The sequence below is a fragment of the Aquarana catesbeiana genome, linkage group LG09 (genome assembly GCF_042186555.1).
Source record: "Aquarana catesbeiana isolate 2022-GZ linkage group LG09, ASM4218655v1, whole genome shotgun sequence".
NCBI classification, from domain to species: domain Eukaryota; kingdom Metazoa; phylum Chordata; class Amphibia; order Anura; family Ranidae; genus Aquarana; species Aquarana catesbeiana.
Window position 1 is genome coordinate 244485685 of NC_133332.1, and position 144179 is coordinate 244629863.

At 44.1% G+C, this 144179-nt stretch overlaps 2 protein-coding genes across 4 annotated transcripts; one reads left to right on the forward strand and one right to left on the reverse strand.

Moving 5' to 3' along the window:
- Nucleotides 1-27204: 27204 nt before the first annotated feature.
- DYNC2I2 (dynein 2 intermediate chain 2) lies at nucleotides 27205-93618 on the reverse strand. Of its 2 annotated transcripts, none has more exons than XM_073600078.1 (9): nucleotides 93551-93618; nucleotides 51695-51952; nucleotides 49262-49371; nucleotides 42428-42585; nucleotides 36935-37044; nucleotides 36567-36734; nucleotides 32381-32613; nucleotides 31068-31225; nucleotides 27205-27521 (listed from the first exon to the last, which is right to left on the reverse strand). In XM_073600078.1, exons 2-9 carry the CDS (start codon nucleotides 51773-51775, stop codon nucleotides 27283-27285), a joined length of 1257 nt encoding a protein of 418 aa, XP_073456179.1. In that variant the 5' UTR covers nucleotides 51776-51952; nucleotides 93551-93618; the 3' UTR covers nucleotides 27205-27282. The 2 variants fall into 2 exon arrangements, with proteins under 2 accessions (XP_073456179.1, XP_073456178.1); XM_073600077.1 differs by lacking the exon at nucleotides 93551-93618 and adding an exon at nucleotides 72494-72781.
- Nucleotides 93619-127963: 34345 nt separating this feature from the next.
- Nucleotides 127964-137109, forward strand: SET (SET nuclear proto-oncogene). 2 transcript variants are annotated; one of them, XM_073600080.1, is made up of 8 exons: nucleotides 127964-128389; nucleotides 129004-129061; nucleotides 131320-131462; nucleotides 133357-133460; nucleotides 133544-133657; nucleotides 135052-135222; nucleotides 135300-135456; nucleotides 136195-137109. In XM_073600080.1, coding segments are annotated over exons 1-8 (822 nt in total). In that variant the 5' UTR covers nucleotides 127964-128316; the 3' UTR covers nucleotides 136197-137109. The 2 variants fall into 2 exon arrangements, with proteins under 2 accessions (XP_073456181.1, XP_073456180.1); XM_073600079.1 differs by having other exon boundaries at nucleotides 127965-128389; nucleotides 135300-135452.
- Nucleotides 137110-144179: the final 7070 nt, after the last annotated feature.

Below are 144179 nucleotides of genomic sequence, written 5' to 3' on the forward strand. Positions count from 1 at the left end.
AATAGAAAGAGAAAGGTATTAGGAACTCTAATGACAAAAAGGGTAACTTGACATCACCCCTTTTCTATTCTCTTTGCTTATAAGATGCAGGTATGGATTTGAGGGATGAGGGTAAATAGAGAAGACTTATCCTCCTCTGACAATCCGCGGTCAGGGATAGTACTCTTTGAAGTATCGGCTGTTCACTTGTTTGCAAGGACCCAGAATCGTGGAGGGGATGATGTCAAAGGGGGAAATTGATAAGGTTGGAAATAATGGATTAGAGTTCTGATTAAGTTGTTTGTCATTTCTCTGCATTATGTGTACGTGTCCGTATATGTTGCAAGACGTAGCCTGAGGTTTTCGCCTAAATGAGTGTCCAGCGTGATGTATGTCGAAATATACTGCTTGTTACCTTATATGGAAATTTTGCTGAAACCTATGTTTGTGTAACCAGCCCTATAAATGCTTCAATAAAGAAGGGCAGCAACAGTTCAGTACGGGACCTTTTATGCTCGGAACTGATATACAGATACTCCTGATTCTGTGTCTTGATTCTTTAAGAGCTAAATTTGGCAAAGCAATATAAACTAGAGGCAATTTAGTTGAGAATTGCACCTAACAGTAGTATGTGCAGGGAGAGGGATAAGGAGTGTATGGCAGTGAGTGGTATGTGCAGGGAGAGGGGTACGGAGCGTATGGCAATGGTTAGCATGTGCAGGGAGAGGAGTAAGGAGTGTATGGCGGTGGGTAGTATGTGCAGGGAGAGGCGTAAGGAGTGTATGACGGTGGGTAGTTAGTGCAGGGAAAGCAGTGCAGATAGTGGTAAAGTATATGGTATGAACAAGTCCCAAGTCGATGCTTCAGCACTAGAGAGGGCACTGGGCAGTGGCATGCATGGAGCAACAGACACTGGCTAAAGGCGCACACAGTAGCAGCACTGGCCTCCTACCCCCCTGCAGACACTGCTCTCATCTAGGGTTGCCACTTTTTCTTCAAGCCAAACCCGAACACTTTAGCGACGCACAGCAAAATATTTTTTTCTTTAATATACACTATAGGATTGTAACAGACCTGGGACACCTTTAGGCGCCCCAAAGAAAATAGTAATGCTGTGCACATATTGCCCTCTCACTCTCTTATCAGGCCCTGTTCTGAGCCAGATTCCTGTCTGAAAATTTTGTCTGGGTTTCAGACGGACTGAAACCCGGACACATGATTCAAAACCCGAACTGTCCGGGTGAATCCTGGACAGGTGGCAACCCTACTCTCATCCCCTCCTTGTCATCTCTGTCCCCCTCCTTAAAGTGATTGTAAAGTCTTGTTTTGCTTTTGTTTTTTTAAATATCAAACAGGTTATACTTACCTGCTCTGTGCAGTGTATTTGCACAGAGCAGCTTGGATCCTCCTCTTCTCAGGTCCCTCTTCGCTGCTCCTGGCCCCTCCATCTTGTCGAGTGCCCCCCCCCCCCCCCCGTGGGAGGGGCTTAAGGGACATGGTTAAACGAAACCCAGGCTTCCTTGTACTTATAAAATATGCTTTATTTGCTTTTTCTGAGCCTAACTTAAAGAAGAACTTCATTAAAATAGTCAGGGACTACATAGCAACTAACAACTGTTAAGACAATGCACACTTTGGTGAGAAGTATATAATGTACAGTATTGTGTATATAGTACAGGAGTAAGGCAGAGCACAGGGATTAGAGAGCGCTGCAGTCAGTGTTGGGATACATAACACTGACTGCAAGGGTCCATAGTGTGTTCAAGGATCAGGAGTATGTAATGCACAGAGGACTGTAGTCAGTGCTGGGTTTAGGAGGACACAGAGAGCATGGTCCAGGAGTATGAAATGCACAGAATACAGGGGACATGAGTATGTAATGAACAGAATGCAGGGGGCAGTAGTGTAATGCACAGAATGCATGGGACAGGAGTATGTAATGCACAGAATGCAGGCATGTATGCACAGAATGCAATGGACAGGAGTGCAATGCACAGAATGCATGGGACAGGAGTATGTAATGCACAGAATGCATGGGACAGGAGTATGTAATGCACAGAATGAAGGGGGGGGCGGGAGTGTAATGCACAGAATGCAGGACACAGGGGGGTAATGCACAGAGTGAATAGGACATGAGTATGTAATGAACAGAATGCAGGGAGCGGCAGTGTAATGCACAGAATGCAGGGTACAGGAGTATGTAATGCACAGAATGCAGGGTACAGGAGTGTGATGCACAGAACGCAGGGGACAGGGGTGTGATGCACAGAACGCAGGGGACAGGGGTGTGATGCACAGAACGCAGGGGACAGGGGTGTGATGCACAGAACGCAAGGGTGTGATGCACAGAACGCAGGGGACAGGGGTGTGATGCACAGAACACAGGGGACAGGGGCTTGCCCGGCTCCATGGCAGAACAGCTGGGTATAGGCTCCCCCCCCCCCCATGCTTCCAGGACCTAACTTTGAGTCCACCTACAACCTCGTCAGTCTTTTTTTTCCTCCTATGTGCCTCTACTTGGCTGGGCGGCCGTCCATGCGTGTGGATTAGGCTGATGCAGTCCCTGGAGTCTCGGTTAAATGACCCATAATCCAGGGAGCCCCGTTGCTGGTCCCCTGAGCAGCTTTTTGTTTTTTTTTAATGACTAACATCCTTGTCTGGGGTCCGCGTGAAGTGGGCAGTGGTGTGCACCCGCGCTGTGCCGGTGTTTATGGATGGATGGCAGAGGATGGTTAAACAAAATTTAAAAATGCTATGTATCCAAATGAATGCTGCATTGCTGGGTATTGTGGTGCCTTGCTCCCTGAAGCCACTTTGCATACTCTGAGCTCCTCCACATAACAGGTGCACAAAGTAATACTTTGGGGGTTATTTACGAAAGGCAAATTCACTTTGCACTACAAGTGCAGTCACTGTAGATCCGAGGGGGACATGCAAGGAAAATAATAAAAAACAGCATTTTAGCTTGCACATGATTGGATGATAAAATCAGCAGATCCTTCCCTCATTTCAGATATATCCCTCAGATTTACAGCGACTGCACTTCCAAGTGCACTTATAGTGCAAAGTGGAATTGCCTTTCGTAAATAACCCCCTTTGTTCACACCATGGCATTACCCATTGGCGGCTTCTCATGTATGCTGTACTATTGTGCCAACCCCCTCAAAACACCAGCATTCCCAGAGAAGGTAGAGGAGTTTCCTGTGGATGACTACTCTAGCCAGCTATTACCTGTTGAAATATAGGACGTCCTTTTATATATATATATTTTTTTTTTTGTGCTCTCCAGTTTTTCACCCCAAAAAAAGGGGGAGAAGCATGCTTTTATGATGTCTACATTGCGGAATATTATTGTAATTCTGTTGCAAATTCCTACCTTTTTGTTGCTGTTCTGAACAAAACCCTTTCCTTATGTCCTGATTCCTGGCAGGGCTAGGTTTGGTAAATTAACCACCTGTTGAATCAGGTCTGTAGATGGAAGCTTCCCTCTAGCAGTGGTTAACCCTTTAGGGTTTGTTACTAAGCAAACTATTTTACTGCATTTAGTTATTGTTGTGGGCTGCTTTGTTAAGACCCCTTTCACACTGAGGCAGTTTTCAGACATTTTAGCACTAGAAATAGCGCCTGAAAACTGCCTTCCATTCATTGCAATGGGTGCTTTCACACTGGGGCGGTGCGCTTGCGGGACGTTAGAAAAAGTCCTGCAAGCAGCATCTTTGAGGCAGTTTGGGAGCGCTGTATACAGCACCCCTGAAAAGCCCCTGCCCATTGCAATAAATAAGCAGCGCTTCCGAAGCGCCGTAACACGGGAGTCATTAACCCCTTTTTTGGGGTTAAAAGCTCCCCGCTAGTGGACACAAAGCGGCACAAAAGTGAAGCTTAAACAGCAGGAAAGTGCCGCTAAAACGGCCGGTGCTTTCAGTGTGAAAGCGCCCTAAGTGGCTCGCAAAATCCTGTGAAAAGGTTGTCTATATTAATGAGTCTCAGAGCTTTCCTAAGCAAAACAGTCCTCATCAGGCTCTTCAATAAGGAAAACGCGGATGAACATGACTGTGGTTGTACCGGGGTGAAGCTTGCAGCTGCAGGCTTCACCCCGGTACCGTTATTTAGAGCGGGCAGTTGGCTATCTGTTGATAACAACCAATGCACCAATGTGGCTCAGCAGCCGCCCGGCTGTTATAAAGTGCAGCGGGAGGGGGCATCCCTTCCGCCGATCTGTCTGGGTCTCCTTCCCCACCGGGAGACCTGAGCGACTAACCAGCACGTCCTGTGGCAGGAGACCCAAGCTAAGCTAGCGAATCGGCTTCGATCCAGTCTCTGATGTAAAAACCCGGAAGCGACATCACTTCCGTTTTACTCAGCTGCCAATAGCGCCAATTATTTAAAAAATGTCAATATTCCAAAACGCAGATTTTTGGCGTTTTTAATATTTTGAAGTGCAAAGAAAGGGATTTGAGGTCTTTTAGACTGCGGATCCCTCCATAAAGAGAACCTGTCACTGCCTATTACTGTCCCAAAGGATATTTACATTCCTTGTGACAGCAATAAAAGTGATTAGATTTTTATTTTTTTTTAAAGCACCCCGTCCCCGCGTGCTTGCACACCAAAGAAAAGGCATACATAAGTCGCCCTGGCAAATGTAAACGGGGTTCAAATCACGCATGTGAGGTATCGCCACAATCGTTAGATTGAGAGTAATAATTCTAGCAAAAGACCTCCTCTGTAACTCTAAACTGATAACCGTTAAAACATTTTAAACTTTGCCTGTCGTTTGTTGCCATTCCACAAGTGCGTGCAATTTTAACATGTTAGGTATCTATTTACTTGACATAACATCATCTTTCACAATATGCAAACAAATTTGGATAACTTTACTGTTTTCTTATTTTTTTATTCAAAAAAGTGTACCCCCCCCCCCCAAAAAATGCGTTTGAAAGGCTGCTGCACAAATACCGTGTGACAAAAAAATATTGCAATGCCTGCATGTACAGTCTTTGCTGAAAAATTATATATAAGGTTTGGGGGTTCTAAGTAAATTTCTACAAAAAAATACTGATTTTAACTTGTAAACAACAAGTGTCAGAAATAGGCTTGGTCTTGAAGTGATTAAAGCGGAGTTCCACCAAAAAAAAAAAAAAAAAGATTAAAAGTCAGCAGCTACAAATACTGCAGCTGCTGACTTTTAATATTAAGACATATTAGGACACTTACCTGTCCAGGGCGCCCGTGATGTCCTCACCCGAAGCCAATCTGTCCCTTGGCTCCCGGGTGCAGTCGCCAGCATCTTCAGTACGGGACTCGGGTAGTGAAGCCTTTGCGGCTTCACAGTCTGGTTCCCTACTGCGCATGCGCGAGTCACGCTGCGGGATCTCACTGGTCCCTGCTGTCTTCTGGGACCTGTGTGGGCCGGACATGGTGTAGATCGCCAAGGAATCTGCGGCGATCTATTGCCGGAAGTGGGAGCAAATACCTGTATTATACAGGTATCTGCTCCCCCCTGAAAGGTGTCAAATGTGACACCGGAGGGGGGGAGGAACCGGAAAAGCGGAAGTTCCATTTTTGGGTGGAACTCCCCTTTAAGCAACCATAAATGAGGATGATGATACCGAACAAGTTGTCGCATTCATTAACCACTTGCTTACTGGGCACTTAAACCCTCCTCCTGCCCAGACCAATTTTCAGCTTTTAGCGCTGTCACACTTTGAAGACAATTGCGCGGTCATGCTACACTGTACCCAAATAACATTTTTATCATTTTTTTCCCCACAAATAGAGCTTTCTTTTAGTTTGTTAAAAAAATGAAACAAGACTGAAAATTTTGAAAAAAAAATACAAAACAATTTTATATTTTGTTATAAAATTTTGCAAACAGGTAATTTTTCTCCTTCATTGATGTACACTGATGAAGCTGCACTAATTGTCTGACAGCTGATCACGTGGTAAGGGGCCGGTCTCATTGACTTGGTGATCAAAGCGCACACAGGGAGCGTGCAAAGGGGGGGGCATCTATTGACGGCCTCCTGGCAATGTAGGTCCACGCCGTAGCAGTCATTCGGCTATAGCGCAGATGGGAACAGGTTAAACAAGTGGCCAATACAATTAAAATGAGTGTTTCCACTCACTCTGTGAAGGGGCTGTATGTTCTGACCATGACCAGTCTCCTAGCCTTCCCAGGCAAAACAGCCACTTCAGAATCTCCAAAGGGGAAGATGAGGAGGAACACTGTATGAATCTTGCTTTGTTTTTAAGCAACCAGAGATGAGGCTGATGATACCGAACAGGTTGTCCCATTCATTAAACAAGTGGCCAATACACTCAAAAGGAGTTATTTCCTCTTACCCTGTGAATGGGTTTTATGCTCTGCCAATGAGCAGTCTCATAGCTTTCCCAGCTTTGCCAAGCAAAACATCCCTCTTCAGACACTATAAAGAGGAAGATGCGGATGTGCATGAATGTAGATGCAGAAATGTATCCTACTGGCTCAAGCAAACAAAGACAGATATGATGACACCTAATAGGATGTCACATTCAATAAGCACATTATCAATACACTTTGAGCCCGGGTTCACACCTATGCAAATTAGATGCGGCTTACAACGCATCCAATTCGCAGGACATTTTAAACTAGGTTCGTTTGAATGAGGCTGGTTCACATATGTGCGTTGCATTCGCACTGCGCATTGCACAAAAAACGTGTGCGTTTTCTGGTCATTGCAGTGCAAATTACAAGCCCATTATCTTCTATGGGCACGCATCTGATTCGCAGCTGTGTTGCGGTGTGAACATAAATGATCTCCCCTCCTCCTACACCTCCCCCTCTTCCAGTTCCTCCCCTGTCTGTTTTGGTGTGCTGACCGGAGCAAGCATGGCAAAAAGGGGTAGAAAAGTTGCATCAAAGGCGAAGGAATCCGTGGATTATGAGGAGCTGATCAGACTTGTGAGGGATAAACCGATGATTTATGACACCTAAATATAAGGACAACGTTGTTAAAAAACGTGTGTGGCTGGAAATTGCCAGAATCATCTTGCCAGAGTGGAGCATGTGCTCATCCCAAGTTCAGGCTGCCAAATGTAAGTTTTTTTATTCCCTTTAACTACCTGTAGATGCTGTACTATTATTTAGTTATGTTGTCCATTTTTATTCCAATATTAGAAAAAACAACAGCGTGTGTTTGCCCGCAAATCCATACCAGGCCACATGCCCTCAACACTGTGCACATAACGGCGTCAGACAGCGACGGAGGGGCCCCTAAAAAAATTAAAATGTGAACAACATTATTTTTATTTAAATAAACAAAAATTATGAGAAAAAGCATTATTTGTTACAGCACACTTTTCACTTTGTCAAGGCCCTGATAATATAATGCAAACCAATACACACTTTTTATGATTAGATAGAATTCATCTGCCAAGGCACCTCCCCAGCTGGCGACATAAAGAAGTTTTGGAATTCACCACGAATATGTGTACCACTAGTGGTGCCCCTAGTAACATTCCACTGTGCCTCCTCCATGTTATGGCTCAGGGAATCCTCAAATAGATATCTGTCACGTTCACGCACATAGTTGTGCAGTGCACAGGCTGCTTTAACAGCACTGATAGCATGGTCAGTACTGGAGATTTATTGATGTATGCATAAATCTCCACTTATTGCATAGTATACCAAATGCACATTCAACTACTCGTCGTGCCCTAGTGAGCCTATAATTGAACACTCTTTTTTCTGTTGTCAAAGAGCGACTAGAAAAAGGCCTGAGCATGTGCTCTGCAAGTGCAAACGCTTCATCTCCTACAAATACATGTGGGAGGGAAGGATCTGTTGTTCCGGGCAGGGGAGAATGACTGGGCAACTCTAGTGTATTCTCACGCAGCATGCGACCAAATGAGGAATGTGAAAATACACTAGAATCCGAGCTGCTGCCATAAGAACCCACATCAATATAAAGACATTTATAATTTGCGTCTGCCACTGCCATTAATACCAACGAAAAATATTTCTTATAATTAAAATATTGGCTCCCCACTAGCTGGAGGCTTGAGGATGCGGATGTGCTTCCCATCAATGGCTCCCAGACAGTTGGGGAAGTTGCAACGCTGCCAGAATAGCTCCGCTACCTGCAACCATTCGCGTTTGTTTGGCTTCTTCATAACCAAATCCTTCAGTTCTTCCCATATGACTAGGCAGGTTCGATTAACAATGCCACTAATAGTTGATTTCCCAACCTTAAATTCAAAGTGCAAACTTTCAAACAAATTTCCTGTTGCTAGGTACCTAAAAGCAGACATAAATAAAATTAATGTTATTTATTTGTTTTTCAGTGCATTACTTACAGACAAGGTGGCGCAGCATGCGTGATGCTTACCGCAAATATATACGCCATCTCAAAGAAGCAAGGAGTGGCTCGGGGGCAGCGCCTAGGGTACCCTATATGTTTGCCAAGGACTTAGATTTTCTGCAACCCATTGTGGAGATGAGGGAGTAAGTTTTCATCTATATCATCTATGTATCTGCAAACCTCTTAACTTTGATTATGCCTAGTTAAGTTACACTCTTTTTTTTCAAAACAGGACAGAAGCTAGTTGGGAGGAACAAGATGTTATGGATGACCAACTGGAGGCACAACCGGAGGCCCAAGCCCAGATTAATTTGGAAGAAGGCACAGAGGATTTGTTACAAATCCAAAGCTCCTTGAATCTGTGGGAAACAAACCCAGATGAGCAATCTGCAGTGGCAGAGGCTATCCCTGGGCCCTCCTCTGCTCCTGTAGACATTGTTCTGCCAGCCAAAGTGCCACGGAGGTGACCACCTCTATTGCAACCTGACATAAGTGAGCGCCTACTTGAAAAGTTGAAAAACGTGTCTGAAAAGGTGGATGCTTTTTTATGTCCGAATACTATACTGGCGCTCAGTTTTGTCCCTCTAATAAAGAAAGCCAAACCTGAGCGCTACTTTGAAATGCGAAGCACTAATCGAACAAGTGCTGCACTCCTTCTCAGAGCCACATGAGGAAGCTTCATTTCAAGTGCCATATGTGTCACCACCAAGACCTCCCCTGAACTACCCCAGATACGTCCACTACCCAGAACAACACCAACCTTACCCCTATAATCCCCCATCCTATCCTTCTTGCTTTGAAAAGGCAACCTCCATATATGAAGTTACACACAGTAACATTCCCTATCCCAACCCATCCCCAATTCCTTCAATCAGGCACCCCCCCCCCAAATCCTGGTATGTATGTGACAAGTCAACATGGCGAGGCTTAGGCCAGATCCCAGCACTGCCCGTGATGACCAGGCTTCCGCCAGTCAATACTCCAATGAGGCCCCTTTTAAAAAAACATATCACAATCTGTGATTTATGAGGTCTGTCCAAGGTTGAGGACCAAGAGGACACATTTTTTGAATTTTATGTTCAAGAGGCCTACTTGAGAGACATGTATATTTTTTGTTTTTGTTGAATGTTAATTTATGTTGGCTACATGTGCCATTTTTTAAATTTTTTTAAGTACTTGAATAAATAATTATTACGCCAACTTTTGTCAGGTTATATATTTAGAATGACACATGTTTGAAAAGTTCAAAATTAAAAATACTGCATTCTCCTACATTCACATGACAAAGGACATCAGTGGTGAAAAGTACCTTAATGTGATCAGTAATCTTTCAGCAGGCTGGATACTTGTTCTGTAGCACGTGTTCTGGCGCTCCAAGCGAGGTGAGATTAATCCAATTAATTCGTCATAACGAATTCAAAAATTTGTCTTTTATTAGATTCGTGTATGAAACAAATTTTTACATACACTTTTCTAAATAATAAGGTAAGTGTTTAAGAACATTCTTATTTGTAAGAAGGCCTGCATCCTTTATCAAAATAAAAATGTGTGTTAAAGAAGTGGCATAACAAATAAGATATAACGTCATTTGTAGTTGTGTCATCATTTGGACATAAATTCAGCTGCCAGTGGCTAAACATAATAACAATTGTCTGGTCCCAAACTGGACAACAAAATGTTGTGGGATCCCCACACACAAAGCACCTTGTCCTCATCAACTTGGGGGCAAGGTGTTTTTTTTGGGGGGGGGGGGGCACAAAACACATTACACATGTTAAGGGCATAGGGCCTGGTTTGGTCCAGGAAGGGGGTGCTCACTCCCCCCCTTTTCATGGCCTTTTAGGCTGCATGCTCTGATAATGTTCTGGTATGGATTTGGGGGGGGGGGGGGGGGGGGCGGGAACACCACGCTTTTTAAAATTATAAGACTGACATATAGTCATACATAGGTTAGACTTGATGGACTTGTGTCTTTTTCAAACCTCCCCTACTATGGAAATATGTTTTTTAAATTATTGTTTGGCAAATAAATTACTCACCTAGTTATTGACATGCGCGTATAATTAAAACATTTTTCTTCATGCCCACGGAGGTCTTCATACAGGATCATGAACTGGCCTCTCTCATCCCTATTTGCTAGTATGGGATGAACCCAGTATCTTCTTCTCCTCCTCCTTCTCCTCTTCTCTACTTCCAGCAAGATTGCTGCTGTTACAGCAACAACTGTTGGCATTATCATGGGTAGAGCAGCACACATTTTGCTAACAAAAATAACCCACACAATACAGACTCCTGGACAACCAGGAAGTGTCCAGAAAAATCAAGCTTTTTATAAAGCAGCCTCACAAATAGATAACAAGTGATTGGCCTGCTCTAAATTCGCATCTATAATTAGACACTCAGGTTACTTCCGAATTCGCAGCTGATCCGCAGCTAAAACGCTGACGAACCGCTGAACAACTGATTTTTCTCTGCGCAGTGAAACCGGAGCTTCAATTCGCACCGCACATGTGTGAAACCGGGCTAAAGGAGTGGTTTCTGCTCACCCTTTGAAAGGGTTATCTGCTCTGGCAATGAGAAGCCGATTAGCCATAAGAGGAAAAACAGCCTGTTCCTGAGTTTCCAGATGGACATGACTGCATAAATACTGCTTTGTTCAAGCAACCATGGATAAGACACCTTACAGATTGTCATATGAGGCCAATATGCTCTAAGGCCTGGTTCACACCTATGAATTTTTTAGTGAGTTATCAGTTTTGCAGAAACACACTACAGTCCATTTAAAATGGTTTCCTATGGATGTAGTTCACAACTGTTCATTTTATGGAAAGGGCCAGGAAATGTTTCTGGTTTTTTGGATCCATAGACGTCAATGGATCAAAAATGTGTATTGAAAAACGCAAAATGCACCTGGAATACGCAAACTGCAACCTGCATAGGTGTGAATCAGGCCTAAAGGAGTGTTTCCACTCATACTGTGAAAGGGTTATCTTTTTATCAGTGAGCAGTCTTCTAGCCTTCCAGGCAAACAATCTTTTTTCAGACTCTTCCAAAAAAAAGAAAAAAAGACAGATGAGCATGACTGGAGCATGACTGTATATGGTTCAAGCAGCCAGGGATAAAGATGTCCACAACTGCCAGGTTGTCACAGCATTGAACACGTGGTCAATACATTCTAAAGGAGTTGCTTCCACTCACTCTGTGAAGGGGTCATATATTGTGCCAATGAGCAGTCTCAGAACCTCCACAGGCAAATTAACCCTTGTCAGATTCTTCCCAAGAAGATGTGAATGAACATTACTGTATGATTCCTACTTTGTTCAGGCAGACAGTGATTAAGATAGTGACGAAGTTGCCACAATTAAGCATGTGGTCAAGACACTCTAAGGGAATTTCTGAATTCATCCTTTGCAAGAGCCATCTATCCTGGCAATGTCCAGTCTTCCTTTCAGGGCCATTAAAACTGGTCTCAAAACTTTCTCAAGCCAATCAATCCTCTTCAGTCTCTTCCGAACATGAAGATGAGGACGTGACCTTTGTCCAGATTTTATGTTCCTCCTTTGGTAAGGTTGGTGAAATGCCTTTAAATAGAAGCGCAGCTGTGGAAGTATTTCAAGTGCCTCCAGAGGACAGCTTGACAATTCACTTATGGTGGCTGAATAAAGTGCTCGTTCTACAGGATTGGAGCATGTTGTCACAGCAGGATGTCAAATGTATGCGCTTTTGAACAGGAAGGTGTCCAGGGTATGGGATCACCCCTTTGGTCAGTGTGTGTCCCCTTGCGGGATTGGCCAGACACACAACTATACTAGCAGAAAAGGTTGTGGCCTTTAATGACTACTCAATCACTGTATTGTTCTTGATCTTGGAAGGTCAAGCATACATCTTAATAGTGGTCAGTGTGGCTTCCTGTCTCAAGATGAGTTAAAGGAGACCGAAGCTCAAGAGTCTTTTTCAAGGGTCCAAGATGGTGTCCAACATCCTGGAGTTTAGAGCAGCATTTCAGGCTTCTAATGCCACGTACACACGAGCGGACTTTACGACAGACTTTGTCCGGCGGACTTTTCGACTGAACGGACTTGCCTACACATGATCAACCAAAGTCTGATGGATTCGTATGTGATGACGTATGACTGGACTAAAACAAGGAAGTTCATAGCAAGTAGCCAATAGCTGCCCTAGCGTCGGTTTTTGTCCGTCGGACTAGCATACAGACGAGCGGACTTTTTGACCGGACTCAAGTCCGTTGGAAAGATTTGAAACATGTTTCATTTCTAAGTCCATTGAACTTTTGGGGGAAAAAAGTCCGCTGGAGCCCACACACGATTGAATTGTCTGACGGACTCCGGTTCGCCGGAACAAGTATGCCGTAAAGTCCGGTCGGGTGTACGCGGTATTACCTTCAGTCACCTCATCTGGGGCAAACCTGTCCTGGGGAAGTTAGACAGCGCAAAGACTGTAGCCTACATCTGGAAACAAGGCTCAGTCTCTCCCTTCTGAAGGAGTCTATAATCTGCCCAAGTAAATATTCTGCAGCCTATGTGCCTGGTCAGAGGAATCTTCAAGCAAACTATTTGTCCAGAACAAATCTGAAAGACAATGAATGGTCCAGACTACAGCGAGTCTTTCGAGAACAAACAAAGCTTGATACTTTCTTCCAGAGGTAGACCTACTCATATCCCCACTCAACACCAAGTAGGTGAGCCAAAACCCAGCTGTGCTGCCATGGAGCTCATCAAGAAAGCAAAATTACGGTAAACATTTGTCATGATATTTTCTATTTTTTTAAATATGGTGAACATGGAAAACGTGTTTTGCAAAGCAAACAAAACAACTTTTCCCAGCACAGCTAGCCAGGACATTTAAAAAAATTATACTTGACAAGGACAATTTGCTTAAAAAACAGAAGTTTTACTTGCACACAACTGCAAATATATTTGGAAGCCACAATGCCTCTTTGTGCAGTGCTGTCCCTAACTCTAATTTATGGGAGCTTCCATCTTTGAGCATATACAGTACTCTATATCAATAAATAGACATGTGCATTCGTTTTCATCCGAATGCATTTTCGTCCAAATTTCAGATATTTTTGTTATCGTTTTAACAAACGATAACGAAAGCGCAGAATACGAAAACCGAAAGATCCGACATAAACACATGCTTTATTTTCATTTTCGTTGCGACAACAGTTCGATATAGAAAGGAGATTCGACATGACGCTGACAATAACAATCTGTGTCTATCGAACCTGTGGTCGAATGTGCCTAACCTTAACTCTATTAATCCAAGATTATTCTACATAGAGAGAAAAGATTTGACATAGAGAGAAAAGATCGCTGCTGGAATTGGGTGGGGGAAGTAAAATAAAAATAATGATGATGATGAATGTTATTGGCCGATTGTAACCAAAGAGGAGGGGCAGTAAAATAGCTAGAACTAAGTACACACGTACAGCCAACTTACTTTCACTTACGATTTGCTAGTAGAGAGAGACACACACACTGAATCATTTCAGAAGACAGTCAATCTTAGCTGGTCCGTTTGCCAGAGAACCTGAATTATTTAGCAATTAAGTATAAGCACAGCAGCAGAACAATAGTGAAGCAAGCTACAGTTCAACTTAACTTTTTTATAATAATCTGCTGCTATTGTGTTAGTGTTGCGAACTTGATAGTGATACTAGTGTTGTGGGGGGGGATTTATTATTATAGATTCTATATTATAATGCCATATCAATATCTGACACAACGTTGGATGCTGCGCCCGCCATTTTACTTGGAGATTGAGAAAGGAATGTGAAAGTTGGCTGACTGTTGGGGTAGAGTAGACCATTCAACATGAACGACGAAGATTCGACAAAGCAACGAAAAACATACAAACGTTGAATCTTTGGCTTATGGTGTCTGTTGAAAGTTCTATGAAGATTCGATGGAGCAGCTAAACTGTACGATGCTGCAATCATACATTTCCGGTCAAATGCATTCGCCCATAGGCTATAAAAAAATTCTAATGTTGGTTGACTAGTAAAATAATTATTAAATATAATTATTACTAGTCATACAACATTAGAATTCTACTACAGCTAGCTTGTAGGCGGAAAATTTGACCGGAAATGTACGATTGCAGTGTCGTACAGTTTAGCTGCTCCGTCGAATCTTCTTTGAACATTCGACAGACACCATAAGCCTTCAATGACAGATTTGACCTTAATTAATTTGGATTTTCGGACGAATGCAATTTTTAATGAAATAAATAAAAACGAATTTCGGGAGTAACTAAATTTTATTTTTCGGACGAAAACGAAATTCCGAAAGAAAATATTTCCGTGTGCACATGTCTATAAATAAATAAATTGAGGGCGGATATTATTGAAGGTAGCCCATTCCTCCATGGGGTCCTTTCCCAAGGGCAGTCCGATCAGGTCCGTCTGTCGGTTTTTCAGGCGGACCTGATAGGACCCACCATTTACCCACCCTATGGAGTGGCGGGTGTCAGTGGTGACATGTCCGCTGACACCCGCCACTATCCGATCCGATTCTGTCTGCCAAATCCAGATCCTATTTTCCATCCGTTTGGAGGATCGGATCAGGTGAAAACAGATAGGCAGTCAGTTTCCACCCAATTTCCCCATAAGGGAGAGCAGGACTCTGTCAATCTCCGCTCTGCACAGTGAGCGGAGATGGACCTGTCATCTGCGTGCTCAGCGGGGATCAGAGGAATGATCCCCCGCTGAGCAAAGCAGAGTCTGCGGAGCTGACTGCCCCTGTGAAAGGACCCTTGAAGGCATCTTACTGTTCTCTCCATCATAAACACTCTGCAGAATTCATTCCTCCCCCTACACTTTTTGCCATCAACTCCTTCAAAGGAATTGCTGCTAGACATGTGGAAGATTGGATTTGTCCCAATAAATAGGGATGGGATTTCAGTTCACTGCTACCTTGGGTTTAAGGCAAATCCTCTGGTTTTGATATTCACAGTCCTGACAAATTTATATGCAGATTCACCTTGGAAAATCTTTTAAAAATTGCTTTAACAAACTGCATAGGGTAGATTAAGGTCAGTTAGGAAAGTACTTTAATTCTGATTGCTAGCTCTTTGGCCAATGAACCCTTTTGCTGTCTTTCTGTTCTTATTTTTGAGGATTTTCTTTGTCTTTTTTATTTTGTGGTTAATTTGAGGCTAGCAGTCACTTTTAGCTGCTGACCCATCCACAGCAATCTGTTTTTTTTGTTTTGTTTTTTACGTTAACCTTTAAGAAAAAAATAATACATGCACATATATTTGCAGGAAACAAAATGTGCATTTATTATTTTTTTTCCGATGGGCCTGCAGAGCATTGCACCTGCGATTCGTAGACACTAAGGCTCCTGCAGACACTGCCTCCAGCTTACCTGCTCATACCTTTCTTAGGGCAGTTACAAAGCTGAAGGAAGCATCAATTAACTAAGAGGGCACTCATCAGCACCCTCCCAGTTAATTGAGAACTACAAGCCATCTGCTGTGGTGGTAGACGGAACTTGTAGTTCATTAATTCACAGATTGCTGTGAATGAATATTGCAGCAGTGTGAGCAGAGCCCTGCACAGTTGCGCAATTTTTTTTTAAAGTGACAGTGGGTGCAGGGAGAGACATACCTGGAGCATGTTATAGGTTACACTCTAAATACGGTGTGTGAAATTGCATGGGGCTGCAGGGCTGGTCCTGCAGCCTCCTGAGACGCATGATGACATCTCCCAGGAGGCTGTGGGAAGTGGGAAAAGGAAAGGGGGGGGGGTTGGGAAAGCCTAAATGCACGTCATTCTCTACTAAGCAAGAATTGAGGAAGTGGGGAACAGGTACCTGTCAAAAAAGATACCCACTCCCCATTGAGAAGAAAAGTCAAAAGTGTTATGGATGGTGGTGTGGAGCTGAATAAGCAGCAACTTCACTTTTGAGTGAAGGTCCAATTTAATGTTATTGGGGTTAGCCTTTAGACCTAAAAACAAATCATATACAACATAGTTTTGTTGCCTTCACTCATTTTCTATGGCCAACAGCAGGAAACATAATGTATGAAGGCGGAAAGTGGATCAAGGCAAATCCAAGCTCACAATTATTCCTAGGCTTACCTAGGTTTTATACATATTACCCTTAGTGCGGATCTTTGCCATTTGTTACAATTTAACCACTTCAGCCCCAGAAGGATTTACCCCCTTCCTGACCAGAGCACTTTTTGCGATTCGGCACCGTGTCGCTTTAACTGACAATTGCGCGGTCGTGCGACGTTGTACCCAAACAAAATTGACGTCCTTTTTTTTCCCACAAATAGAGCTTTCTTTTGGTGGTATTTGATCACCTCTGTGGTTTTTATTTTTTGCGCTATAAACAAAAAAATTGCGAAAATTTTGAAAAAAAAAAACACATTATGTTTTACTTTTTGCTATAATAAATATCCCCCAAAAATATGTAAAAAAAAAACACTTTTTTTTCCTCAGTTTAGGCCGATACGTATTCTTCTACATATTTTTGGTAGAAAAAAAAAAATCACAATAAGCGTTTATTGATTGCTTTGCGCAAAAGTTATAGCGTCTACAAAATAGGGGATAGTTTTATGGCATTTTTATTAATAATTTTTTTTTAACTAGTAATGGCGGCGATCTGCGATTTTTATCGTGACTGCGACATTATGGTGGACCATTGTCATTTTTACAGCGATCAGTGCTATAAAACTGCACTGATTACTGTAAAAATGACACTGTCAGTGAAGGGGTTAACCACTAGGGGGCTAGGGAGGAGTTAAGTGTGTCCTAGGGAGTGATTCTAACTGTTAGGGGACGTGGCTACAAGTGACACATCACTGATCACCACTCATAATCACAGGGAGCGGTGATCAGTGACAGTGTCACTAGGCAGAACAGGAGATGCATGTTTACATTAGCATCTCCCCGTTCTTCCTCACCGTGAGACAATCGCGGGTATTCCCGCGGACATTGAGTCCGCGCGACCCGCGATCACAGTCACGGAGCTCCTGGCGGGCCCGCGAGCTGCCTCTTAAAGGCGTGACGCCCCAGTAGAAGTCTGACGACTAAACGTGCGTAGGGCGGGTTACGAACGTCTTGCAGCACCTCTAACAAAGGGAATTCGCTAACTTTTGCCATGCTTGATTTGTTCATTTGAAATGTGAGTACATTTGTCTATTAAGTTTTAATAAAAGTTCTCCTATGGTTTTACGCGATGGGCATACCGTCTTTCGTTTACATGTAATTACTACACCACAATAAGCAGGTAAAGTTTGGGGGATATCCTTGATTGCTACACAGTGGCAGACACTGTGGCCATCCATACCCCTGCAGGGGAAAGGAGAATCCGGTGAGTGCAAGCATTGTCAGAGCATGCAGACAAGGCACTAATTAAAGAAACCAGCACCTGGAAAAGAAGCTTTCCTACAGATATTTGACCCTCAAAGATTGAACACTACAAAATACTCCAAAAAGAACTTGTTTTTTCATAAACGGAACTTTTCCTATCCAACTAATACTGGTCACAGCACAAGAGTCACTATTTATGATGGATAATTTGCACAATGTTGTATGGATTTGTATGATTTAACACTGGTCACTTTAGTGAAGCTGCACTATGCACTTTTGTTGAATAATTGAAGCACCTTAGGTTGCAATTGTACTTTAAACAGTAAGGACTTGGCACCAGTCACATATTTATTCATTTTTGGCACACACACTTTAGGAACTATAAAGTCATTATAAAGAGAGTTTTTTTTTTTTTTTGTCTCCATAAGGGCAGCGCCATATTATTCCTGTTTTCCTTTTTTTCTTTTTAACACTTTCCACCTAGATGATATTGTATCCATATCCATAACTACTTTATTACTTAATTTAAAGGGCACAATGCACCTTTGTTGAACAATTGGAGCACCAGTTGTTGTATTTTCACTTCTAATAGAAATATTCGCTACCAGTCACAGTTTTATTCAATTTTTGAACACATACAGGTTTTAGAAGCAATTCTATAAGGACACTAGGCAATACATTCACTACAAAGAAGAATATATCTTTTTGTCTCCATAAGGGCAGCGCCATACTACTCCTGCTTTTTTACCATTTTCTAATACTTTCCACTTAGGTGGTATTGTATTGTTTTTAACACTTTCCACCTAGATGATATTGTATCCATATCCACAACTACTTTATTACCTAATTTAAAGGGCACTATGCATCTTTGTTGAACAATTGGAGCACCAGTTGTTGTATTTTCATTTATAATAGAAATATTCACCACCAGTCACAGTTTTATTCAACTTTTGAACACATATAGAAGCAATTCTATAAGGACACTAGGCAATACATTCACTACAAAGAAGAAAAAAAATGTTTGTCTCCATGAGGGCAGCGCCATACTACTCCTGCTTTTTTACCATTTTTGTTAGTCAAGCCCATCTGAATCTGCTAAACTATCGAACACTACCCTGCCCCCAGACTAACAAAGCTGCTGTTCAAAAGGTGCCTCTGTTGCTCCTCCATCCAGAGCATAGGCACATTAAGGCCCCTTTCACATGGGCGCCTCCGTGGAACAGATTCGGCTTGCTCGAAAACGGGGGATGCTGCACTGATACCCGCTGAGCAGGCGGATGACAGGTCCGTCTCCGTTCACTGTGCAGAGTGGACATGGACCCAGTGCTGCTCTCCTCTATGGGGAAATTGGATGGAAACGGAACCCTTGACCGTTTCTGTCAAATCCAATGCACCAGACTGATGGGAAATAGAACCACCATCCGTCTGGATTTTGCAGATTGGATAGTGGCGGATTTCATCGGACATGTATCCGCTGCTCCATAGAGGAGACTGCAAGGTCTGATTAGGTCCACCTAAAAAACTGACCGGCAGACCTGATCTGACAGCTCATGTGAAAGGGCCCTAATACAGGAAGTGCGTTTGCCACCTACTCCATGCCAATTTGCTATTGAATGATATAGTTCTCTTTTGATGGCATTGTACCCGTTTTGTATATATTGGAGACCAATGGTCAATGGTTGGATGTTATATCTAATCTTCATGCACAACTCTGGACTGTTTCTAGTCTTTGAATGCACTGAAAAGTAAAAAAAAAAAAACATTAAATTACAATACGTATTATCTATAAATTTTAAATATTTATTTTATTAATTTATTTTTATCTATTGGCTATATATTTTTTCCCACAAAAGGGGAGTTACCCTGGAAGTAAATGAAGATGTGGTGAGCCCCATAGGCAAAGTATATGGGTAAGGATGGGATCTAAGAACCTCGAGCGGTGAAATAGAGGGAGTCAAAGGAGGGCTGCTATTGGTATCGGAAGACATCCTAATGCCCTGAACACACGATAGGATTTTCCGACAACAAAATCCATGTTTTTTTTCCGACGGATGTTGGCTGAAACTTGTCTTGCATACACACGGTCACACAAATCTTGCCGGAAATTCTGAACGGCAAGAAATTGGTGACATACAAGTACGACGAGCCGAGAAAAATGAAGTTCAATAGCCAGTGGGACTCTTCTGCTTGATTCCGAGCATGCGTGGAACTTTGTGCGTCGGAATTGTGTACACATCGGAATTTACGACAACGGATTTTATTGTCGGAAAATTTAAGATCCAGATCTCAAATTTTGTGTGACGGAAATTCCGATGGAAAATGTCCAATGGAGCCTACACGCGGTTGGAATTTCCGAAAACAAGCTCCCATCAAACATTTTCCGTCTGAAAATCCTATCGTGTGTACGGGGCATAAGGGGTCCAAGAAAGCCTAATGGGGGAAAATCATGGGCAGTGCAAAGACAAACTAGGGGGGCAATGTAAGCAATAAAATAATATTGGGATGCATCTGGTACAACTGAACCTTTGGGGCAAACACAATATGCTGGTTAATTTTAGGTCTAGACTTATCCCAAATTAATTTGTGTTTGGATTTGGAGAATGTGGCTGGGGCTGATGACTAGGAGGATTGTAAAGGCATACGGCAGCTTAGGGAGAACCTGCAAAGGTTCTACTGAATAAGTAGATACGGAGGTGTTGCCAGGAGTTGAGAAGGGGGTTAAGATATCTACAAAGGAAGGTGCGAGGTTACCTTAGTAAAGTGATTTGTAAATTGTTGTGGTTAAAATAAGGCTTCAAAGGGTACCTCCACTTTCGTGGGAAACAAAAGTGGCAAATAAAGAAAAAATAATATAGCGTATACAATTGCGACACAAGTCATATTGTAGTTGAATGTTATTAAAAATTACCTTTCCTCTGCCGCTCTGTAATTTTCTGAAAATGCGATGCAATATGGCTACCTGGAGGTGTTCCGTACACAGAATGTGTACAGAACGCCCCCCCAGAAACATAATTTCCTGCTTGTGTGATTGGCTCACCAATTTTCCCAGAAGTCTACACTAAGATACAAGTCAGATTTCAGGCATCCCCTGTAACAAAAATGTCATTTTTGGTGAGATCCTCCCAAAAGGAACACATCTAAAGGGATGCAGGCCCAGCAGCTTTCCTCATTAGTGCTCTGCAACTGCACAGCTGATTGAGAATTCTGAAACCACTCCCATTAGACCCACTTAGCACAGAGGAACAAACAGTGATTTCTTCAGAATGACAAAAGGTAGGAATCAGCAGCAAAGGTTGTTATGTGGAGTTACGCTTTAAGGTAAAATATTCATCCATTAACCACTTGAGCCCCGGACCATTATGCTGCCTAAGGACCAGAGGTCTTTTTCCAATTTGGCACTGCGTCGCTTTAACTGCTAATTGCACGGTCATGCAATGCTGTACCCAAACGAAATTTGCGTCCTTTTCTTCCCACAAATAGAGCTTTCTTTTGATGGTATTTGATCACCTCTGCAGTTTTTATTTTTTGCGCTAGAAACGGAAAAAGACCGAAAATTTTGAAAAAAAAATGATATTTTCTACTTTTTGTTATAAAAAAAATCCAATAAACTAAATTTTAGTCATACATTTAGGCCAAAATGTATTCGGCCACATGTCTTTGGTAAAAAAAATGTCAATAAGCGTATATTTATTGGTTTGCGCAAAAGTTATAGCGTCTACAAACTAGGGTACATTTTCTGTAATTTACACAGCTTTTAGTTTATGACTGCCTATGTCATTTCTTGAGGTGCTAAAATGGCAGGGCAGTACAAACCCCCCCCAAATGACCCCATTTTGGAAAGTAGACACCCCAAGGAAATTGCTGAGAGGCATGTTGAACCCATTGAATATTTATTTTTTTTTGTCCCAAGTGATTGAATAATGACAAAAAAAAAAAAAATATTTACAAAAAGTTGTCACTAAATGATATATTGCTCACACAGGCCATGGGCCTATGTGGAATTGCACCCCAAAATACATTCAGCTGCTTCTCCTGAGTATAGGGATACTACATGTGTGGGACTTTTTGGGAGCTTAGCCACGTACGGGGCCCTGAAAACCAATCACTGCCTTCAGGATTTCTAAGGGTGTAAATTTTTGATTTCACTCTTCACTGCCTATCACAATTTCGGAGGCCATGGAATGCCCAGGTGGCACAAAACACCCCCAAATGACCCCATTTTGGAAAGTAGACACCCCAAGCTATTTGCTGAGAGGCATGGTGAGTATTTTGCAGCTCTCATTTGTTTTTGAAAATGAAGAAAGACAAGAAAAAACATTTTTTTTTTTCTTTTTTCAATTTTCAAAACTTTGTGACAAAAAGTGAGGTCTGCAAAACACTCACTATACCTCTCAGCAAATAGCTTGGGGTGTCTACTTTCCAAAATGGGGTCATTTGGGGGGGTTTTGTGCCACCTGGGCTTTCCATGGCCTCCGAAAATGTGATAGGCAGTGAAGAGTGAAATCAAAAATTCACGCCCTTAGAAAGCCTGAAGGCGGTGCTTGGTTTTCGGGGTCCCGTACGCGGCTAGGCTCCCAAAAAGTCTCACACATGTGGTATCCCCGTACTCAGGAAAAGCAGCAGAATGTATTTTGGGGTGTAATTTCACATATTCCCATGGCATGTTTGAGCAATATATCATTTAGTGACAACTTTGTGCAAAAAAAAAAAAAAAAAAAAATTTGTCTCTTTCACGCAACTTGTGTCGCAATATAAAATATTCCATGGACTCGACATGCCTCTCAGCAAATAGCTTGGGGTGTCTACTTTCCAAAATGGGGTCATTTGGGGGGGTTTTGAACTGTCCTGGCATTTTATGCACAACATTTAGAAGCTTATGTCACACATCACTCACTCTTCTAACCACTTGAAGACAAAGCCCTTTTGTTTACATGAAAAAGTTATTTTTTTTTGCAAAAAAATTACTTTGAACCCCCAAACATTATATATTTTTTTAAAGCAAATGCCCTACGGATTAAAATGGTGGGTGTTTCATTTTTTTTTCACACACAGTATTTGCGCAGCGATTTTTCAAACGCATTTTTTGGGGAAAAAACACACATTTTTAAATTTTAATGCACTAAAACACACTATATTGCCCAAATGTTAGATGAAATAAAAAAGATGATCTTAGGCCGAGTACATGGATACCAAACATGACATGCTTTAAAATTGCAATTGCGCACAAACGTGCAGTGGCAACAAAATAAATACATTTTTAAAAGCCTTTAAAGGTTACCACTTTAGATTTACAGAGGAGATCTACTGCAAAAATTACTGCCCTCGATCTGACCTTCGCGGTGATACCTCACATGCATGGTGCAATTGCTGTTTACGTTTGACGACAGACCGCCGCTTGCGTTCGCCTTAGCGGGAGAGCAGGGGGCGACAGGGGTGCTTTTTTTTTTTTTTTTTTTTTTATAATTTTTTTGCTTTTTTATCTTATTTTTAAACTGTTCCTTTCATTTTTTTTTTTTTTATCATTTTTATTGTTATCTCGGGGAATGTAAATATCCCCTATGATAGCAATAGGTAGTGACAGGTACTCTTTTTTGAAAAAATTGGGGTCTATTAGACCCTAGATCTCTCCTCTGCCCTCAAAGCATCTGACGACACGAAGATCGGTGTGATAAAATGCTTCCCCAATTTCCCAATGGCGCTATTTACATCCGGCGAAATCTAAGTCATAAAATGCTCGTAGCTTCCGGTTTCTTAGGCCATAGAGATGTTTGGAGCCACTCTGGTCTCTGATCAGCTCTATGGTCAGCTGGCTGAATCACCGGCTGCATTCTCAGGTTCCCTGTTGAGACAGGAGAGCCAGAGAAAAACACGGAAGACGGTGGGGGGGGGGGGCATTCCCTCCCACGGCTTGTAAAAGCAGTCTAGAGGCTAATTAGCCGCTAGGATTGCTTTTACACGAAAGCCGACCGCTGGCTGAAAAGAATGATACCAAGATGATACCTAAACCTGCAGGCATCATTCTGGTATAACCATTCAAAGTCGTGAATGGCGTACCTGAAGACAAAAAAAAATGGTTAACAATAAAGCACAGTAAACGGTAAAGTATAAAAAATTGCATACCTGAAAAGCAAACATGATAAAACATAATAACAATAAAACATTGCAGAATAGAATACAGTAAAAAAGAGCAGAACAATAGAGAGAGAGAGAATAGAGAGAGAGAGAACAATGAAACGACAAGTATTTTTTTTTATTTTATATATTTTTATTTTTTTTACACTTTTTTTGTAACAAACTTTTATAACGGTAACCGGTTCCAGGTTCGGGTCTCTCAAAATGCGATGGCATCTTGGGAGACCCTGTGAAAGTGTGCCTAGTCTGTGCAATGCTGTACCCTACGCTAATACTCAACTAGTGAATGGTAGCGTTCAAAACATTCACCAATGCAAAGACCAGGATTGTCAGGACAGGAGGGACAATAATAGCGGGTGTCACGCCTATATCCGCGCTTGCTGCAGACACAACATCTTTTTTGGGGGGGTTCGTTGGGTAGGGGTACTCGGGAGGACATAAAGAAAATGCCTCTCATGCAGCCGACTGCATTTGGTTGGGGATGTGAATGGGGGAAGTACGGGCGCTGCAAAAGTGGTGGGTTCCCAATTAGGATTGGCGAATGCAGCAGGAAGGGCATTATGGGCACGACGGGCCTGTGTTTGTCTTTTTGGTGGCAGCAGGACACTACTTGTGCTTGCCACCTCACCAGCTTGAACTGCACTTATGGGACTCGCCACGTCACCAAGTGTTACTGAAGTGCTGGTTTGACTACGACCGGGGTGTACTAGGCCACTGGTGCTTGCCAGTTCACCAAAACGCTACCAAAAAAACTGTTAGCGATCGCAGGGATCAGGCCTGACTCTGTGAACGCTGCAGTTATGCGTTAAGTGTTTTGTAAGTGACAGTGATCGATCGATACTGCATTTGGGTGGGCTGGGCCGGGCGGAGGGGCAAAATGCAGGTGCTAGCAGGTATCTGGGCTGATCCCGCTAACACTGCGTTTTTGGGAACCCTAAACTGCTGGGGACGCCAGTATAGATCTGATCAGATCAGATATTGATCCGTTCAGATACTATACCACTAAAGGAGGCGTATGCTGCGTGCGTGGGTGTTAGCGGTACTGGCGCTAATCTGACGCTGCTTGGGGCTGGTGCTTGCCAGTTCACCAAAATACTACCAAAAAAAATGTTAGCGATCGCAGGGATCAGGCCTGACTTTGCGAACGCTGCAGTTATGCATTTAGTGTTTTGTAAGTGTCAGTGATCGATCGATACTGCACTTGGGTGGGCTGGGCCGGGCGGAGGGGCAAAACGCAGGTGCTAGCAGGTATCTGTGCTGATCCCGCTAACACTGCGTTTTTGGGAACCCTAAACTGCTGGGGACGCTAGTATAGATCTGATCGGACCAGATATTGATCCATTCAGATACTATACCACTAAGGGAGCTGTATGGTGCGTGCGTGGGTGTTAGCGCTACTGGCGCTAACCTGACGCTGCCTGGGGCTGGTGCTTGCCAGTTCACCAAAACGCTACCAAGAAAACTGTTAGCGATCGCAGGGATCAGGCCTGACTCTGCGAACGCTGCAGTTATGTGTTTAGTGTTTTGTAAGTGACAGTGATCGATCGATACTGCACTTGGGTGGGCTGGGCGGAGGGGCAAAATGCAGGTGCTAGCAGGTATCTGGGTTGATCCCGCTAACACTGCGTTTTTGGGAACCCTAAACTGCTGGGGACGCTAGTATAGATCTGATCGGATCAGATATTGATCCGTACAGATACTATACCACTAAGGGAGGCGTATGCTGCGTGCGTGGGTGTTAGCGGTACTGGCGCTAATCTGACGCTGCCTGGGGCGACGCATATCACCGCCGGGCGATCAGGGGGCTAAACCTTTATTAGGTAATAAACGGCGGGTGCCCTGACACTATAAAAAATAAACAAACTAACCAGCGTCACCCGTAACAGTTATACGGTGATCAGTGGTGAACGGGTTAACTAGGGGGCAATCAAGGGGTTAAAACATTTATTCGGTAGTATATGGGGGTCTCTGACGCTATAAAACGCTGACGGCAAACCTAAATATTTAGGTCCCTAACTATCGTCACCAGCGACACTAATACAGCGATCAGAAAAATGATCGCTTAGCGACACTGGTGACAGGGGGTGATCAAGGGGTTAAAACTTTATTAGGGGGGGTTAGGGGGGTATCCTAGACCTACAGGGGGCTAATACTCACTGTCCCAAACTGACACCAATGCAGTAATCAGGAAAAAAAAAAAAAAACTGCTAGTGTCAGTTTGTGACGGTGGGGGGGGGGGTGATTGGGGGGGGATCGGGGGGCGATCGGGGTGTTTTGTGTGCCTGCCATGTTCTACTGTGTGTGTGTAGTGTTTGTGCACTCACATACCTGTCTTCTCTCCTCGGGCCGGAACGGAAATTACCGAGCCGAGGAGAGATGACATCATTTCCTTTGCTGCTGTTTAGCATACAGCAGCAAAGGAATGTTCCCATTGGCCGGCGGCGATCGCGAGGGGGGGGCCAGGAACGGATGGCCTCCCCCTCACCTCCGATCACCGGGGGACAAAAGACGACCGCCTCGGGCACCGGGGGGGGTCCGATCGGACCCCCCACCCGCGGAAGGCAAATCACGTATATGTACGTGATTTTGCCTGTCCGTGCCACCTTGCCGACGTACATCGGCGTGAGGCGGTCGTCAAGTGGTTAAATTAATATAAAAATTTGAGTACACAATTGTCTGGGGTAGAAGAAAAACACAACCTTCAATTTACATTAGTTTATGTAAAGACCTGAGACAGTAGTAAACTTATGTAATATGGTTAGAAAGACAGATGCATGGTGATGCGAGAGCGTAATAGATCAACATACAATGTAAATTTATGGCCAACACAAGCCATTAACCACACCCTTAAAGGAGTTGTAAGGGCAGGTTTTACATCTTAATGCATTCTACTACCTACCTGAGCCCCTTCTCTCTCAAGCGATGTCCACGATCCCCTCAGCCATCCAGGACACTCCTCTTGATTGGCTGAGACAGAGCAGTGGCGCCATTGGCTCCTGCAGCTGTCAATCAAAGCCAGTCAGCCAAACTAGGGAGTGAGGGGGCGGGGCCAGGTCGGGGCTTTGTGTCTGAATGGATACATGGAGCTCTGACTGGGCTTGGGTGCCCCCTGTAGCAAGCTGCTGGCTGAGGGGCACTCAAAGGAGGGAGGGGCTATGAGCAGCAAAGAGGGACCCGAGAAGAGGAGCTGGGCTGCTCTGTGCAAAACTCACTACACAGAAAAGGCAAGTATAACATGTTTGTTGTTTTAAAAAAAAAAACAAAAAAAAAAAAAAAAAACGAGCCTTTACAATCACTTTAAGCCTGCCATAGATGGTTTGAACCTGCTGAAGTGGCTGAGTTTTGAACAAGAAGGAAAGGAAAACCTTTTAATTGGGATCACAGAAAAATTAGGCATTAATGAATATAAAATGTTATTTGATGAGCTTTTATTGATATCCGGTCTGTTTACATATAGTACAAATATGAGAACTGGAAGTCCCCTCTGGTTCAGTCAGTGAGCTTGCTGGCCATATCATCCAGTAGGGTCATCTCTCGGACTCCTTGCTCTGTAAAATCAGAACTTAGCTGCCATATCTTCACTGTGCCAGTTCCATCCCCGGCAGCCAAGACCCGGGTCTGTGCACGATTAAACTCCAGACAATAGACAGCCTTGCCGTTGTCTGTCTGCTCTATAACTAATGATGGCTTCTGGGTGCTTTTTCCAAGGTCAAAGAGCAGCAGATGCCCTGAGGAGAGACATTGCATGAATTGGTGCAGGGATACTGAAAATTATATTATAAAAATAAAAAAAGTTGCATTATAGAAAAATAAATAAAATAAAAAGTTGCACTGTCTGATCTTATAATTCTAGTTGCTTGGCTTTCTCTGGCTTCAATACCTTGTGTGCTACCCATAGTAAAAAGTATGCAAACAGTGAGGTCAAAATTCATCTGCATGGTTCTGTCAGGTTAGTCACTTAGAAAATTCTGAAGCCAGAGGATGAGCACAAGCACCAGGCAACTGGCATTTTCAGATCTCTTTCAAAGCTGACAGTTAAAAAAATCATCATTGGTCAAATTTTGTTTTTGTTTCCAGAAGATCTCCACACTACAGGCCATGCCTCTGCTGCAGCCATCATAGAAAGTCTGACCCCTGCTGCTTTCTTTAAAGTGGATGTAAACTCTTACATATACCTAGTGAAGCTACCAGCCTCAGCTGATACACAGATGAAACAAATCCATGTTTATACATGTTTATCTGCAGTCTTCTCTACAGCCATTTAAAGTCTAGAATTTATAAAGCTTGTCTGAGCTGTCAGAAAAAAAAGTTACATTTTGCAGAGCTCAGTGTGGAGTGCTCTGAGAGCTGATTGGAGGAAAGGGACTCCCCACCCGCCCCCTTTTTTACACAGCACACAGGAAAAGCGTTGAGACTTTCAATCAGATGGAGCTCCCTTCTGGTCACCTTTTTAGTCTTGGTGTGAGGAAAATTTGTAAAAAGGGACTCATGCTGATAGCAGAGGAACAAAGCAGCAGACAGGCACTTAGTACTTTTAACTGAGACATTTACACACTAGAGAGATTTGTTTTGTTTATATTTCAGACCTGAGGTTTACACAGTGGTGTATTTAGGTTTTGTGCTGCCCTAGACCAATTAAATTCATGCACCCCCTAATTTAAATATGACCCACCCTTCCTGTCAAGGCCACACCCCTTCATATTTAAGACCCACCCTATCATTTGTAAACCACACCCATTCCAGACCCCCACCCCCTCCATCTCCCCCCCTACTGCAAAAATCCCCCCTTTCAGCACAAATCCTCACCCTCATATAACCCCTTTCAGTGCAAATCCTCCTTCTCAGCACAAGCCCTTGCCACAAGCTCCCCTTTCCCAGCACAAATCCTCCCCCATCACTCCCTCCCAGCAAAAATCCTCTCCCATCTCCCCTTCCCAGCATAAATTCCCCCTCTCAGCAAAAATCCTCCCCCTCGCAGCATAAACCCCCCCCTCAGCAAAAATCCTCCCCCATCTCCCTCTCCCAGCATAAATATCCCCTCTCTGCAAAAATGCTCCCCCCATCTCCCCCTCCCAGCATAAATCGTCATTCTCAGAAAAAATCCTCCCCCATCTCAAACCAGTGCCTCCTTCTCCCCCCTCCCACAGCTGCTTCTCCTGTTCTGTAAGAGCAGCCCACTCTGCTGGGACTTGTAGTGCCCTATGTGGGGGGCTGAGATATGACAGCCAACTCTGCTGGGACTTGTAGTGCCCTCTGTGGGGGACTGAGGATTCCTCAGCCCCCCCCCCCCAGTCTAGAGCACTTTAAGTACCAGCATAGGAGACTGCCATATCTCATCCCCCCACAGAGGGCATTAAAAGTCCCAGCAGAGCGGGCTGCTATATCTCAGCCCCCCCCACAGAGGGCACTACAAGTCTCAGCAGAGCGGGCTGCCACCAGTCCTCCAAACACATCATTAGGAGACCTCAGCCTTCCACCCCCTGACACTCACTCCTTGGCTGTCATACACTCCTCCCCACTCTCTCCTTACAATGGTGTCCTACCTGAGTCTGGACGGCATCTCGCATCGTTTTTAGGGTGACCCCCCAAATCTTTGTCTAGTGTATGGATTTTGACCAAATCCTTTTGGGCTGGAGCACCCCTTCATTGCCTCTTATTAGTGTCCACCTGTGTCATAGGATGAGTCCTTTAATTCTCCCATTTAGAGGAGTGTATGCTCCCATGGTTCAAAGAAACAGGATCTTCCATTCTATGGATAGCGTAGGACCCACTAATTCGGGGTACTCTGTCGCAGTAAGTGGGCTTAGCACTATATGACCAAACCCTCGTATTTTTTGAATAGGTTCAGGTGTTTTTAACTAGCCTTGCAGTATAATTGTCATTTTTGTATGTGTGCGCTGTAATTTTTTTTTTTTCTTGGCTGCACCATCTCTTATGCATTTTTTAGGGTGTGCTCCTCAAATCTTTGTTTGGCTCCTGGACCCCAGCGCAGCACACAAGGCTGCAGATCACTCCACCACTGGTCAGGCCCCTCAGTGGCTGTGGGCGGTGCCGGCTGTATCTTTAGACTGGGCAATGGAGGATGCGGCCGCTGATGCTGCATGTGTGCACATGTAAATTGTACTTAAACTCTGGGATACGCCACTGCCCTTGAGAGGGGGAACGGATGGGGGGGGGGGGGGGCGGAGGAGCACACAGAGGGGGAATGGAGGAGGATACAGGGGACACTCAGGAATGATCGGTGTGGCAGTGGGGAAAGTTCTAATCACCAATCTCCCTGTGTGGCTTTCAATAAACCAGCTGAAAGCTGCAGAGGGGAGAGGAGGAGAAGTGGCTGTCCGCTTCATTTATTGAAAGCCACACAGGGAGATCGGTGATTATACCTTTCCCCGCCACCGCACCGATCATCCCTGAGTGTTCAGGTATCGGACTAGGCATCGAGACTATTTGCAGGAGTACAAGTACTCCTGCAAATGCTCGGTAACGGAACAACCCTAGTAAGTATACTTTGTCTGAGGTGTACTTACCCTTAGATTACAATGATTTCTCCTATGGCTTCAAGTCAGCATCCCTAGGAGGACCATAATCCAGTAGAGTAGATTGGATGAGCATTGTCTTCAAATTGTGGCCCTTTGCTTGCCCTTGGGGCACATTTCCTCCCACTGATATAAAAAACTTTTCCTCTCTCTGACGCCAACAATGGGACACTACTCCTCCAACTGACACCAATGATGGGGCACTATTCCTCCCAATGACACCAACGATGGGACACTACTCCTCCAACTGATGCGAACTTCGGGGCACTATTCCTCCCAATGACACCAACGATGCATTGTGTACTCCCACGTCACTACACTTTAAAACTTCTAAACCTCCCATTACCTTTTTCTGGAGGTGATGGAATCAGAATGCAGTGGGAGCTACAGAAAAAGAAAAAGTGTAATACTTTGCAAGTGGTCTAATCTGTCAAACACGCTGGTTAAGAGTCCAAGCTTGGCCCTACCCATTCCACCTTCTGACCTCTCGTATTGGTTACTAAGGCTGCCTATCACATTAAAAGACCAACAGGAAGGCTTTGGAAGGAGCGGGGCCAAATTACACTGGTACTGGAAGTGTTTCTTATGCTTAGCCTAAATTGCTCAGTATTATGACGAGTTTACTGTTGGCTTGTTCCATGCTAGGTCAGGTGACTTGTGCATTTCATTCTGCTCTTGCCTATGTACCAGGATTCATAAAAGCCCTTCATTAGTGCCTGTCTACACACCATTCCTTACCTTCACCCGAGGCTGCGGCAAACACCAGGGGCCGTACCGGGGACCAGCGGATGCTAAAGAGGTATTTCTGGGACAACTGCAGAGAGCTAAGAGGCTTTGACTGCAGCATGGAGTACAGGTGAGCATGTCCGTCTGTGGCCGCACTCAGGAAAAGGTTTCTACAATGACAAATGGCATTCACTGTTTACACAAGGTGGGCCAAAATGGTGATCACAGCTTAGGTGAAGATACGCCAATCGAGTTATTAAAAATGTAAAATGATATGAACTAAAATGTACAGTCTTTTTATAATGTGAGTTTTATCAAATTTGCAGTGAGAAATACATAGGCCGCCATGGTTCATTTCCTTAAAGTGTATCCAACGCTAAACCGTTTTTCTTTAGTTTTGAGTAGAACAGAAAAACAAACAGGGTTAGAATCCCTGCCAGGTTTAAACTCCTGCCTGTGTCCCTGCTGGAAAGATTCACTCTCTCTATTCATCCAGCTGTCACCAAAACAGGAATAGAGAAAAATTCATCCAATGGGGACATTTTTTCAGGTAACAGTTGTCAAAGACGGGATTTACCTAATTTTGGAGAGATTTCCCCTCACTTCCTGTTGTGTCCCCAAATGGGACCTACATATCCAAAATAAATAGAAAAAATCACTTTAAATACAGCATTTCTGATTTCTCAATTATGTACCGACATAATAAAAACAGAAAGTCCTGTGCTAGTACCCATACAATGCTTGGTTAGTAGAGCTCACAGGTGCTTGATCCACAGTCGCTCATCTGAGAAAGGTAATCCATGAAGATGATCCGCACAACCAGATGTTGCTCTAAAATCTTGCTTTTATTCAGAAAACCAGTGTACAAACGCAGATACTGTATCTGTATTTGTACACTGTGGTTTTCTGAATAAAAGCAAGAGTTTAGAGCAACATCTGGTTGTGCGGACCATCTTCATGGATATGTACCAACATACCAGCTGGTATACAAGAGGACAACACAGATCCAAGTCAAATGTCTCTTTTTAAAAACAATAGTCCTTTTCAGTTGTCCATTTTACTGCATTATAGAAGGTAGCAGTCCGGTGTATTATATAGCTAGTACAAATCTATGTGTTGCAGCTCAGCATACTTCTTTAATAAAATTAAACAAGCCTTTTTGTACCTACTGAAATGGAAATATACACGTGCAGTCTTTGTTTTCTAAATACACATTTCATACCTGACAAAGGATTCTCAGAGACCTATGGGTTTTATAATGAGACAGTAGCGCTTATAGGCTTTATAAAAAAAAGACAATGTAACATTTTGAGCCTGGAACACACCTGTGGAAGGGCGAGTAGTCCACGCTGTACACAGGACCTCCATGTGGGGAGAAGGTAAACTGAGCTGGAGCTTTAAGAGGAACGGAGGAAGCCAAGTTTGTAAGGGCCACTGTCTGTGCTGTAGAAGAACACTTCAAAAGGTAGCCTCCTTCAGAGCCAACAATGAACAGGCTGGGGTCAAAGTGTGAGGAGGACAGACACGTCACACCCACCGCAGTGTCACCTCGGCCATGCTGTCAAGAAACAACAGTGTCACAAAAAAATATTGCAGTTCAATTTCATGCTTCACAACCTGGTTTTTAGGGCAAGTGGAGACAGAGAGGCTAACTTATCAGACCTTTACCAGCTGAATGGAAGCTATGTTTTAGTTTTTTTACTCCAAACATCATTGTAGTGTGATGTCACTGTTCAGATGTTCGTTGCCATTAACAGCAGAAAAACATTTTTAATAACTTTGCATGCGACTTGATTTCTTCCTTTGCATAATATGGGCAGCATAGTGGCTAAGTGGTTAGCACATCTGCCTAGCAGCACTAGGGTTGCATTTTTGAAACCCAACACACTCTGCCGGAGGTTTGCATGTTAAACCCGTGCCTGTGTGGGTTTCTCCCGGGTACTCTGGTTTCCTCCCACACTCCAAAGACATGCTGGTAGGCCAATTGGCTCCTGTCTAAACTAGCCCTAGTATGTGTATGTATGAAGGAGTTAGGAACCTTAGATTGTAAGCTCCTTGAGGGCAGGGGCTGATGTGAATGTAGAATGTAGAATATATATATATATATATATATATATATATATATATATATATATATATATATATATATATAATTGTAATAAATAAAAAGATTTGTGTGCATGTTTGGGAAGGTTGTATGTGTGGGGTGAGTAGCTGGAAGATACAAAGCTGAGCAGGAACGCAAACATTCCCTGGTGGCAAAAAACAGGCGAGAGATCTGTTGGATTAACACTATATATATATATATATATTTTACACACACACACACACACACACACACACACACACATATATATATATATATATATATATATACACACACACAGTGGGGACGGAAAGTATTCAGACCTCCTTAAATTTTTCTTGTACAAAGGTTTTTATTGAACATAAGAATCAACAAAAAAATAAATAAAAAATCAGACCCCCTTAAATTTTTCATTCTTTGTTATATTGCAGCCATTTGCTAAAATCGTTTAAGTTCATTTATTTTCCTCATGAATGTACACACAGCACCCCATATTGACAGAAAAACACAGAATTGTTGACATTTTTGCAGATTTATTAAAAAAAGAAAAACTGAAATATCACATGGTCCTAAGTATTCAGACCCTTTGCTGTGACACTCATATTTAACTCAGGTGCTGTCCATTTCTTCTGATCATCCTTGAGATGGTTCTACACCTTCATTTGAGTCCAGCTGTGTTTGATTATACTGATTGGACTTAATTAGGAAAGCCACACACCTGTCTATATAAGACCTTACAGCTCACAGTGCATGTCAGAGCAAATGAGAATCATGGGGACAAAGGAACTGCCTGAAGAGCTCAGAGACAGAATTGTGGCAAGGCACAGATCTGGCCAAGGTTACAAAAAATTTCTGCTGCACTTAAGGTTCCTAAGAGCACAGTGGCCTCCATAATCCTTAAATGGAAGACGTTTGTGGCGACCAGAACCCTTTCTAGAGCTGGCTGTCCGGCCAAACTGAACTATCGGGGGAGAAGAGCCTTGGTGAGAGAGGTAAAGAAAAACCCAAAGATCACTGTGTCTGAGCTCCAGAGATGCAGTCGGGAGATGGGAGAAAGTTGTAGAAAGTCAACCATCACTGCAGCCCTTCACCAGTCGAGGCTTTATGGCAGAGTGGCCCGACGGAAGCCTTTGCTCAGTGCAAGACACATGAAAGCCCGCATGGAGTTTGCTAAAAAAACACCTGAAGGACTCCAAGATGGTGAGAAATAACATTCTTTGGTCTGATGAGACCAAGATAGAACTTTTTGGCCTTAATTCTAAATGGTTTGTGTGGAGAAAACCAGGCACTGCTCATCACCTGTCCAATACAGTCCCAACAGTGAAGCATGGTGATGGCAGCATCATGCTGTGGGGGTGTTTTTCAGCTGCAGGGACAGGACGACTGGTTGCAATCAAGGGAAAGATGAATGCGGCCAAGTACAGGGATATCCTGGACGAAAACCTTCTCCAGAGTGCTCAGGACCTCAGACTGGGCCGAAGGTTTACCTTCCAACAAGACAATGACCCTAAGCACACAGCTAAAATAACAAAGGAGTGGCTTCACAACAACTCCGTGACTGTTCTTGAATGGCCCAGCCAGAGCCCTGACTTAAACCCAATAGAGAATCTCTGGAGAGACCTAAAAATGGCTGTCCACCAACGATCCCCAAATCCAGGTGTGAAAAACTTGTTGTATCTTTCCCTAAAAGACTCATGGCTGTATTAGATCAAAAGGGTGCTTCTACTAAATACTGAGCAAAGGGTCTGAATACTTAGGACCATGTGATATTTCAGTTTCTCTTTTTTAATAAATCTGCAAAAATGTCAACGATTCTGTGTTTTTCTGTCAATATGGGGTGCTGTGTGCACATTAATGAGGAAAAAAATTAACCTAAATGATTTCAGCAAATGGCTGCAATATAACAAAGAGTGAAAAATTTAAGGGGGTCTGAATACTTTCCGTCCCCAATATATATATATATTTTTTTTTTGTATAGATGTATATACACTGAGAAAAATTATGTATCACTTATTGCTAGCCTTCTTCTGGGAATGGTAGGTGTGAAGTCAAAACTCCTCATTAGCAGGTTTAAAATGGAGGGTCAACAATGGCAACCCCCTTATTATCTCCTTACTTTAAGCAAAACTGAAGGCAAACATCTCAAAAATATGCCCCACTTTTCTCTTATAATTGCAATCAGCCTTCTTATGAACAGTTTAACACCTACTCCATGCCGTGAAATTCTGGGTTCCATCACCCTCCAACTGCATCAGCCAGTGCTATGCCATAAACATTTGTAGGATTTTATTTCGCATCCAAAAAATAGAGACATATGGGACCCAAAAATGCATAGCACAGAGCTGCCAAACTGATGAACAGGGTCAATAAGAGAAGTCCTATTTATACATCAGCACCTATACATCAGCCATCTTTAATACTGTTTAGTAGGCAAACAATTTCTTGCCCCCTCTCCACCCCCAGCACACCTCCCCATCCCCCCCCACCCCCAACACAACTTCGTACCTCTAGAAGACTTGTGTACCCCCGGCACTCTTCCATATCCACCAACACATCTTTGTACACTCTTGCACATCTCTGCCCAATATCCTCTCTATGCCCCCGCACACCTTTATACCCCCAACACACCCTTTTACCCACCAGCAAGTCCCTGCACCCCCCCCCCCCCCACACACACACACACACACACCTCTATACTCTCTGCAAGTCTCCATACCCCCAGTATGCCTCTGCATTCCCCCCAGTACATCTATGTACTCCCCCAGCACATCTCTGCACCCCCAACACACCTCCATACCCTCCTTACCACACCTCTGTACCTTCTGCATCTTATGTAACCCACCACATGTTTGCAATCTATTTAATACCCCATGGCCACATACTGTTCCATTCTATTTCTCGGGCTACTGTGGCTTCTCTGGTAGCGGTGGGAGTACACAGAGTGTTGGAGCCCACACAGAACTTTGTGTAGCTGGGTCACTAGTTGATAGGTAGCTACACTGCCCCGAACCTCTCACTCTTCACCTCCAGCAGCTTTGCCCATCAAAATCATTAACACTATCGACCCTAATGCAGAATGTACTCCTGCCACCAGAGAAGCCACAGAGCTGCCGGCCGAAGGCGCAGAGGGAGGGTCTGGGAATGGCAGCTGCCCATCAATCAAAATGTGCAGCAACATGGGACAATGAAAGCAAAAATGGCCATGTATGCTATGTGCAGGCAGCGCTGGCTCAAGGAGCAGCTGCTTTGGGCCCCACAACGATTGGGCCCTTGGCAGCTGCTCCTTTTGGTCTGCGTTAAAGACGGCCCTGATTCAAACCTTCTGGAGTTCTCATTTAAATATAAATGTCACCCAACATAATAGGTGCCTTCCAATTTCCAAGTTATGAGGATGTAAATCAGTGGTGCTTCATCTGCGTGGAGACCTTGTTAATCTTTGTGTTGCTGGGTATTTGCTGTGTAACAAGAGCAAATCCATCAGTGAGGACAAGCTGGCCATCCTTTTCCATCTGCCACATGAGGATCTTCCCATCTGTAGAGACGCTCAGCAATTGCAGCCGGTGACCTTGTGGCTGATCCTGCAGCCAACTCACCTACCAGGTGACAAGAACAGATCAGAGGTTGATTAGATGAGCCTGACTAGAGGATTGCTGTGGCCAGCTATTGTTAGTAAAAATCAGAGACTAGCTGGCATTTTTCTAGTGCTGTGCTTAAAATGAAAGCAAGCATTTGGTAGTTGTGATGATCTTGATTTTAGCAGATTACGAGGAAGCAGGACCTAAGCATGGATTACCTGGTACACAGCATCTGTATGGCTGTCTATGGAGAGCCCAGTCCTTCCAATCAATGGGTCATCTGCCCTACTGGTATCCCACACCAGAACTTCTCCATTATAAAGGCCACCTGGTGAGAAGAACGGGTTAAGCTCACATGGGGGAATTAAAGCTAAACTCCAGGAAAATAGCAAAATACACATAACTAATTAATCATTACAACGTACATAAACAAAGTGTACGTAGATGTGGTGATGCAGAATGACCTTGGTCTTTAGTTATTCTGAATAACTGATGGCCAAGGTCATTCTGTACCTGCACTGTTCCATCTGCCTATATGTTGTTGATGTTTACATCTCCCCGCAGGCCCTGAACAAGTCATTCATAGGCAGTGATGGCAATGCAGAATCACCTTGTCTTTCACTCATTAAGAATGCCTGAAGCTCGAAGTCATTCTGCGACCCTGGAAATACATTGTTGATGTTTACATTTCCTACCTGGTCCTGAATGAGCCATCCGCTAAGCTGCAACGGCACAGGCGCAGAATGATCTAGGCCTTCAGTAATTATAATTGAATTTTAGAATATAACTTGTTCCTGCTGGCTATTTTTTTGTAATTCCTTTATGTGTGTACCCCAAATTGCACAGTACAACCTAGGCAAAAATAACCTGCTGGCTATTTTGTCTTTATGGACCTTGCTTTGTGCACTGGTGCGCAGTCATGTTGGAACAGGAAGGGGCCATCCCCAAACTGTTCCCACAAAGTGGGCAGCATGAAATTGTCCAAAATGTCTTGGTATGCTGACGCCTTACGAGTTCCCTTCACTGGAACTAAGGGGCCAAACCCAACCCCTGAAAATTAACCCCACACCATAATCTCCCCTCCACCAAATGATTTGGACCAGTGCACAAAGCAAGGTCCATAAAACATATGGATGAGCGAGTTTGGGGTCGAGGAACTGGACTGTCCTGACCTCAACCAGATAGAACACCTTTGGGATGAATTAGAGTGGAGACTGCGAGCCAGGGTTTCTCGTCCACATCAGTGCCTGACCTCACAAATGTGCCTCTGGAAGAATGGTCAAACATTTCCATAGACACACTCCTAAAGGTGTCCCAATACTTTTAACAATATAGTAAATTATATATATATATATATATATATATATATATATATATATATATATATATATATATATATATAATGTAATACCTACACCACTGCATTTACTGCTGTTTTTATATTTGCCAGGAGAACAGCTTTGATGAAGACATAAATGCCTCTTATCACATGTGAGTCTCTCTAGAGAGTATGTGTGTAAACTTCTCAGTGCATAGATCTTACTGTTCATCAGATCTATTTTCAGTCCAGACAAAAACCTTTAGTAATCCCTCTGTTCTCTGCCCCACTCCCCGTCAAACTCTGCGACCGGGCATGGGATAATAGGTTTAACAGAACTAAAATTGCCAATACATTTTAAGAGTCCGTCCCACAGACACTGCAAAAGCTATAGAATAGCCTGGACAGCATGTCAGGGCACAAAGGCAGATGCAGAGGTTACAGATCTTAGCCACTTCAACCAAGACTAAAAACAATTTAAGATGGAATTCAACTTAAAATAGATTTAATCACTGCCTTGTCTGCATTTAATCCGCCACAGAACTAGCGTAATCCAGTCATATCATTAATACAAGTGCTACAGTCAGAGAAGAAAGTATTTGATCCCCTGCTGATTTTGTATATTTGCCCCCTAACAAAGAAACGATCAGTCTCTAATTTTAACGGTAGCTTTATTTTAACAGTGAAAGACAAAATAACTAAAAAATCCAGAAAAATCAATTTAAAAAAAAGTTATAAATGTACTTGCATTTTAACCACTTCAATACCGGGCACTTAGACACCTTCCTGCCCAGACCAATTTTCAGCTTTCAGCGCTGTCGCAGTTTGAATGACAATTGCGCAGTCATGCTACACTGTACCCAAACTAAATTTTTATCATTTTGTTCCCACAAATAGAGCTTTCTTTTGGTGGTATTTGATCACCTCTGCGGTTTTATTTTTTGCTAAACAAATAAAAAAAGACCGAAAATTTTGAAAAAAATAAAAGTTTTGCTTTCGTTTCTGTTAAACAAATTTGTAAATAAGTAAGTTTTCTCTTTCAGTGATGGGCACTGATAGGAACTGATACGGCGGCACCGATGAGGTGGCACCAATGAGCAGGCACTGATATGCGGCACTGATAGGCGGCACTGATAGGCGGCATTGATGGGTGGCACTGACATGCAGCACTGATGGGCACTTAAGGGTGGCACTGGTGGGCACTGAAAGGCGGCACTGCTGGGCACTGATAGGGTGGCACTGATAGGCGGCACTACTGGGCACTGATGGGCACTGATACGTGGCACTGATATGAGGCACCCCTGGTGGCACTGGCAGGCATTGGAGTGGGCACTGATTGGCAGCTGCCTGGGCACATAGTGGCATTTCCCTGGGGATCTAGGGGCATACCTGGTGGTCCAGTGTGGATGGCTTCCCTGGTGGTCCTGGGCGGCTTCCCTGATGGTCCTGGGCTGGATCCGAGGGGGGCTGTGCTGGTAAACAATCAGCACAGACCCCCTCTGTCAGGAGAGCAGCCGATCGGCTCTCCTCTACTCGCGTCTGTCAGACGCGAGTGAGGAAAAGCCGATCAGCGTTTCTTTCTATTTACATCGTGATCAGCCGTGATTGGACACGGCTGATCACGTGGTAAAGACTCTCCGTCAGAGACTCTTTACCTAGATCGTGTTGCAGGGTATCAGACTGACACCCCGCAACAACGATTGCCGCGATGCGAGCCCCAGGGGGCTCGCAGCGGCTCGATATTCCTGATCACGTCATATGACGTCCGGTCAGGAATATCAAACCACTTTGCCGCCGTCATTTGGTAATAGGGCGGGCGGCAAGTGGTTAATGAGTGAAATAAGTATTTTACTCCTTTGCAAAACATGACTTAGTACTTGTTGGCAAAACCCTTGTTGGCAATCACAGAGGTCAAATGTTTCTTGTAGTTGGCCACCAGGTTTGCACACATCTCAGGAGGAATTTTGTCCCACTCCTCTGCAGATTCTCTCCAAGTCATTAAGGTTCCGAGGCTGGCATTCGGGACCTCGAACCTTCAGCTCCCTCCACATATTTTCTATGGGCTTAGGTTCTGGAGACTGGTTAGGCCACTCCAGGACCTTAATGTGCTTCTTCTTGAGCCACTCCTTTGTTGCCTTGGCCATGTGTTTTGGGTCATTGTCATGCTGGAATACCCATCCACAACCTATTTTCAATGCTCTGGCTGAGGGAAGGAGGTTCTCACCCAAGATTTGGCATTACATGGCCTGTCCATCGTCCCTTTGATGCGGTAAAGTTGTCATGCCCCTTAGCAAAAAACACCCATAAGCATAATGTTTCCACCTATATGTTTGACGGTGGGGATGGTCTTCTTGGGGTCATAGAGGCAGCATTCCTCCTCCTCCAACACTTTCACCCAGTTCTCCTCTGAATCATTCAGATGTTCATTAGAAAACTTCAGACGGGCCTGTAAATGTGCTTTCTTGAGCAGGGGGACCTTGCAGGCGCTGCAGGATTTCAGTCCTTCATGGCGTAGTGTGTTACCAATTGCTTTCTTGGTGACTATGGTCCTAGCTGACTTGAGATCATTGACAAGATTCTCCTGTGCAGTTTGGGCTAATTCCTCACTGTTCTCATGATCATTGAAACTCCACGAGGTGAGATCTTGCATGGAGCCCCAGACCGAGGGAGATTGACAGTTATTTTGTGTTTCTTCCATTTGCGAATAATCACACCAACTGTTGTCACCCTCCCACCAAGCTGCTTGGCGATGGTCTTGTAGCCCATTCCAGCCTTGTGTAGGTCTACAATCTTGACCCTGACATCCTTACACAGCTCTTTGGTTTTGGCCATGGTGGAGAGATTGGAATCTAATTTATTGCTTCTGTGACAGGTGCCTTTTATACAGGTAACAAGCTGAGATTAGGAGCACTCCCTTTAAGAGTGCTCCTAATCTCAGCTCGTTACCTTTATAGAAGACACCTGGGAACCAAAAATGATGCTGATTGATAGGGGATCAAATACTTATTTCACTCATTGCAAGTGCAAATCAATTTATAACTTTTTTGAAATTTGGTTTTCTGGATATTTTTGTTGTTATTCTGTCACTCACTGTTAAAATAAACCTACCATTAAAATTATAAACCGATCATTTCTTTGTCAGTGGGCAAATGTACAAAATTAGCAGGGGATCAAATGCTTTTTTTTCCCCCTCACTGTATGCTGGCATCCCCAGATTTGCTTTGCCTATATCTACTGTTAACAGCCTGAATTCCAACTGGCAACATCATGCCAATACTAATGTGTATGGTAGTTCTTGCTGGAATTTGTCTTTATTGTCTGACACTCTGTAGGACATTAAATAAATATACTGACACTGCTGACCTCTCCTTCTAAAAATGTTCATCGTCTGGCTTCCATGCTTCTGCAAGTTACTTTCTATGCCCCAGGGGCATCCCTAGATCCCTGGTACATGCTCACCAAGGGGCTTCACCACTGTGCTGAAATGGAGCACTGCTATTTAGTAATTCAATGAAATCAAAGCTTTTGGCTGCTGGCGTACTTCTACTAGATTGCTATTTAACGGGTGACATTCACAAGTTCTGAGGGGGTGGAAAATTAGGAATCTATAGGGTGCATCCAGTATTCGGGAATTCCCCAGGCACACAGAAAAGAATCCACTGAATAAGGGACAGGATGTAAGAGAAACTCCCTTATTTCAGAGAAAAGAAGAGTTAGAGACCTGCTCAGGCTTTTATTGCTGTCTGCGTCCTTGCTGGGGACACGATTAGGAGGAAATCTACAGAATGGGGATACAAAGGTTCTAATGCCGCGTACACACGGTCGGACTTTTCGGCTACAAAAGTCCGACAGCCCGTCTGACAGACTTTCGGCGGACTTTCTAACGAACGGACTTAACTACACACGATCACACAAAAGTCTGACGGATTCATACGTGATGACGTACGACCGGACTAAAATAAGGAAGTTGATAGCCAGTAGCCAATAGCTGCCCTAGCCTCAGTTTATGTCCGTTGGACTAGCATGCAGACGAGCGGATTTCTGGGTCTGGCGGAGTTACAACGTAAAGATTTGAAGCATGTTCCAAATCTAAAGTCCGTCATATTTGCGACTAGAAAAGTCCGCTGAAGCCCACACACGATCAGATTGTCCGCCGGCTTTGGTCCGTCAGCGTCCGTCGGACCAGTCCGGTCGAAAAGTCCGACCGTGTGTACGCGGCATTACTCTTCTCTATCTAAAATCTAAAATAAAAAAAAATAAAGTTTGGCTGAATTTCCAGTACCAAAACGCCTTCTTTTAGAGACTAGTCTAAGCTTGGTAACTTTATCCTAACTGATGTACTTTAATAGTTTGACAGTGCTTCCAAATGAACAAACCAAATGGTCAGACTCACCCGCTATAATGGATGGACGAGAGGGATAAAATGCTAAACACATAGCTGAACTAGACACTTCTAGAACCACATCGGGGTGGTTAGGGTTGAAGCCACTGCGGTCCAGATTCCACGTACAGACATATGACTTTTCTGTGCTCCAATCTCCATCTGCTAACCTAGCCGTCAAAAGGGAAAAATGAGGCAAAGATTCAACATACAAAACATACCTAATAAATAGTTAGGACTCCACTCTGTAGGTGAAAGGAACATATATAAATAAATGTGCTTATCAATACTTTTTAATCCTGATTGACCTTCCATTAACATGTGGAAGTACTGTGGTCACATAGTAGTAAAGTTATTCAGATAGAAACTTTCCTCATCAATATACATAAAGAGATGTGAATGATATCATTTTTAAAAGAGACGGAGTTTTAAAGCGGAGGTCCACCCTAAAAATAAATTTCACATTAGTAGGTTCCTTTTAATGTAAAATAAATAATTTTGTTAAAAAAACATTTTTTTACTTGCCTGAAAGTGCCTGTTACTAGGCAGACTTCCTAATCTGCTTACTTCCTATTCCGCGGTGGACCTACTTTTCTTCCTGACTCGCCAGGCCTCCTGGGAAATGAGTGTCATGATTTCCCAGGAGTCTGTGGTCATTACTGTGTATCGGCGCTACGAGTGCCGGTTAACAGCACATGCGCGAGATCGAGGGGTGCATGCTGGTTACCCAGCATGCACCTCTCTCAGGAAAACAAGGAAGAGAAATCAACTGGGCTTCACATGCCCATAACTAAAATGGAAACGGCCACAAGATCGGTGACAACACATACTGTAATTGATAACTAAAGAGATCAGGAATGATTGATATCTGTTACTGCTTATATGTTCTAATAATGTTGAGATTGTAAAAAAAAAAAAAAAAAAAATTATGGAACACATTTTACATACATTTTACATTTACAAAAGGTGCTCAGTCCCATACAGCATGAAGATCTGTTTATTTTTTTTTTTTGTACTAGCACTGAGCTACGTGCAGGCAGCTGGTAATTGAATAGATACATTGGAGCTGTAAGGACTCACCCGCACAGTGCAGTTTTATATGAGCATAGGGACAGGTGCACTGCCCTGGATGCACAGGCTCTGCACCAGGGGCCATGCAACTAAGTCGTCACAGATGGTATGTATCCATCCACTTACATAGGCTGCCTGCATGCAGCTCAGAGTTAGTACAAAAAAAGATAGACAAATTACTCTTAACGCCCTTGCCATCTGTTTTTTTACATTAGATGGCAAGAGCAGCCATACCATCTGATCTAAGTGAGATCTACAACAGCAGCTATATGTTGTTAAACTGTGTGTATAGCCAAATCCTCTCTCTTTTTTCTGTTCTGAATAGTAGAGAAGGGTTAAAAACCCATTAGTATGATACCTGGTTTAGCCCCCTTCCAACGGTACCTGGTTTAGCCCCCTTCCAACTGGTCCAGAACAGAGTACTTGGTGGCAGGACATAAACGCCCGCCCCCTCTTATGAGGAAGGAGGCTATTTATACTAGGTGGGTAAAGGGTGAGATGGTGACATAGAGACTCAGAATGTGGATCAATCTGAAATAACATTCTTGATGAGAAGATGTCTTACTCTGCAGTGACGAGTTATACGGTTTACTTATATAAGATAGTTAATGGAAGAGCACTGGAAATCCCCCCCCCACTGTTTGGGGGGGGAGGTACCTCTACACCGACCGATTGTCCTTTTTAGGACCGGGAGTGGAGTAGGGGTACAGAACACTAAAAGGACATGCTTACTAAAAGAGGAAATATACCAAACGGTAGATACGGGTATATGCATGTAGAGATTTGTCTTCTTAAATTGACTGTAATTTCACACATAAAATAATGATGTAGGAGAAGCAAATCCAAATCGGCTGTACATTTAGATAATAATACGTCCTTTGCAATGCTATTTGATGTAATTTTTTGGTTTTTGTTTAATGGAAGAGTTTTTCTCTTCCTATGTTTTACAAATAAAAATTAAATCTAAATAAAAAAAAAAAAAAAACTGTTAGTATATGTTTTCAGTCTGTGTTCCAATGGGGGGTAATCCCCTCACATTTTGTCTTGCAAGAAGGGAGAAGAAATACCTTTGAAAAACATAAGTCACTGCAACAGGTATCCATATTGCAAGATTTCCCCTTCCCCCCTACTCTGGTGACAACTGTAACATTATAGAATTCCCATCACTTTCTGATGGACCAAGTAAAATGGACTAAGACTAACAGAGAGAGTAGTGAATCTTCCTAGCAGAGACACAAAAAGAAATAAAAACATACATGGATCGAAATTTGGCTGGTTCAGCAGGGACTGGACGAATTTCGATTCATGTATGGGCAGGCTGATTGTACCCAAGTTGATCCACTGATCGACTAAGGGTACAATCAGCCTGTTGGATTTTTTTGGCTATAGCAGCTACCAGTAATCATTGTGCTCTGCCAGCTGGAAAGGCACCCTGCGCACCCCCTGCTTGCAGAACACAATAACGCTGCGGGAGGCATTACCCCATCAACACTCACTGTGTTGATGGGGGAATCGAGCGATTTTCTTTCCTTCCACCCGTGGAAAGAAAATCAAATCATCTATGGGCTGCCTTAGGGAGTATGTGCAGTCATGAAGGACCTTCCTTGGCATAGAGATTTTGGTATAGGTTCGACCAATGGCTTTTACCTTTTTAAAGCTGTTGTAAACAGTCCATCACCTTTTTCTTGTAACATCTCGTGAGGTCCCTCTTTAGTGCCTCATTAGTGTTGGCCTCACTGAGAAAAGTGGTGACCTTAAAATGGTAATCATATGTATTCATGACCACTGAGCATCTCCTCTTGTCTGCTGGCAGGATGGTAATGGTCAGATCTCTACTAAACAATGTACAGGCCTAACTCTCCATCTACATCAAACTGGAACAACCATACCTGAGAGCAGGGTAAAGGGTCTTCACTTTTAATATCTCTACCCCTGAACTGTTAGTGACAACAATTTATACCTAGTTAAGTAAATTGAAGGAGTAACAATTATGAAGCCAGACACCAATGATGGGATTATGTAACTGGAACAGGGTGGTTCTACATTTTTGACACCTTCCATCATATCTATGGTGGTTGGATCAAAGTGACGTTGCTACCTCTGAGGATATAAATGCTGGGATATTTTCCTGAAACTCATTATAACAAATACAAACTCAAATTTTCCACGCTTAGGACAATGTTTTAAAAGAGAACTGCAGCCCCCCCCCAAATAAATGGGAAAAAACACCGAGGTGGAATCCAAAAAATTAAGAAATCTCTGGTGGGGGATATGGCGCTGTTCAAAAATGTATATAATTAAATACTAATATCCTACAAAGTGGTGGTAGTATATAAGAAATACTGTGAACAAATCGTAAACAAACAACATATCAGGTGTATATGTCACAGGTGTAAAATAACACATAGTATAAAAAACATATGATTAAAAAGTCAAGTGCAAATGTGGTGTAGATAATCCTAAAAGAAATACGTGCACTCAAAAAGGGAAACAAAAATAATGTATAAATATGTGCGTAATGTTAGTGCTAGTTTGCAAAATCGAAAAGGAAAAAGCATAAAAAATACCCAAAAAATGCACAGATATAAACAATGGTATAATAAATAATTGATGTGGTAATGTAGCAGAATTTTCAAAAATCAGATCCAAATGATATAAGTGTCCGAGCAGATTTAAAGTTCTATATATGTAGAAATAAGAAGGCAAAAACTCTGAAAAAGTGACTATGTTTCCAAAAGAATCCCATGTAAATGGTTGTGGCCGTTGTATAATCTCCTTCTCTGGAACCCCCAATTGTGTCCCCACTCACCGGAAAGCCCAACCCCTGCAGGGGTAATGGGCAAATGAAAGTCAATCCACTGGCAGGAAATCGATCGTGTCCCCCTCTGTGTTCCCGTGATCTTCTTCCTGGTTGGGCTGTCACTAGTCCTTTAAAAAAGTGCACCAGGGCGTGTCCGTATATATGGAGAAGAGAGGAGCCTCATAGTGTAAATCCAAAATGATTTTTATTTATTCAGTCAGCTTATATAAAATAGTTAAAATCAGTGAAGTCTGACTAGGAGATAAACCTGTTCCGCCGGCTAGTGTAAAGCCAATGGCTGGAACAGTAGCGAGGCAGCGGCTTGCGTTCCACAGCCGAGCTGCCGAAAACCGGAAGTGAACGAACAGAAGCTAACAGCGACGTATGCGTACCAACGTGACCACGCCTTACGCGTTTCGTCATCAAGACGTCATCTGAGGCGCCTCAGATGCCTCACAAGCGCCTCAGATGACGTCTTGATGACGAAACGCGTGAGGCGTGGTCACGTTGGTACGCATACGTTGCTGTTAGCTTCTGTTCGTTCACTTCCGGTTTTCGGCAGCTCGGCTGTGGAACGCAAGCCGCTGCCTCGCTACTGTTCCAGCCATTGGCTTTACACTAGCCGGCGGAACAGGTTTATCTCCTAGTCAGACTTCACTGATTTTAACTATTTTATATAAGCTGACTGAATAAATAAAAATCATTTTGGATTTACACTATGAGGCTCCTCTCTTCTCCATATATACGGACACGCCCTGGTGGACTTTTTTAAAGGACTAGTGACAGCCCAACCAGGAAGAAGATCACGGGAACACAGAGGGGGACACGATCGATTTCCTGCCAGTGGATTGACTTTCATTTGCCCATTACCCCTGCAGGGGTTGGGCTTTCCGGTGAGTGGGGACACAATTGGGGGTTCCAGAGAAGGAGATTATACAACGGCCACAACCATTTACATGGGATTCTTTTGGAAACAAAGTCACTTTTTCAGAGTTTTTGCCTTCGTATTTCTACATATATAGAACTTTAAATCTGCTCGGACACTTATATCATTTGGATCTGATTTTTGAAAATTCTGCTACATTACCACATCAATTATTTATTATACCATTGTTTATATCTGTGCATTTTTTGGGTATTTTTTATGCTTTTTCCTTTGCGATTTTGCAAACTAGCACTAACATTACGCACATATTTATACATTATTTTTGTTTCCCTTTTTGAGTGCACGTATTTCTTTTAGGATTATCTACACCGCATTTGCACTTGACTTTTTAATCATATGTTTTTTATACTATGTGTTATTTTACACCTGTGACATATACACCTGATATGTTGTTGGTTTACGATTTGTTCACAGTATTTCTTATATACTACCACCACTTTGTAGGATATTAGTATTTAATTATATACATTTTTGAACAGCGCCATATCCCCCACCAGAGATTTCTTCATTATAACAAATAGCTTAGGGCAGGGGTGTCCAAACTTCTTTTCTAAGAGGGCCAGATTTGATGGCGTGAACATGCGTGTGGGCCGACCATTTTGCCTGACATTCTTTGAAACATAAAAAAAAAAATAAAAAATAAAAATAAAAACGGTCTAATGCCACGGTCGGAAAGCTCATTGTCGGAAATTCTGACCGTGTATAGGCTCCATCAGAGATTTTCCCATCGGAATTACCGTCACACAAAATTTGAGATCTGTATCCCAAATTTTCCGACAACAAAATCCGTTCTCGTAAATTCCGATCGTGTGTACACAATTCCAACGTACAAAGTTCCAAGCATGCTCGGAATTGAGCAGAAGAGCCGCACTGGCTATTGAACTTAATTTTTCTCAGCTGGTCGTACGTGTTGTATGTCACCACATTCTTGACGTTCGGAATTTCCGACAAGATTTGTGTGAACGTCTGTATACAAGACAAGTTTGAGCCAACATCCGTCGGAAAAAAAACATGGATTTTGTTGTCGGAATGTGCAATCGTGTGTACAGGGCATTAGTGTGTTTGTGCAAGCACTAATACACTGCCCAACAAGAACTCTCTTGCCTTTGTGGCTGTGTGTGTGTGTAAAGAGATGCGCTCGGGCGTGTTATTTTGATATACCGTATTTATTGGCGTATAACATGTACTTTCACTTTAAGAGGGAAGTTTCAGGAAAATAAACTTAAATTTTAAATAAAGAACTGTGAAGCAAAATAAGGGTTAGTGCCCATCTGCAGCCTCACAAGTGCCATAAATGCAGTCCCACCATTGCCATGAATGCAGCACCCCCATTTTCAGGAATGCAGCACCCACCATTGCCAGGGATGCAGCACCCACCATTGCCAGGGATGCAGCACCCACCATTGCCAAGAATGCAGACTCACCATTGCCATCAGTGCAGCCTGATTGATGCCATCCATCTGCAGCCCTGGAGGGGGCAGGACGAGCGCCAAAAGATTACATACAGGAGAAACTCCTGTTTTCTCAGCGGCCTCTTTAATAGAAAGTCCCGCCTCCTTTGATGGACAGAACAGTCGTCCAATGGCAGCGCAGGTGACTGGACTTCCTATTACAGAGGCCAACGTGTAAACAGGAAATACTCCTGTGTGTACGGCACTCGTCCCGCCTCCTCCGTCCCCTCCAAGGCAGCCAGCATATATATTTTTTGTGGCCCCCCCGGCGCTAGGAGATCATTGGAGGCACCAAAAGATATATATGTCCAAATAAACAGGCGGGCAATTGGCCCGCAGCCCGGACTTTGGACATGCCTGGCTTAGGGTGTTCCAAAAAATAAAACAAGGTAAGTGTATTCCATTAGGTTTTCCTGTCACTTGGATTTTTTTTTCCAGGAAAAAGTATTTAAAAGAAAGCCAAATTTAATATATAAACTCATGATTCCCGTAATATGCAATGTCATCAGTCATGCCACATGGGGGACTCTCAGTGGCTGTATACATACAGGATTCTGTTCTACCAACCATCCACCTACCTTCCATAAGAACAGCCAATAACTGATCCAGTTGAGTTCCATGAGACGCTAGTAACTTCAAGATGTTTAGCTACAGCCTCCAAATACTGCAAGCTGTGCAAGCACGACACCTAAATATTAATTAATAAGAGCAGAATGAAACTCCAGAGACCATAGCTAGAACACTCAGGCAGACACAAAAACAAAATAAAACAAAAGTATAACTAAAAGGCAACATTTTTTTTTATTCATTTTGGTTAGAGAAAGGGAGGGTCATAACCCCTGTTATTATTATTTATTTATTTTTTTGCCATCTGTGTCCCATTGTGTTCCCATCACTTCCTGTCCCATAGCCAAAACAGGAAGTGAGGGGAAATTCCTCCAAAGTGAAGGAATCCCTGGTTGTCACCATAACTAATAGGGACTAGTGTCCCCATTGGAAGATTTTTCCTCTATTACTGTTCTGAGGCTTACCCTAAATTTGGGGTTTCCGTTTACATTCAGTGATAATGGTAAACAGGACAAAGAGAAAGGGTGAATCTCGCTAACAGGGCAACAGGCAGTAGTAAAAATCTGTTCTAATACCTCTCCACTCTATCCAAAACTAAATAAAAAAAAGTTTTGCCTTTAGTTCTACTTTAATTCCACAACTAGATTTATTTAATTATTGTTCAAAATGCTCTGTGCGAGACAGAAGCAGGACAAGTATGCAGCTAGTATATGGTAAGCTCTCTATGCAGCCAAGTGGATAAGAATACACAGTACAAACAAACACAACATTCCCAATCTATAACTGGCATTAACAGCAAGGAGTACATGGAAGGGCGATGCATGTCAAACAACAACAAAGAAAAGAATGAAAAATGTGGTTTGTTGCGGGGGTTTTCAGGTGTATCGCCCTTCCATGTGCTCCTTACTGTCAAGGCCAGTTATAGGTTGGGCAGCTGCCGTTTGTTTGTACCATTGGTTATTTGGTGAGGGGGTGCACTTGACGACTTCCCTGCCATTGTTCCATTTGCTGGGTGTCCAGTGCAGCCCTGTGCATTTAAGGAGGAGTGGGCTTCCTCCAGGCATACCTGCCCTCAATCTATCCATTATTATATATGTGTTCCTACTATGGAGGCTCTCAGAATTTATAGTTAGGAAGGCAGATAATACTGGGGTGCCTTGTCGCAGCTTCTGCAGCTTACACGTGTATTTGCAAATGTGTGCAAACTAAACCACTGTTTTCACTTTGCTGTTAGGGGCAGACTGTTAATAACCGAACCACCAACTCACGGATAGTCACCTTCCCGGTGTTTCCCCGCTGCCCAATTGTTCTGTCTCTGCCTCCACCAAAGCCTAGTACAGACTATTCATCTTTTTCCGTTCAACCCAGCAGGTTGACCGAAAAAAACCTGTCAGCTCCGGTCAGAGCCGCTGTACTAACGTTGAGCTGCTGTGTTCTGACAGGGGGACGCGCCCCCCAGCCACCACCATTAGAACACTCTGGTCAGTACTTTCTGCCATTGGCTGAGAGCGCTGATCGGGAGCCAGTCAGCTGTTGGTTTTCCAGCATGCTCGTCCAACAGAAGCCAGCCAAATGGGTCACACAGGGTGCCATACACACGGGCCAAATAACAGCCGTTTTTATTGAACCGGCCAATGTCGGCCAGCATTCAGCCAGTATGTATGGGGCTTAAGAGCGCATTCACACCTGTGAATGCACCTACTCTTCAATTAGATGCAAGAACCCCAGCAGGTGGTCATACGCTTAGCTGCAGGAGGCAGCCCCACTGAAAGCAACGGGAGGCTGATGACTCCCGCAGCTAATCATGGCCACTTGCATGTAATCGTTCATGCAACAATCACATGCAAGATATTGGTCTTGGAAGTCTGCTGAGATTCTGGCCAAAATTGGCATTTTGGAATTGGCAAAGTGAAAGGATGTTTTTGAAGTTAAAACATCCTAAACCCATAGCACTGCCCAGACCCCCTCCTTTGCAAAGTCTGCAGACTGATAGGTTGCCTTTTCAAGAAAGCCTGTCTTTCCACATCATTAGAGAAAATATATGAATGAGAGCTTCACTCCAATCTATGCTCTTCAGGGTTGCTCATTCGAACATCCACAAAGTAGCCGCAACCATAATGTTTCACCAAAAATGACCTGATCAAAATGCGTTGAGGCTTTATTCGTTTTCTTCTCCTCTTTGTTCAATTACAGGTAGGGGGCAGGTTGGTATCATTGAGGTATATTGCTCTTAAAAAAAAAAAATGAAGTCACCAATGTTTGCTATCTGTCAGTGGTGCATTTCAACTATTTATCAGTTTATTTGGTGTTCAGCTTTAGGAGCCAATATTGTCCACACAAAGAAAACTGTCTTAAGAGTTTGGAGTGGGCAGTTTGCAGAATTGGCTGCATAATTCAAATGCACTGCAGAGATGGATCTGTTCCAGAATTATGATTTATCATACCTGTGAATTTGGCTCTTCCCAGGTCACTTCATAGCCATCAAATGCGTGGCTTCTCCAGTTTTTCTTTAGTTCTCTGATCATATCTTCTTCCACACGTTTGAGAAATGCTCCCACATCTGGGTAATCTAGAAGTGGCCCAAGGTCAATATCCAATGCTCTCTGTTCATGTTTCCATTCAGTCTGAGTTCCAGCCTCAGAGACTGTGCCCACTTGTACGGATAACTCTTCAGTGGCAATGGGCCGTGTCTGACAGCTTTTCTATAAAATAGAAGGAGGCATGCTTTAATCAAGTCAGAAAACGATAATGTGAAAGGGCAAAGCCCTGCCTCTACCAAGATGGGGCAACAGGGGTTGATTTACTAGAGGCAGTTTACATTGCAAGAGAATTCTACCTAGAGTGTTGTAATTTAGGTGGAATTCTGGTAACTTCCATTATCCAAGCAAGCATAAATACTGGGAATTCCTTGTGAATTTTCACCACATTTGCCAAGTTAAAGCAGAATTTTACCCATAACAGTTTGATATTAATTACTGTTCTTTACCAAAAGAACATACATTCCACAATAATAATTATGCTACCAAAATTAGTGTGTGCCTCCAGCACTGCTCCTGTTTTGACTTGCTGGAGGCCACCATTAAGTTGGAACCCAGAGAAGTCACTTCCTTATTGGAAACTCTCCCCTCTTCTTGGTCTCAAAAGCTATATGTCACTTCCTGGTGCCTATCCATGGCAGCATACTGGTGATAGAGCTCCGCCTCGACTCCTCCCTCAGGACTAGTGAATAGCATAAATTAACCACTTGACGACCGCCTCACGCCGATGTACGTCGGCAAGGTGGCACGGACAGGCAAAATCACGTACATATACGTGATTTGCCTTCCGCGGGTGGGGGGTCCGATCGGACCCCCCCCCGGTGGTCGAGGCGGTCGTCTTTTGTCCCCCGGCGATCGGAGGTGAGGGGGAGGCCATCCGCTCGTGGCCCCCCCCCTCGCGATCGCCGCTGGCCAATGGGAACATTCCTTTGCTGCTGTATGCTAAACAGCAGCAAATGAAATGATGTCATCTCTCCTCGGCTCTGTAATTTCTGTTCCGGCCCGAGGAGAGAAGACAGGTATGTGAGTGCACAACACTACACACACACACAGTAGAACATGCCAGGCACACTAAACACCCTGATTTCCCCCCCCCCCGATCGCCCCCCGATCCCCCCCCAATCACCCTCCCCCCCCCCCGTCACAAACTGACACCAGCAGTTTTTTTTTTTTTTCTGATTACTGCATTGGTGTCAGTTTGTGACAGTTACAGTGTTGGGACAGTGAGTATTAGCCCCCTGTAGGTCTAGGATACCCCCCTAACCCCCCCTAATAAAGTTTCAACCCCTTGATCACCCCCTGTCACCAGTGTCGCTAAGCGATCATTTTTCTGATCGCTGTATTAGTGTCGCTGGTGGCGCTAGTTAGGGACCTAAATATTTAGGTTCGCCGTCAGCGTTTTATAGCGTCAGGGACCCCCATATACTACCGAATAAATGTTTTAACCCCTTGATTGCCCCCTAGTTAACCCTTTCACCACTGATCACCGTATAACTGTTACGGGTGACGCTGGTTAGTTCGTTTATTTTTTATAGTGTCAGGGCACCCGCCGTTTATTACAGAATAAAGGTTTAGCCCCCTGATCGCCCGGCGGTGATATGCGTCGCCCCAGGCAGCGTCAGATTAGCGCCAGTACCGCTAACACCCACGCACGCAGCATACGCCTCCCTTAGTGGTATAGTATCTGTACGGATCAATATCTGATCGGATCAGATCTATACTAGCGTCCCCAGCAGTTTAGGGTTCCCAAAAACGCAGTGTTAGCGGGATCAGCCCAGATACCTGCTAGCACCTGCGTTTTGCCCCTCCGCCCGGCCCAGCCCAGCCCACCCAAGTGCAGTATCGATCGATCACTGACACTTACAAAACACTAAATGCATAACTACAGCGTTCGCAGAGTCAGGCCTGATCCCTGCGATCGCTAACAGTTTTTTTGGTAGTATTTTGGTGAACTGGCAATCACCAGCCCCAAGCAGCGTCAGATTAGCGCCAGTACCGCTAACACCCACGCACGCAGCATACGCCTCCTTTAGTGGTATAGTATCTGAACGGATCAATATCTGATCGATCAGATCTATACTGGCGTCCCCAGCAGTTTAGGGTTCCCAAAAACGCAGTGTTAGCGGGATCAGCCCAGATACCTGCTAGCACCTGCATTTTGCCCCTCCGCCCGGCCCAGCCCACCCAAGTGCAGTATCGATTAATCACTGTCACTTACAAAACACTTAACGCATAACTGCAGCGTTCGCAGAGTCAGGCCTGATCCCTGCGATCGCTAACAGTTTTTTTGGTAGCGTTTTGGTGAACTGGTAAGCACCAGTGGCCTAGTACACCCCGGTCGTAGTCAAACCAGCACTGCAGTAACACTTGGTGACGTGGCGAGTCCCATAAGTGCAGTTCAAGCTGGTGAGGTGGCAAGCACAAGTAGTGTCCCGCTGCCACCAAAAAGACAAACACAGGCCCGTCGTGCCCATAATGCCCTTCCTGCTGCATTCGCCAATCCTAATTGGGAACCCACCACTTCTGCAGCGCCCGTACTTCCCCCATTCACATCCCCAACCAAATGCAGTCGGCTGCATGAGAGGCATTTTCTTTATGTCCTCCCGAGTACCCCTACCCAACGAACCCCCCCAAAAAAGATGTTGTGTCTGCAGCAAGCGCGGATATAGGCGTGACACCCGCTATTATTGTCCCTCCTGTCCTGACAATCCTGGTCTTTGCATTGGTGAATGTTTTGAACGCTACCATTCACTAGTTGAGTATTAGCGTAGGGTACAGCATTGCACAGACTAGGCACACTTTCACAGGGTCTCCCAAGATGCCATCGCATTTTGAGAGACCCAAACCTGGAACCGGTTACCGTTATAAAAGTTAGTTACAAAAAAAGTGTAAAAAAAAAAAATATATATATAAAATAAAAAAAAATAGTTGTCGTTTCATTGTTCTCTCTCTCTCTATTCTTCTGCTCTTTTTTACTGTATTCTATTCTGCAATGTTTTATTGTTATTATGTTTTATCATGTTTGCTTTTCAGGTATGCAATTTTTTATACTTTACCGTTTACTGTGCTTTATTGTTAACCATTTTTTTGTCTTCAGGTACGCCATTCACGACTTTGAATGGTTATACCAGAATGATGCCTGCAGGTTTAGGTATCATCTTGGTATCATTCTTTTCAGCCAGCGGTCGGCTTTCATGTAAAAGCAATCCTAGCGGCTAATTAGCCTCTAGACTGCTTTTACAAGCCGTGGGAGGGAATGCCCCCCCACCGTCTTCCGTGTTTTTCTCTGGCTCTCCTGTCTCAACAGGGAACCTGAGAATGCAGCCGGTGATTCAGCCAGCTGACCATAGAGCTGATCAGAGACCAGAGTGGCTCCAAACATCTCTATGGCCTAAGAAACCGGAAGCTACGAGCATTTTATGACTTAGATTTCGCCGGATGTAAATAGCGCCATTGGGAAATTGGGGAAGCATTTTATCACACCGATCTTGGTGTCGTCAGATGCTTTGAGGGCAGAGGAGAGATCTAGGGTCTAATAGACCCCAATTTTTTCAAAAAAGAGTACCTGTCACTACCTATTGCTATCATAGGGGATATTTACATTCCACGAGATAACAATAAAAATGATTAAAAAAAAAAAAAAAATGAAAGGAACAGTTTAAAAATAAGATAAAAAAGCAAAAAAATAATAAAAAAAAAAAAAAAAAAAAAAAAAAGCACCCCTGTCGCCCCCTGCTCTCGCGCTAAGGCGAACGCAAGCGGCGGTCTGTCGTCAAACGTAAACAGCAATTGCACCATGCATGTGAGGTATCGCCACGAAGGTCAGATCGAGGGCAGTAATTTTTGCAGTAGACCTCCTCTGTAAATCTAAAGTGGTAACCTGTAAAGGCTTTTAAAGGCTTTTAAAAATGTATTTATTTTGTTGCCACTGCACGTTTGTGCGCAATTTTAAAGCATGTCATGTTTGGTATCCATGTACTCGGCCTAAGATCATCTTTTTTATTTCATCAAACATTTGGGCAATATAGTGTGTTTTAGTGCATTAAAATTTTAAAAAGTGTGTTTTTTCCCCAACAAATGCATTTGAAAAATCGCTGCGCAAATACTGTGTGAAAAAAAAAAAATGAAACACCCACCATTTTAATCTGTAGGGCATTCGCTTTAAAAAAAATATATAATGTTTGGGGGTTCAAAGTAATTTTTTTGCAAAAAAAAATAACTTTTTCATGTAAACAATGAGTGTCAGAAAGGGCTTTGTCTTCAAGTGGTTAGAAGAGTGAGTGATGTGTGACATAAGCTTCTAAATGTTGTGCATAAAATGCCAGGACAGTTCAAAACCCCCCCCAAATGACCCAATTTTGGAAAGTAGACACCCCAAGCTATTTGCTGAGAGGCATGTCGAGTCCATGGAATATTTTATATTGCGACACAAGTTGCGGGAAAGAGACAAATTTTTTTTTTTTTTTTTTTTTTTTTGCACAAAGTTGTCACTAAATGATATATTGCTCAAACATGCCATGGGAATATGTGAAATTACACCCCAAAATACATTCTGCTGCTTCTCCTGAGTATGGGGATACCACATGTGTGAGACTTTTTGGGAGCCTAGCCGCGTACGGGACCCCGAAAACCAAGCACCGCCTTCAGGCTTTCTAAGGGCGTGAATTTTTGATTTCACTCTTCACTGCCTATCACAGTTTCGGAGGCCATGGAAAGCCCAGGTGGCACAAAACCCCCCCCAAATGACCCCATTTTGGAAAGTAGACACCCAAAGCTATTTGCTGAGAGGTATAGTGAGTATTTTGCAGACCTCACTTTTTGTCACAAAGTTTTGAAAATTGAAAAAAGAAAAAAAAAAAATGTTTTTTCTTGTCTTTCTTCATTTTCAAAAACAAATGAGAGCTGCAAAATACTCACCATGCCTCTCAGCAAATAGCTTGGGGTGTCTACTTTCCAAAATGGGGTCATTTGGGGGGGTTTTGTGCCACCTGGGCATTCCATGGCCTCCGAAACTGTGATAGGCAGTGAAGAGTGAAATCAAAAATTTTCACCCTTAGAAATCCTGAAGGCGGTGATTGGATTTCGGGGCCCCGTACGCGGCTAGGCTCCCAAAAAGTCCCACACATGTGGTATCCCCATACTCAGGAGAAGCAGCTAAATGTATTTTGGGGTGCAATTCCACATATGCCCATGGCCTGTGTGAGCAATATATCATTTAGTGACAACTTTGTGCAAAAAAAAAAAAGTGTCACTTTCCCGCAACTTGTGTCAAAATATAAAATATTCCATGGACTCAATATGCCTCTCAGCAAATAGCTTGGGGTGTCTACTTTCCAAAATGGGGTCATTTGGGGGGTTTTGTGCCACCTGGGCATTCCATGGCCTCCGAAACTGTGATAGGCAGTGAAGAGTGAAATCAAAAATTTACACCCTTAGAAATCCTGAAGGCAGTGATTGGTTTTCGGGGCCCCGTACGCGGCTAAGCTCCCAAAAAGTCCCACATATGTAGTATCCCTATACTCAGGAGAAGCAGCTGAATGTATTTTGGGGTGCAATTCCACATAGGCCCATGGCCTGTGTGAGCAATATATCATTTAGTGACAACTTTTTGTAAATATTTTTTTTTTTTTTGTCATTATTCAATCACTTGGGACAAAAAAAATAAATATTCAATGGGTTCAACATGCCTCTCAGCAATTTCCTTGGGGTGTCTACTTTCCAAAATGGGGTCATTTGGGGGGGGTTTGTACTGCCCTGCCATTTTAGCACCTCAAGAAATGATATAGGCAGTCATAAACTAAAAGCTGTGTAAATTACAGAAAATGTACCCTAGTTTGTAGACGCTATAACTTTTGCGCAAACCAATAAATATACGCTTATTGACATTTTTTTTACCAAAGACATGTGGCCGAATACATTTTGGCCTAAATGTATGACTAAAATTTAGTTTATTGGATTTTTTTTATAACAAAAAGTAGAAAATATCATTTTTTTTTCAAAATTTTCGGTCTTTTTCCGTTTATAGCGCAAAAAATAAAAACTGCAGAGGTGATCAAATACCATCAAAAGAAAGCTCTATTTGTGGGAAGAAAAGGGCGCAAATTTTGTTTGGGTACAGCATTGCATGACCGCGCAATTAGCAGTTAAAGCGACGCAGTGCCAAATTGGAAAAAGACCTCTGGTCCTTAGGCAGCATAATGGTCCGGGGCTCAAGTGGTTAAAGGCATAATCCCTCCCCCATTCTCCTTTTTTTCCCTCATACCTCTTGCGATGGTGAAGAGTAGCAGTACATACCTCTGCCTTTGGCAGCATCCGTCGGGTTTAGCCTTTCCCGTTCGCAGTCCCTATTCTTGGGCCGCTCACAGCACTGATAAGACTGGGAACCCCTCTGTGGATCTGTTGGGGTCTTCTCGCAGAGTTTCCTCTTCCTGGTCTGCCACCGCATCCTATGATGAATGCAAAGGAGTCGCAAAAGGATCAGCTCCCATTTTCCCAGGCTGGTGGTTTTCGTTTTTATTTTAAAGCATATGTTTCTCTCTCTTTTTTTTCTTCTTCCCTCCCCTCTTCTTTCCCTTTAAAAAAAAAAAAAAAAAAAAGTTTCTTTATCTTACTTCGTTTTCTTTGAACTCGTCTGCATTGTGGTGCCTTTTGTCCTGACGTGCTCCCATGGTTGTGTCCTTAGCTGCGCTTGTCTGCTCCGTGTTCAGCAAGGGGGCTGTGAGTGCCTTGCTTTCTCCCTTAGTTATCTTGACCGACAGGAAAACAGCACTGGTCGGCGTCCCCGCTGCATGCGCGATCCGGGGCGAGTTTTTAGAGCCATCTGATAAGGTTCTCTGCTTGGCGCCAGCGCTACTGCGCATGCACGGGCGCATGCGCAGTTGCTCGGCGGCCATTTTGTTGACTGGAGAAAGGGCCAATTTTGCCCTTTTTTTCCAGAATTAATTATCAGTGGTGGTTCATGGGATTAGCCCTCCCACCTAGAGTGTATTTAAGGTCAGCCTCAGGGTTAGCTGTCAGAGTCTCCTCAGCTGTGCCCTGCTAGGTTTCTCTGACGCTGCTCTGTGGTAAGTATTTTTTTTTTTTATGCAAAAGGAGTTCTTTAAAAAAACAAAACAAAAAAACTCCATAGTTCCTTTTCCCTTTCTTGCTATATTTCCGCAGCTGATCCTTATGCCTAACTCCGCAATGAGCCATTCATCTCGCAACAAAGATCCTCACACTTCTATTAGGTATGAGACCAACTATACGGGAGTATAAAAAAAAAAAAAAAAAAAAAAAAAAAAAGTGCGCTGGCTGGCCTAACGTGGATTTCTTAAATCATAGCCCTGTCCACTCCAAGAGGTCCAGAAAATCCTCAAGACACCGTGATGATGACAGCCCAGACCGCAGGTCTCATTCTTCATGCCACCGGTCCCACTCTTCAGGTTGTAGGTCCCATTCTTCACGTCACAGATCAGAGAGGTCAAGATCCAGAAGACGAGATCGGTCCCCCTCTCCTAGAACCCATACAAAGAAGAAATGCTGGACATGTGGGGCTACACCGCTACCGGACAAAGTGGTCTGTAAAAACTGTTTTACGGACTATGCGTCCAACCGCGTGCTAGAAAGTCAACAGGTTATGGATCCTCTGAGACTTTCTGTGGTTCTGTATTTTAGTAGTAGTTTCATCTGAGCGCTGCACTGCTTTTTTATCTATGTTTGACTGAAGTATTGTTTTATATTGACTTTCAGTGTTCAGCTGCATACTGTTAGTATTGGTTTGCGCTGTCTGATTCTTTTTTAAGGTTGTGGATCTGCTCAAAAGAACAATGAAAGACTTCTTCTCTGAGATTGCGGCTTTGGTCCCCACTCAGCCAGTTCCGCAGATGTCCCAGGTTCAGGATACAGAACCTAATCTTCCCGGTCCTTCAGCAGTCAGTACCCCTCTGCCTCCGTCAGGCCGACCGGCTAGAGATTCTCCACCTGAAGACCTTTCGGGGGACTCTTCAGAAGAGTCAGAACCTTCTGGCTTCAGTCATTCCTTGGTGAAGCCGTTCATCCAGGCAGTCAAAACTGCGATAGCCTGGGAAGACGCAGCAGAACCTCCCCAAGAATCTCAGAGCTACTTTCAATTCCTCAAAAGGAAGCAGGTTCTCTTCCCGTTGATAGGCAAGATTAGTCAAGTCATTCAAAACGAATGGTCAAAGACTGATAAACTTTCATTGGGTTTCAATAAACCATATCCCTTACCAGAGTCGAGAATGAAGTTGCTAAACTCCATGCCAGTGGTAGACGCGTCGGTGGTGCGGCTCGCAAAAAACATAACTCTGCCAATGGAGAATTCCGCTTCCTTCAAGCACGAATCGACCTGGACCTCAAGAGGAGCTACTTAGCTGCGGGAGCAGCATGTAAGCCAGCTATCGCCCTCACCTCTGTGTCTAATGCCATCAGCCATCAGAGCTTGGACAGATAATATTGAGACGGCTTTGCATCAGGATGTCCCCAAGGAGGATATAATTAAAGCCTTGGAAGAGCTTAGGTTAATCGCCAGACTTTGTCGGGGTAGCGGCCATTGACACGATTAGGTGCTCAGCAAGGTCCGTGCTGCACTCAGTAATGGCGAAGAGGGACTTGTGACTGAAACCCTGGACGGCTGACTTAACTTTCAAACAAAACTGGTGCAAAATCCCATTCGATGGGAAAGCATTATTCGGAGACAAGATGGATAAAGCTATCTCCAGGTTGTCAGGAGGAAAGTCTGATATGCTTCCCCAAGACAGAAGGATGCGAAGATCCAGAGGGGGTTCTTCTAGGTTCCGTCAGTCGAATCCTAGAGATTTTAGGCAATCAAGGCAGCCCAGAGACAACAGAAGACCTTGCAAAGGCACTCAGGCATCCTTTTTGAACAGAAAGATGAAGGTCCTTCCGGCTCCACAGAAGCAGAAGCAGTCTTTTTGACGCCAGATTAGCCCAGATACTGCCAGTGGGAGCCAGGCTAAAGTTATTTTTTCCAGTCTGGGCCGACCGATGCCAGGATCCCTGGGTCCTGTCAACAATTCAATGGGGGCACTCTCTCATCCTCCAACTCAAAATTCTTTCAAAAGAACAGAGATTCCATCCTCTCCGCTGAAGGCTCAAGCTCTAAATCACTTCATAACGTCACTCCAGCTTCAGGGGGCGGCCGTGCCGGTTCCCTTGGCAGAGCGCTTCGCAGGCTTCTACTCCACCCTATTTCTGGTCCCAAAGAGGACAGGTGGGTGGAGGCCTGTGATAGATCTAAAGAGGCTCAACGGGTACATACACCCCGAAAGCTTCAAAATGGAATCCCTGAAAACAATTATTCAGGCAGTCCAGCCATCGAATTGGATGATTTCAGTCGATCGGCAGGATGCGTACCTACACGTTCCAATTCTACCTGCTTTTCAAAAGTACCTAAGACTTGCAGTGGGACGGACCCACCTACAGTTTCAAGCCCTGCCTTTCGGTCTGTGTACCTCCCCCAGGGTGTTCACCAAGATACTAATATCCGCTCTGGTTCCCCTGCGGGAGAAGGGCTTAAGGATATACTACTATTAAGACGACATCCTCCTCCTAGCAAGCAATCCGGATCAGTTGGTATATCACCGAGAAATTCTTCTACAGTCCCTAAGAGAGCTAGGGTGGCTGATAAACTCCGACAAAAGTCAACTAGCTCCAACACAGCAGATGATCTATCTGGGTGCAATGTTCGACACTCAGGAGGGGACAGTATCATTACCACCTCCGAAGGTGGAGATCATCATCCAGAGAATGATCAAGGTCATCCGGAGCCCGTATCTGACGGCTTCGCAATGCCCGAGTCTCATTGGCACAATGTCTTCCTGTATACCCCTGGTTCCTTGGGCCCATTGGAACTTGAGGTATTTCCAGAGGGGTTTCTTGGCATAGTGGAAGAAATAACGACTCTCTCAGACGATCCTGCTGACGGGAGTAATGCGCAGGAGTCTTCACTGGTGGACTTTTCTAGAAATCCTCTCCAAACCTTGTCACCTAGGCTCCCTCCCCTGGATCACAATTACGTCCGACGCAAGCGGACAAGGCTGGGGAGCCCATTGTGGGGAAACCAGGATACAGGGAAGATGGTCCTGTTCCACCCAGGGAGTGGTATCCAACATCTTGGAGAGGAGGGCAGCATTCTTGGCGTTGACCTCGTTGGCATCTCAAATCAGAGGCCAGAGAATACTTCTACGTCTGGACAACAGGGCAGCTGTCGCATATCTGCAGAAGCAGGGAGGCACTCGCAGCAGATCACCCCTCAGAGAGGTAGAGCCGATTATGCTCTGGGCAGAGAAGAACCTCCTAGACCTCAGAGCGATGTATCTTCCGGGCAGGTTGAACACGGAAGCCGACATGCTGTCAAGGAACTTCCTGGACAACAAGTGGGCCCTTCATCCCCATGTCTTCCATCAAATTGCCAGCCTTTGGGACCCCCCCTCAGGTAGACCTGTTCACCACTCCAGAGAATGCCAAACTGGCCAGATTCTTCTCTCGCCTGTCGCATACGCAAACCGAGGAAGTGGATGCCCTGTCATGTCCAAAATAAACAACAAAAGACACTCACATGAGTGTAGACGGGTAGGCCGCGCACCCCATAAAGTAAATGAAAAATGCAAGTACCCCCTGACGGGGCTTTAAAGCAGCCAATGAGATGCAGTATAAATAGTTGAAAAAATTCAATTTTATTAGTACAAAAAATATGAATAGTATATTAAAAAGGACATTGAGAATAAGTATTGACTATTAGAGTCAGGACATGAACTGGATATGGCGTACAGTAGCAACGGACAATTCATACAATTAAAACCAATGCAGGACACAATGTGCCAAAGGGCAACCAATGTTTTACAAGTGTTGAATCCTTAAAAATAAGAACAACAGACAATGCCTATAAATGAGGGCAATATACAATATGGTATATGTGGAACAACGAAAGCTGTATGTGTGAATCCTGACGCGTTTCGACCCTTCCCGGGTCTTCTTCAGAGGATGGTTGTCCACTGTAAAAAGGTCAACATGTATCAATCATAGCACAAACTCAACAGCACAAACCTATACATGTATACCAAATACTGTAGCTGTCCAGGCGCATAATTACCTATTGTAGGATTTTTGGCGTTATCGAGTCAGTTCTAACGTTGTAGAGTATTTAGGATGGTGCGATTTCTCCTCTGCTCCAACGTCTTCCCCGTGTCGCACCAGCTCCCAAGTGAGCGGGTGGTGGACCAAGTGTATCTTACGAGGGATCACGTCTACCAACCCCCCATATGTAGGAGAGGCAAGGGAGGGACAGCAGGCAACCAAAACTGCACCCGAGTGGGTTCACGTTAGTGCTAAAAATGAAAATATGTAATAAAGAGCAAGGGGACAGTAGGTTCGTCCACACTATCACAAATTCAATCTAAACCGGCCAATCTTTCTGATGATGAAAATCTGGCCCTTCAACACCTTACAAAAAACTCAGAAATTGTGATAAAACCCTCGGACAAAGGGGGTAACGTGGTCGTCAACAATGACGACTATGTTTCAATGTGTCTGGACATATTAAAGAACAAAGAATGGTACAAAGTTATCTCAGCCCTTAACATCAACCAATATAATTCTAGCTTCTACAATATGATCGATCGTGCATTCTATAGGAGGGGAAATCACCAAGAATATCTATGAATTTGTTAGGACTCCACATCCGAAGGTAGCTATGTTCTATAGTCTACCTAAGATACATAAAAATCCGAGAAAACCCACAGGCCGCCCCATCTTCTCCGGCAATGGAGCCATATCGGAAAACCTTAGCCGTGTCATAGATGCACACTTGCAACCTCTTGTTCTGTCCCTGCCCTCCTTTGTCAAGGACACAATACAATTTCTACAACTCATTACCGATTTAAAGATACCCGAGAATGCCATTTTGGTGACCATCGACGTCAAGGCGCTGTACAGCAGCATTCCCCATTCCAAGGGCTTGGCCGCTGTGCAAAGAGCCTTGCAACAGCATTCCCAATATGATCCGGCATTGGTCAGGTTCATTTTGAATGGGCTACACTATATACTGCATCATAACCATTTTTGTTTTAACAACTCCCACTACCTCCAGGTGCAGGGTGTGGCTATGGGGACCTGTTGTGCCCCCTCCTACGCCAACCTGTACCTGGGGGAGTGGGAGAAGTCTCTCCTGGATGACGAGGACCTTGTCGAGTACACCAGCCATATAACTAAAAATCCTACAATAGGTAATTATGCGGCCTGGACAGCTACAGTATTTGGTATACATGTATAGGTTTGTGCTGTTGAGTTTGTGCTATGATTGATACATGTTGACCTTTTACAGTGGACAACCGTCCTCTGAAGATGACCCGGGAAGGGTCGAAACCCGTCAGGATTCACACATACAGCTTTCGTTGTTCCACATATACCGTATTGTATATTGCCCTCATTTATAGGCATTGTCTGTTGTTCTTATTTTTAAGGATTCAACACTTGTAAAACATTGGTTGCCCTTTGGCACATTGTGTCCTGCATTGGTTTTAATTGTATGAATTGTCCGTTGCTACTGTACGCCATATCTAGTTCATGTCCTGACTCTAATAGTCAATACTTATTCTCAATGTCCTTTTTAATATACTATTCATATTTTTTGTACTAATAAAATTGAATTTTTTCAACTATTTATACTGCATCTCATTGGCTGCTTTAAAGCCCTGTCATGTCCTTGGAGGTTCACCACGGCGTATGCCTTTCCTCCTCGGCCATTAATATTCAAGTTCCTCCCGAGGCTCCTCAGAGAATCAGTCCAAGAGCTGGCAGTACTTCCATATTGGCCGAAGAGACCCTGGTTTCCTCTAGCCATGCGTCTCAGTGTGAGCTCTTCAATCAGGATCCCTCCTTTCCCTCAACTTCTGTCGCAGGGCAGTCTCGTTCATCTAAACCCTCAGAAGCTGAATCTTCGAATCTGGAGGTTGAGAGGCGAAGGTTCAAATCCTTAGGATGTTCCCCAGGGGTCATAACAACCCTTCTAAGATCCAGAAAACTGGCAACCAATGCCATATATTCAAGAATCTGGGACAAGTTCTTGTCATTTGCTATCACAAATGGATTTGATACAATCCTTCCTTCTACTTCCAATGTTCCAGGTTTTCTTCAGACAGGACTTGATCTGGGGCTTGGTCTAAGCTCCATCAAAGTGCAGGTAGCAGCAATCTCTGCCGCAACAAATAAGAGATGGGTGGAGGATCCTTTGGTGGTCACTTTCCTCAGAGGAGCATTAAAGATTCACCCACCTGTCAGTCTGTCTTTTCCTAAATGGGATTTGTCCTTGGAGTTCTATCTGACCACCCCTTTGCTCCAGTGGAACAAGTAGCAATATGGAACCTGACACTGAAGATGGCTTTCCTTCTAGCCATTACATCTGGCAGAAGGATTTCAGAACTTCACTCTTTAGGAATAGGTGACGACCACATTTCCTTCTTTCCTGATAGAGTGGAGCTTCGTCCCCTTCGGGGGTTCACACCTAAGGTCGCTACTTCAAGCCACCTATTGGAACCCTGGGCACTGCCAGTGTTTACTGAAACAGACTTGGAATCTTGTCACGAGCTGGACATATCCAGAGTGCTCAGGGCCTACCTAGAAGCCACCAGACCCTTCAGTAACATGGAGACACTTCATTGTACCGTTCGGTAAGTACAGGGGCAAAGAAGCTTTCATCAGAACTCTGGCATCCTGGGTTGTAAAGTTAATCCAAAAGGCCTACAGGGTGAAGAATATGGAGCCTCCATCCTGAGTGAATGCTCATTCTACAAGGGCAGTCTCAGCTTCCTGGGCAGCAAGGGCTAATATTTCGTTGGAGACGGTGTGCAGGGCCGCCACCTGGTCTTCTCAAAATACGTTCCTCACACACTACCATATTGATCCAGGAGCTCTCACAACTGTTGAATTCGGAAGGAGGGCAGTTCAGGCTGCAATGTCCCTTTCTAATTAATCATTTATTGTTAAGCATTATCCCACCCGTGTCAGCTAGTTATTTATCACCGGTATGCTGCCATCGAGGCACCAGGAAAACAGAAAATTGTATCATACTTACTAGAGGTCGACCGATATGGGTTTTTCTCTGGCCGATGCTGATGCCGAAATTTAGAAATCTCGGTGGCCGATGGCCGATATGTGATGCCGATTTTTTTGGGCCGATATATTAGGCCGATTTTTTTTTTTCCCCTTCATCTCATAAATCTAACAGTTAGACCCCTTTCACACTGGGGCGTTTTTCAGGCACTTTTGGGCTAAAAATAGCGCCTGTAAAGTGCCTGTAAAACGGCTCCCCTGCAGTCTGTGTGAAAGCCCGAGTGCTTTCACACTGAGGTGATGCGCTGGCAGGATGTTAAAAAAAAAAGTCCTGCAACATCTTTGGAGCGGTGTATACCACCACTCCTGCCCATTGAAATGAATGCGCACCGCTGCCAAAGCGCCTGCAAAGCGTTTCGGCAGCGGCGCTTCAGGGGTGCATTTAACCCCTTCCTCGGCTGCTAGCTGGGTTATAAGCGCCCCGCTAGAAGCCGAATAGCGCCGCTAAAATGACGGTAAAGCGCCGCTAAAACTAGCAGCGTTTTACCGTCAACGCATGCCTGCTCCAGTGTGAAAGCAACCTTAAGTGATACAGAAATTTTTTTACATTTAAACTTTTATTAAACAAAACAAACCTCCAATCAGTTCACTTGTATGTAGAATTTAGAAAAAAAAACTATATCTTAAATATTAAATGTACAAAAACAGGTAATCAAAACTAGGGTTGTCCCGATACCACTTTTTTAGGACCGAGTACAAGTACCGATACTTTTTTTCAAGTACTCGCCGATGCCGATTACCGATACTTTTTTTTTAATGTCACGTGACAGTTTTTTTTTTGCTATTTTTTTTTTGGGGGGGGGGGGGTGAACGTTGTATGTGTGTGTGGTTTTTTTTTTGTTTTCTTTTACAATTTTTATTTTTTACAATAATATTTTTTTATTATTTATTGTTTTTTTTTTTTTTTTTTTTTAAATCAGCCCTGTTGGGGGGCTTTGGTGAGATATCAGGGGTCTTAACAGACCTCTGATATCTCCCCCTTGAGACAGAGAAAGAGACAGAGGATAGAGATTCCCCAGTCCCTTTCTCTGCAGCGTCAGCTGCACTGAGAATGAATGGAGAGAAGACAGCGGCTTCTCTCCATTCATAAACTGACACATCGTAATCACAGAAGATTACAATGTTTCAGTTATGTGAATGGACAGAGTCAGCTGACTCTATCCTTACACAAAGGAAGGAGGAGGGGGACGGAGGAACTGAGGGGGAGAACGGAGGGAACAGATGAGAGAGGAATGCAGGGGACAGATAAGGATAGAGGAACGGAGGGGGAGAGATAAGGAGAGAGGAACGGAGGGGGAGTACGGAGGGGGACAGATAAGGATAGAGGAATGCAGGGGACAGCGGAGAGGCACAGAGGAACAGAGGGGGCACGGAGGAGGATGCAGTGACAGTCAGCTGTGAGCGATCACAGCTGTATGTCACTAAAGCTGGTGAAAGCCGCTGGGGGAGAATCTTGTAACTCCCCCACGCGCCGATCACAGCTGTCCTCCAGGTATCGGGGGAAGCATCGGGAGCATTTGCCCGAGTACAAGTACTTGGGCAAATGCTCGGTATCGGTGCCGATACCGATACTAGTATCGGTATCGGGACAACCCTAATCAAAACTTTTGGACGAAAAAAAAAATGGGCTAACTTTACTGCTCAATTTTTATTTTTTTATTTATTAATGTATTTTTGCAAAAAAAATTGCGTTTTAAAGACCGCTGCGCAAATACCTTGTGACATAAAATATTGCAACAACCGCTATTTTATTCCCTAGGGTCTCTGCTAAAAAAAAATATATATATATATATATATATATATATATATATATATATATATATATATATATATATATATATATATATATATATATATATATATATATATATATATATATATAATGTTTGGGGGTTCTATGTTATTTTCTAGCAGAAAATACAGGATTTTTACTTGTAAGCAACAAATGTCAGAAAAGATTTGGTCTTTAAATGGTTAAACTGAGAGCTTCTACACATGGAATTTAGTTAATTCATAAGCCTAAACATTGTATCCTTCAGGTTCTTTTTATCAGATTTGGCAGGCTGCCCAGAGGAGGGAGAAGTCCCTTCACAGAAGATTTCAGGCAACTTGCACTGACTTCTATTACAGATGTCTTTTGCAAGTCGCGCTGAAGTTATAACGGCCTTTTTTATCAGCACAATCGGCCGATGCCGATTAAGTAAAAAACACCAAATATCGGCCGATATATCGGTCGACCTCTAATACTTACCGTAATTTTCCTTTCCTGGTGCCTATCCATGGCAGCATACGCTCCCACCCTCGGTATTCTATATTACGGAGAATGTTGGGGGAGGGATTATGCCTTTAATTTTTGCTATTCACTAGTCCTGAGGGAGGAGTCGAGGCGGAGCTCTATCACCAGTATGCTGCCATGGATAGGCACCAGGAAAGGAAAATTATGGTAAGTATGATACAATTTTCCGTTTTCTTCAATTAAAATATATACATTTCGAGTAGGGGTGCACCGAATGGAAATTTTGGTGCAGAAACCGATACCGAAAATGAAGGATGCACTAGGCCGAAAACCGAAACTGATACCAAAAATGACAGTTTTTAAAAAATATTTATATTATTTTTATATACAATTGTATTATAGTCAACTTTTTAATTAATATCAATTTAAATTAATATGAATTTACTGTTTGCCATTATTGGCACCTTTAGTGCAAGAAAGGTCAAGAAAAATGCAGTCTGCAGTCTCTAACCATCTCTTGTATCATGTCTGCAATCTCTTACTTAAACTTAAAACACATTGCTAATAGTATTAGCAAAATTTCCATTTGATGCACCTCTAGCAGACATGATACAGGAGATGGTCAGAGACTGCAGACATGATACAGGAGATCAATGCAGCCTCACCAGTGTCCATCAAATGCAGCCTGCTTGTGCCCAGCAGCCTCACCAGTGCCCGTCATATGCAGCCTGCCTGTGCCCAGCAGCCTCACCAGTGCCTGTCATATGCAGCCTGCCTGTGCCCAGCAGCCTCACCAGTGCCCGTCATATGCAGCCTATCAGTGCCCAGCAGCCTCACCAGTGCCCATCATATGCAGCCTGCCTGTGCCCAGCAGCCTTACCAGTGTCCATCATATGCAGCATGCCTGTGTCCAGCAGCCTCACCAGTGTCCATCATATGCAGCATGCCTGTGTCCAGCAGCCTCACCAGTGTCCATCATATGCAGCATACCTTAGCCCAGCAGCCTCACCAGTGTCCATCATATGCAGCCTGCCTGTGCCCAGCAGCCTCACCAGTGTCCATCATATGCAGCATGCCTGTGCCCAGCAGCCTCACCAGTGTCCATCATATGCAGCATACTTGTGCCCGTATCAGAGTGGCGATCTCCGTGTGTCACGGAGCAGGGTTTGAATTGCCCGAGCCGCAGTAACAATGTCCCGCGAACACGCCTCAGCTCATCCTTAATGAAGACATGTTAAAAGATTACCACACAGCAACCTGCCACCTGCGTTGTGAACAGAGCACATAAAAAGCAATTGTTTTTTGAGTTCCCTTTTGCAGCCTGGCACTTTTGCAGTGCAGAAATGAGTGCTAATGAGCCCTAAGAGCTTATGCACACAGATGCAAGAGGATTGCACAGCGTACATTTGGGCATATGTCTCCTTCCATCTCTATTTAAAGTGGAACTTTAGTCAGAAAATTAAGTCTTGCTAGATCACTTCAGACTGGCCCCTTTTGCAGGTATAGCTATGAAAAACATTAAATATAAGTGCCTATACTGTTTTAAATCCAGTAATACTCTGTCTCACCCTGCTCTGCACATGCTCAGTTGCTCTCTATTTTTAGGCACTGCTGAGTTTGTAGAGGCCGATCTGCTGACAGCCTTAAAGCAACCCCTCCTATCCTTTACAGCCAAGGAAGCTGCTTCTGTTTGATCTGCAACTGCTATGGTTCTGCACATGTGGTCAGTTATGACATCAGCCACTTGGGGTTTGACAGTTTGGTTGAGGACACAAGTAAATGTGACAATTAGCAAACCCGACATCCCAGGAATGTAATGTTTTTGAAACTGTTAAATCGATGGGTTTAGTTCTTCTTTATGATTTACTGCTGTTTAGGGGCTCTGGGCTTCAGTAAAATAGTAGCCTCTAACAATTAGAAACAGGAGCAATGCTGGAGGCAATTTACAGCACACACTAATTTTGGTAGCATAATTATTAATGTGCAATGTATGTTCCTTGCTAAAGAACATTATTTTTAATCAAGTTGTTATGGGTAAAGTTCTGCTTTAAGTGTTAGGCCCCTTTCACACGGGCTTTCCAATCAGGTCCGCCTGTCAGTTTTTTGGGCAAACCTGAGCAGATGCTCCATTCAGCCCTATGGAGTGGCGGATGTCAGCGGTGACTTGTCTGCTGACATCCGCCGATATCCGATCCTGTCCACGAAATCCAGACGGATTCAAACTCTATTTTCCATCCATCTGGAGAATCGGATCGGATGAAAACAGACAAGCGGTCCCTTTTCATCTGATCTCCATAGAGGAGAGCAGGGCTTTGACAGGTCCATCTCTGCACAGTGAACGGAGACGGACCTGTCATCCACCTGCTAAGCCGGCATCAGCAGATCGATCCCTGATGAGCAAAGCGGAATCTGTACACAAACAAGCCCGTGTGAAAGAGCCCTTACTAAACCCAGGACCCTGCATTCACTATAACTGGTCTCTCAGAGTATACAGAACATGGAAATGCAGTAGTTTTAGTAAATATAAACTGCTAAATACATTTTCTCATCAGCAGTATATAGCAGTCTTGTGACTTCTATCAGTGTCTGGTAAAGCTTGTAGGAGGAGTTTTCATTCTCCTCTGACTCTTATGAGGCTGCATGACCCCTGACCCTCTGTCTGGACAGTGATGGTTGACCCTGTGCTGATCACATGCACTGATTTGAGCTCTTATTTTTTTCTACCTGGAAACTCCCCTCCATGTTAGCCATTATGTCCATGCACACTAGAGCTGTTTCAGGCATATGCTGCTACAGGCAGAACCCCCCCCCCCTCACCAAACTCACATTTTGAGAGGAGTTAGTACCCCAAAGAACTCAAAAAAGCTCAAAAACGGGCGAAAACGTTTGTTCCAGCTTTTTGTTTTGCTTATACAGTGGTTAGGAAAATACTACTATCTAGGAGGGTTTGTGAAAAGAAATGCTTATGCTTAAAAAAAAAGCTCCAAAGAGCTAAATAAAAACATGAGAAAGAGCACAAAAAAGAACAAGTTTTTATAGGCAGAAATAAAAGCTCAAAGCTGCAGTGTGCATGAGCCCTAATGATGAGCTCAGGTGTGATGACACTAGGATTAAAACCCATGTGCATGAGACCACCAGGAAGCTGTCACCTGTACAGGCCAACCATCATCACCCTGGGCATTCCCAACCCCTGAGCAGCAAAATAACAGGGCACTTGCCCCAGTGGCAGATGATTGGTCTGTACAGGTGACAGATTCCTGGCAAACACAAGCATGAGTTTGAATTCTACTGCAATCACGCCTAAGCTCCTCACTAACCCTGAACTGGTTTTACTTTCTCTTTATTTTCCTGCGAGGGTAAAGCATAATGGGCTACTATGCATCGCATAGTAGCCCATTATGTGTCACTTACCTAAAACCAAAGCCCACAATGTCACCGCTGTCCCCACCAGCAGGGAGCATCCATCTTCGCCCCTCTTCCTTCCAGGGGCCGCGAACTCCAGCCCTGTGACTGGCCGGAGTCGCGTGATGTCACTCCCATGTGCGCGGGAGCCGCCAGTCACGGCAGGACCCCTATTAGAAAAGGCACGATGTGCCCTTTCTGAAGTGTGCATGCGCCGTAGTCATCAGCGCCCAGCTTTTCAGTAAATATCTCCTAAACCGTGGAGGTTTAGGAGATATTTAAAGCACCTACAGGTAAGCCTTATATATATATATATATATATATATATATATATATATATATATATGCTCAAGCATGTTCACAACTCCACGTGCCCGTATCCGCCAGGAAGTTGACACTCCGCAGTGCTAATCACAGGCAGTGAGACATTTCCCAATCTGTGCAGCCCAGGATCTGGAAATGTCTCACTGCCTGTGATTAGCGCTGCGGAGTGTCAGCTTCCTGGCGGGCGCGGGCATGTGGAGCTGCGAACACGCTTGAGCTCATCCTTACCCGGGATCACAGCCAGCCAGTACAAGTCCAATGACAGGCTGACAGACGCTATGGCTGTGCACATGTATTGCACACATCAAACACCGTACAGGGAAGTACGCACTGCAGGGTGAAGGGGGTGCATGCTATTGAATTATTCATTGATTTGATATATTCTGGAGCAATCAGCCTTGGCAGGGGGAGAGCACAAACCCCTGGGGGCAGTAGAAGAGCTGTGAGCTATAGAAGCCTGATGGTCATCCAGTACAGTGAAATGTAATGGTTTGAATGTAAAGGGAGTCAGGCATGGCAGTATTTTGTATTGCTATCATGACAGGTCTGGGTACTGCAGCCTGCAGGCCATGATTTCCAGCCCTGCCTGTGTGTGAGGAGCGATGGGCACTCACAGACTCGCAGTGGCTCTCCTGGGATTTCCTCCACACAGACTCCACAGCCGCCCCATCCACCGTCTCATCTACAAACTGCATGCTCCAGCAACACAGGAACCCGGCTGAACCCCGTGCAGGCCCGCATCCACGGTTCCCACGGCAACCAGAAGCTCTCCGAGTCGGCGCTAAGCGTGACGTCACCGATGCGACTCGTCAGTCACGCGTTTTTTCCTGCTGCTGGTTCTCTTTTTATTTCTCTTTCCAGTCGGTAAAAACGCATCCCTAACGCCGAGAGGAATAGTGTAACACAAATGTAAAGCTAGTTTGATCCTCCGCAGAGCCGATAAGGCAGAGGCGTAGAATGTCACCTCTGTTGATGGTCCCGGCGCCATCTTTGAAAAGGGAAGCAGCTCTAGTTTTTCGAAACAGTTGAATATTTTGGACCGCTGAATAGCAATAGGGTATAAACGCGGAATCTATTTGCAGCTGGCTTACGAGAAGCATAAAAAAAACAATTGCAACTCCGGACGCTGGATGAGGATTACCAGCAACAAATATGGCGCCACAAAGATAATGATGGCTTTTATAATGTGACCTTGAAGAGTCCATGAGTAGCTGAGAGTGGGATTTCTTTTGTTTGTGGATCCAGCTCTAGTTATGTTTCTTTCAGCTTTTGGAGTAGAAAATAGTCACCAATAGGAAGCTATTGGTGAATACTATCTAGTTTTTGCTATTGATGCAATCAGTGCAAATGTGAATGATAGCTAAATACATTGATTGTTTTTTGCAATTTGAAGGTAGCTGAACATGATGCAAACACATATCTCCCAACTTTTTGAGATGGGAACAAAAGTATGTAGGTATAGGACACACCCCCTGCAATGCCATCTTAAAGGAGATTTATACAAAAAAAAGAAAATGATTAGGTAAACCCACAAGTGCTTTTTTCATAGCTCCCAACTGTCCCTGATTTTGAGGGACTGTCCCCAATTTGGCGCAATTTCCCTCTGTCCCTCTTTTCTCCTCATTTGTCCCTCATTTTGGTCTGATCTATATAGATGTATATAAAATCAGACATCCCAACCTGCAGAAACTCATTTCAGGGAGGTGGCCCAAACCCCCCCCCCCACCGCGGCAAAATATTTTTAAAATCACTTTCTCAGTATTTTTTCTCAGTGCTTCTGGGGAAGGGGGTGGGGGTGGGTGGTATGTGGCAGTGGACGGTGTCAGTATTTTTTTTTTATTTTTAATAATTGATTTTTTTACAATTTAATTTGTTTTTAATTTTTTTCCACAATGCTTTTTTTTGGGGGGGGTTGGGGCAGTGGACAGTGTTGGTAGGGCAGGGGAGAGTGGTGTCAGTAGTTTATTTTTATTTTTTTACACTTTTTTCACATTTTTTAGAATTTTTTTACAATATTTTTTTTTAATGTATTTTGGAGGCTTTGGTGAGATGTCAGGGTTCTAAACAGAACCCTGACATCTCCCCTTTGAGACAGACAAAGGGACTGAGGATACATTCCCCAGTCCCTTTCTCAGCACTAAAGATGAATGAACAGGAGACAGAGGCTCCTGTCCATTCATAAACTGAGCAGAGTATTCAGTAGCAGTTTACTCTGCTCAGTAATCACAGGACACAGGAGCGATCTCACTCACTGTGTCCTATTACTAGTTCCCCCCACAGCTGGCGGGAGAGGAGGGATGCCGTCTGCGGGGGACGGGCAGAGAAGGACACGGAGGGGGACGGGGGAGGAGCAGACAGAGCAGCTAGGGATGATCGGTGCGGCAGGAGGGACAGCTGTGATAACCGATCTACATGTATAGCTTTTTAGCCATCAGCCGCGGGAGGGAGAGAAGGAGAAGCAGCTGTCAGGTAAAAATCTATACAAAGGAGATCGTGATCACAGCTGATCCCCGCCGCACCGATAATTCCTGGGAGATCAGGAGGCGCTTGCGGGTGTGCGGGAGCCGTCGCAGAAATGCAGGAGTCTCCCACACCTTCTGGGAGACTTGAGATGTCTGTAAATGTCCAATAAAGATTTCTAATGATCCTGGGAAACAGAGAAGTCGCCCTGGTCTGTGGTCTTAGAGTTGCTGGATACTACATTAATTACAGACTGACACAGACAGGAAGTTTCACAAATCTAGTATTGCTGGCACGAATCCAGCTTGTTCTACAAATATATTTTAGCAATTCACCTTAACGGTAGCTGCCATGGCTTGAATCAAGAGCATTTGATCTGGCCTGGGGAGAGTTCTGGTTCCTGCTGGGCTGGACAGTGATCGTGCCGATGTGTGCAGAGTGATGAACTTTCTCTGCCAGCTCCGCCCATCCCTACTGCTGCTCAGACCGTACAAGCTTCAATCCAGCCAGACACACTTTAAGAGCATCCAACCTGGGAAGGATCGTTCTTCTGTCTGGACACTGGCATATCTGCAGAGAGGAGGGACACAGTGTGCACAGACACAACCTCAGCTCAGTGTGCGGGCTGTAGCAGAGTGTTGGGCATGGAGTGGTGTGACTGCCAGAGGATTGCAATGAAGAGATCCTCAGCATGTAAACAGCATAGGGCCCGACGCCCCCCCCCTCCTGACAAGAATCCGCCCACCCCTCCTCCGGGCTCTGTCCTCCTGTCGCTCAGCCATAGACAGAGCAGCCCGAGGGGCTGTACTCCATTCGGCCGCTCAGGCTGCTCTGTCTGTGACTGAGTGACAGGCTCAGCAGGGAGATCACTTGCACTCGCGGGTATCCGGGAGCCCGCACCTAAATGCGGGAGACTCCCACGACTCGCGGGAGAGTTGAGATGTCTGTAAGATTCACTATTTATCTATCAAAAAGTGTTTTCCAGCGCTAAACCTTTCATCTGATTTCTAAATTGCTGCATTTGTAAATTCCAAAAACCAATATAAAGGAATAATAGTGGTAAGAAAAGCACTTGTGGGTTTAACCGATCTTATTTTTTTGTACAATTCTCCTTTAAGGGGGCGTGGCAAGGGGTGTGTCCTATGCCTGCATACTTTTGCTGATAGGTGTCCCTCATTCCCATCTCAAAAAGTTGGGAGGTATGTTTTTCTTCTACCACTACTATTCCTTTATACTGGCTTTTGGAATTTACAGATGCAGCAATTTAGAAATTGGAAGAAAGGTTTTAGCATTCTGATAGATAAGTAGCGCATTTGTATAAAACTCTATAGATCAGACCAAAATGAGGGACGAAAGAGGGACAGAGGGACTTTGTTCCAAATCAGGGACAGTTGGGAGCTATTTGCAAATTGACAAAGGCAGCCCACCATCAGGGTTAGGTACCTAGTCACCATATATGACAAGCTCTAAATCCATTGATCCAGTCAATAAAATATGAATGTACAGTAGCTCTCATTTTTTTTCAAAATGTATTCAATGTAGTGAGCTATCCACAATGATAATCTGGCAGAGAATTAACACTTGCCAGAGTGTCTGATCATATGATTACCAGGCTGCCTGCTGCCGCTCCTTCCCTGAGCCTCTATGTCATCACTACAGATGAGCTTGGGCATCCTCGGAACCCATCTCCAACCCAAACACCTGCTTTTTTTGTACTCCAGTGAGATCATATGAGCTGTGGGGTGGGGAATGACCCATCTCAATACTCACCAAATTACAAAAAAGCAGGAATTTGGGTTATGCCTTATTCACTGGGGGCGTGTGAATCTGTACCACATGTGAGAGCAGTGTTTATCTGCACAGGGACGCACAGGTGTTCTTTACAGCCATTGCTGTCAATAGGGATTCAATGGCTGTAAAGACACAGCCACTACTCCCAATGTGTGTGGGAGAACTGCCTCAAACTCACCCAGGGTGCCTTAGAAATTAGTGGCACTAGTCGAGGTGAGAGATAACCAGGGAGTGGATTAGGAGCGTTGTCAGGGAGTGGATTAGGAGCTTCGTCCTTTCTTTGGTTAGGAAGGAGCGTGTTTTGGAGATGTTGCGGAGGTTGAGGCGGCAAGATTTGGACAGTGATTGGATGTGGGGACAAAAGGAGAGTTCACAGTCTAGGATAACACTCTGGCATGCGGGGACTTTTTATGAACCAAATAAATAGAAGTAATAGAAATAGAGTTCTTGGTTTGCATATATTGCAATACATGTTGCCCAGTTGTGTGAAAGTAATCCCAAAGTAAAAAAAATGCCAAATACCTACTTGCTTATAGCATACTTAAAGGGTAAGTTCACCTTACACAAAAATCTGTAAGGTGAATTTACACAGGACCCCCTCCTCACACCCCCCCCCCCCCCCCCCCCGGTCCTGCTGGTCTGGAGCATGGCGATCTCCCATTCTAACACATGGTATAGCCATGGGCTTGAAAATCCCCACGGCTTAATCTCCAAAACGTACCTCGTCAGGAGGTATGTTTAGGAGCATTCTAATTGGTCGGCGCCATCACATCAGAACCCGTGTAGCCTGTCCTGCCACCGCAGGCATAGAGGAGAGAAAGCTGCGGGGATTTCAAATCCCATGTCAGAACGGACGATTGTAGCTCTCCAGGCTAGCGGACCAGGCGCGATGGGGGACTGGGTCCAGTGTAAGTTCACCTTACAGATTTTCTGTAAAGGTGAGCTTACACTTTAAATATCTGCACTATGCAATAGAAATGGAGAGACGTCTGTGCTCAGCTATTTGGATTTGAGCACAAAAAGCAGCTTGAAAAGGAATGCGACATCCACATCTAACAAATTGTATTCTGCAGAATATTAGACTTCTATTCTTGGTTTAGATATATTTTAAGCTACTATACCCTTGGTTATTTGATATTCAGTGACTGAATGTTTAATTCCATTTTTACAAATCAATTGAAGACATAAAATGATGGTTTTTGAGCAAGGAGACTGGATCTAAATTGCCTTGATTGACTCCACTGTAAAAGTATGATCTTTTTTGAAGAATTTGCTTGAGGTGATTGTAGACGTATTAGTGCACTGTCCATGATACTTTTTTTTATATACCACTACGGAGCAGCCGTTCTGTGCAAAATCACGTATATACAGTGCCTTGAAAAAGTATTCATACCCCTTGAAATTTTCCACATTTTGTCATTACAACCAAAAACATAAATGTATTTTATTGGGATTTTATGTGATAGACCAACACAAAGTGGCACATAATTGTGAAGTGGAAGGAAAATGATAAATGGTCTCAAAATGTTTTACAAATAAATATCTGAAAAGTGTGGCGTGCATTTGTATTTATCTCCCTTTACTGTGATACCCCTAACTAAAATCTAGTGGAACCAATTGCCTACAGAAGTCACCTAATTAGTAAATAGAGTCCACCTGTGTGTAATTTAATGTCAGTATAAATCAGGGGCGGACTGACCATTCGGGCACTCGGGCGCTGTCAGTAGGGGGCCCCCTGAGAGGCTCCACTTGTCATACAGGGGCAGTATATTTAGGTCCGTCTAAATAATGTGTCCGAGTGTGGCTTGGATCGGGGCCTGGCGGGAAGGTGAGGGGAGCCTGAGATGGGAGTGGACAAGGAGGCAGGATGAGTGGGGGACTGCCGGAGAGGGTGAGGGGAGTGGAGGAAAAGGCGGCAGTGACACCTGTACTACTGCTGGAAGAAGGTCACCTGTGAATTAGTGGCGAAGTGGGTCAGGGCCGCAGGCTGTCGTGCCTTGCTAGTGCAGCTGGTGATGGAGCCGGCGGGCAGCGAGAAGGTAAACAGAGTTAGTGACATTGGATAATATTACACTGACTCCTTCACCACGGCTAATGTAGTGATCAGCAGAAATGGAAAGGTTGGGACTTTATATAAGACTCATATGTACACTCGTACACATGGGCCTCCATCCCTAATGGTATGAAATGGAAAAAGATTGGGACTTTGAATGATGCATAATATTGGGCAATTAATAATTATTAAACATATATTTATTTATTCCTTTTGCAGTTTTAAATATCCAAGTATATGACAGTAAGTACATGCATAAAGACAGATTTTTGTAGAAAAACATGATTGTGACATAAATGGCATAGCACATAACATGGCATGGTGTGGAAGAATATCCTCCATGACAGAATTCCCTGAAAACGTATATATTGTATTGGGTCTAAAATGTATCACATTAAAAATGTGGTAAACCCTCTGTAGGACATGGTGCATCTGTGTAAGTCCAACGCGTTTCGTGGACAGTGCCGACTCTTCAGGGGCTGATGCAACATCATTGTCAGCCTCATTCAAAGTCTCAATCTTTTTCCATTTCATGTAGTGATCAGGAAACCCCGCTAAAAGGATCTGGTACATTACAGATAGCTGTAGAACACTGTACATGTGTCATTTTTTTGGGGGGGTGCCTCCTGGTATAGTATGGGGGAATAGGGGAACCAATCTTTCTCACTCCCCCCTCTCTCTCACCCCCTCTCTCTCATCCCCCCCTCTCTCTCTCCCCATTCCCCTCTCTCTCTCAACCCCTCTCTCTCCCCCACTCCCCTCTCTCTCCCATTCCCCTCTCTCTCCCCACTCCTCTCTACCCCCTTTCTCTCACCTCTCTCATCCCTTCTCTCTCTATCTCCCTCTCTCACCCCCCTCTCTCTCTCACCCCCTCTCTCTCTCACCCCCCTCTCTCACCCCCACACCCCCTCTCTCTTATCCCCTCTTTCACCCCTTCTCTCTCATCCCCTCTTTCACCCCCTCTTTCTCTCTCTCTTCCCCCTCTCTCTCCCCCCTCTCTCTCTCACCCCCCTCTTTCTCACCCCTCTCTCTTTCACCCCCTCTCTCTCCCTCACCTCCTCTCTCTCTCTCATAACCCCTCTCTGGTATAGTATGGGGAAATAGGGGAACCAATCTTTCTCACTCCCCCCTCTCTCACCCCCTCTCTCTCTCATCCCCCTCTCTCTCATAACTCCTCTCTCTCCCCATTCCCCCCCCTCTCTCTCAACCCCTCTTTCTCCCCCACTCCCCTCTCTCTCCATTCCCCTCTCTCTCCCCACTTCTCTCTACCCCCTTTCTCTCACCTCTCTCATCCCCTCTCTCTCTCTCTCCCTCTCTCACCCCTCTCTCTCTCTCACCCCCTCTCTCATCCCCACATCCCCCTCTCTCTCATCCCTCTTTCAACCCCTCTTTCTCTCTTTCATCCCCCTCTCTCTCCCCCCTCTCTCACCCCCCTCTCACACCCCCTCTCTCTCTCTCACCCCATCTCTCTCTCTCTCACCCCCTCTCTCTCCCTCACCTCCTCTCTCTCTCTCTCTCTCTCTCTCTCTCTCTCTCTCTCTCTCTCTCATAACCCCTCTCTGGTATAGTATGGGGAAATAGGGGAACCAATCTTTCTCACTCCCCCCTCTCTCATCCCCCTCTCTCTCTCATCCCCCTCTCTCTCATAACTCTCTCTCTCCCCATTCCCTCTCTCTCTCAACCCCTCTCTCTCCCCCACTCCCCTCTCTCTCCCATTCCCCTCTCTCTCCCCCACTCCTCTCTACCCCCTTTCTCTCACCTCTCTCATCCCCTCTCTCTCTCTCCCTCTCTCACCCCCCTTTCTCTCTCACCCCCTCTCTCACCCCCACACCCCCTCTCTCTTATCCCCTCTTTCACCCCTTCTCTCTCATCCCCTCTTTCACCCCCTCTTTCTCTCTCTCATCCCCCTCTCTCTCCCCCCTCTCTCTCTCACCCCCTCTTTCTCACCCCTCTCTCTTTCACCCCCTCTCTCTCTCTCACCTTCTCTCTCTCTCATAACCCCTCTCTCTCCCCATTCCCCTCTCTCTCTCTCAACCCCTCTCTCTCCCCCACTTCCCTCTCTCCCCCCATTCCCCTCTCTCTCCCCACTCCTCTCTACCCCCCTTTCTCTCACCTCTCTCATCCCCTCTCTCTCTCTCCCTCTCTCACCCCTCTCTCTCTCTCACCCCCTCTCTCATCCCCACACCCCCTCTCTCTCATCCCCTCTTTCACCCCCTCTTTCTCTCTCTCATCCCCCTCTCTCTCCCCCCTCTCTCACCCCCCTCTCTCACCCCCTCTCTCTCTCACCCCCTCTCTCTCTCTCACCTCCTCTCTCTCCCCCTCTCTCTCTCACCCCATCTCTCTCTCACCCCATCTCTCTCTCTCACCCTGTGAGAGACATTGTACGGGTATTTTTTATGGGGTCTCCTGGTGTAGTATGGGGGTAGGGGAACCCCCCCTCTCCCCCCCCCCTCTCTCTCACTCCCCTCTCTCACTCCCCCTCTCTCTCTCACTCCCCCCTCTCTCTCACCCCTCCATCTCTCTCTCACCACCATCTCTCTCTCTCACCCCCTTTCTCTTGCTCTCCACCCCTCTCTCTTTTTCACCCCTCTCTCACCCCCTCTCTCTCCCCCATCTCTCTCTCTCCCCACCTCTCTTTCTCTCTCCCCCCTTTCTCTCACTCTCATCCCTCTCTCTCACCCCCCTCTCTCTTTCCCTCTCTCCGTGCTGCACTTTTTTCTCTGATATTAGAGCCCAAATCATGATCTCGCACACAGGCCCTCTGCTTTTATAAAATGCCTCAGGTGGTGTCATAAAGATGGCTGTCACACGGCAGCCATTATTAAACCTGGAAGTGCCCAACGGCTTCTACGGAAAGAAGACGAGATCCTCCGTGCAGGCTATGCTGTGGTAGATATTTAAATGATCCCTCTATGCAGCTGAGCTGCAATTTGTAGGTGGGGCTTGGTGTGTGTATTACATGTGGGCGCGGGGGGCCCTATGATCTCCGATTGCCCGGGGGCCCCATGAGTTTTCAGTCCGCCCCTGGTATAAATACAGCTGTTCTATGAAGCCCTCAGTGGTTTGTTAGAGAATCTTAGTGAACAAGCAGCATCAGGAAGGAACACACCAGACAGGTCAGGAATAAAGTTTGGAGAAGTTTAAAGTAATTGTAAAGCCTTATTTTTTTTTTCCTTTAAAAGAAACAAACATTAATTTAATACATTCGGTGACAGGGGTAAGCATCTGTAGATCCCCAGAGGTGGCCTTGTTCCATAGGTTACCTAATGAGGTGCCCAGGAAATCAACAAAATGAATCACATATATACTGTTATTGACAAGGATTATAGTGGCCCGTCATTGGAAACAACTGGTTATTCCTCTGGATTATGTCAAAAATAAAGTCAACTGGATTATGGTCAATGACAAACTCGCTCACACACTCCATAATAACTCTAAAAAATATGATAAAATCTGGGACCCATGGATCCATCACATTTTGGTTCCCTAATGAGCTCTGGGCTGACCCTCTTTTATTCCTTTTATTCCTTTTTTTCCTCAATTCTGCTTCCCCCCCTCCTCTCTCTTTATGTTGTTTGAACCCAATACATACTGTATTGGGTTGTCTTAGAACTTCATTAAGTGTTGACATTGATATTCTCAGAAATTGGTACAAAGGTCCCCTATTATGTCTTATCCACTATTCCCCCTCGACCCATTCCCCCCTCCCCCCCTCACTTGGCTCTCCCTACCATACTCAGGTTCCTGTACGTTACAACACATGGTTATTATCCTGACTACTGATTAGAACTGTATTTTGTTAGATTAAATATACATTTACTACATTTTGATATTGTCTGCTGGGCTTTCTATTCTCAGCAGGTTTATCTAAGAACATCCCATGTTTATTATTTGTTCCCTTATATTCATGGACCATGTAATTTTTTGTTTAAACATATCTTATGTATTTGTATATTTGTCATTGCGACAATACTGTCCTATTCTGACAATAGTCCTACTCTGACAATACTTACCTGCTCTGTTGCAGTGGATTTGCACAGAGAAGCCCGGCTCCTCTTCTTCTCAGCTCCCTCTTCTGTACTCCCAGCACCTCCCTCCTGTTTAGTGCCGCCACAGCAAGCAGCTTGCTATGGGGTCCCCCGAGCAGAGTCACAGCTCCCTGTGTCCATTCAGACACGGAGCCCCGCCTCTCTCTCTCCTGATTGGCTAGCTGACTTTGATTGACAGCAGCCGGAGCCAATGGCGCTGCTGTGTGTCTCAGGAAGGAGAATCTCAGATGGCTGAGCCGCTCAAGGATTTTGCTGGATAGAGAGGGACCTCAAGTAAATGTTAGGGGGGCTGAGGTATGCAGAAAGCTTTTTATCCTAATGCATAGAATGCATCTTCTGACTTTACAACCCCTTTAAATCAGAGTTAGGTTATAAAAAATATTCCAAGCTTTGAACATCTCACGGAGCACTGTTCAATCCATTATCCGAAAATGGAAAGAGCATGGTACAACTGCAAACCTACCAAGACATGGCCGTCCACCTAAACATCGAAGAGTGGCAAGTAGAAAGCTATTCATGAAAGAAAGCCATAAGAAGTCCAATTTGCAGTTCACGAGAAGCCATGTGAGGGACACAGCAAACGTGGAAAAAGGTTTTTCTGGACAGATGAGACCAAAATTGAACTTTTTGGCCTAAAAGCAAAACCCTGTGTGCGATGGAAAACTAACATCACCCTGAACACACCATCCCCACCATGACACATGGTGGTGGCAGCATCATGTTGTGGGGATGCTTTTCTTCAGCAGGGACAGGAAGCTGGTCACAGTTGATGGGAAGATGGATGGAGCCACATACAGGGCAATCTTAGAAGAGAATCTGTTGGAGTCTGTAAAAGACTTGAGACTGGGGCGGAGGTTCATCTTCCAGCAGGACAACGGCCCTAAATATACAGACAGAGCTACAATGGAATGGCTCCATTCTTACAGGGGGAAAGTGATGGATTTTGTGTCCCTGAAAATAAAATCCATCACTTCCCTTGGTAAAAGCAGCACACAAAATACACAAAAACACTGGCTAGGCACATACTTAACTCTTTGATCACCCTAGAAGTTTAACCCCTTCCCAGCCAGTGTCATTAGTACAGTGACGGTGTATATTTTTAGCACTGATCACTGTAATGCCCTGTACACACGGTCGGACATTGATCGGACATTCCGACAACAAAATCCTAGGATTTTTTCCCACGGATGTTGGCTCAAACTTGTCTTGCATACACACGGTCACACAAAGTTGTAGGAAAATCTGATCATTCTGAACGCGGTGATGTAACACATGTACGTCGGGACTATGAGCGGGGCAGTAGCCAATAGCTTTCATCTCTTTATTTATTCTGAGCATGCGTGGCACTTTGTGCGTCGGATTTGTGTACACACGATCGGAAATTCCGACAACGGATTTTGTTGTCAGAAAATTTTATAGCCTGCTCTCAAACTTTGTGTGTCGGAAAATCCGATGGAAAATGTGTGATGGAGCCCACACACGGTCGGAATTTCCGGCAACAAGGTCCTATCACACATTTTCCGTTGGAAAATCCGGCCGTGTGTACAGGGCATAATAGTGTCACTGGTTCCCTCAAAGTGTCAGAATGTCCACCGCAATATTGCAGTCCCACTACAAGTCACTGATTGTCGCCATTACTAGCATAAAAAAAAAAAAATCAGTATCTATCCCATAGTTTGTAGACACTATAACTTTTATGCAAACCAATCATTATACGCTTATTGGGATTTTTTTTACCAAAAAAATGTAGCAGAATACATATTGGCCTAAATTTATGAAGAAAATTGTTTATTTACATTTTTTTATTGGCTATGTTTTATATAGCAGAAAGTAAAAAACATATATATATATATATATATATATATATATATATATATATATATATATATATATATATATATATTTTTTTTTTTTTTTTTAATTGTCGGTCTTTTTTTGTTTACAGAGCAGAAAATGACATAAATTTTATTTGGGTACAGCGTTGCATGGCTGCGCAATTGTCGGTTAAAGTAACGCAGTGATGGGGGGGCGTGGCCGGGATGTGAGCCAGAGAAGACGTGTGCCTGCAGAGCTCCGTGTACATCCATGTAAAATACCTTCTTCCCCTGCTCTGTCATCGACGGGGAGAAACCCCTCTCCCTCCCACAGTGTTCTGGATCCTCCGAATGGCAGCGATTATGTCCACAAAAGGCCGGGGTAAGTCCCTGAAAGACCCGAAACAACAGCGCTCGGGAAAGCAGAATGCACACTGATCCGCCATGATTTAGTCAAGATCAGGGGGCGGCTGACGGAGGCAGAAGGCCGGATTGGAGATGTAGGAGATCAGCAGGGGTATCAGGCTGCACAGATAGCAGACTTACATTCTGTGGTGAGGTCTCTAGTCCATAAAGTGGACGATGCCGAAAATAGGCAAAGACATAATAATATCTGCGTGGCGGGCCTGCCGGAGGGGGCTGAGGGCTCCCGGCCAGCTGCTTTTGCTGAATCGTTCTTTAAAAGCCTGCTAGGCTTACCAGACATGCCTCCCACATACGTGGTAGAAAGGGCTCACAGAGTCCCTACGGGCCGTCGCCCTGAAGGTGCCCACCCACGGCCATTTCTGGTGCGGTTCCTGAACTTTCGAGACAGAGATATGATATTGGCAGAGGCCCGGAAACATCCAGAACTGCCTTATGAGAACACCAAAGTGATGCCTTTCCCAGATTTTTCTGCTGAGGTCCAGAAACACTGCAGATCCTTCAACGAGGTGAGACGCAGGCTGAGAGAAAAGGACATTAAGTATAGCATGTTATACCCCAGCAGGCTACGAGTTCCACACAAGGGCATGGTTCAATTCTTTGACACACCTATGGAGGCCAACGACTGGATTGACAGTATGTGAGTCAAGACAATGCTATGTTAACTGTTTTCTCCTTCTTAACTGCAAGTGCGAGACTGTTTTTCTTTTTGTCCTCCCCGTTACTTTTTTGGGGAGAAGGGTGTCTTTGCCTCCTTATCAGGCTGGATAAGGCTGGGAGATGATACTCTTACACATGGTACCAATTAACAATCTGCTTACTCCCGGCATACCCTGAGCATTAACGGTCCCCATGGGTAACTTCTGTTGAGCTTGGATGTTTCCTGTTGGTCAGAATGATCCTACTCCTCTCAATTGGGGGAATGCAAGGTTTCCGCTCTGAATGCACGGAGCGACAAAGGCACGGACGATAATGTCTTCCAGACTGACGGACTCAGGAATTTTTTTTGCACTTTTTTTTCTGTTTTGTTTTGACCTCTTTCTTTTTTCTGGCCACATTCTCTCAATGTTCGGAGACAAATTTTGGTAACAAGCTAGGTGTATAGTTTTTGTTGTTTTTTTAACACCGCAGCAGGGGGCTACAAGGGACTTGAGAACTGTTTTCAACGAATGTGCAATATTTCACGTTGGACCTTTGGTGACAGGTATAATCTGATACACGTACAAAATATGGGTATTCCTTGGTCACACTTACTTATGTTCACGGTATATAGTAATATATATGGTCTGCTAATATATGATTATGACGGGGTTAATTGTTAATGTAGTGTCTTGGAACGTCCGAGGCCTAAATGATAAGTTCCGCAGGGCCTTGATGTTCCAATACTTGAAACCGATCAAACCACAGCTGGTGTTCTTGCAGGAGACGTATTTGGATGGGAACAGGGTGCTGTCCTTGCGCAGATCTTGGATTCAACGTGCGTTGCATGCCACATACTCCACATACGCCAGAGAAGTAGCTATTTTAATTAGCAGGACGGTACCCTATACCATTCATCAGGTCATATCTGACCCGGGTGGTCGGTTCCTAATTGTTATTTCTGATATATATGCGCATAAGATGGTGCTGGTGAACCTCTATGTTCCTCCCCCATTTCAGATTCAGGTGTTGTATGATCTGCTGGGCAAGTTGGCTCCTTTTATGCATCTCCCCCTATTGATAGCAGGCGACTTCAACGCCATCTTGTGTGCCGCCTTGGATTCGTCTAACGCATCCAGGGCGGCTTCAGTAGATTTAGCTGCAGACACGGCTTCTTTAACAGAGCTGTGGAGATGGAAAAATCCAACTACCAGGAGCTTCTCCTATTTATCAAAAACTCATAGATCTTCCTCACGGATAGATCTGGCATTTGCCAATGATCCCATGCTACAGCTGGTAAGGGGCTCAAATTACCTAGCTGGTGGCCTCTCAGACCATACACCCTTATCTGTGCACATAGGTCTGCCCTTGCGGTTTAGGGGGGGAGCATGGAGGTTAAATTCGGGTTGGTTGGAGGTAGAGTCCGTGTCCTCACAGGTGGCACTGCATGTCTCTGGCTATTGGGAGGATAATCTTGAGTCAGCGGACTTACCTGTTGTGTGGGATGCCTTTAAGGCATGTATGCGGGGACAGTATATATTGTCCATTAAGCAGGCACGAAAAATTTTCCATAGTAAAACCCAAGAACTACAAGATGTAGAGAGGACGCGCGAACTAGCGCATGCAAATAACCAATCAGATGTCACCTACCTAGAGCTACTGGAGGCTCGCCATCTTTTGGCGCTGCACTTCACTGAGCTGACGCATACTTCCTGGACAAAGAGGGTTGAGTCCATCTTTGAACAAGGTGATAAAAATGGGAAGTTACTGGCTACTAGTTGCAGAACAGAGAATGCAGACAAACATACCTTGCATTAAAAATGGACAAGGCGTTCTCCTTACGGATCCAACTGATATTTTGGATACGTTTGTAGAATATTACAGGGAACTATATCAGCTAATAATGCACAAGAATTGGAGACAATGCTGTCTTCTTTAGATATCACTATGCTGTCCAAAAATGATAGGAATGGTATGGAGGCTGAGATAACAGAGAAGGAGATTGAAATGGCTATCAGATCATTCCCTCCGCACAAATCCCCAGGCCCTGATGGGTTATGTATTGAGTGGTACAGAGCACATCTGGAGGCCCTTGTTCCACGGCTTAAGTTTCTTTTCCTTTTTTGTCTAGAAAATAAGATTCTCCCAGACTCACTATTGGAGGCTCAGGTTATTCTACTGCCCAAACCGGGTAAGGACCCGTTAGTCTGCTCCTTTTATAAACCCATAGCACTTTTGAATCAAGACTTAAAGATCTTGACAAAGATACTAGCTACAAGACTGTCAAAAGTTATCACTACTCTAGTGGCCATAGATCAAACAGGCTTTATCCCTCAAAAGTCTACAGACAAACCTTCGCAGGCTGTTCACACACCTACAGATTGATCACATTAATCAAGGGGCCAGGGTGGTGGTATCCCTCAACATGGCTAAAGCCTTCGACTCCGTAGACTGGAACTACATGTCGGCGGTATTGAGACATATGGGGTTTGGAGACATGTTTAGGACATGGATATCTTTGCTATACAGTCAGTCAATGGCGGCCATAAAGTTGGGTACGTCAGTCTCACCTCAGTTTGCAGTAGGTAGAAGAACGCGTCAGGGATGCCCCCTATTGCCATCATTACTTGCCCTGGTGATAGAGTCATTAGCCATAGCACTCAGGAAATCACCTGATGTGAAGGTGTTAGAGGTAGGAAGCATGTGCGAGTGTACCGCTTTGTATGTAGACGACATGCTTCTCTTCTTACAGGACCCGGGACCATCCTTAGAGGCAGTCATTGAGATCTTGGGAGAGTATTCCTGATTCTCAGGGTTGAGCGTGAATTGGGAGAAATCAAATGCAATGGCCATAGATATGGGTGCTCAGGCTCTGGCGACGAAACAGGTTCCCATTGCCTGGGTATCTCAGTTTAAATATCTCAGTATTCATGTAACCCCCAAGTTAAGCGATTACATGTCATTAAATCTCCTCCCACTACTGGCAAAGGTAAAAATACAGCTAGATGCTTTGAAGCATCTACCACTTTCACTTATTGGCAGGGTAAATCTTCTTAAGATGAAGGTTTTGCCGGTCTTCCTGTATTTCTTAAGAAATTCCCCAATATGGGTCCCATCTTCATTCTTCAAACGTGTGAACAGCCTGTTTGGGTCTTTCCTGTGGTCCACAACACACCCCAGGATCAGCCTTCGAACACTGCAGGAGCCTCTGGGACAGGGAGGGCTAGCCCTTCCAGACCTTTTAAAAAACGTTATAGCGGGGCAAATGGTGGTGGCCAGACACTGACTGTTACGTGATGATGGGGATGCAGCAAATGTGTTGGAAGCAGCTTTTATGGGGTCATATGAGAGCCTATTTTTTCTGTTATACAGAGGCATGTCAGCATCGCCATCTTTGCCTGGCTCGATGCGCATCACAGTGCGTGCGTGGGTCAGAGCACAGGTGCTGATGAAAGCTCAGACAGGTATTTCGTCACCAGACACCCCCTTATGGTTTAACCCTAAACTACCACATTTGGGCACGATACCAGATCCCATTGAGGGTAAGAAATTACTCACTTTCAATCAACTAAAGGACAAACACGGGTTTCCTAACTGGTACTTCTTCCCGTTACATACAACTAAGACATGCATTCAAGACACAGTTTGGATCAGATACCCTGGAATTAGGATCATCCCCTTTGGAGTCTTTACTATGTGACAAGAATCTTAAAAAACGTTTATAAGAAGTCTATAAAGATTTGTTTGTAGAAAGGCCAAAAATGCTTAGCAAATGCAGGGACACATGGAATGCTTTAATTCCCGATTTCGGGGGAGATGATTGGGATGATATGTGGGATCACCAGTTTGGGACTCTAGTATCAGCTCGAGATAGGCTTATCCAATTTAAACGGCTGCATAGGGTGTATTATACCCCAGCAAGGATAGCCAGCATATATGGCACTGGCGCAGCTGAGTGCTGGCGATGTACCAGCAGCCCTGCAGACTTCGATCATATATTTTGGCATTGCCGGCTGATTCGGGAGTTCTGGACGGGGGTTATGCGTACCATACAAGCCCTTTTGACTATACCCATCCCACTTACAATATCAGTGTGCCTACTGGGCCAGGTGGAGGAGATAGCACCGCGTAGAGCACAAAGAACCATGATATCTCTCTCACTGTTTTATGCACCTAAAGCCATAGTATTATGTTGGAAAAAACCTGAACCACCGACAGTGTCCTACTGGAAAGACATTGTAAACATTGTAAACGCTTTACAAAGCTACATACCTCAGTAGGGGTTGCCCCAAAAAGTTTGAGAAGGTGTGGCAGTGCTGGATTGATGCCAATAATACTTTAATTTAGGTACTGCGGACTTGAGACCCATCTGTAACCACAATTAAACTACATTTCCTATATGTGGCCAAGTAGAAGACTATTTCCTTGACAAGATGGTGTAGTGCATTAAATTCTAGGAAAACAATTGTTATTGTCACCAAGGTCGTTGAATGGATTATGCTCCTGTACTGTATGGAATGTTGCACAAGTTACGGGGTGGGGGGAGGGGGGGAGGGATTTGGAGGGGACGGGGGGAATTGTTGGGGGGAAGGGGGTTGGCACACAAGTATTGTATTTGTGCATGTTGTTTTGTGTGTCTAACAAAAATGTTGAATAAACATAATTTTTCAAAAAAGTAACGCAGTGATTTATCACAAAAAATGGCCTGGTCAGGGGGAGTAAAGGTTTCAGTGGTTAAAGATTGTCTTATTAACACTCTGCTAAAACATTTTGCATTAGTACTGCTTGGACCTTGATGAAGCTTGTCAGAAGAAATTGCTGTAATCTATTTTTCCTTTTGTGATTCGCTCTATCAATGAATTGTATTGAAGCTGCCTATTTATTGCCAAATTTTGACTTCAAAATTAAACTAAAATCTGTTAGGTGATCCAATAGGCTGTAATGTCCTTATCCCTCCACTGGAGGGTCCGACATCTCTCCTGTAATGTCTTTATTCCTCCACTGGAGGCTCCGACATGTCTCCTGTAATGTCTTTATCCCTCCACTGGAGGATCCGACATTTCTCCTGTAATGTCTTTATCCCTCCACTGGAGGCTCTGACATTTCTCCTGCAATATTCTTATCTTTCCACTGGGAGCTCTGATATCTCCACAAACTCCGTCGCAGATTGATAACGTCACAATGACATCACCTGGCTCCTCCTCTTGTCCCTACTTAAACAGCCGACGCCATTTGCTTGACGTTCGTGCTAAGAACCTGATGCCAGGTAAAGATCTCCAACAGAAGACTGCCGTCATCTCTTTCTATTGGGCCGGTCAGAGCCCCGACTATCATCTCTCTTTTGGGCCAGTCGGAGCCCCAACTATCATCTCTCTTTTGGGTCGGACAGAGCCCCAACTACCATCTCTCTTTTGGGCCGGTCAGAGCCCCGAATATCATCTCTCTTTAGGGCCGGACAGAGCCCCAACTACCATCTCTCTTTTGGGCCGGTCAGAGCCCCGACTATCATCTCACTTTTGGGCCAGATAGAGCCCCGTCTTCCACCTCACTTTTGGGCCGGACAGTGCCCCTCCAACTTCCATTTGTTGGGCCGGACAGAGCCCCTTCCTCTCTAGTAGCCAGAGACTCTCCTCTGCCCTACCCACAGTCTACTTTGCCCGAAGAAAACCTTACCTGTTCCTTTCCACATAAGAGACCAGTACATCTCTCAAGAAGCCACTGGGTGACCCCATCTCTAGGAATCCACTCACTGCAAGTATCTTTACGTTTCCTATAAACTTTATTCCTGTGTAGTGCTACTAAGCTTACGTTGCCTCTGAAGCTCCCCATCGTGGCTGTGTATTAACACTCTAAATAAAACCAATTGTATTTCCAAACTTATCTGAGTCTTCCTACCTGATAGCTGTTAAGGTTAAAGTTAACTGTTAAGAATATAGTATTCATAGACTTCTGAAGCTGTGATCCACACAATCCAACATAGTTCACTGCCTGAAGCATTACATAGGCTTTGTTTCAATATGCAGGCAATAAACAGGCAATTGTTATAATATGCGGGCAACAAATGGGCAATTGTTACAATATCTGGGCAACAAAAAGGCAATTGTTACAATATACAAGCAACAAATGGGAAGTTGTTGCAATATGCAGGAAACAAAAAGAAAATGGTCAAAAAAAAGACATAATTAGGCAACAAAATGCAGTTCTATACAGAAGCCCACCCACTTTGGCTGCAGAAAACAGCTGCCCTGGGAAGAACCTATGATGATTGGTCATATGACCCAAAGCCTTGACATGAGTCTTATTCTTTACTGAGAGTGGAATATTGGCAGGCTGGGCTGCTTCCTTAGCTCAAGAGATCACATGCCAAAAGGGTTGTTTTATAAAATTATAGTTTTCTAATGGAGCTGTAATATTATATTTATTTTAGGGCAACATTTAAATCCATAAAGTGTCTATTTCATATTTATAAATATTTGAGCATGTAGTGATTTGTGATATTCTAAGAGAATACTTTGTGCAAAGTCTCGGAAAATTAAATTAAAATTATTCAGTTAATCTTAAAAAAATATATAGAATTTGGTAAAACTCCTGAACGTAGTAGTATCAGAAATTCATTTAGTGCTTTGTACCATGCTGCAGGTGCAGGTAAAAAGTTACAGTAAAATTAGTTTTGGGCATTACAGGAAATGATTTATGCTGCACACAGGAAACTGTGACCAAAGGAAAAAGTATCTGTTTTATGTAAGTAGATATTCTCAAGTGAATTCTACGTATTTTACTGATGACTTGGATCGAACAATGTAAACATTGCACTACTGAATTTACAATAGCTATCAAAGGACAAAAAAAATACATATGAGCTATTAAAGGAAAGTTAACAATAAATTTTGTCATGAGAGTACAGTAGTACTGCTACTAGGTGCTTGGCTTACTATAATATTGATCCTGCAGAATTTTCTGAAGTTTGGCAGTAGTTGAAGACCATGTGTTCTAGGACAGATTTTATTTTTGATAAAATCATGTTTAGGGGGAAAATTTTCTTGCACACCGTTGACGTTATATTTAAATTTAAAGTACACTCATCGCTGACATAGCCTTACCTTAATATGGCTGGTAGCATTGCACTAAGATTTTTTTTTAGATGTACACATGAAAGTGATCAGTTCGATGTTAATATTCAAATCAATATGTATTTTAAAAAATCAATAATATGTATGATTCTCTTAAAACCATATACTGTACATTTAAATACAATTATAAATATATATTATAAATAAACATATAAACATATAATTATAAACATATAGTATATACTATTTTGGCTAGAGGTACAATTTAACCTCTGCCCAGCTAAAAATAGCTGATAGTATAAACTAAAGTAAAATAAACTTAAAATAAAAAAACATAAATAATATATATTTATAATTATATGTTTATTTAGTATGTTTATTTAGTATGGATGGTTTATTAGAGTAAAGTTTTAATTTAGTTGTATTTGGTACAAATTACTGTCATTGGTAATTTATTGTGTCATTGTGTCTTGTTCCGTTCATTATTGTGATCCTGTGTTGTCTTTGTTGAATGTATTTGTATCATAATATTTTCCCTTTGGAATTAATAAAGTATTCTGAATCTCAATATTGATATTGTATTAATATGTATACGGGTAAAAGAGAAACATACAGTATATAATTATAAATAAAATGTACATATAGAAGAATGTAATATATATATATATAGATATATCTATATATCTATATATATATCTATATATAGATATATAGATAGATATATCTATATATAGATATATATATATATCTATATATAGATATAGATATATATATATATCTATATATATATCTATATATATATATCTATATCTATATATATATATAGATATATATATATAATAATATATTTATAATGTTATATTTATTTATATTATATATTTATTATTGTATTTATATGTATATGGGTATAAGAGAAACATGTAGTATAAAATGATAAATACAATTTATATATAGAATAATTTAATAGAAAATAAAATAATATTTTTTAAAGGGGGAAGGGTTACAACTCCTGTCAGGTTTTTATTGATGTCTGTATCCCTGCTGGGAAGGTTCCTGGGAACCTTCTCTATCTGCCATGGTGACCATTTTGGGGAAACCCAAAATGTTACAGTTGTCACCAGAACAGGAGGTGAAATCTTCCAATGGGGACTTGATTTTCAAGCAACAACTTTCTAAGAGGGAATTTCCCTGAATTTTGTAGAGTTTTAAGTTCCTGTTTTGTCTCAATGATAGCCCCCCCCCCCCCAAAAAAATAGCAGAAAAAAATTAAATAAAACTAATAGGAGTTTAAAACACTCCTAATTCTATCCAAGGCCAAAAAGTGTTAGCAATAGATACACTTTAAAATGAAACTAAAGTCCACTATACTTACCTCTGCTGCAGTGATGCATCAATAATCTCAAATGTTACCACAGCGCATACAGTGTATTCCACATTATATGACAAACCCTAAAAATATATAGATATGTACAGTAAACTGATTAGTCCAACAAAAAATTATAATGAAATATTCCAAATTTAAAAGTTATCCATTTCATAAACATCCATCCTCCAATAAAGTGCTCATGCTCAATAGTTCATGAAAAAAGTACTTAAGTGCTCCAGATAAACATGACGCGAAGTGTGGCACACACCCCTCTTGTACCCCTACTCACCAGGATAAATGGACCCTGAGCTTTTAAGTCTAAGGGGTCAAACTTGCTTATATCTGGTGGGGGACCATAGATCTTCTCTTTTCTTTCTTTGCCTCCAACTTGCTGGTTCTATATATACAGTAGCTTGTTTTTTCACCAGGCTCAATAAAAGGAGAGAGTTCTCATAGTGTAATTCTCATAGTGTAGTATTTAAAATTACACCTACAGACTCTCCAACATAAACACGCTTTGCAACGTAATATATTCATGTATTTTGGACAGCACACTTTAATATATGGTTTTTGAAGTTGTTTATGTTATGTTTATGTTTATTTATGAAACAGGTGAATGAATTGACTGACACTATTGAATCATATCACTATATATACAGTATATATATTTTTTCATCTAAATAGAGAGCACACAGATATTTTTGGTATCATATGGAGCATATGCTTCAAAAGTACATTAATACTTACAAGGGAAACTATCATTTTATAGGGTAATTTGTTTATTTTTTTAGCTAGCTTTTATGTTTCAATTACTTTTTTTTACAATGTTTATAAAATCTTTTATTTTATATATTTTTTTATATTTTATAAAAACATTTATTTTTGTGATTCACCATGAGAGAGGATTCACAGAGACAGCAGAGCAAACACTGTTCCTTTTCAGACTCTTTTTCTTTCTTTCTCTCATTTTTTTTTTTCAAATTCTTTATTTTATCAAGAAATAAAGCATCTTCTCTCATTTTTTAAAATGGGAACTAAGAAGACCCTGTAAAAAAGTATAAAGTAGATGTGAACTCCACCCTCTGGCTGCATGGCTAGATATAAAAATAAAAATGACTAATATGCACCGTTTAATATGCGCTCACTAAAAAAAAATTTTTTTTTTTTATTATTTACTCATATTAAATAAATAAATAAATACATACATACAAATAAAATCACAAAATGCTTTTTTTTTTTTTTTTTTTTTTTTTAAAAGGACAGGTCTGTCTCATTAAACTCATGTTTAAAATAAAGCATATGTAAAGCCAAAGCTTTTTAATTTTTTTTTGGATAGAGTGGTTAGGGGTTAAAACTAGGGATACACCAATAGTAATTTTTTAAGACCGAGTACTCTCCGATACCAATTGCGGATACCTATTTTTCCTGACTGACTCCATTGCTGCATACGTATGGATTAACTCCGCCTCCACTCCTCACCTATAGGACTCCACTCCCACAAATCTTTGCTCTGAGCCAGGGGCTGCATTCCTTTTTGTCCTCCTCCTAAGGACCGGTTTGGTTATTCGACTACCTGAAGTTTTTCCTCTCCGCGATCAAGACGGCCAACGGTGACCACTGGGAAGACAGGTCGCGATACTCCGATAAGCCTTAGCTATTAGCAGGGTATGGAGTGGGCAAACGGAGGAGGCGCTGGAAGAGCTGAAGCCTGGTCACTGGCAGGCAAGCGGCGCAATGGCTAGATAGCCCAGATATTAGGAAGTGACCCTATCTCCCCCAAGTACGGCGTGATCAGCCTACCTGGTCCAGTTTGATTGTGGAAGCAGGATCGAATTGCAGATATCTGTTAATGCCGTGTGCAGTGATGTATACTTTTATATGACATATTCCATGGCAGCAGTTTGTGTATTTTTCTGTTTTCTTCCCTGGCTCCAGCCTATGGCAGCTGGAGCGCATTGGCCTTCCAAGCCGCTGCTTTCTCTTCCGGCCGGGCGTCCCTGGGTTACTCCTGCCTAGGGGCTCAGCGCATACGCGCTGGGGGTGGCGGTGGCATCTTTTCAGTGGGGAAATTCAATCAGCGGTCAGTACTGTTGATATTGGGATTTCTCTGTGGGCAGCTTGCAGCATTTTCCCTAGATGCTGTGTGCAATCATCACAGGTAGATGTTCTGCATTAACACCCTGGTATGCTGCCTCTGTGTGTTTCTGCTATGATTTGATCACCTGTGCAGGTTTTCTGTCTGTCTGTGCAGTTCACACTGTGTGGCCCCCATGTGGCCAGCCCTTGTGTAGCAGGTATGAGAGGGTGGGTTTAACCCTTTACTTTCCTTGCTGACCTGGGTACTCTTTTTGGGTTCTTTAAACATTTCCTTTCTACCCTATTTTTGCTTTTTTAATTCCTTCTAGGTCAGATTGATAATACACGGCACAAGATGATAAAGACTTCATTAGGTCACAACATTCCTCTTCCAGATGTATTGGCATAGGTCACCATCAAAGTTAAGCTTTCATAGCAGAAGCTAAGAATCCTCCTGTACGCACCCACCGCTACATCAGCTGCTCCAAGAAGGAAGCCTGCTGGGAATGCGGGACTTTGGTTTCAGAGGGCGAGTCTCTGTGTGAGTTATGCTAAACCCCTGCGGTTGGGAAAAGGGGTGGCGATTTCAAGCGAATGGAATCTCTAGTGAGGCACGTGGTGCAAGAATCCCTTAAAGAGTGGTTATACAAGCCACAGGCAAAGTTCAACAAGCCATCGCAGCGTGTTCTCCCACTGGGATGACCAGGAAGAACTGGATCTGTCCCAACCTAGCCATCCATCTTTGAAGACCTCAGACAGTGAGGCAGAGGGAGATGAGTCTCTTTACCCTTGTAATGACTTTTGGTCAAGGCAATGATGGGTGCATTTACATGAATAGAACCTGTAGAGTCCCCTGCAAAGCAAGAGGAAGTTCTGTAAGCACCTCAGGCTCTGTTTTCCTATAGTGCCACTTGTCATGCGACTTTGGACACCATTGATTTCATTGACACCCGTTCCAATCTATGTGACTTAAAGTTGCAGCCACTCTGGGAAGGTTCCTGTACTACTTTGGTGTGACTTTTGATGCAGCTTTGATCCAGAGACTGTAAAGTTGGTTCGGGGCTGCACTCAGAATTGTATAAGGGTCGCACTCTAAATCGTAATAGTGGAGATGTAGCTTTAGAGAGAGTGTTCTATTTTTCCCCATTCCTAACATAACTAGGGGACATCTTTTGGATGAGATACCTCCCTTCTGAGCAAACCTTTTGCTTTTCCTTGGAAGATGCAGTGAATAACCCAAAGTCAGCCTGGGCTCTTGTGGCCATGTTGAAAAGGATAAAAATGTGGATGGAGAATGTGGACACAGTATTCAAGAGTGTTTTCAGAAACTCTGTAGTTCAGGAACCAGAACTGGTGTCGGTTTCCATGGTGAGGCTCCAATTCACAACATCCGCATAGTGGTGCGGGTTATGCTCTCGTCAGTTACGGCAAGTGAGTGCTATGGCTGGGGCCTGGGCTTGCTGATCCCGCCTCTAACAGACGTAATATAGCATTCCCTTTGAGGAAGCTTCATCCTTGGCAAGGTGGATAGCTCCGCAACCCAGGCCACAGTTGGCAAGTTGGGGTCCTGCCTCAGGACCGGTGCCTGATAGGCAGGAAGATGACAGTCTAGAGAACAAAGTTTGGAGCATGCGAGAGTCGCATGTTTTTACAGACCAGGTCAGGATTTTAGGAAAAGCTGCGTGGAGACGAGATTTCCCCCCAGAAGTATGCTAAAACTTGAACTCGGGTATCCAAGAAGCTACTGAGTTTGGGCCTCAGACTATTGAGATGTCAAAATGTTTTTTCTGGGACATGCATGGTGCATCAGAAGTCCTCCTCATCTCGGATTCATTTCAATGGATTTTACCTGACTGTGAGATAAAGGAAGCATATACTCATGCTTTACGTAAGTCACTGGTGTCGCAAAGTGCTGTCGTGCCAGTCTCTGAATGCGAGAGATCTCAGGGCAGGTACTCATCCCTCTTTATGGTCATGAAGAAGAACAGCTTGCAGAGGCCGGTTTTGGACCTTGCGCACCTGAGACAATTTTCAACAAGGGATAAGTTTAAGGTGGAAACATTGTCCCTGATTCACAGGGGGTCCAGCCAGGTGACTGGCTTGTTTCCAACAGTCCTAAGATGCTTAGCTTCTTGTGCCCATTGTAGAAGACTTACGCATGTTCCTTCGGCTCGCTGTAGGTCAAGACCATTTCCAGCTCCATCAATTCGGGCTTTCAACATCACCCTGTGTATTTTTCAGGATCTTATTGGTTGTTATGATCTTTAACAAAACAAGGAGCATACACCTGCATAGTTGTCATTCTCCTACTGTCCCAAAACAAAGGGCAGCTGCTGGAGCCCAGAGCTCAGGTCTTTTCAATGCTGTTCAAGCTTGGCTGGCAGCTGAATCTGGAAAAAAGTCAGCTGGAGACCCCATCATTCTCTTTTGTGCCGCGGGGCTCAGTTCAACATAATCAAGGGGACCATTGCCTTGACTCTGGATCCCGATGTTCTGGAACAGAATACTCCTGGCCCTGTTTTCTTCCCACCTGCGTACCTTTCAGTGTCTACATTGATTGGCACTATGGTGTCTACGGTTCTGAGGGTCAAGTTGAAGTTGAAGAAGGCAGCCCTTCTGGAAGGGGTTTCTCCCGCAGAGGAATCCAGGAAGAAGAATTCAGGTCATCTAAATAACCTCAGACATGAGAGCAAGTCCCCTGGTGGCTGCAATGGAGGAACTGGCTCATTTGCCATTCCATTGCCCCATTTCCTGGTTCACAATCACGTCCAATGCTAGCAATACGGAATCAGGGGCTGCAATGGAGGAACTGGCTCATTTGCCATTCCATTGCCCCATTTCCTGGTTCACAATCACGTCCAATGCTAGCAATACGGAATCAGGGGGCTTGCTGCCTGTCAGGAACAGCTCAAGGCAGACAGGGCTGTCAATTTTACAAGATTGTGTTGAACATTCTGAGGCTACAAGCAACCTTCTGCACCCTAAAGGCCTTTCACCATATAACAAAGGGAGCGTCCATGCTCTTAGGTTAGTCAATACTACGGCGGTCTCCTACGTTAAAAGACAAAGGGGGACTCACAGCCTGTTCTCTATTACAGGAAAGGGAGCCAATTATGTTGTGGTCTCAGAAGAATCGAGCCTACATCTCAGCAGACTTTCTTTCCAGAGTCCAATTGGACAACAATGAATGGTCTCTGCGTGTGAAGGTTTTCAGGCACAGATGCCCTGATGAATCATTGGAAATGAGGTAGGACCTGTCAACCTCAGGTTTCTACGAAGACTCCAAACAGAGGTTGTGGAGGTAGTGGCAGTGATACCTTATCAGCCAATTACGCCATGGTTCCCCTTGCTAGCACAGTTCAACTTCCGGAACCCAGTGCACCGTCTCCTCAGGCCAGACCTTCTGTCACTGGGTGCAATTCTACATCCATGTCCAGCACGGTTGTGTCTGACGGCCTGGTTCTTGAGATTGGAAGTCCTCAGCTGCTCCTCCAGAGTCATCTCCGCTCCCTTGAATACTAGAAGAAAGAATGCAAACAAAAGTTTACGGGAGAATCTGGTCAAAGTTGGTTCAAATACATGTCTGTTGCTGACAGATCATGTAGTGACCTAGAAGTTCTAAATATGCTAGGCTTCCTCCATCTGAATTTAGATCTGGCTTTGTCGGTCAGCTCCCTTGGAGTTCAAGTGTCAGCTTTATCGGCCTTCACAGGTGTATCCTGGTCTAGGCATCTTTTCCTGTCCAACAATTCTTTAAGGGAGTAGCTAGGATCAGACCTCGGAGTAAGCGGAGGTTTTACAAATGGAGTCTCCCTCTTATTCTCAACTCCCTCTCGGGAATTGGAGTGTTCTAGGGCTGTCTCCATTAAAGGCCTCTCTGTCTCCTTTTTCCTGGCTATCACGTTGGCAAAAAAAGCCTCAGAGATTGATTCAAAGGTCATGGAGAACTTTTCTTAACGTTCTTTCCAGTTTGAGTGGTGTTACCTATGCATGATTCAATTCCCAAGGGTGCATGAGTCTTTCATGGGAGCCAAGAAATTGTTTTGCCAACCTTAAAGTTCTAACTTGCATCCTTTAGACGTGGGAGAGGGTGCGCTGTGGCTTGGTTAAAGCGCATGTCTAGTGAGTTGACTCCCAGCAGTGCCTTCCTTCAGTTCTAAGAATCCTTCCCTCAGATATTGTGAAGTTATATCTACAAAGCTACAACTTTCTTCAGGCTTCAGAATGCCTGTTCATTCTTTTGCCAGAAAGGACAGAGAAATGTGCCTCATCTAGGATGTTTGTGGCACGGATTGCCTAGGCCATCCAATAGGCTCACAGAGCCAAGGGCTTGGCTCCTTTGGAGGTAGTGTCTGCTCACTTGACCAAGAGTGGGTCTACACCTTGGGCAGCTTTGCAGCATGTGGTTGCAAAGTAGTCTGTAGGGCGGCCTTGTGGTCCTCAATCAATATGTTTATGGCTCATTATTGTGTAGTCTGCTTCCTTATCCGCTGCTTATTTTGGCTTGCAGGTCCTGTCTTGACGGAACAAATTAAAGCCTTTGGGTTAGCATTGCCCGCCCATGGGGTGTATGGCGAGTTAGTTCCCATACGTATGCTGCCATGGAGTCGGTCAGGAAAACTGAAAATTTCCTATCAAATACTGACCATAATTTTGCTTTCCTGATGGATTCCATGGCAGCAGAAGCCCCCCCCACCCTTTTCTTGAGGAGGCTAGTTACGGAACACGGCCTCTGGCTCAGAGCAAAGATTTATGGGAGTGGGGTCCTATAGGGGAAGAGTGGAGGCGGAGTTAACCCATACGTATGCTGCCATGGAGTCCATCAGGTAAGGAAAATTACGGTAAGTATTAGGAAATTTTCAATTTTAGTGTCATGTGACAGTTTTTTTAGTGTCTTGTTACAGTATCAGCACTAATACTGGTATCGGTATTAGTGCAACGCTGTTGGGTCTTTCTTAAACACTTCCCACCCGGCCTATAGCAGAATGACGACCAGGCGGTGGTTCAGTTATCCTGACTGGACATCATATGACGTCCTCCAGGATAACAGCCGCCGCGTGCCCGTGGGGGGCGCGCATCGCGGCGATCGGTGGAGCGGTGTGTCAATCTGACACACCGCTACACCTATCTTGGTAAAGAGCCTCCGTCGGAGGCTCTTTACCAAGTGATCAGCCATGTCCAATCACGGCTGATCACGATGTCAATAGGAAAAGCCATTGATTGGCTTTTCCTCACTCGCGTCTGACAGACAAGAGTAGAGGAGAGCCGATCGGTGGCTCTCCTGACAGGGGGGTCTGCACTGATTGTTTATCAGCGCAGCCCCCCCCCCTCAGATGCCTGCACTGGATCACCAGGGACGCCACCAGGACCACCAGGGAAGCGGGCAACATGTGGATGGCCAGGTATGTACCCCATGGCCATCCACATGTGCCCAATGTGCCCAATCTGTGCCAATCAGTGGAGAGAAAACCCAAGACAAGAGGAAGGTCCCATTTGGGGAACCTAGGTCTTCTTTGAGGTCTAAGCCTGATAGCTCCTTTAAAGAACTGACGAACCAATGCATGATTTGCCCATGAAATTCCTGTGAAGGCCGAGATGGCTGAAACTTGAACTCTTAGTGAGCTGATTGCTAAGGACAGGTCAAGTCCTGATTGAAGAAAACTCAGTATGTCTTGTACTGCTGGAGATTTACAAGGATTCGACCTGGAAGACATATGATCAGTGAATCTAGACCATATACGCTCATATACCCTATTAGTGCTTCTTCTTCTGGCACTGAGAAGAGTTGGAATAGCTTCTTCAGGACAACCTAGAGCTTCGAGCCTTCCCCTCTCAAGACCCACACCCTGATGTGTAGGCAGGATGGACATGGGTGTAACGTCGTGCCTTGAGACAGTAGATCCGGCCTGAGAGGTAGGGGAACTGGGTCTTGATAGCTGAGGAGTGATAACAGAGGGAACCACGGCCTGTTGGGCCAGAAAGGAATCACTGCAATGATCTCCACCTTCTCTGTTCTGAGCCTCCGGAGATATTGAAGAATCACCGGTATCGGAAGAAAGGCATAAGCCTTCTGAAACCTCCACTGATCTGATAGAGCATCTATTCAATATGCCTGAGGGTCTCTGAACCTCAAATAATATTTGGGCATTTTGTGATTGCATGGGGAAGCAATCAGCTCGACCTCTGGAAATACTCCCAGGGTCAGAAGCCACTCGAACACCTCTCTGTGGAGAGACCACTCGTTATTGTCCATTTGAACCCGCGAGAGGACGTCCGCCTGTACATTCTGAATCCCCGGAATGTAAACCGCAGAGATGTTGGACAAATTCTTCTGAGCCCAGCTCATTATTGGCTCTACTTCCTGTATCAGAGACCAGCTGCGAGTTCCACCTTGCTTCTTTATGTAAGCCACCGCGGTTGTATTGTCCAACCTTAACATACTGATGAATTCACTATTAGATGGCGAAATGACAGGAGTGCCTGAAAGGCGGTCCTCAGCTCCAGTATGTTGGAGACAGTCCCTCGAGCAGGGGAATTCCATCTGCCCTGAGACACTTCTGAAAGGCAGTGAGCGCCCCATCCCCGATTGCTGGCATCCGATGTTATTGTGACCCATGAGATGGGAATGATTGAATGGTGATTGCGCAGATTTTTCCCTTGAAGCCAACAAAGGAGAGACGTTCTCATGGTTGGAGTAAGGTGTATGCGCTGGATTTGGCTGGAAGAATCCCATTGTTGAAGGAACCCTTTTTGGAAGGGCTGTGTATGATATTGGGCCCACTTCACCATAGGAATGGTGGCTGTCATTGTGCCAATTACTTTCAGGCATTGGAGAGCGGAGAGGTGAGATGACGCAAGAGCCGTGTGTATTCTGTCCCGAATCACTCCTTTTTTCTCCTATGGAAGGGAGATGGTGCCTTCCATTGTGTTGAAGTGAGCCCCTAGAAACACCAGGGATTGTGTTGGCTCTAGATGGCTCTTCTCTAAATTCAGAAGCCACCCAAATTCTTGCAGGGTGGAAATGACTAAGCTCTTGTGCTCTAAAAGTTGGTCTTTGTTTTGAGCTAGGAGAAGTAGGTCGTCTAGATAGTGGTGGAGACGAACCCCCTTGATGCGAAGAAGAGCTACAACAGATAATAAGACCTTGGAGAAGACCCGAGGTGACGTCGTTAGACCGAAAGGTAGACACGTGAACTGCAGATGCTGATCGCCTACCGCGAAGCGGAGGAATTGGAAATCTGTTGCCACCGGCATGTGAAAGTAAGCATCTTTTAGATCGATTGAAATCATCCAGTCTCCCAGATGTACTGACTGTTGAATTGTGAGTAAGGATTCCATTTTGAACTTTTCCTTCCGGATAAAGGAATTGAGATGGGTTAAGTCTATTACTAGCCTCCATGTACCGTTTTTCTTCTGTATCATGAACAGAGGCGAATACATGCCTTTGCCTCTTTCTTCTTCTGGAACAGAGATGGCTGCGCCTTGAACCAATAAACAGTTCACGTAGGTTAACAGGACCTGCTTTTTTTCTACCTGAACCTGGAAGAGTTGTAGGTACAAATCTGAGTCTTGGGGCGTTGTTGAAGACCCATTTGTGACCGGAGGAGACCGTCTTGATGGTCCAGTAATCCCGGATTGAGGCCGCCCAGACATGCCTGAAGTGGCGAAGACGAGCCCCCACCTGGCATGCCTGAGCGGGCCCAATCTCAAAAGGACTTAGTGGAGTCCTGGTTGCCAGAGGCACCAACTTTTGTGGGTTTTTTGAAAGAAGACTGCCTAGATTTCCAGGACCTTGAAAACTCCAGACCAGGCCTATAGCTGCGCGCTTCCCTAGCGCGATCAGAATTTTGTCTTCTAGGAAAAGAGCGTTTCTCATTTTGTAGGCGCCGATCTTGAGGGAGGAAACCAGACTTACCGCCCGTGGCCCGGGTTATGGCACTATCCAGCTTGTTGCCAAATAGTGAAGTTCCTTCAAAAGGGATTCGGCACCAAGCTTGTTTGGAAGCCATGGATGGAGCCATAAGGCACGACGTGCTGAAACAGCCGCCAACATAACCCGGGACATCAGGCGGATGACATCAATAGAGGCTTCCCCAAGAAAGGCTGACGCCAGCCTGATCACCTGGATAGGAGAATCTTTAGCTGTTTCAGTAGAGATACCTCTTAGGAACTCATCCACATTATCAGACCAAGATTCTAAAGCTTTGGATACTGCAGCTATCGCAAGTACTGGCTTGCATGCCATTCCTGACGTCAGGTAAATCCTTTTTAGATCTAAATCAATTCGTCTTTCCAGAGGATCTTTAAAAGATACAGTGTCTTCTGTTTTACTTCCTCTTCCTTAAAAGGATAAAGTTTCAAGACCTTTGATTACATGGAACTCTTTTTGTCCATCTTGCTCCATTTATCAGATATGATGTCGCCCAGTTCAGAGAGAAAAGGAAAATATTGTTGCTCCTTATTGAGCTGCTTAAAAAATTTCCTCTGTTTTGGGGAGGAAGTAACAGGGTCTTCCCACTTCAGAGCCTCTCTTACTGCTTTCACCAAAGAAGGGACTAAAGCATATTCAAACCCCATACCAGGATCTTCCAGATCCGATTCGCTATCTGAAATAGGAGCAGAATGGCGACTTGGCTGGGAAGACTTCCATGTCTCATGTACTGAACCTTCTCCCACTGGAGGGCATAATGGGTCTGATGGGGAATCACGGGGCTGTTGAGCCTTTCTTTCCTGTAGAAATTCTTTCACAACCCGTCTCACCATAAATTCTAAACGCTGGTCTGCACCATCCCTCTCATCTACGGCTTTAGAGAAGCAGTGATCACAGAGAGATTTGTCTACTGGAACAGGCATCCTGCACCCCCAGCATGATTTTTCTGATCTCTTGCTAGAGTGAGATGAAGGGGGGTGAGAAGGATTTTTACTGTGCTGTTCAGATCTGGAAGGAGATTTATGATGGCTAGACCTGGAGGAAGATTGCCGGTGGTGTGATTTTGATGATCCACTTCCTTTATGGGAACTACGATGTGGATCAGACCTAGAAGGGCTGTAAGGAAAGAAGCACAGAAAAGATAGAGACAGGAATCAGCTAGTGTCCTAGAATCCTACTCTCAATCCTTGTACAGGTAGAAAAGCATAACTGCAAACATACCTGCTACAAGCGGGCTGGCCACTAGGGGGCAGGGAGGAGTCAATGGTGTCAACACAATAGGAAACTGCAGAGACAGATTCACACATCAGCTGGCTGACAAAAGACCTCAACCCCCAGACAATAGAGCTTGTCTTACCTTGAACCGCCAAGATAGTTGCCCTGGGAAGTCGCCGTATCACCCACAAACATTCCCGAGGCTCTGTAAGCTTTCCACAGCTTTTAAAAGTGGCGCCCGTGACATCATCGATGGCGTCAGACGTGAGACGCTTGTGCAGAGCGCACACCGATACCCAAAAGTAATAGAGCAAGCGGCTGCTGGAATGCAGGAAGCGTCAGCGCCAACTAGGACACCAGTGATGAGGGAGAAACACAGGAAAAAGGTACAAACAACACAAAAACACTGCTGCCATGTGTATACAAATATGAAAAAAAACTTACCCCTCCATCTACGAACTCCTGGGCTGAGGAACCGCACACACACACACACACACACCGGACTTGGTAGCAGATAATGGTCGCCTGGAACATTAGGCAAACAGTGCGCACATAGATGAACCAATCCCAATTCTCCAATCCCAATTATACTCTGCTATACACTCCATACCCTGCTTAACAGTCAGGGCCTATCGGAGGAATAAATTTGGCACTCTGCTGATTCGATCATAGGGGGGTTATCTTCAGGTAGGAGAACCAACACCTGGTCCTACGGAGGAGGACAAAAAAGGAACATGAATAGCAGCCTAGAGCAAAGTTTTATGGGAGAGGGGTCCTATTGGGTAGTTATGGAGGCGGGGCCTACCCACACGTATGCTGCCATGGAGCCTGTTAGGAAACTTGTTTTTTTTCAAAATTTTCGGTCTTTTTTTATTTGTTGCACAAAAAAATAAAAAACGCAGAGGTGATCAAATACCACCAAAAGAAAGCTCTATTTGTGGGAACAAAATGATAAAAAATTTGTATGACCGCGCAATTGTCATTCAAAGTGCGACAGCGCTGAAAATTGGCTTGGGCAGGAAGGTGTCTAAGTGCCTGGTTTTGAAGTGGTTAATTGCCTTATGTGTGTCCATCAGGTGGATTCGCTCTCTCTTTTTTTTTTCCTGGTAACCACTCTCACCTGGGTTAAAAATAAAGGATATTCCAAAATTTGAAGTATATATCAGAACTGTCCAATAGAAGCACATGTTCTGGTGACAACCATGTAAGAGAGAATTTCTCCCATGTTTGCAGAGACTTCCTCTCACTTTCTGCAGTATCAACAGAACATAAATTGAAGGGAAATCTCCTCAATAGTACACAGCAAAGAAATTAAAGACTGACATAGTTTTAACAATTTTGTACTTTATATTAAAATATATATAAAATATTTTTGATATACCGTATTTATCGGCGTATAACACGCACCCCAATTTAGGAGGGAATTTTAAGGAAAAAAAAACTTTTAGGAGAGAAGTTGAAGGGAAAAAAACTTACATTTAAATGCCCATCATTGCAGCCTTCTCAGTGCAGCCTTGCCCCAGTGCAGCCTTGCCAGTGCAGCCATGTCAGTGCAGCCTTGTCAGTGCAGCCTTCCCCAGTGTCCATTGCAGCCTTGCCCCAGTGCAGCTTTGCCCCAGTCCAGCCTTGCCCCAGTCCAGCCTTGCCCCAGTCCAGCCTTGCCCCAGTGCAGCCTTGCAGCTCGCTGAGCTTCAAAATCACCGACCGCGATTTGAAAATGGCGCCGCCGGCGCCGAAATACACAGAGCCGGTCCTTGGCTGAGCGGAGCTATCCGAACCTAGCCGAGTACTTGAGTGAAGCCGAAAGTGGCCAAGAAGAGCCGAGGACCGGCATTGTGTATTTCGGCACCGGCAGCGCCATTTTCAAATCGCGGTCAGCGATTTTTTAGATCTGACAGGTCAGGATCGCAGGGGATCGGCGTATAACACGCACCCGCGATTTTCCCCTGATTTTAACCTCCCTGGCGGTATGATTCTTTCGGATTTTAGGTGCTGAAAGCGGTACAATTATTTTGCATGGAAATTTGGCGTTTTATATTGTAGGTCTGTAAATCTTAACAATAACACACTTAAATCTGTCCAAACCAGAGTCTAGTAGATATCCCGGGTATGATAAAGTTTGAAACACAAAAACATAAATTATAATATAATAAATAAAAATAAATAATTAAAAAAAAATAAAAAAAATAGTTATAAAATAAATTTCCCCACAATTCACTATCGCTCAATTCTGCAAGTGTTCTAATTTACTATCGCTGTTTTCTAGCTGGTCTAAAGCCACTTTTGACGTAAAGGGACACTTTTTGGTTGCTATGGACAATCTCCAGTTTCCAGGCAGAAAGAACAGTGTATATCATGTAAAACTGCATGCAGGGCATTGGACAAAGCACTGGGGACAAAAGGGATGTGAAATCATTTCATACAGTACTGTAATCTGTAAGATTACAGTACTGTATGTGTTATGATTTTGACATTTTTTTGAATTTGCCGCCAGGCTCCGCCCCCGTGCGTCGCGCCGCTCGCAGGGAACGGAGCCTGGCACAGAGAGGCTTCGGAGGAGGACAGAGCCCTCGGACACTGCGGGGGACATCGCAGGATCCCGGGGACAAGGTAAGTAAAGCCGCCCCAGGATCCTGCAATGCGATCCCGAGTGTGGCTCGGGGTTACCGCTAATGGTACTGAATTTTAACCCCGAGCCACACTCGGGAATACCGCCAGGGAGGTTAAGGGGAAAAAAGTGCATGTTATACGCCGATAAATACGCTAACTTAACATATTTTGGCCTTTTCCTGCTGGAAAATGCAGTATTTTTTTTTCTATCCTTGCTGACGCAAATATGTTTTGATTAAATCATTAGCTACTGTATTGGTTGTAATTTAACTGATTAGTGAAAGGTATTGATGATGGGTGGGGATTCTGTTAAACCTGTAATTAAGTGTCGTAATATGTTTAACTGATGTAACGGGTAAATGAATTGACTAATGCTCATTGAGTAAAGGTTTTTATTTTGTTGAAAATTCCCCCAAAAATGGTAAATTTTAAGGCATTGTCACCTTTAGCATTTACTTATTCAATTATCAAAGACGCATTACATTGATTAGTGTGGCTATATAATTTCTGCTAAAAAGTCAACAGGATTGCATGCCTTAATTAGATTTTTTATATTATTTTTGCTGTTATGTCTGTTTTTTTATTTTATCATACGCTTTTATAATAATATCAATGTTATTATTATTATGATTATTATTATTAATAATTTTGAAAATAATCATAATAGTTATTATTATTATTATTATTATTATTATTATTAATAATAACATTATTATTATAGAGTAAAATAGTAAAATACTCTGAAATTAAAACAAAACTATGGTATAGATGGGTCTCTTCCAGTAAGACTGGTAAAGCTGGCAATTGGATTTTAGCACTACCCACAGAGTATCCCATAGACCCCCTGCTGATTGAGCAATAAGAGGCCCATTTTCTAAGGTTATGCACAGAAGACTTATAACAATGGCTACACTGCAGCATTGGCTGGATGACACAAAATGGGGGTGGGAGAGAGACGGGGAAAAAAAAAGAAAAGTTAAGTGTGAAGCCTTTTCAGAGCCCACAAGCCCAGCTCTTTAGCCCTGTCAAATAAATTATGCAAAAGACGCTCAGCAATGAACAGCCAACCCTGTGCTCCCTTTTACTGCGCCTGTCTAACCTAAGGCATGTTTTCTTGGATGCCTTTGTGTTTCTGCGCCACGTTTCTGATCATGGCATATACAGATTGGTTTGCTTCATAAACAGAACCACAAATAGTGTTTTGCAGAGAGCTATTAAAGCCTGTGGATGCAGCCATGTTCATATAGGCCATCTATGAAGACATGCTGTTGGCAAACTAATTAACTTCATCCTTAAAGAAAAAAAATTGGATTAAGAACACATCTGTATCAAACATTTCAGACAAAGCTCCTGAACGCTGTATTATTTTTCTACAAATTACACTTTCTGCACAGGGATCTCATTTAAAAACAGTGAATTGGAAGTCATTATATACATATACACCTTATAGGGGCTATATATAAAGCAGTAAATGTGACATTCACTGCAGATGGATCAATCATTGTCATTTAAAAGACATTTACTAGAGATATTCACCTGCAGGGAACAGTCATTTTTTGGCTTAAAGCAGTATTAAACCCAAAACCAAAAATGTAATATATTGCAGCTTTCCCCTTTTTCCTTCTGTTTTCACCCAGTAATCCAGCCAGAGACACACCTCCTGTATTAGAGTGCCCCCGCTTTGGATGAAGGAGTAGAGGGGGCACAGCAGACAGCAGGACTGTCATTCTGCAGGGGGTGGTAGATAGTTATATAGTTAACAAAAGTATTGAGACGTCTGCCTTTACACGCACGTAAACTTCATTGGCATCCCAGTCTTAGTCCATAGGGTTCAACATTGAGTTGGCCCACCCTTTGCAGCTATAACAGCTTCAACTCTTCTGGGAAGGCTGTCCACAAGGTTTAGGAATGTGTCTATGGGAATGGCTGACCATTCTTCCAGAAGCTCATTTGTGAGGTCAGGCACTGATGTTGGACAGGAAGGCCTGGCTTGCAGTCTCCGCTCTAATTCATCCCCAACGTGTTCTATTGGATTGAGGTCAAGACTCTGTGCAGGCCAGTCAAGTTCCTCCACCTTAAACTCGCTCATCCAAGTCTTTATGGACCTTGCTTTGTGCACTGGTGCGCAGTCATGTTGGAACAGGAAGTGGCCATCCCTAAACTGTTCCCACAAAGTTGGGAGCATGAAATTGTCCAAACTGTCTTGGTATGCTGATGCCTTAAGAGTTCCCTTTACTGGAACTAAAGGGCCAAGCCCAACCCCTGAAAAACAACCCCGCACCATAATCCCTCCTCCACCAAATGATTTGGACCAGTGCACAAAGCAAGGATACCCTGACCTGGTGGGTATCTGAATCCAGGGCAATTCTGTACAACAGGTGTGATTGGACTAAAATGAAAAATTGCAGGCTAAGTTCCTCTTTAATTCTATGTTCACTGTAGGTGGATTGTCCTGGCTAATGTGTTTTAAATGACAGTGATCGATTCACCTCCAGTAAATGTTTGGCGAATGTCACAATCACTGCTTTCTAGATATAACCTAAAGCCTGGTACACACGAATAATCGTCTGGCTTTTTTTTGCATGCTAGTCTCATACCAAAAATGAAGAGGTTACTCAACTTATGAACATTCTTGTATGACAGAATACAACTTCGGAAGTGATGTAATGTGTTGAATTTTTTTTGTAATGTATTCTTTTGTTTCCGTAGTCTTGTTCTTTTTGGACGAAAACTGTACCAATTAAATGAAAATCGGACATTGTGTTCACTTACAATAAACATTTTCCAGCCTACACCTTCAGCTTTTGTTGTCCGAAAAGTCAGAATTGCCTGTCGAAAGCACTATACTAATGATTGGATAATTGAGCGATTGTTCGTTGTACAAATTTTTTTTTCCGATCTTCTTATCGCGTGTACGGGCCTTAAAGTGGAAGTCCATGTTAAAACTAAAATCCCTGCACCTACAGCCACCAACCTGTCTAGCCCTGTAGAGAAAAAATGAACAAACATACCTTTTCTGCAGACGATTCGACCCGGTCTCCAGCGGCTGAAGCTCTGCAAAGGACACAGCGGACAACGGCTGTGAAATGAATGGGGAGTGACATCACCCATAGTCTTACTATGGGGCTTCAGTTGTCGGACGTGTCCTCTGCACCTGCCCACACAGTGAAGCCACGAATGACAGCTCAGAATGGGATCGGGTCGGATCGGCTGCAGAAAAGGTATGTATACTAATTTTTTCTTTACAGGGCTAGATAGGTTAGTGTTAGAATGTTGGTGGCTATAAATGCAGGGATTTTAGTTTTAGCATGGACTTCCACTTTAAGTGTAGCACTTTTACTGTATGCTTACAGTATATACAGCATCTGACAAAAGTGAGTACACCCCTCACATTTTTGTAAATATTGTATTATATCTTTTCATGTGACAACACTGAAGAAATGACACTTTGCTACAATGTAAAGTAATGAGTGTACAGCTTGTATAACAGTGTTTATTTTTCTGTCCCTTTAAAATAACTCAACACACAGCCATTAATGTCTAAACCGCTGGCAAAAATAGTGAGTACACCCCTAAGTGAAAATGTCCAAATTGGGCCTAATTAGCCATTTTCCCTCCCCGGTGTCATGTGACTCGTTAGTGTTACAAGGTCTCAGGTGTGAATGGAGAGCAGGTGTGTTAAATTTGGTGTTATCACTCTCATTCTCTCATACTGGTCACTGGAAGTTCAACATAACACCTCATGGCAAAGAACTCTCTGAGGATCTGAAAAAAAAGAATTGTTGCTCTACATAAATATGGCCTAGTCTATAAGAAGATTGCCAAGGCCCTGAAACTGAGCTGCAGTACGGTGGCCAAGGCCATACAGGGGTTTAACAGGACAGGTTCCACTCAGAACAGGCCTCGCCATGGTCGACCAAAGAAGTTGAGTGCACGTGCTCAGCATCAAATCCAGAGGTTGTCTTTAAGAAATAGATGTATGAGTGCTGCCAGCATTGTTGCAGAGGTTGAAGAGGTGGGGGGGTCAGTCTGTCAGTGCTCAGACCACCGCACACTGCATCAAATTGGTCTGCATGGCTGTCGTCCCAGAAGGAAGCCTCTTCTAAAGAAGAACAAGAAAGCCTGCAAACAGTTTGCTGAAGACAAGCAGACTAAGGACATGGATTACTGGAACCATGTCCTGTGGTCTGATGAGACCAAGATAAACTTATTTGGTTCAGATGGAGTCAAACGTGTGTGGCGGAAACCAGGTGAAGAGTATAAAGACAAGTGTGTCTTGCCTACAATCAAGAATGGTGGTGGGATTGTCATGGTCTGGGGCTGCATGAGTGCTGCTGGCACTGGGGAGCAACAGCTCATTGAGGGAACCATGATTGCCAACATGTACTGTAACATACTGAAGCAGAGCATGATCCCCTCCCTTGAGAGACTGGGCCACAGGGCAGTATTCCAACATGATAATGACCCCAGACACACCTCCAAGACGACCACTGCCTTGTTAAAGAAGCTGAAGGTAAAGGTGATGGACTGGCCAAGCACAGGGCCGTCTTAATAGCTTCATGGGCCCCTGTGCAGTAATGCTTTGGGGCCCCTACAATGGAGACAGCGCAGGTAAACAGACATTAAGTAGGTAGGAGGCAGACAAGCGGAGCTTCCCCTTTTGGGTGGAGCTCCGCATTAACTACATGAACAATCATTCTGTACAGCAAAGAAACAGTGGGAAAATACTACATACATAAAGTAACAAAGCTGTCCTGTGCATATAATATATCTGCTAGATTGATGCCTCCCCAGCACTATGGCCCCTCTACACTCCAGATATCCCCCCAGCACTCTGACCCCTCTACACCCCAGATATTCCCCCCAGCACTCTGACCCCTCTACACCCCAGATATCCCCCCAGCACTCTGACCCCTCTACACCCCAGATATCCCCCCAGCACTCTGACCCCTCTACACCCCAGATATCCCCCCAGCACTCTGACCGCTCTACACCCCAGATACCCCCCCAGCACTCTGACCCCTCTACATCCCAGTATCCCCCAAGCACTCTGATCCCTGTACACCCCAGGTATCCCCCCAGCACTGTTACCATATACCATAAGATACACCTTGTATTGTGACCCCACTACATCCCTGATACCCCCTACACTGTGGCCTCTCTACATCCCTGTTACCTCTAGCACTATAGCCACCCAAGCTACCCCAAGCATTGCTACCCCCTATACACCCCAGACCCCCCCTCAGCATTGTTTTCCCCCATACACCCTTGATATCCCCCAGCACCATGATTTCATCCACGTAGTAGCCCCTTTTCCAGTGGAGATACAGTTCATGTAAACGTTGTGCCCACCTCCAGCACTGGACTCACCTATACCAATCAACCAGGCAAAAGGAGGGGCGGAGGAGGGAGCATCCCTCCAGGCATTGCCACTGGAAGAGGACTCCAGTGGCAACCTGTGAAGCGCTGGTGAACTCCATGCCCAAGAGAATTAAGTGGTTGTAAACCCTTACAGACCACTTTGACCTACAGGTAAGCCTAGATTAAGGCTTACCTGTAGGTCCAAGAAATATCTCCTAAACCTACACGGTTTAGGAGATATTTGCAAAAAGACAGGCACCGCAAATTGAAAAACCTCTAAAACTGAATGTATACCTAGCTTAGACATAATTCTTTAACAACTTCAGCCCTGGAAGAATTTACCCCCTTCCTGACCAGGCCATTTTTGGCGATACAGCACTGCATCGCTTTAACTGACAATTGCGCCGTTGTGCGACGTTGTACCCAAACAAAATGTATGTCCTTTTTTTCCCCACAAATAGAGCTTTCTTTTGGTGGTATTTGATAACCTCTGCGGTTTTAGTTTTGCGGGCTATAAACAAAAAAAGAGCAACAATTTTGAAAAAAAAACACAATATTTTGTACTTTTTTCTATAATAAATATCCAAAAAAATGTAAAAAAACGAATTTCTTCATCAGTTTAGGCCGATATGTATTCTTCTACATATTTTTGGTTAAAAAAAATCGCAATAAGCCTATATTGATTGGTTTGTGCAAAAGGTATAGCGTCTACAAAATAGGGGATAGATTTATGACATTTTTATTATTATTTTTTTTTTTTACTAGTAATGGCGGTGATCTGCGATTTTTATCGGGACTGCAACATTGCGACAAACACATCGGACACTTCTGACATTTTTTTGGGACCAGTGACATTTATACAGCGATCAGAGCTAAAAAATAGCCACTGATTGCTGTATAAATGTCACTGGCAGGGAGTCGGTTAACACTAGGGGGCGTTCAAGGTTAAATGTGTTCCCTATGTGTGTTCTAACTGTGGGGGGGGGATGTGGCTGATTAGATTGTTGTTCCTACTTACACAATCTCTCTCCTTTCCCCTAACAGAACTGGGATTTGTGTGTCACAAGCGATCGCAGGTGCTCGGCGGTCATCGCGTGCGCCTGCTACAACGTCTTAAAGAGCTGATGCACAGCTACAGCTTGCTCAGGGGAGCCATCCTGCCACAGTTATGGCGGCTGGTCGGGAAGAAAAAAAATTGGATGTGATTGCAATGGTCTCTAAAGTGGCATTAAACCTTTGATAATTTTTTTTTTTTTATTAGGCCCCAGAGTTTTACGCTATAGCGCTACCCCTGCAGGGGCCGCTGATATTAAATATTTTTTTCCCCAAAGAGCACAGAGGCTGCCAGTCACCCAAGTAACAGTCCATTCACTCGGCCTCCAATAAACAGTCCAGGGGTTGTCTTTTTGTGGTTTATTGTAGCAGGAACTTCTATAAGGCTCGATTCACATCTATGCATGTTGCTTTTGAGCGTTTCTGCAGTGTTTTTTGTGGTGCTTGCCGCGTTTTTGAACATGCGTTTTTGCCGCGTTTTGCTTTTTTTTTTTTTTTTAGTTTTTTTTTATACTGCATACAGTGTTAAAAAAAAAATGAAAGGGAAAAAAACACGCAACGCGGCAAAACGCGGCAAAAACGCTGTAAAAACGAGGTACTTGCGTTTTTGGATGCGGGTCCATTGAATTCTATTGCATGCAAAATGCTGCATTTTGCATGAAAAAAAGTCCCCGACCCTTTCAAAAAAACGCAGAGGCACAAAAATGCATTGATGTGAACATGTTCCATAGGAACCCATGTTAAAAAATTCCCATGCATTTCTGCAAAATGCAAAATGCATCAAAAAACGCATTAGTGTGAATGGAGCCTTAAGGAGAGACTATAAGGGTGACTTTCTAAGCAGGCTAAATTCTCATGGTTAAGGACCATAAGGCAAGTCTCTTTGGTATATGTGATTTTCTCTTTCGCACTTGATGAGAAATGGGACAGTCTAAGGCTCGATTCACACCTATGCATGTTGCTTTTGAGCGTTTTTGGAGGTTTTTTTTTCATGCTTGCCACGTTTTTGAGCCGCGTTTTTGCCGCGTTTTTGCGGCGTTTTTGCCGCGATTTGCGTTTTGCGTTTTTTTTTTTTTTCATTTTTTTTTACAGTCTTAAAAAAAAATTACAAAAAAAAAAAAAAAAACGGCAAAAACGCACCAAAAACGCATCAAAAACGCATCAAAAACGCTGCAAAAACGCAGCACTTGCGTTTTTGATGCTTGTCCATTGAAAACCATTACATGCAAAACGCTGCTTTTTGCATGAAAAAAAGTCCCCGACCCTTTCCAAAAACGCTGAGATACAAAAAAGCATTGATGTGAACATGTTCCATAGGAACCCATGTTAAAAAATTCCCATGCATTTCTGCAAAATGCAAAATGCATCAAAAAACGCGCTAGTGTGAATGGAGCCTAAGGCCTCACATCTGAAGACCACAAGGCAAATCTCAGAACAGTCTAAAGCCATACGGGTTGGGACCATGAGGGGAATCTCTTTAACTGGAAACGCTCTTCTTGGTAGTTAAAGGGGTATAAACCCTTGTGTTTTTTCACCTTAATGCATTCTATGAGGAGGATCGGGGCTCCTCTGTGCAAAACAACTGCACAGAGGAGGTAAGTATGACATGTTTGTTATTTAAAAAAAACAAAAAAAATGAAGGTTTAGATACCCTCAGTTGAAGGCCATGGGGTAAGTCTTTTAAGCATCTGGTTACCTTGCACAATGCACAGTTCTCTAGCACATAGTCTCAAGGATCAACTTAAAGTGGAGGTCCGGCCGTTTTAAATTAAAAAAAAAATCAGCAACTACAAACACTGTAGCTGCTGACTTTTAATAAGGGCACTTTCCTGTCCAGCAAGCCCGCGATGTCGGCCCCCTGAGGCCGATCCGTCCATCGGATAGGGTGCCGGTGCCGCCATCCTAATTAAGGGAAACAGGCAGTGGAGCCTTGTGGCTTCACTGCCCGTTTCCTACTGCGCATGCGCGAGTCGTGTGGCGCTTTGTGAATGGCCCTGTTGTTTTCTGGGACACACGCATGTCCCAGAATACACCAAGGCAGCTCACCAAAGAGGAGGAAGTGACAGAACAGCGCCGCGGAATAGGAAGAGGCAGATTAGGAAGACTGCCTAGCAACAGGGGTTTCTGGTAAGTAAAAAAAAATTTTTTTTTTCAAATGCTTTTTTTTATATTTTTTTGTAGAATTTTAATGTCATTTTTTATGTTAGGGTGGACTTCTGCTTTAAGGTCACTACTCTTAAATCCCCAGGACAGCTGCCGCATTTTGGCTTCCTCCAGACACAACCCAGTGAGTAAGATGGCGACCCTGGTGGTGTGGTTCTGCATTCAGTACTAAGAAAAATACATGTAATCTTGGGACTTCTGAGGAGCAGTTGTACAGTCCATGGGCTGCTTGACAGCAGCAGCCCTGGACCTCTGGAACCCTGCAAGAACCCTGCTCTCCAGTGTATCAAAATATATCTCCATTGCACCCCCCTACTGGGCACTACTTGCCAGGGATTGGCTGAAGCTTGATAAATATTCAGGCTTTGAATCTCCCACCCTAAGCTCTGAAAACTTTTTTCAGAGGCAGGGGAAACAATCAAACTCCCAACCTCTAAGACCCTGATCATGCCAGAACAGTCACTGCTTCCTTGATTACAGAAGGAGACAAAAACTAAATTTGCCTAGCCTCCTACGCTAGGAGAGTGCTACATCGCCATATTGTACTAGTATGCACAGCATATTAGCACACTATGGCAGACTTATCCGGCAAGTGATTGGCTCCAGCTCTGCACTGTCAGCACTCCCATCAGGCACTGCCATCTTCTCCTGCTCTTCTTTAAAGGTTTCAAACCTTCGACTGCTTGGTTGGCTTGGCTTTGATAAAAGGCAATCTCACGTATATGCACAGGAGTCACATTATCAAGGCAGATTGGTGCCATAAATGTACACTGAGCTGCGCATGCGTGCTCATTGCACATAAATACTGACAAGCAGGGAAAAGCACTTATGATAGAGCATTTCTTCTGTCAGAAAATACTACCTATCTGAGTTTTTTTTTTTTCTAGGTTTAATTCCACTTTACGCACAAATCGAGAAAGTTCTAGCTATAAACCACATTGTAAGCAGATATAAATCAATTATTTATTCATTAGGTCTCCAAATGTATTTAACTAGTACTTAAAGCCCAATTCTAATTTGGGGGAACCCCCATGGTTTCAGTGTCCCCCCCCCCCTTGTAGCTCCACCTTGCCACCAAATTTTTAAGAAAAGCATAAATAACTTCTTCTTTAAGAGCCCATTTACATCTATGCATGTGTATAGAGGTGCGTTTTTTTTGTGTGTGTGTTAGGCAGGTGTGTTTTCACGCCTACAGGCTCATTGCCTTTGTCTGTTGATATGCCTTTTTGATGCGCATATTAAGTGCATTTTTGAATGCAGAATTTGCAGTGTAAATTCCTAAAAAACTGAGAGGTGGACCCGATCAGAACGTCCATGTGAAAGGGGCCTTAGATACAACAAAAGATGAAATAAGTATTTAGTATTTTTTTAAATATATTTATGTATGATACAAGGTGCTTTAACAAAATAAATGTCATTTGGTTGCGATCCACATCCACCTTAACTCTTGCAGTGATTTTTCTTTTTTTCTTCCAATTGCCAAATTGTTTTATCAAACTCAATAATATTATCTTTACAAAACCAAACAAGTATTTCAACTTCTATAAAACTCACCTAAGGCCCCTTTCACATATGCGGACCGTTCAGATCCGCCTGTCTGTTTTTTCAGGCGGATCTGAACGGTCGCTCCATACAGCTCTATGGAGCGTCCGATGTCAGCGGTGACATGCCCGCTGACATCTGATCCGCCCCGATCCGCTCTGCAAAATCCAGATGGATTGATGTTCTATTTTCCATCTGTCTGGTGGATCTGATCGGATGAAAACGCACAGGCGGTCTCTGACAGGTCCATCCCTGCACAGAGTGCAGAGACAGACTTGTCATCTGCCAGCTCAGCGGGGATCAACGGAGCGATCCCCGCTGAGCAAGCGGATGGCTAAATACGGACAGCCCCGTGTGAAAGGAACCTAAAGCTCATGTTTTTAAATATTTCTCTCCTTACTGCATTTGTAAATTTCAAAAATTACAAAGTATTAGTACTGGCAAAAAAAAAGCACTTGTGGGTTTCACTAATCATTTTTTTCCTATAGTTCTCCTTAAAGGGGCGTGGCAGGGGGTGTGTTCTATGCCCACATTTTGCTAATAGGTGTCCCTAGCCGCTTGCCGACTGCATAGCTCCCAACTGTCCCTGATTTGCATGGATTGTCCCTGATTTGGAGCAATGTCCCTCTGTCCCTCTTTCCTCCTTATTTGTCCCTCATTTTGGTCTGATCTATATAGTTGTATATAAAATGCACTTTTTATCTTTAAAAAAAGTGTTTCTAAATTGCTGCATTTGTACATTTTAAAAGCCAATATAAAGGAATAGTAGTGGTAAAAAAAAAATTAATTGTGGATTTAATTAACCTTTTTTTGGTTAATTCTCCTTTAAGGGGGTGTGGTAGGGGGTGTGTCCTATGCCTACATACATTTGTTAGTAGGTGTCCCTCATTCCCATCTCAAAATGTTGAGGGGTATGCGACTGCCTGGCATGGGCAGGCAAAGCAACGTATATGTACGTTGCTTTAAACCTGCCCCCTAGCGGGCATGCGCGCTCGATGCGGTCTCCGTGACCCTGCCCGCGGGACCTGCGGACTCGATGTCCGCCAGTGTCCCACGATCGGGTCTCAGATCGGCAGAACGGGGGGATGCCTTCGTAAACAAGGCATCTCCCTGTTCTGCCTAGTGACACAACACTGATCGTCTTCTCCCTCTCATCGGGAGCAGCGATCAGTGACGTGTCACAGTAAGCCACGCCCCCTAACAGTTAGAATCACTCCCTAGGACACACTTAACCCCTTCCCCACCCCCTAGTGGTTAACCCCTTCCCTGCCAGTGTCATTTACACAGTAATCAATGCATTTTTATAGCATCGATCGCTGTATAAATGACAATGGTCCCAAAATAGTGTCAGAAATGTCCGATGTGTCCGCCATAATGTCGCACTCACGATCAACATCGCAGATCGCCGCCATAACTAGTAAAAAAAAAAAAATCATAAAAATGCCATAAAACTACCCCCTATTTTGTAGATGCTATAAACTTTGCGCAAACCAATCAATATACGCTTATTGCGATTTTTTTTACCAAAAATATGTGGAAGAATACGTATCGGCCCAAACTGAGAAAAAATGTGCTTTTTTTAAAAAAAATTGGGGATATTTATTATAGCAAAAAGTACAAAATATTGCTTTTTAAAAAAAAATTGTCACTCTATTTTTGTTTAAAGCGCAAAAAATAAAAACCGCAGAGGTGATCAAATACCACCAAAAGAAAGCTCTATTTGTGGGAAAAAAAGGACGTTTGGGAGCCACATCGCACAACCGCACAATTGTCATTTAAAGCAACGCAATCGCAAAAAGTGGCCGGTCATTTGGCAGCCAAATGGTCTGGGGCTGAAGTGGCTAGATGTTCCCATCTCAAAAAGTTGGGAGGTATGTATTTAGTCAACCATGGGTGCTGAATACAATAGCCAAACTTGGAGATTCCTCCATTCATACTGTAAAGCTGGCCATACACAAGTAGATCTGTGAATGAATATTCTCATCAGTACATTCAATGACCTATTGAATGTTGTTTGAAAGTACTTAAAAAAAGTTTTACTTTTAACATTCGATTTTGAAATGAATAGACTTTCCTGAATGAAAAAACACATTCACTGTTAGAAATTTGTTCAAGAAGAATTTCTATTCTGCTCCTTCAAATTTTCTCATCACTGCGGTTGGTCCTCAGCTCCCCTTCACATGACATTCCTCAGTCTCCCATTCACATGAGAATCCTCAGCTCCCCCTTTCACATGAGAGTCCTCATCTTCTCCTTCACATAACAGTTCACAGCCTCCCATTCACATGAGAATCCTCAGCACCCCACCCTCTTCACAAGAGAGTCCTCTGCCTCCCCTTCACATGACAGTCCTCAGCCTCCCATTCATATGAGACTCCTCAGCCCCCCTTCACATGAGAGTCTTCTACCCCCCTCTTTTACATGAGCGTCCTCAGACTCCCATTCACATGAGAATACTCAGCCCCCCTTCACATGAGAGTCCTCAAACCCCCTCTTTTACATGAGCGTCCTCAGCCTCCTATTCACATGAGAATCCTCAGCCCCCCTTCACATGAGAGTCCTCAATCCCCTCTTTTACATGAGCAACCTCAGCCTCCTATTCACATGAGAATCCTCAGCCCCCCTTCACATTAGAGTCCTCAACCCCCCTCTTTTACATGAGCATCCTTAGCCTCCTATGCACATGAGAATCCTCGGCCCCCCTTCACATGAGAGTCCTCAACCCCCCTCTTTTACATGAGCATCCTCAGCCTCCCATTCACATGAGAATCCTCAGCCCCCTTTCACATGAGAATCCTCAGCCCCCTCTTTTACATGAGAGTCTTCAGCCTTCCCTTCACATGAGAGTCCTCAGCCTCCCATTCATATGAGAGTCCTCAGCCCCCCTCTTTTACATGAGAGTCCTCAACTCCCCTCTTTTACATGAGCATCCTCAGCCTCCTATTCATATGGGAATCCTCAGCCCCCCCCTTCACATGAGTCCTCAACCCCCCTCGTTTACATGAGCGTCCTCAGACTCCTATTCACATGAGAGTCCTCTGCCCTACTTCACATGAGAGTCCTCAACCTCCCTGTTTTACATGAGCATCCTCAGCCTCCTATTCACATGAGAATCCTCAGCCCCCCATCACATGAGAGTTCTCAACCCCCCTCTTTCACATGAGTGTCCTCAGCCTCCCATTTACATTAGAATCCTCAGCCCCCTTTTACATGAGAATCCTCAGCCCCCTTCTTTTACATGAGAGCCCTCAGCCTTCCCTTCACATGAAAGTCCTCAGCCTCCCATTCATATGAGAATCCTCAACCCCCCTCTTTTACATGAGAGTGCTCAACCCCCCTCTTTTACATGAGCATCCTCAGCCTCCCATTCATGGGAGAGTCCTCAGCCCCCCCTTCACATGAGGTCCTCAACCTCCCCCTCTTTTACATGAGAGTCCTCAGCCTCCCATTCACATTAGAGTCCTCAGCCTCCAATTCACATGAGAGTCCTCAGCCCCCACTTTTACATGGTACAGCAGGCACATATTAGGAATATGAAGTGTTGGGGTAACAAACGCTTTAACCGCATGCCGACCAGCCACCGCTGTGCTGTACTGCGGCAACATGGCTCGGCTGCGTGAATCGTCGTCATGTTACGTCGGTACTATAGACAGCCACTAGGGGGCACGTACGCGCCCCCTGCTCGCCCACAGAACCAATGCGAGTGCCCGGCGGAGTCGATCACCGCCGAGCTCCCCCGATGGCTCGGGGCACACCAAGAACCGGGATCTGTGTGTGTAAACACACAGTTTCTGGTTCTCTGAGGGGAGAAGAGACAGATAGCCTGTTAATACAGAATATGAACAGATGATCTGTCATCTGCCCTGCACAGTCCCCTCCCCCCTTCAGTTAGAATATGTACTAGAATACACTTAACCCCTTCACTGCCCCTAGTCGTTAACCCCTTCACCGCCAATGACATTTTTACAGTAATCAATGCATTGATCGCTGTAAAAATGCCAATGGTCCCAAAAATGTGTCAAAATTGTCCGATGTGTCCGCCATAATGTCTCAGGCCCGATAAAAATCGCAGATCGCCACCATTACTAGTAAAAAAAAAAAAATTAATAATAAAAAAGCCATAAAACTATCCCCTATTTTGTAGACGCTATAACTTTTGCGCAAACCAATCAATACGCTTATTGCAATTTTTTTTTACTAAAAATATGTAGAAGAATACATATCGGCCTAAACTGAGTAAAAAAAATGTTTTTTTTATATATTTTTTGGGGATATTTATTATAGCAAAAGGTAAAAAATATTCAGTTTTTTCAAAATTGTTACTATTTTTTTGTTTATAGCGCAAAAAATAATAACCACAGAGGCGATCAAATACCACCAAAAGAAAGCTCTATTTGTGGGGAAAAAAGGACATAAATTTTGTTTGGGTGCAACATCGCACGACCGCGCAATTGTCAGTTAAAGCGACGCAGTGCAGAATCGCAAAAAGTGCTCTGGTCTTTGGCCATCCAAATGGTCCGGGGCTTAAGTGGTTTTAAAGTAAAAAAGAGATTACTGCCAGCCCTTCTACTAAGCTATTCTACACTGTGTACGCTTTTGTATAAAATGATGCCTCTAAATACCTTCTTTCAGATCTTTTCTGGTTGGTCATGTGACCTCCGGCATTCTCCTCCCCCAATGTAAGGGCTACAGCGGGAGGGGCTGAGATTCCCCTCTGACATCAGCCCGGAGGTCACGTGACCAATGTGCTGTCCGCTCAGCCCTTCCCGCTGTAGCCCTTACATCGAGGGAGGGGAGGGGCTGGAAAAATCTGAAAGAAGGTATTTAGAGGCATAATTTTATACAAACATGTACACAGTGTAGTATAGCTTAGTGGAACAGAGGCACCGGCAGTAATCTTTCTTTGACTTTACTGCCAGCTACTAATAGCGGCAAGAGGAGAGATGAGAGGTGGCTCACACACACACAGGAGCTGACAAGCAGGTAGGGAGGGGGAGAGGGGGGAGAGAGGAGAGCAGGGGATGACAGAGGCACCTAATCAGACCACGGTATCATGGATCAACAGCCATGATTACCGCGGTCATCACACACAGGAAGACACAGGAACAGGCAGGATCAACCAGTTTTTTTTTACAGCATAGAAAGGGACAGATTAGACAGCACAAGCACTGTGCTGTGTAACCTTCTATAAGGCAACAGGATATTTTATTTTTTTAGGGTTACAGCCCAATCCTTCCGGGTTCAAGGGCTTCGGTCCTTTGAATGGATAATCCACGATGACGTCACTCATGCACATGCGCATAGGAGTCGCTGTTCACGGCCTAGGGCTCTGAAGAAATGGCATCTGTCGCTGGCGGATCGGATCGGGTGAGATCTGACGAAAATGAACATGATGTCTGTTTTCATCCGATCCCTCCATAGGCAGCAGCGGCGCCTGACAAGCCCCTCCCCGCTCAGTGATCAGAGAGGGACCTGTCATCCGCCGGCTCAGCGGAGATCAATGGAGAGATCTCCAGCTGAGCCGGCGGACCGAGGCTCCATGGAAACGGAGTCCCCCTCGTGAGAATGAGGCCTTAAAGTGATGGCAACGACTGACGTGTCCAAAGCTCATATGAGGTTTTAGTCATTGGATGTTCTTATACTTGACCCTCCGCCTGTATTTCTAATGAATGGATTTCCTTATTAAAGTTTGCTTTTCTCTTCATTTCACACAGGAGATCTCATAGACCGTTTCACTGGGATGGGACACAGGGCTCAATTTACTAAAGAATATCTCATGAGATAACTGGATCACCTGACACATTTTCTCCAATTATCTCATGAGACGCTGAAAATGTCAAGTCACTATTACCTCATAAGTTATTTACCTCACAAACCAGAAACATGAGGTAAATAACTCATAAAACGGCGTTAAGGTCAATTCACTAAATAAATAAATAAATGCATGAGGTAAATAAGTAGTGGTCCAGTCATGAGGTATTTAACCACTTCAATACCAGGCACTTTCCCCCCTTCCTGCCCAGGACAATTTTCAGATTTCAGCATTGTCACACTTTGGATGACAATTGCGCGGTCGTGCAACACTGTACCCAAACTAAATTTTTATCATTTTCTTCCCACAAATATAGCTTTCGTTTGGTGGTATTTGATCACCTCTGGGGTTTTTATTTTTTGCTAAACAAAAAAGACCATTTTTGGAAAAAAAAAAAGTTTTTCTTAGTTTCTGTCATAAAATTGTGTTTTCCCCTTCACTGACGGGCACTGATGAGGCAGCACTGATGCACACTGATGAGTTGGCACTGATATGTAGAATTGATGGATAGGGGGCACTAATATGCAGCACTGATGGCCACCAATAAGAGGCACTGATATGCAGCACTGATGGACACTGATAGGCGGCACTGATGGGCAATGATAGGTGGCACTGATGGGCACTGACAGGCAGCTGTGATGGGCACTGACTGGCACAGATAGGCGGTACTGATTGGCACTGACTGGCACTGATGGGCAGAACTGGTGAAGAGCTACTGATGAGGTACTGACAGGTGTTACTGCTGGGCACTGATTGGCACTGTGGTGGGCTCTGATTGGCACTATGTGGGCACTGACAGATTTTATTTTTGGGGCACTGCTGGGCACTGATTGGCACATCTGATGGGGCTGTGCTGATAATCATTGTGCTGATTATCAGCACAGACCCCCCCTCTGACAGGGAGAGCTACCGATTGGCTCTCCCTGTCAGCTCGAACCAAGGAATGCCGTTTACCGGCACTTCCTGGTTCATGCGATGATCAGCTGTGGTTGGTCACAGCTGATCACGTGGTAAGAAGCCTCTGATAGAGGCTCCTTATCTTGATCGGAGATGCAGCGTGTCAGACTGACACGCCGCACTCGCCTGTGGGCGCGCGCTGGCATGTTATCCTGCTGGACTTCATATGATGCCCAGTCAGGATAACAGAACCACTTCAAGGCCGTCAATCTGCTATAGGCTGAGCGGGAAGTGGTTAAAGAATGTAAAAATATAAATTGCCAATTTGGAGGAGTCTCTACTCTGGATCAGTTTCTCAACAGTAATGGCCCTTTCACACAGGTGGTCCGATTAGGCCCGCCCATGTGGACGGATTAGCACCCCTGTCAGTTTTCATTGCTGCCTGTGCCCCCATTCACCCTCTCTATTTGTCCTGTTTATCGTTATCATTGAAAGTGAAAGAAAACCCCACATTTTGGGTTGTCCTCAGAAAAGTAATAGAGGGGAAATCTTCCAATGGGGACACTAGTTCTGGTGACCTGGGGGGCCTCAATGAATTATTTTAATTTGTAGGGATTTCCTCTCACTTCCTGTTTTGGCTATGTGACAGAAGTGAAGGCAAATCTCCCCAATGACAAAGCTGTCTTTTTTTTAATTGGTGGAAGAAGGGTATTTATATATGCATGATTTTTAAAACTATTTTCAGTCAATATTTGACATTTATAAAGATATTTTGTATTAACTTAAAGTGTAAATTCACCTTTAGGCCCCTTTCACATGGGGAGGATCTGCTCAGCAGAGTCCGCCAGCTCAGTGGGAGATTGCTCTGTTGATGTCCGCTGAGCCGGCGGATGACAGGTCCGTCGCTGCTCACTGAGCGGGAAGCGACCTGTCAGAGCCCATCTTTTTTCTATGGGGAGATCGGACAAAAACAGCACGTCCATTTTCATCAGATCTCATCCGATCCACCAGACAGATGGCTGAACGTATCGCCATACGTCTGTCTTGAGCGGATCGGATGGCAGGCGGTTGTCAGCGGAGATGTGTCCTCCTGTGCATTCGGGAGAACGGACGGTGCATGCTGGTCGCTCAGCTGCACCCGATCCCAGAAGATAGTGCTTGAGGGCTTCACATTATTATTATTATTATACAGGATTTATATAGCGCCAACAGTTTGTGCAGCACTTTACAACATGAGGGCAGATAGTACACTTACAATACAAATCAATACAGGAGGGATCACATGCCCACAAGCTAAATGGAAAATGCCAGGAGACAATAATAAAAGATATGTTTTGATTGCAAATCGGCAATCGAACGGCGATAGATCATAAAAACATGAGTTATATATATATGAGTTCTAATCCAAAGATATTAATTTTTAAAAAAAAAAAATGTATACAGTTGGATCGCCGCTTTAAGTATGTTGTTATGGTATGATGGTTGATTGAGAGGTGAAAACTCCCATGAGAGCTGCACACCAAGTCCTCTGTGACAGAACGACGATCTGCCTTGTTTACATAGGCAGACTGCCATTTTGTCATTCCCCCGAACGTTCATGCGGTGGCCATCAGACACGCTGATTGGCTCCCAATGTGTTCAATCACAGCGTGAGCGGGTCGCGTTGGTGAACAACGTACGGATACGTTGTTTCGCACAGCCGGGCTGCAGTATATGCACGATGGGTGGTCCGGAAGTGGTCAAACCATTTTACCCCTTTATTAGCACTAAAAACTGACAGGGGTTCTAATCCTTCTCCAGTGTATCCATCCCACTGAATAATCACGGCATTGGATAAAATACCGAATGGTTTCATGAGTAAAATACCTCACATCTCGATTAAATCACTCATGCTTTATTTTAGTGGCGTTTTTTTGTGAATTGCAAAAAAAAAAGAAAAAAAGAGTGAAAAAAAAATCTGAGTTATTTTACCTCAGATTTTCGAGAGGAAAATACCTTTATGTGAATTGGGCCCACAGAGAAAAGTGGGGGTTCCAGTTTGCTGGACCTTCTGCTCCATTCACACCTGTACGTTCCAGGAACATGCGTGTCACCATTTTCAGTGGTGAGGCCATTTTTCCTCGAAGCGTGTCACTATTTTTAGTGGTGACGCCGTTTTTCCTCGAGGTGGTGTCACCATTTTTAGTGCTGACGCCATTTTTCACCTGTGTTGACACCATTTTTCCTCAAGGTGGTGTCACCATTTTTAGTGGTGACGCCATTTTTCCTCAAAGCGTGTCATCATTTTTAATGGTGACATCATTTTTCCTCGAGATGGCGTCACCATTTTTAATGGTGATGCCATTTTTCCTCGAAGCGTGTCACCATTTTTAGTGGTGATGCCATTTTTCCTCGAGGTGGTGTCACCGTTTTTAGTGGTGACGCCATTTTTCACCTGTGGTGACGCCATTTTTCCTCGAGATGGTGTCACCATTTTTAATGGTGATGCCATTTTTCCTCGAGGTGGTGTCACCATTTTTAGTGGTGACACAATTTTTCCTCGAGGTGGTGTCACCATTTTTAGTGGTGACCCCATTTTTCCTCGAGGTGGTGTCACCATTTTTTTTCCTAGAACTGCGGGCAGGAAAGGTGCATTTTGTTGTGTGACTAACACGTCAGAACGGTGCGTTACAAAATTGTGTCGGGCTCACTGCCTGGAAAGTTGTGGGAGCTTCTTTTGTGGTGTGGGCATAGGTGTGCACAGCCTATTGTATTAGGGTGTGCACCCCAAAGCTCAAACACACATGCCTTACTCTGCAGCCTCAGCTGCACAGGGCAGTGAAAAGATGGGAAGTGCTCTGTGCTGAGTGGCTTCCTGTTGATTCACAAACTGAAACATAGTAGACACCATTTACTATGCTTCAGTTATGAATGCACACTTTGAGCAAGTGTGTTCACTGTGTTCACTTAGAAAAGGAAGGGGCCGGTAAATTACATATTTACTAGCCCATTCCCCCGCTCTCATCCTGAAACATCCCCTGCAGCAACCTAGAGGAGAGCAGGGAAGCCAGCAGCACTGCAGGGTGGGTGGCCAACAAGAAGGGGGAGCCTGGGCAATAGGGGGAATCGGCACCGCACATAGTGATTAGGGTGTGCCCAGGCACACCCCCTACGCACGCCTATGGGTGTGGGGGACACAACCATTCATGTGAATGGGCTCCTATCTGCCGTTGTCCGTAGCAACGCATGTTAGTGGGACGTGTAGGTGTGAATGGGGCCTTTTTGCTCCGTATTTGAAACTTTGACGTTCATTTGCAGCGTGGAAAGTATCACCTACAGAGGTGTGTGGGATGTCCCACCTGGGACCGACCAGCAGGCGGTGCGCACACAACAAGGGCGCCCGCCCGCTCTCGGCATTATATAACCCTCCCCCTCCAGCCAGGCACCTACAGGGTTACAGGACACTGGTGCGCGGGGTGGGCGTGGCCACACCACCCACCGCCGCATCCCCCTTCCCCTAGCCGCGTGCGGCGGGAACTGAGCGCGCATCCGCACCACGAGCTCGCCCTGTTTTCCCGCCCCCCTCACGTGACCCCCCCAGCCTCGCGCCCGTCCCAATCCCAACAGCTCGCCCCACCTTTCCCAAGAACCGCTGGAGGGAGGGAGGAGCTTTCGATCGAAAATGATGCTGGAAGTCCCGCCCACCTGTTAGCAAACCCCCCCCCTCTCTTCCCCCCGCCCTCGTGGAGGAGGTGGTGCTGCCTCGATCCCAAGAGCGGGAGCGCGTGTTGGTGCCGAGCGCAGTGCGCCCCTCCCCTTCTTTTCTCTCTCACTCACACAGTGGTGGCGAGCGACATTTACCTCACACACACACAGCGGCGGCCATCGCACTCGTCTGTCTGTCCCGCTCCGGGCCGCCCGTCAGCATCTCTCAGGCCGTTCAGGAAGGAGGGGATCACTGCTGAGGTGTTCCGTCCTCCCCCCCTCCTCCTCCCTTCCCAGGAGCGGTCCCCGCACCGCCTCACCGAGGAGCAGCTTCCTCTCTCCTCCTCCTCCCTCAGCAGCCAGGCCCGAGCCTGCACCCCCCTCTCCTCCTCCGCTCTCCTCGCCTCTACTCTCCCCATCTACAGCAACATGTCGGCGCCGGCGGCCAAACTCAGTAAAAAGGAGGTGAACTCCAACCACGACGGAGCGGACGAGACCTCAGGTGAGCCGGGGAGGGGGGACAGGGGAGGAGGAGGAGGGGGGAGGGCGGCCATTTTCCACAAGGCGCGCTGGCCGGGAAGGCCCCGGGGAGAAGGCGGGCTGGGCGCCGCACGAGGCCGGGAGGGGAAGGCGGGTGGGAGAGTCGCCGTGCCGAGGCCGGGAGGGGAGGGAGGCCTGCTCAGGCCCCGGGTTGGCGCAGGAGGCCCGGCCGGCTCATTGTCCTCCCTCCGCCATGATGCTTCCGTCCTGATCCGCATGGCGCAGGCCGGGACACGGGGAGCTCCTCGTGGGAACACTTAGTGGCTGGGATCGGCTATCAACCCCCCCGGGGGAGAGAAGGGTGACGGGTGTCCACGTGGGTCCCCCGGGCCGCAGGGTTCGTCCTTCCCGCTGGACGCGGCCTGTGTGCGCGGCACTTCCTGTGAGCCGGGAGACCCACGTGGGTGAGAGGCCCCGGGATACCGACTCCCCCTCTCCGATCAACCAGCGCTCTGTTCTCCCGCCAATATACATCCATCCCGATCTATACCCCCGGCCAATATACTCCCGATCTACACCCCCGTCCATCCCGATCTACACCCCTCTCACACCAGTCTTTGTTTTCTTCTCCTTTAGAAAAAGAGCAACAGGAAGCCATCGAGCATATCGACGAAGTACAGAATGAAATAGACAGGTAATGTGTACAGTGTGTGTCCATCCCTCCCGCCCTCCATAGGGTCACCTTCACTACATTATATTAGGAGATGAGTGTTCTGTGTATGGAGGGAACTCATTGTGGTTTTTCTCATGTCCAGTTTTTGTGCTTTTGGGAAATTTCACTGCCTGTGCCACAGATTTCCCTCTTCTGCTCAATCTTTGTGCCGTTTGGTATGTTCTTTACCTCCTTCTATTCTGTTGGGTAGATTTCCCTTCCTGGTTTTTTTTTGTGGCACTGGGGAGATTTCACTTTATATTTCTTGTCAGTTATTAAGCTATTGAGTAAGATCTCCTCCCCATTTTTCGGGTCTTTGCCCTGTTGAAAATACGTTCTGTCATTTTGTGCTGCTGGGGAAATCTTCCCTTTTCTTGTCATGTTAAGCTATTGGGGGAGATTTTCCTTTATTTCCTGTCTTTGTGCTGTTAGATTTCTTGTTCCTGTCCTCTGTGTGCCACTGATTTCCCTTTACTTCCTCTCTTCATCTTTCTTCCATTGGAAAGATTTCCCTTTCATGTCCCATCATTGTGGTGTATGGAGGAGATTTTCTCTTATTTCCTGTCTTAGATTTCACTTCCTGTCCCATCTTTGTGTGTGTGGTGAGAACCAAAAACCCACCCCACACGAGATGGGACAGGAAGTGAAATAAGCCCCCCAAAAAAAAAAAAGTTGAGACAGTAAGGAAAAACAAACCACATGGGAACAAAAAACAATTTGTTTAGTTTTTTCCTTGCTGACTCGTCTTTGTTTTTTTTTTGGGAGGGAGATTTCCCTTTTACTTCCTTTCCCCTTTGTGCCATTGGAGATTCCCCTTTACTTCCTGTTCTGTCTCTGTACCATTAGGGAGATTCCCAAAATGAGACATGGTAACAAAGCGAAATCTCGCCATCGGCACACAGATGGGACAAGGCATACTATTTATTCTATAGACCAGTGGTTCTCAACCTCAGTCCTCAACATGGCCTGTTGGGGGTACTTTTCAGGTGTTCCTATACTTTGCACAGGTGCTTTAACTTAATATTGATATGGTATTGATAAAAACTATTTTATTTAAGGGATAAAACATGGCCTGTTGTTGGTACTTGAGGACAGTGGTTCTCAACGCCTGTCCTCGGGACCCACTAAAAGGCCAGTTTTTAGTTAGTATTCTTGTCAGCCTCTTCCCAAGGTAATATCACTGAGCAGAAAATATCACCTGTGATGTAGTTCAGCTAACTTGTAAACCTGGCCTCTTGGTGGGTCCTGAGTACAGGAGTTGAGAAAGCACTGCTGTAGGCGCAGCAGAAAGGAAGAGGAAAGCTCCAAAGTGCGTGGAAAGCCTTTGTGCGGTGGATGCCCACCCCAAATCTCCATTATTTTTTTCCCAAAGCTATGTAGTAGACTTTTTTTGTCATCAGCGCAGCATACTTTTTTGTGTGTGGAGCTAATAAGTACACTGAACTTGTATTGAATCAGGCAGGCCGTTTTATTAAATCGTTGGTGGGAGAGCTAAAGGATTTTGAGTGCATGGTCAGCCTACAATCTGACCATCTCCTTTAGATCTGCCACCAACTTCATATTGCCCTGCCTGATTTGATGTTGAAAGGATTGTTTGGATTTGTACAGTTTAATTTTTTTTTTTGTGTGTGTGTGTGGCAATCTCCTTGTGTAGTATATAGTCAGCCTTGATGCTTTTTACTGGAACAAATATTCCAGTTGGAAGACTTCCTCTCCTCTATTCCTGTTTTGGTGACCACTTATAACTTCAGGTTTTGGTCACAAGAAATTCAAGGATGAATCTGCAGTTGGGACACAGATGACCCGATGGGATATAACCCTTGCATTCTCTTTATAAAAATTATTTTGGACTTTGGATGCATTTTAAAATAAACATGGAAGCCTGCACTACAGCTTTAAACTGTTTGTATAGCCATTTGTTAAACACTATTTAGTCACCTTTATTTGTGAAGTAGGGGTGACTATAAAAAAAACACAAGTGGGGGGTCGTACAGAGTCTGTGGATGACTTTTCTGCTATCGCTCCTATGATTCTTCACAAAAACAGATCATTTGCCAGTTAGTGGCTACAATTGGTGATGCAAAGTGCAGTAAACCATATTAAGCACTGAAATTCCATTCTTCATCCTCTGCTGTCTTTGCTGGTGTAAGATTTACCCGTGATAAGATATTGGTCTTTTTAATGTTTGTGTAGTTGCTTAAACGGCAGTTTTTGTAATTCCAACCATTTTCTCTCTGTAGACTGAACGAACAAGCAAGTGAGGAGATATTGAAAGTAGAACAGAAATACAACAAACTTCGTCAGCCATTCTTTCAGAAGAGGTCAGAATTGATCGCCAAAATCCCAAATTTCTGGGTCACAACATTTGTCAATCACCCACAAGGTAAGAATATTTCATGTTTAGCCTAACTACTCTAGAAATGTACATTGCAGGTGTGACCGACAATTGTTCTAGAGCCCAGAATTTTAGATCTTTTTATGAAGATTGCCCTCAAATTCAATTCAGCTGTATGAGATCTTCATTTGTGTCCATTCCAATTGCCTTTTAGTATGTTGAAGGCACAGGGGTCTCCTTTTTTGTTTCCCTTAAAGTGGTTGTATACCCAAATTACAAACTTTTACCTACAGGTAAGCCTATAATGAGGCTTACCTGTAGGTAAAATGAATATCTCCTAAACCCGTACGGTTTAGGAGATATTCACTTTGCATGCAGCCGCTGATGTCAGTGGCGCATGCCATGTAAAGACCCAGCAGCGTCCGCCTGTCCTTGCCGGGAAAAAAACTCCAGCACGGGAGTGACTTCATAGCGGCTCCGGCCACTCGCAGCACCGGAGCCGCGAACCCAGAAGACACGCCAAGGGCAAAATGTCAGCTCCCTTGGAGTGGACTGCGTGAGATACTGACGCCTCGTTCTAAGGTAAGTATTACATAACGAGCTAGTATGTGCTGCATACTAGCTCATTATGCCTTTTGCCTTACAGGTTTTTTTTTTTTGTCTTGCGAGTATACAGCCGCTTTAACATTGCACAGGCATGCAGTGTAGAGGTATTGCGTAGACATTTTCCTCTTTATGACATGTATACAAGACTTCAGTTGTTCCTTTTAAAAGGCTAGAAAGCGATTGCTGGGTGCAATGCTTATGTTCTAGGTTGTGTATGAGATTGATGTGACTTACAAAGGCGGTCCATCGTTTGTCTTAAAACACCATACACACGGACAGAATGTTGAGACATTTGCCAGTACAAAAATACTGGATGATGTCCTTCCCATGTGTATGTTGGTGTGGCTTCTGTCAGACGCATGCTGGAATCAGTGTGCTCAGCCAATGGCAGAGCGCTGATTGGAGTAGGAGCGTCCCCCTGTCAGAATACAACAGCTCAGCGGGGGAGATTGATGGACTAACACATGGTTAGTACAGTGGCTCCTGACAGGGCAATCGTGTGGTGTGTGTGTTCCCCCACCCCCCATGCAACCCGCGGGGATGCACAAGAGAAAAAACTAGTGTGTACCAGGCCTTTACTGTATGCAATCCTTGTTAAAATGAGTGGGCTAAGCAGGGCATTTGATGTGAAGTAGTTTAAATGAGACCGGGCTAGGTCCACACTGCTGCAATCCAATTTTCAATGCAATGTAGTGTGACTTGGATGTGGCTTGCATATTCTATCGGGCCAAAATCACACCCAAGTAGTGCAGGAACCTTTTCATACGGTCTTCATCTTACTGTGCTGAGTGGCATTGATGTGGATGGTCACCAATAAAAACTATTCAATTTTACTTGTTTTGCAATTCTGTGTTACTCAAGTCGCATTTGAAATCATAGTAGTGTGATTTGAGCTCTAAAGTAGAATGCAGGGCAAAACTTTGGTACATTTTTGTATAGAGTATGGGGGGATTATAATTCCTGTCAGATTTTTGCTATCCATGTCTGGGAAATTTCTCCACTTCTTTCCCAAAGACAAAATAGGAAGTGAGGAGAAATTTCTCCAGTCACCAGAATTGGTGTTGGAAGTTTTCCTCTCTAGTTCTGGTGACAACCCAAAGGTTGGTATTTTCTTTTTCTCTTGGTGATGGTAAGCTAGACAATAAAACCTGACAGGTGTTCTAATTCCTCTTTACTATATCTAAAGCTAAACATTTTGCCCCCAGTTATACATTGTTTTAGTAGATATTAGTAGTTGTGTTGTGAACAGATCATTGAAGTGAACCGGGACATAAGGATCATAGTAGCTTGGTAATCATTTCTAACTTTTTTTTTTTTTTTCCCCTCCTTCTTGCAGTCTCTGCACTGTTGGGCGAAGAGGATGAGGAGGCACTTCACTATCTCACCCGGGTGGAAGTCACAGAGTTTGAAGACATAAAATCTGGATACAGAATAGATTTTGTATGTACAATGAAGTATGTTGTGTGGTTTTATCTGTCTTGATTGGAGAACCTGGTAGCTGACCCTTTTTCTTTCTTTGGCAGAATTTTGATGAAAATCCTTACTTTGAAAACAAAGTTCTCTCTAAAGAGTTTCACTTAAATGAGAGTGGTGATCCATCCTCAAAGTCAACAGAGATAAAATGGAAAGCAGGAAAGGTAGGAGGAATCAGTTTGAGATAAATTAGAAGGCTGCTAGTGCCCTTGGTAATGGTTGCTTATAAGGCACGCAAGTAGGCATTGAATGGAATCTTTGTCTTTGATGGGGGGGGGGAGATGGGTTGCCATCTAGCTGTAAAGAACCTGTAAACAGTGTATAGAACGTCCCTTACGGTTTCAGGTGTCACCTTCCTTGTCTGCCATGGAAATATTGTACACCAAATCAAAGAAATTTTTACATTGGGCAACATTTTAAAAGCCTTTATTGGTCACCTTTGTGGACAACTAGTAGAGCCTGGCCTACACTTTCAGTGCCTAAAAGACCCCTAATGTTTCAAAGAACTTGGCACAAATTATCACAAAAGGAACTTTGTCAAATGTTTACACCAAAGCAACCTACTACCCCCATGTACATATGAATGTAAACACTGGGGATGCCTTTGTAAGAAAACCTTGCTTGTGCTAGTTGTTCCATATCACTGCATGCATTGGAGTGAGGGCAATAATTCTAGAGCCGTTATTCATGGTTAACCCAAAGGTGACCTATAAAGGCTTTTAAAATGTTGCCTAATGAAAAAATTGCTTTAATTTGGTGTACAAGATTTTAATGCTTTACATGTTTGCATAACGATGGCAAGCACTAAATCTATTCTCGCTAGAGAAATTACGCTTGAGGGGACATGATGTGATTTACAAATGTCTCAATGGGGATCCCAGCTTAGGAAAAAACATTGTCCCGGAGTGTAAGAGGACACGGGGGCACACAATGAGATTGGAGAAGCGGCTTAACCTTAAACCGTGCAGGGGGTTTTTCACTGTCAGGGGTAATAAGGATGTGGACCTCTCCCACAGTTGGTGGTGGCTGTGGGGTGTATGGATATTTTTAAGAGACTCTTGGATGTGCATCATAAAGAGCACAACATACAGGGATATGGGGAATATAGACACTGGCACATGTGCACCTTCACAAGTTGAACTGGATTGACTATTTGTCTTTATTCAACCTTACCTACTATGTAACTATTGGTGCAACTTCATCTTTTATTTTACCAGAAATTTTGGGTAGAATGTTGCATGTGTGTGCCCTAAAAGCAGCCTTTTTTTTTTTTTTTTTTTCTACAAAGTTTGGGCTTCGTAAATCATTGCAGAAATAGTGACCTAAATTGTCTGGCAGTAAAAGGGGTTGGGTGTGAAAATTTGCAATTTAATTTTGCAATGGTGGAAAAGATCTGGTTGCTAGGTTTCCCTCTTCCCAGTCATTGCCCAAGTTGGTGCAAAGGCTGTGTGTGGGGGCAGTAATCAGAATCGTTACCTTGCACAAGTACTGTTTTGCATTAAAAAAAACCCTGGAAAAGGTAATGTTCTGAAATTGAGGTTTTCTGTCTTCACTTTAGGATTTGACGAAGCGCTCTAGCTCAACACAGAATAAAGCCAGCCGAAAGAGGCAACACGAAGAACCTGAAAGCTTTTTCACTTGGTTCACGGATCATTCTGATGCTGGCGCAGATGAGCTGGGAGAGGTTATAAAGGATGACATATGGCCAAATCCATTACAGTACTACCTTGTGAGTAACATCTGCTTTAACCTTTAGTCATCTCTACATACATGATCAGTGGTAGCTAAAATTATACATTTAATTAGGTTCCAGATATGGAGGATGAAGAAAACGAAGGAGAGGAAGATGATGATGACGAAGAGGAGGAAGGACTTGAAGATATTGATGAGGAAGGTGATGAAGATGAGGTTGAAGGAGAGGAGGATGACGATGAAGACGAGGAGGGAGAAGAGGCCGAGGTATGTACGTAAACCTTTTTTACTTATGCATGCAAAACTCTTTATAAGCTAACAGCAATTTTTAGTGCTAAAAAATGGAAAGAATTTTAATCAAAACTGGAGCATCTGTATTATACACTTTTTTTATATGTAGCATCAACTATTTTATGCAGCTTTTTACAATGTAGAGGGACAAGAGAGCACAAATGCAGTACAGTTAAATACAGAAGGGACAGGTGGACAATGCTCGTAGAGCTTGTATTCTAAAGGGAGAGGGTGGTGGTACAAAAGGTAATAGATGCAGGGAATGATTTGATGGGGGTGGCTTGGGATACATCCCAGCGAATTCTATCTTCAGCTTGTTTAGTTAAGCTTTGAAAATGAAAGTTTGGAAGCTGGTTTACCATTCTCCAGTTTTGATAAAAGCACTTTTATATTAAAGATTAAGGTTTGGTGGTGCCCCTAAAGCTGCCTAAAATATCTAGGAACCCCATGAAAACATTTTACCCCTGTAGTGAGCTTTGTGACCTTGAACTTAGCAGGCTTATATACAGTAGAGGGCATTGGACTACGATGCTTGCCATGTGGATTGATTCAGGTCATGATGCAAGTTAGGATGGGTCATTGGGATAAATTCCTGTTGAGCTCACCAGCTGCCACTGAATTCTGTTTTAAACTGTTAGCATAGGCTAGCGCTAAAGGTTTTACTAACTCTTCTTCACTGTAACTTATACTCTATATATTTTTTTTTTTTGGTTTACAGGAAGATGAAGGCGAAGACGATTAAGTGATTGCATTGTTTGGATTCCACCCCTTTTTCCTTTTTTTTCATCCAGTCCCTGGGAGCAAGATGCTGTTGTGTTTATTTTTTGTTTGTTTTTTTTTTTTTTTTTTTTTGATCTATATTTTTTTTTTTTTTTGTGTGATTGGTCGCCTTGTTCTTGGTCCCTTCCCCTCTTTATCATGGTTCATATTTTTATTTTATTTTTTGGGGGGAGAGGTAAGAACTGAGTAAAAATACAGTGGAAATCTCTAACCTTTTTTTTTGTTTTTTTTTTTTTTCCCCTAAATCCATTCTCCTGAAGTCAAACTACAACCTGTACCATCATAAGGTGTATGCGGAGTCTTGTGTCCTCAGCGGCTGCCTTTGGTCTAAGCTGAGGTCTTAGACCCTGTGTGGTAGTGCGTAGCAGTCTAGCCTTTCCATAATTTTTTTTCCTCTCCTGTGTATATTGGGCTCAGAGGTTACTATTTCCATGTGAATATGGGAAGATGGCAGTTACCAACATGTATCGGTCTATTTTTTTTTTTTTCTTGTTTAAAAAACTTTGAAAAAGAATAAAAAAAACACATTGTGGGGAAGGGATAGTCTGAGGGAGGGTTTTCAGAAGACAGCAGGGAGGGGTGGGAGGGCTAGGTTGGGCATTTTGGAAATATGGCTTTTCTCTCTGGCATGTTTGTGATGTTTTTCAAGACATCCATGCAGTTTAAGACACTTTTAAAATAGTAAAAGCTAAAATAAAACTCCTCGATGGCTCTCAGCCCTGACACAGAAATGGACATTGTCAAAAAAAAATTTTTTTTTTTCTTTTTTTTTTTGGAAAGGAAATAATGCTCAGTTTTAAACGTTAACGTGTACAAGTTGCTTTGTTACAATAAAACTAAATGTGTACACAAAGGGACTGCTGGTTTTCACTCAGTTTCTTTCTTTCCTGCCTGTATGTTTTCACTCATTTTAGTTTTTATTCTCAGGCTGATATTTAATGTTTTTGATACAGGGCATTTTGTAGTAACTTTCAAACTAACCTGCCAAGCCAGAGGCACATACTGGTTGTAAACCCCTATACAGCCAGCAACTCAACACTCCCAATATGGAGTTTGTGGTCATTTTTGTAACATGCTTGGCAAAGGTGTAGGCACTTAATCTGATTCCTAGTCTGTTAAATCTGCATTTGTCAGATTTATTTTTTTTTTTTTCCTGTCAACACTATGAATAAAGTAATTGGTGTGTGATCTGTACGTCTATTGTCTATATTGCAAGACATCATTCAGACCTGTTGGTAATTAGGTTAAATGCCTAGATGGTCTTATAAGCCTAGCATAATACAACAGTTCTATATTGTAGAGATAGATATATATTCTTGCAATAAAGTCTACACAGTATGGCAGACTTTTTTTTTCTTGTTTAAGCTCCTCCATGGATAACTTTTTTATACCTGTTGCTGCTACCATCTATCTAGACTGGTCTTTTTTCCTGTGACTGATGCATCTCCTGCCGTCACTTACTGAATCTTAATCACAATCAGAAGTTACTCCCCAGGCCAGATTTAGTAGCATCAACTAACATGACACTAATACTATGGCTTCTATACTTACCTTTTTTGTGTTCTCACTTTCGTATGTTCACAGCATGAATCACCTCTGGCAGCAACTTAAAAAAAAAAGTCATGGTGGGAGCTGCAGCACTCAGCCTGTGACACCTATTTGCAGCTGTGCCTGCTCTCCATACTGTGAGCAAGTGGCACTGGGCTCTGATCTAGGAGCAGGGGTCTTCAAAGAGTTTCTTTGAGTTTTCAGAACAAGCTACAGCAAAAATGGATACAGTGAAAACTTGTGTAGGAGTATTTTTCATCTGTTATCACCTAACGTCACTTTACTGGGTATGTGTAGGGGTTAACAACCGCTTTACCTTTCATTGAATAGATGGGGTTTGATGGAAACTTGATAGTAACTGCTGGTCATCCTACTATGAGGCTTTCTGAATGTATAAACTCATCGTTATGGTTCAGATCTGATTGGCAACATCAGACAACTCAGAGTTGGTTGTTTTGAAGAGCAACTTTTGGATCACAGCAAATGGTAGTATTTCCCACTAGCTTAAGGCAGTCCATAGATGATGGAGTTGGTGTTGATTGGGGAATGCCTCTTGAGCTATTGTTCGAGGAGCTGTCCCTGCTAGGGAACAAGCTAATGATTACTAGCGGCTTTAACTCTCATCATAAAAATCAGACATGCTGGTTGTACCCAAGTCAATCAGCCTGCCCATGGCTCAAATCTCAGCCAGTGTTGATCCAGCCAGGATTCGAACCATCTATTGTGCTAAGGCCAAGTGAAATGGTACATAGACTGCATGGAATGTTGTGCAGTTTTAAACTGCCTGGTCAACAGAGTGCTATATAAGTCTATGGTGATCCCCAGCTAGGAAGTCGTCCCTGAAAGCCCTAGTGACATGCCTGCCGAGATGGGTGAAGTTTGAACCCCCCCCCCCCAGAGTGGCCATGCCTTTTTGTTTACCATGTTCCTACACTCTTAGCACAATACAGCTACCAGAGCGCTACACCACAGGAGGCATATCAGGGATGTTTGACACCATCTTGTGGAGCAGGGCCTTCTTACTGCAACCTCTTCTATCTGTAGCCCTTGTGCAATGCACTGTTGCTATCATAGCACGTCTGGAGCTTTCTGTAACCACCATCTTGGACTCCTTCCTCCGTGTGTTTGGCTAGGTGGGAAGAGGAATGGCTGCTTATGAGGCTATTGGTGTGTGCACTATGGAGATTGTTTACTACTTTCCAGGTGGATCACTGGTTTAACAGGGCAGTAACCTCCTCTCTTCCTCCCAACACAAAGCCCCGCTGCATTACATTGTGGTTGATAGTTTGCCAGGTGTTAATACAATCGCCCTTCAAAGCTGACTTCCCGCTGGAGTTCTATTGTCTGCAGGCTATTGCTCAGTGATGGTGGAGAGAGAAGGTTCTTAAATTCCTGTATCGGGTGGGGAGGAACCTAGCTATAGCTCCCTTTGCAATAACTCCCCTAGGGGTCAGTTCCATGTGGATCTGATTTCTTCCAGTTAGGCTTTTTAAACCACCTTCCTCCCAGTTCCTTTTTCCAGGAACAAATTTTCTTCAGCTGTTGTAGATTTACAACACAAACTTTCTGGAGTTATTTATGGTTTAGAAAACCTAGCTTGCAAATTGAAAAGTTCTCCTTCCTCACCTCCCTCCTTGTTGATAGAACCACAGAAAGAAGAACCTGGATCGGTGGTGGTAAAAGATGAACACTCCTCTGGGGAGTAGTCTACTTGTGAAGAGACCCTGAGTTTGTCAGCCTTGAGGAACATGAGTTTCCTGGTGTAAGTAATTCGGACTACCTTGAAATTGCTGCTCCTGAAAATGTTGACCCCCAAAAGGGTACTGGATTGGGGTCATGGCAGCCGTCTTGACACCTCCAACATTTCCCTGTTTATCCTCACTTAAAGGATGTGTTGTATGCAGCAGAATCAACTAGTTATTTGACATAAAAGTAACGTAGACTTTTATGTGATGTATGCATGGACCAAACACACAGGATTTTTCTTTTTAGGGGTAACAAGCCGTCAGAGCCGTACGTGCGTGTCAGACCCTAAAATTTGGGCTTGACGGATGACAAAAGCTAGGGTTTCTAAGTGTGGGCATACTGAATTGGGTAGATACCTGGAGGATTTCCTCCATGTCCTTAGTTTATTGGTGGATGCCTTGAAAGATGGCATTCAACAGCTCCTTGTTTGGGCATTTTATCTGTGCATGATCCATGGTTGAAGTGTTGGTCGGCAGAGTTGCGTGTAAGGAGGTTGAATGCCTACCTTTTTAAGTAGGACATTTGTTTGGCTCTGCCTTGAATGATTACATACAGAAAGTAACTGTTGGTTGGAGTACTTTATTACCCTTCAAAAAGAAGGCAAAGTTTGTGGTGCAGAAGCCTACTTCCAAGAATTCCTTTTGTCTATCAGAGGCTTCTGGCTTTAAACCTAAGCCAAACACTTAATTGCACAAGCCTTGGATCTCAAAGCTGGGGGACATGTTCTCTCAATGAAGGAGCCCCCACTTGTTTAGCTGGGGCAATGATTGCTGGTCTTCGTGGACCATGGAGATTGCAGATGAATGGGTCTGCATTGTCAACTAGTTTCTGAGCCTTCCTCTTCCATGTTTTGGGCTCTCAAATGTTTGTTTGGATCCACAAAGGGCAAACATTTTTCAGGCTCGCAATTGCTGGCACAGAGAGCTTTTGTCCCAAACAGTGAAGTTTTGCGGTTTCCATTTGAACCTCTTCACACTACTCAAGCCAAACTGCTATGTTCATCCACTATTGGATCACATCGAACTTAACAGGTTTCTTTGTGTGCAAAAATTCCAAATGTAATCTGTCTAGTGTGTGGCCTTCCTCCAGCAGAGGGATTTTCTGGCATCAATGGATATAAAGGACACGGAACTAAACCTATATAGCAGCCCAATCGGTAAATATACAGTGCTCAGCATAAATGAGTACCTGAAAAGTAAGATTTTAATCAATTTCTCAATGAACACAAAAACAATTTCCAAAATGTTGTCAGAACGGAGTTTTATTGAACATTTGTTTAGCCCAATATATGGAATTAAGGTCAGCGGAGTTCCACCCAATTCCACTTATTCGTCTACACACCCCCCCCCCCCCCCCCATTGCCACATTTGCCACCTTTAAGGGGGGAACAGGTCCCCTTCCCCACTTCCGGAAAGAGTTCGGCCTCCCTCCTCTGGGCCAATTAGAAGGGCGCACGCGCAGTAGGGACAGGCTTTTTCGTCTCCAAGGCTGAACAACATCACAGTGGTGTCCTGCATCAGGGGGCAGGTCAGAACCTGCAGGGTCAGTCCACTGAGAAGAGTTACAAAATGACTGATCTGGGTGGAGTAGAATATGTCTACTATCTCATTTGAGTCTACATTCATAACTTCCGGGAAGAATCCATATTCTGTGGCCCAGTTGGGCAACAAGTGCTTCCTACATCCAGGTTCCTCCAAGTGGATTTCATCTCTGGACAAGATGTCAGAGTTAGATCTGCTAGCTTCTTACTATTACAAGCTGGAAAGCTTTCCCTAGCGGCCTGGGCCAAGCCCTAGGTGCAGATGCTGTGATAGGTTAGGAAAGGTCTCACAAGCCATATGCTTTCCCTCCAGTCTGATCCATATACAGTTTTTTGGGGTCTGTTGCTAAAGACCGTGGCAGTTATTGCAGTAATTCACCATTCGCCAAACAGGCCTTGGTTCCTGCTTTTGATACCAGGCTATCTGATTGAAGTCCTTTCTCTCTCGAATGAGAGCTTCTATCGCAGAGTGCAATACTCCACCCCTGTTCATCTCTTCCTGTTTCTCATCCAGGAAGAGATTGATCAGGCTTGGCTGTTGTTTTTCTAAGCTAAAATCTATAAATCCTACAAAAGGACTTGAAAAATGCTTGTTAAGTTTAGACTGCTTTGTTTTCTTTTGCTTCAGTCCTCTGTTCAGGTGCATTCTGGACTTTAACTGATTCTAAAACTCTTAGAGGGCAGATCTCTGCAGTCCCTGTCCTATCCGATGTCTCATGGCTAGACTATCCCTCATTCATCCAATACTTTGATAGGGGGTGGGGCTGCATCTGAAACTTGAAGGAGAGCCAAGACTCTAGGTGGCATTTACTACTTGCTCTGGACTTCCTTGCCAGCTCCAGATGAGATATCTTTTAAGTCCAGCTTGGGTAAAGACTGAGCTACGAAGACATGTACTCTAATGCTCCGTACACACGCATGCTTGGAAGCATTGAACTTCATTTTCTCGGCTCATCATGTACGTCACTGCGTTCTTGACGGTCGTAATTTTAGCAAACTTTGGCGTAACTGTATGCAAGGCAAACTTGAGCGGAATCCCGTCATATCTTTTTCCGACAAGAAGTCCAACCGTGTGTACGCAACATTAGAGCTGCATGCTAAGCAGGAAATTTGCCAGAATTAGGATCCTTTGGCAGTTTGCTGCTCCAAATGGGATTTCTTTCAGTCCAGTTTTGAGTAAAGGTTCGGTAGCCTCTGTAATGGTTCTTTTTTTCCTCAGTCAGGAGGTTTTGCTGGGATCTGGGCCTTTTTGCCATGAGGGATCCTTGTTTGCATTTTGCTTAGTATGGGTAGTGTATATATCCATACTGGGCGGCAATCTGAGGTGGCTTTGGCATCCTATGAGGACAAAGATTTGTTCCTCTCATGTAGAACCACCAAGGATAACTGGTTCCATGCCATGGATATTGGAATACTTCGAGCATGCTCTCAAGCTACAGAAGTAGTTGCTTAACTTAATGAAAAGAAAGGCAAAAGCACTTGGATCTATTAATATCAGCCAGCACACTGCTGACTGTACCTACTGAAGAAGCCCTATGAGAGGGCGCTATGCGTCTAGGACAAAGGAGCCAAGCCCGTGATGTCACGCCACAGCTGCTGTTAAGTTAGTGAGCCAGCTGATGTAATGTATAAAAGCGCTTTTACGTGTCTTTTTGTAAGTGGATTTTATTGGGGGCTTTTAATAAGTGTTATATGGCAAAGGACCATGTATTTTATTTTCTTTTACATGAAATCCATCCTTGGATTTTTGTGTGAACCAAGTGGGATCCTTGGAGAAAGGAGAGGAGATCAGCCCAGGGGATCTGAATGATTAACAGCCTGTTTATTGCTTGAAGTGAGCAGGTCTTTCACCTGGTGTGTGGAGGGGCACTTATCACTGGAGTAGTTTATAAAAGGTTATCATTGGTGGTGGAGCACGTGTTCTCTTTTTTTTTTTTTTTTTTTCTTTTGGATTTAAATAGACAATATTTTGAAAATTCAGAGTCTCAAAAAATAATCTGAATTTATATTTCCTTAAAGTGTTACTAAAAAAAAGTGTTACCCATAACAGAAAAATCAGTCTATATATGCAGTAAAGCATGCTTGTTATACTATGTGTATACTGTGGAACCTAAGTGGTTAATCCTCTGCATTGTGTAAAAAAAGGCTGTTTGATCCTGTATGCACAGGTCCTCCCCTCCTTCCACTGTCCCCTGATAATTTCCTGATAACAGTCTATAGAGTCAGGCTCTACATGCTCAGTTTGGTGTGTATTGCTAGAGCGTTTTTTTTTTTTTTATTTGAGTGCATATCATCAGCACGGGGCCAATCAGGGGGTCTTGCAGCCTCGTAGCACAGTCAGAAACCTCCTCTTACAAGCTTTTAACCAGTGTTTCTGCAAATGGAGTTGGAGATTTGGTCAGCATCAATGGTGTCATTAATGCTGAGAAATACAGGCAGATAATTATCCATCATGACGTGCCATCAGGGAGGCGTGTGATTGGCCCTAAATGTATTCTGCAGCAGGACAATGTCCTTAAACATACGGCCGATGTCATTTAGAGCTATCTTCAATGTAAAGAGGAACAAGAAGTCCTAGAAGTGATGGTTTGGTCCCCATAGAGCCCTGATCTTAACATCATAGTCTGTCTGGGATTACATGAAGAGACAGAGGGATTTGAGGCAACCTACATCAACAGATCTGTGGTTAGTTCTCCAAGATGTTTGGAACAACCTGCCTGCCGAGTTCCTTCAAAAACTGTGTGCAAGTGTACCTAGAAGAATTGATGCTGTTTTGAAGGCAAAGGGTGGTCACGCCAAATATTGATTTGATTTGGATTTCTCTTCTGTTAATTTATTTTTATCAATTAACAAATAAATGAACACTTCTATTTCTAAAAGCATTCTTAAAGTGATATTAAAGTCTGTTGTTATTTTTAAAGAAAAAAAAAATGTTATACTTACCTTCTCTGTGCAGTGGTTTTGCACAGAGCAGCCCAGATTTCTCCAATTCTTGGGTCCCTTCCTGGCCCCTCTCTCCGGCCGAGTGCCCCTACAGCAAGCAGCTTTCTTATGGGGGCACCCTAGCTAAGCCGCTGCTCTGTGTCCAT

What these genes read in the sequence shown, in the direction of transcription:
- SET (XM_073600079.1), top strand. Translation starts at nt 128,317, where the DNA reads ATGTCGGCGCCGGCGGCCAAACTCAGTAAAAAGGAGGTGAACTCCAAC. An exon ending in ATTTGTCAATCACCCACAAG is followed by an intron (nt 131,463 to 133,356) that starts GTAAGAATATTT and finishes TCCTTCTTGCAG; the next exon opens with TCTCTGCACTGTTGGGCGAA. An exon ending in CTGGATACAGAATAGATTTT is followed by an intron (nt 133,461 to 133,543) that starts GTATGTACAATG and finishes TTTCTTTGGCAG; the next exon opens with AATTTTGATGAAAATCCTTA.
- DYNC2I2 (XM_073600077.1), bottom strand. Translation starts at nt 72,574, where the DNA reads ATGCAGTTTGTAGATGAGACGGTGGATGGGGCGGCTGTGGAGTCTGTG. An exon ending in AGGAGAGCCACTGCGAGTCT is followed by an intron (nt 51,953 to 72,493) that starts GTGAGTGCCCAT and finishes TCTATTTTATAG; the next exon opens with AAAAGCTGTCAGACACGGCC. An exon ending in GACTACTCGCCCTTCCACAG is followed by an intron (nt 31,226 to 32,380) that starts GTGTGTTCCAGG and finishes TTGTCATTGTAG; the next exon opens with AAACCTTTTCCTGAGTGCGG.